This window comes from Myotis nattereri, assembly GCF_964212035.1.
Source record: "Myotis nattereri genome assembly, chromosome: 6".
NCBI classification, from domain to species: Eukaryota; Metazoa; Chordata; class Mammalia; order Chiroptera; family Vespertilionidae; genus Myotis; species Myotis nattereri.
Window position 1 is genome coordinate 9756788 of NC_138081.1, and position 141279 is coordinate 9898066.

The 141279-nt window shown below is 54.6% G+C and overlaps 3 protein-coding genes across 4 annotated transcripts; 2 read left to right on the forward strand and 1 right to left on the reverse strand.

The window, feature by feature from the left end:
* Window positions 1-12511: 12511 nt before the first annotated feature.
* On the forward strand, window positions 12512-23152 carry PI16 (peptidase inhibitor 16). The gene is made up of 6 exons (XM_081094936.1): window positions 12512-14004; window positions 18204-18425; window positions 20486-20595; window positions 20844-20932; window positions 21374-22057; window positions 22241-23152. The coding sequence occupies exons 1-6, from the start codon at window positions 13834-13836 to the stop codon at window positions 22360-22362; spliced, it is 1398 nt and encodes a 465-aa protein (XP_080951062.1). The 5' UTR covers window positions 12512-13833; the 3' UTR covers window positions 22363-23152.
* A 9009-nt stretch (window positions 23153-32161) lies between these two features.
* On the reverse strand, window positions 32162-48920 carry MTCH1 (mitochondrial carrier 1). Of its 2 annotated transcripts, none has more exons than XM_081094304.1 (12): window positions 48581-48920; window positions 44696-44780; window positions 41857-41963; window positions 41404-41481; window positions 40950-41007; window positions 40568-40619; window positions 38815-38874; window positions 36363-36456; window positions 34388-34435; window positions 34140-34207; window positions 33837-33912; window positions 32162-32982 (listed from the first exon to the last, which is right to left on the reverse strand). In XM_081094304.1, the coding sequence occupies exons 1-12, from the start codon at window positions 48899-48901 to the stop codon at window positions 32911-32913; spliced, it is 1119 nt and encodes a 372-aa protein (XP_080950430.1). In that variant the 5' UTR covers window positions 48902-48920; the 3' UTR covers window positions 32162-32910. The 2 variants fall into 2 exon arrangements, with proteins under 2 accessions (XP_080950430.1, XP_080950429.1); XM_081094303.1 differs by having other exon boundaries at window positions 36312-36456.
* A 15177-nt stretch (window positions 48921-64097) lies between these two features.
* Window positions 64098-92296, forward strand: FGD2 (FYVE, RhoGEF and PH domain containing 2; the record flags this gene model as incomplete). The annotated part of the gene is made up of 16 exons (XM_081094435.1): window positions 64098-64165; window positions 67431-67641; window positions 69662-69739; window positions 70395-70543; window positions 71872-72028; window positions 72191-72329; window positions 73025-73083; window positions 73279-73425; window positions 74223-74315; window positions 85910-85989; window positions 86075-86105; window positions 86520-86612; window positions 87398-87529; window positions 90043-90189; window positions 91293-91439; window positions 91756-92296. 16 exons carry the CDS (start codon window positions 64098-64100, stop codon window positions 91969-91971), a joined length of 1947 nt encoding a protein of 648 aa, XP_080950561.1. The 3' UTR covers window positions 91972-92296.
* Between the last annotated feature and the right edge of the window lie 48983 nt (window positions 92297-141279).

Sequence of the window (141279 nt, forward strand, 5' to 3'; positions counted from 1 at the left end):
TGCCTTTCACTTTATTTACCATGATTATCTGAAAGCTTTCCTCTGTTAATTTGTTTTTCAGCCATATTTATTGCTTCTTGTTGTTTCTGATGTGTTAGCTGTATAAGGACCCCGCAGTTTGTTTCCTTTTTATCTCATTCTGTCATTTCATCTTTGCTTACTTTTTTGAATTCATGTCGTTAAATTTTTCTGTAGTTAAAAATGCTACAGGAAATTTTTTCTGTTCCTTGGATTAGATTTTCCTTTACACTTGGGTTTTCATTAATCACACGCATGCTCCTGTCTTTATTGTTTTTCTCATGTTTGTATAACTATCACCACTTCTTTTAAATGTCTCGGGCTTAATGTGACAGCTCCAGTCAGACCTTTTGTTTGCTTCTGTATAATCCGGGTATATTCTGAATTCTAACAGTATCTGTACCCACCACTAAGATTTAACAGATGTTTACATTTTTCCATATTAATGAAGTATTGATTTATGAAACCCATTTAGTACAGGCATGCCTCAGAGATATTGCGGGTCCGGTTCCAGACCTCCGAAATAAAGTGAGTGTTGACTGGGCCGGCATGGCTCAGTGGTTAAATGTTGTTGACCTATGAACCAGGAGGTCACAGTTCCATTCCCGGTCAGGGCACATGCCCAGGTTGCCGGCTCGATCCCAATGTGGGGCATGCAGGAGGCAGCCGGTCAGTGATTCTCTCTCATCATTGATGACTCTCTCTCTCCCTTCCTCTCTGAAATCAATAAAAACATTTTAAAAATAAATGAAGCGAGTGTCGCACGCAATAAAGCGACTCGTAACGTTTTGTTGGTGGAGGGTCTTGCTTCCATTGGTGAAGCTCAGCAGGTGAGGCTGCGTCCTTGCACCGAGGCCATTGCTCTCTCACACCTGAGGCCTCCCTCAGCCGAGACTCCTGCCCTTCCCGACCTGAGTGGACTTTGTCCTTCCTCACTCTGCCCAACTGAGGAACTCCTATTTCCTTAACTGCCTACCATAGTCCCTCCTTCCTTGTTTAAAAAACCCTTATTTTCCACCCCCACCTGGAGAAAGGTCTGAAAACTCAGTTAATGATTCCTAGTAAGTGTAAGAAATACAGCGTTCACCTGAAAACCGGCTGGATGAGCCCTCCCTCCCTCAGCCCTCAGGCAGGTGCCTGCACAGGGCCCCGCCCCCAGGAGCCAGGCCCCCCAAGGGGAGGGCGGGGCCTCGGGAGGAGTCCCAGTTCTGGTTACAGGAGGTGACTGCTCTCATCCCTAACTCAGCGGGGCTCCCCGGCTCAGGGGCCCTGCACAGAGCAGGCACTCACTGCTGCTCTCTCGCTCCTCTGTCCACAGTTGCTTCCTCTCTCACTGAGGTCTGCCCTCCACTGCGGACAGGCTCCGCCAGTCACCAGCCCTCCTCCAAGTCGCTGAAAGCAGACCTAAAAGGCTCTCTGACCACCCTCTCCTTTGCTTTTTAATCCTCACCCAAGGGTATTTTCTCCATTGCTTTTTTTGAGAGAGTGGAAGGGAGGGAGGGAGAGAAACATCAATGTGAGAGAGACATTGATCGGTTGCCTCCAGCATGAGCCCTAACTGGGCCCAGGATTGAACCTACAACCCAGGCCCATGCCCTTGACTGGGAATCAAATCCACAACCCTTCAGTGTGTGGGAAAATGCTCTAACCACTGAACACACCAGTCCCCCCTCCCCCTTTATGATAGGCTAGAGGCCCGTTGCAGGAAGATTCCTGCAAGAATAGAGCTTCCTCGGGCCTATTCCTGCAAGAATAGGGCTTCCTGAGACCGGAGTGAAGCAGAGAAGGGAGCGAAGCCTTCCAAGGCGGGCTTCGCTCCCTTCTCCGCTGCCTCGCTCCCTCCCTTCTCTGCCGCTTGGCTCCCTTCTGCAGCGCTTGGCTTCCTTCTACGCTGTCTTCAGTCTTCGCTCAGCGCCTGTGTATGCAAATCAACCACCATCTCTGTTGGGTTAATTTGCATATCGCTCTGATTGGCTGGTGGGCATAGCGGAGGGACGGTCAATCTGCATGTTTCTCTTTAATGAGTGTAGATAGGTAGTTAGCTGGTGGTGGAATCAGGAGAGGCAGAGCCCAGCCAGTGCTCTGACCACCATCCTCCTCAGTTGGTGGCATCCTGTCTATTTCTGCTCCCACCCTCCCTAGTTCTCCCCTGGCCCAGTGCACCCTGAACCCTCTGTGACTCACCTGGTGGGTGTCACCGCACAGCCCCGCACCACGCTCCACCTTCGTCCCAGCTTTCTTCATTCTGTCTGGCCTGGGTTTGAGGGTCAAGGGCAAAACTCGTTCTTTTCGGGGGAAGCCAGCTCCTTCCATGTTCTGCCGGAGGCCCTGCTGCTCTCCTGCCCTCTGGGCCCCTTGGCAGCTCACAGGGGCAGAGGTGGCCACCCTCCGGCCACTCACCAGATCCCTTCCTGTTGTGGGCACCTCACAGACATGCAGCCGACTGCACACTCGAGCCTCAGGGAGAACAAACTAAGTCCAGGAAAAGCTCTTGGTCCCGGGCCCCGCCCCCCTCCCCCCGCCCAGCCCCCAGTGCCAGCAGCTCTGCCCCCTGCCAATCTCCAGGCGTCTGAGCCCGAGCCAGGCAGGGCACACGGGCTGTACCTGTTAGGCTTCTGTCCAATGCCCAGCCTCAGGCCCGCCGGGCTACAGGAAGGAGGCGGCCCCGGCCCCTCGTTGAGGAGACACGGGAACCGGGGGAGGTGCGTCAAGAACCGAACGTTGAGCAAGAAACCACATCCACACGCAATGAATGAATGGAGCAGGTGTGCAGTCGCCCGAAGAAGTGGCTCCCAGATTTGACTGAAACCAGCATGGCGATGCGACACAGCCCGTCGGAAGGTGGCAGAGCGGCCACCGTGGGAGCCCAGGAAAGGGAGCCTGGGAGCAGGGCTGGCGGTGCCCACCTGCGGAGACAGTGCCCTCAGCTGGAGGCATCGGACCTTGCCCACACCTCTCTGGAGTCGGAAGCAGCACCCACACTAAGCTGCGAGGGGAGCGCGGAGGGCGGGCCTGGGTGGCCTGGAGGCACCGTGCAGCCAGGCTGGGGCTCCGGGACGGAGGCTGCAGGATGAAACTAGGAGAGGAGGCCGGAGCGGGCCTCAGAGATACAACCACCTTCCGTGGAGGGAGGGCAGGGGGCAGACATTCCAGAATGGGGGGCGGCTGTTCGACTTGGAAACTGAAGGCACAGGGAGGTGCAGCGAGCTGTGTGCAGAGGACCGGGAGGTGGGCTGGCACAGGGAGCCTGGGCAGGGCCAGGTGTGGGGGCCTGGGGTCCGAGCAGAAGAGTGGGGATCAGATGTGACAGGAATGGGAGCCACTGGCTCCTGAGAAGGAAAGACGCGGGGTGACGGTGGTGTCTGAGAGCCCGCAGCCTGGCTGGGTGGCTGACGGACACAGGGCAGGGACAGTGTGTGTGGGGGGTGGGATGGGCAGGCGGACAGAGACCAGGGCCAGGCGGGCAGTGGGAGGGTGCGAATAACCCAGGCTCAGGGCCGCTGGACATGAAGGAGATAGGAAAGACAGGCAGAGATGTGCACAGAAAGGATCGTCCAGCATCACTTGTATTAGCAAATGTCCCGAGTGGGAAGATGAGTAAGTAGAAGGCTGTGTATTGCGCAGTTGAATGTTGTTTCGCAGGGAAAATGAGCGGTGTGGATCCAGGGGCCTCGTGTAAGAAATCCTAAAAGGAAGGGAGGGAGGGAGGAAGGGAGGGAGGGAAAGAAAGCCAGTGTTAGAGGCAGCAAGCTCGTACTGGCCAATGCAGTAACCACTGGCCGCACATGGCTATTTAAACTTGAATTAAAATAAAAAGTGCGACCCCTCAGTCACACTCGCCACATTCAAGGCTGGGTAACCGCTTGCGGCTGGTGGCTGCGGCCTCTGGACAGCGCTGGGGTTTGGGACAGACAGTATGACACTGAGCGTGGGGTTTGGGACAGAGTGTGACACTGAGCGTGGGGTTTGGGACGGACAGAGTGTGACACTGAGCGTGGGGTTTGGGACGGACAGAGTGTGACACTGAGCGTGGGGTTTGGGACAGAGCATGACACTGAGCGTGGGGTTTGGGACGGACAGAGTGTGACACTGAGCGTGGGGTTTGGGACAGAGTGTGACACTGAGCGTGGGGTTTGGGACAGAGTGTGACACTGAGCGTGGGGTTTGGGACAGAGCATGGCACTGAGCGTGGGGTTTGGGACAGAGCATGACACTGAGCTGGGCACAGTGTGTCGAGAGTAGACGGAAACCAGGCAAATGTCAGTCAGCCAGCGCCGTGTCGAGAAGCAGGAGTTAGGATCGGAGAAGGGGCCCGGCTGCCATGCTCTGGCCCTGAGGCCGTGGCGCCCACGTGAGTGCTCGCTCACATGACCCGCGCTCCTTTCCCCGCGGGAAGGTGTACAGCCAGCGCACGCTTAGAGAAGACGGGCTGGGCATGAGGGACACTGAGGTGGAGACAGGAGACCAACGGCTGACCCTCCTGCTGGGAGACACGAGTCCCGTCCTTGTGTCCACGCAGCCCACGTGTGCCACTCAGGTGCCCTGGTCGCCGTCACCATCCTCCATCCTCACAGACACTCTGCGCGGGTCCTCGCTGCCATGGTGACCGGCCTGCAGCCAGCTAGGAAGGGTCGGCACAAGCCCCGGCGCGGCTGGTCTCCGGCTGGCACACTCACCTCGTGGGTGTCCCTCTCGCTTGCCCCACCACTGCCCCCACATTCTGCCCCCATGTCCCTTCCCACAGGCTCCCCCGCAGCAGCTCCCTGACCAAGCCGGCCCCCCACTCCTAACGAGGGCCTGTGCCTCATGGGTCCCCCGGCCAGGACCGGGCAGCTGTGCTCTGCAGGGAACGGTCTGCACCAGAAGCCGGTGGCCCCGGGGAGGTCTGGGCCAGGCGCCCAGCCCGCGAGGCCGAGGCTGCTGGCCGCAGCTCTGGGCTTGCTGAGTCTGGCACTCAGAGGCAGAGGGAGCCCTGGTTATAATCTGGGGCTTGCAGTGTGCCAGGCCCTTCTCTCTGGGGCAAGACATTGCAGTCCCCCACCCGGGGGTGGATGCCCTCTCCACAGAGCCCCTCAGTGCCATCCCGGAGCCATGACCCCAGGCCAGGAGCTGAGGGGTCCTGTCGGCCCTGCTGAGCCCCCGGCCCTGCCCCTCTCCACCTGCGTGGAGCAGCCGCCGCCTGTGTCCAGTGCTTTACCCATTAATGGCATTCGTTCATTTTACGGACTCGCCCCGGCCAGCCTCTGAGGCAGATGGCATTACCCCATTGTACATAGGAACACAGTGAGGTTTGAGGGCGAGGATTTGTTCAGCGAGCGAGTGACAGGCTTAGAGTCTGCATGGGGCGCGCCTGCTGCCTCCTCAGAGCTCTGACCGGCTTTCCCTCCCGTCCTCTGGCTCTCCTCCTGCCTCTCTCTGCACCTCCATCCGGGTGTCCCCCACCTCTGTTCTCTCCTCTTGCTCCCTCTCCCCCCGACCCCCGAGAAGCACAAAGGTGGGCTCGGGTGCAGCTCTGTGGCTTCTGGTTGAGTGAGCTCCGTGTCCTCAGGAACCCGTGGCCCATCCAGGCGACTCCCTTCCCGGGATCCCCCCCCCCCCCACAGCCTCGGGGGAAACTGTGTGAAGAGGGTCCCTGAAACTGCTCCAGGGGAAAGAACTCTGGGAGGGCTCCCAGACTTTCCAGGACTGGGTGTCACTTTAGTTCGAGGCAGGAGTGGCAGGAAGCAGGGCCGGGTGGTAGGGCGACGGGGTCAAGGGAGGCAAAGGCAGGGGACACCTCCCCACGCAGGACGGTGTGAGGCACGTGGGGGAGCGAGCGATGCCTCCAGTCTCTGGCCCCTCACACACGCACCCGCTGACAGCAATGACTGGCCTTGGGGGGGAGGGGGGCAGTCCCAGGTGGCGCCCCTGTCATTCTCCCCATCAACGGGAAGTAGAGGCCTGGGGAGGGCAAGCCTGTGCTTCGTTCAGGAGGAACCTGCCCGAAAGCCGGGTCTGAAAACCAGGAGGGCGTTTGCCAGCGAGGGCGGCGCGGGGTGCGGGCAGGAGGCCTGGCGTTGTGTTCTCCATGGCCCGCCAGAACCACCGTCTTCTGCACTGGGCCTGGACAAAGGTCTCACAGGGTCCATGCTGCTGCGGCCCAGGTTTGGGGCTCACGGTGGTGGAGCTAAAGACTCTGCCATTGTCAGACCCTCCAGTGGCTGCGACTGCAAAAGCCAAGCTTCCGGGGGTTGGGCTCGGGCCGGTGACCTTTGGTTTCCAGGAGAACAGAACGTGGTCTCCAGCAGTGTGCCCGCCGCACGCATCCCTACGGAAGACACGCTGAGCTACAGGGTGAGGTGGACGCAGGAGAAAACAGCCACATCTCGGCCGAACCGTGCCGCGGGCCCGAGGTTCAGGCGTGTCTCTGAGACCAGCTGTGACCTGCTGTCCGACCTGGGGCCCGGCTGCGTGAATGACAGCACGGGGACTGCCTGGAACACTCTGTGACCATGGAAAGTGGGGGCTCTAAAGGTATGGAGCGAGTTGGAGAAATTACTTATGACAAACAATCAGAGAAAAAAGCCAGAACCAACATTCCCCAAGTGCTACTGTTCCACTCAGGACACACACACAGAGAGAGAGAGAGAGAGAGAGAGAGAGAGAGAGAGAGAGAGAGAGAGAGAGAGAGAGAGAGAAGAGAAGAGAAGAGACCGGGCGACCAGCCAGGACGGGTTTGCTTTTGTAAGACGTCCATTACAAACCAATCGCTTTGTAAAATACCATGAAAATAAAAGACAGGCATACATCCATCAAAGGACTATTTTACCAAATATCCTAAAAACTCAAAACTCAATAGTAAAAAAAAACAACACCCCACAACAACTCAGTCAGCACATCGACCCAGGAACCAAGAGGCCGCCAGTTCGATTCCCAGTCAGGGCACCTGCCGGGGTATGGGCTCGATCCCTAGTGGGGGGCGTGCAGGAGGCAGCCAATCAATGATGTTCCTTTCTCATTAACGTTTCTATCTCTCTATCCCTCTCCCTTCCTCTCTCTCTCTCTAAAAAAATAAATCAATAACAACATATTTGTAAAAAAACAACAAAGCAATCTAATTAGAAATGGATGAGTCATGAGCAGACACTTCACCAAAGCGGATGGTAAGTAAGTGTTCGTCATCCTTATTCCCTAGGAAATGTGACTTAAACCACAGGGAGCTCTCACTGCACACCTGTGCAATGGCTGCGTCCGTTTCTGAGGGCTGCCTCATAAATTGAGTGGCTTCAAATCATTCTCCCACGGTTCTGGAGGCCGGAGTCTGAAATCCAGGTGCTGGCAGGCCACGCTCCCTCCTGCCTCGCCTCTTCCAGCTCCTTGAGCTGCTTGCGATCCCGGTGCATCTCCGCTTGTAGCTGCATCAGCCCAACTCTGCCCCTTTGTCCTCCAGCCGTCTTCCTGTGTCTGCGCCTTCACAGGGCCTTCTTATATGGACACCAGTTATTGGGTTTAAGGCCCGCCCTGAACCCTGTGTACCTTAACTTAATTGTATCTGTAAAGACCCCTTTTCCAAGTAGGAGCCCATTCATATCTTTACAGGGGACTTAATTCAACCCACAGTGATGGCTAAAATAAAAACTAGGAATCAACACAAGTGCTGACAAGGGTGTGAAGGAGCTAGATCAGGGGTGGGCAAACTATGGCCCACGGGCCGTATCCGGCCCGTTTGAAATGAATAAAACTAAAAAAAAAAAAGACCGTACCCTTTTATGTAATGATGTTTACTTTGAATTTATATTAGTTCACACAAACACTCCATCCATGCTTTTGTTCCGGCCCTCCGGTCCAGTTTAAGAACCCATTGTGGCCCTTGAGTCAAAAAGTTTGCCCACCCCTGAGCTAGATCCTCATCCACGGCGGCTGGGAAGCAGTCTGCAGTTCACCACGGGACCCCGCGTCGAATTCTCAGCGTTTGTCTCAGAGGAAGCAAAACCCATGTTCACACAAAAATCCATCCACAATGTTCACAGCAGGTTTATCCTAACAACACAAACTGGAAACAACCCAAATGTCCTTCAGCCAGTGAGTGGCTAAACAAACTGTGGTACACGTCTATACCGTGGGATACTATTCCGCCATATAAACGAGTGAGTTATTGATACACGCAGTGACCTGGATGGATCCAAGGGCGTTTATGCTTAGAGAACAAGCCAGTCTCCAAAGGGTGCATGCTGTACGATTCCATTTATATAATCATCGTCTCTTTTTTTGTAAATCTTCACTTAAGAATATGTTTTTATTGATTTTAGAGAGAGAGGAAGGGGGGAAGAGAGAGAGAGATGAGAGAGAGAGAGAGAGAGAGAGAGAGAGAGAGAGAGATGAGAAAGAAGTATTGATCAGTTGCCTCTGTATGCTTCCTGACCGGGGATCAAACCTACAACCTAGGTGTGTGCCCTTTTGGTGAATGAGAAAATACTCCACCAACTGAGCCACCCGGTGGGTCATTTATACGCTATTTCTGAAATGATGAAAGTACAGGATGCAGAACAGAGTAGTGGTTGCGGGGACAGGGTTAGGGGTGGGGGCCTGACAATAAAAGGCTAGCAGGAGGGAGTCTCTCTAAGTTCTGTATCTTAGTTTTCATGGTGACAACACAAATCTGAGATCAAATGGCACAGAACTGCCCTAACTGGTTTGGCTCAGTGCATAGAGCATTGGCCTGCGTACTAAAGGGTCCCAGGTTCGATTCCGGTCAAGGGCATGTACCTGGGTTGCGGGCACATCCCCAGTAGGAGATGTGCAGGAGGCAGCTGATCGATGTTTGTCTCTCATTGATGTTTCTAACTCTCTATCCCTCTCCCTTCCTCTCTGTAAAAATCAATATATATACACAACAAATGGCACAGAACTACACACACACATACGTATATGTGCACACAGGTGAGTGGAATCTCAATGAGGTCTGATATCAGTGAACAGAAATCATTGTCAGTTTTCCTGTTTGATATTGTGCCAGAGTTCTATTAGGCGTCACCATTGGGGGGAAGCTGGGTAAAGGGATCCTTGGACTCGATGTGTTATTTTTGTGACTCTCCGTGAGTCTAGTTATTTCAAAATAAAAAGTTTAAAAATTGATTCTTAGAAAAATGAAATAGAAAGCAGATTTTAAAAGGCCCAGTTTTTTAAAAAAAATACATTTTTATTGATTTCAGAGAGGAAGGGAAAGGGAGAGAGAGAGAGAGAAACATCAATGATGAGAGAGAATCATTAATCGGCTGCCTCCTGCACGCCCCCTACTGAGCCCACAACCCAGGCACATGCCCTTGACCAGAATCGAACCCAGGACCCTTCGTCCGCAGGCCAATGCTCTATCCACTGAGCAAAACGCAGGTAGGGCAAAAAGGCCCAGTTTTTCCGTCACAGATTCGGCAGACATCAAACACCCATGTCAGCTTGCTGAGGGGTTTCTCGGTGCTCACTGTTAGTTCCCACACCTGCTGTGCGGAGAGCAGTGACCATCGTCTGGCAGGAGAGAGAGGCACCTGCTCAAAGGCTAGAAGCCAGCACAGCGGTGGAATTCCCCCTCGTTGCCGTCAGTGTTTGTGGCGGAGTTCTGCTGTTCAAGTGGAACGTGGTCTAAATTCAAAATAAAATACATATTCCTCTGAGTCAGAAAACGTGCAGATCAGTAGATGTCAGCCACAGCCAGGCCCCATGTGCCCGGTTTTGTCATCTCTTGCTCCCTCTCCCCGCCCCTAACTGCCTGTCTTCCATTCCTCTCTTCCCTGTCGGCTCACCTTCAACCGCCCTCTGCAGGGGCAGGTCAGGCTCTGGCCCCACCCCTTGCCACTGCTCCCCTCACCACACGCTGGGGAAATCACTTCACCTCTTGCGTGTGTGGGGATTGCAAGGCCCACCTGGGGGCTGTCATGAGGAGTCGCCCCCAGGGCGAGGGAAGGTGCCCAGGCCGAGCGGGGCTCTCTGGCTGCACACCCGTGGTCCCCAAACACTCTCGCAGGCTCTGGTCTTAACTAGTCTTTGTTCCCAACTCACCTTCCCTGTCAGGCAAACCAGGCTCCTCCTCCTCCTCTGCCTCCCCTGTCCACAGCCATGCGCCCCCACACCAGCATCCTGCCTCCCACAGGTGTGTCCTCCCCTCCAGCTTCAGCCTCTGCGACAACCTGGGGCCCCGTAAGCTCTTCCCTCATCATAATGATAGTGAACACATTCCACTGGCTAACTCCCTGAGCACTCGGTATGTGCCAGGCACCATCCCACGCCCTATCCATGTACTAACTCATTTCATGCTTTCACTCCTCCTGCGAGATAGGTTCTGTTCTAAGCCCACTTTACAGGTGAGGAAACTGAGGCTAGCAAGCAGGGAAATAACTTGCCCAAGGCCACCCGCTGGTAAGCCCCACGCTCTTATCCACAGCACTATCTGCCGTGCGGCCTCCTGCTTCATGGCAGCAAGAACTGGGCTGTCGTACTCAGCAGCTCAGCACCCGGCTCTGTAACCCTTTGCTGAGAGAGTGAATGAGTGAATGAGTGAATGAACGGATGCTGCCCGTTGTGCTCGGCTTATAAAGCTATTTCCCTCTGCTGCAGAGAAGCCAGGCGAGGCATGAGGGTGGCACCAGGGCAGCCGGCAGCGCCAGTGACTGCTCTGCCCAGTGGCTTCTGAGCACCCTGTCCCTCGCCCCGCTGAGTCCAGCACCTCCCAGGCCAGGCCTTCAGCACCTTAACTCCCTGTGATGTCCATATTTCCTTCTAAAGTCTTCCTATTTCATCCTCAAGACCAAGCTTCAGGGACTCACCACGTTCTCTTGTCCACAGAGAAAGATCTCCATCTTGCAGCTTCAGTGGCCGAACGCCCTGGGAAGCTGCCCAGCGAGCTGCTGTAGGTCTAACCTGCTTTCTCTTAGTCTTCTCTCCTGCACTCTGATGTTCCCCAGTATCTTCTCCTCTTCCCCGCAGACCAACCCATTTTCCTGCACTCTTCTAATTCGCCCCCGTGCTATGCTACACTCTGCCTCCTAAATCTTTCTTCTCCCTTTTTCAGCTACCCATGTATTTCCTTAATCATCTATACATATAAAAGCCTAAGCGACCGGCCAACCGTGGACCATTCGACCGGTAGCTATGACACACACTGACCACCAGGGGGCAGATGCTCAATGCACAGGCATGGAAACATGGAACAGAATGATGAATCTCAGAGGGAAGGGAGGAAAAGGGAGGGTGGAAAGAAATTAGCCAAAGATCTTATATGCATTCTAGAGGCCCGGTGCATGGATTCATGTACCGGTGGGGTCCCTCAGCCTGGCCTGTGGGATCTGGCCGAAACCGGCAGTCCAGCATCCCCAAGGGGTCCCGGATTGTGAGAGAGTGTAGGCCAGGCCAAGGGACCCCACTGGTGCATGAATCTGTGCACTGAGCCTCTGGTTTTAAATATAGTTATCTGAAAATCTTCTAGATTGTTCTATTATCTCAAATTTTGGAGACAGAAATCTTCCTGTTTGTATTGTATGCCATTGCTCATGGTAGCTCAGTTCCTCATGTGTTTTTATAATTTCTGACTGTGAGCTAAAGCTGGGGATTTTTTCCCCTCATGGATGGCCCAAGCTGGGTTGTGAAAGCTCCCTCCAGATATGATTTTGCCTTTGTTTCTGTTGAAACTACCCCCTACCGCTACTCAATTCACCCTACTATGGACCAATTTAAGAATCCCCAAGTTATTATGAGTGTTGTTGTAAAATATACATAGCATAAAGTTTAATATTTTAACCATCTTCTGTGAACAGTTCAGTGGCATTAAATCCATTCACATCGTTGTGCAATCATCACCACCATCCATATCGAGAACCTTTTATGTTGTTGTTAATTCTCCCCTGAGGATATTTTTTCCATTGATTTTTAGAGAGAGTGAAAGAGAGGGGGAGAGAAACAGAGAGAGAGAGAGAGAGAGAGAGAGAGAGAGAGAGAGAGAGAGAAAGGGAGAGGGATAGAGATAGAAACATCAATGAGAGAGAAACATCACCCATCAGCTGCCTCTTCCACGCCCCCTACTGTGGCTAAAGCTGCAACACAGGCATGTGTCCTGGCCGGGAATTGAACCAGTGACCTCTTGGTTCATGGGTTGACGCTTAACTGCTGAGCCACACCAGTCGGTCATGTCTTTTCGTAGTTTTTCATGAAGGAGTCTTTTGCCTCCTTAGTTAAGTTTATGCCTAAGTATTTCACTCTTTTTATTGCTATTATAAATGGAATCATTTTCTTTTTAAAAAATAATATATTTCTTCAAACTTCCAATTGCTTTTTTTAATTGATTTTTAGAGAGAGGGAGGATAAGAGAGAGAAACATTGATTTGTTGTTTCACTTACTTATGTGTTCTTTAGTTGTGCCCTGACCCGGGGATCAAACCCGCAAACTCGGTGTCTCAGGACGACGTTGTAACCAGCTGAGCTATCCGGCCAGGGCTGGAACTATTTTCTTAATTTTCTTTTTGGAGTGTTCATTGTTGTGTATAGAAACACAACTTCTTTTGTGGGTTGGTTTTGTATTGTGAGACTTTGCTAAATTTTTTAATTAGTCCTAATCGTCTTTTTGTGGTTGAATCCTATTATTTTGTTTTTGCTTTTGTTTTTACTCAGAGACCTGAGCAGTGACAGGCTTTATTGCATCTTCCAAAGCCAGTAAACAGACTTCTTCCTGGTCCCCATTCACGGAGCGTGCAGGCTTCGCGGATCCCAGCCGCGCGCCACAGCACTAACCAGCTGCCTGCCTCGTGAAGGCCAAGACCTCAGCCCCGCCCTGCATGGTCGCCTCGTCCAAGCACTTGCCCACGGGGCCTCCCTCCCTCCAACACCCTCCCCTCAGAGCCCCTGCTCATCAGCTCATCACCCCACTGCGTTTCTGCTCTCTGGATTTGAAAAATGAACATATTCTATTTTCTGCATATTCCGAGCAGGAGTGACCCCAGCACCCCACTTCCAAAGGCGCACCTCAAGCCCCGGCGTTCCCAGAGAGCACATGGGAGCCTGGGAGCCGGCATCCTATCCGCAGACAAGCCCTGCGGCAGGACCCAGCTGGAGAGGGACGCAGCCAGTCCCTCCGCCAGTAAGCAAGCGTCTGCCTCCCCCTGGGGCTGGGCGCCGGCCAGGCTCCTGCCGTGTGGGTGGTGGTTGTCTACTGTTACAGAGGGCCTACTACGTGCCAGATACCGCCCTGGGTGCTTTATGCGTATTCGATCTCATTTCACCCTGCTGCCAGCCCTGCGAGGCACGTATGATTACTGTCATTGATTCAGTTCAGGAAGTTGCCAAAAACACAGCTAGCAAAGCTGCAGAACCAAGATTCAGACTTAGTTTGGCTCAACCTTTACCAAACACACCTCGTCTTCCTCCATCCTTCCAACGCCACCTGTGCCTTCCTCTTCTCGTCCAGTCCTCTGGGGTGTCTGTGCGGGCTCCCTTCCTCCGCTCTGTCCTCAGCACCCGTGGGTGTGACCTCTGCAGAGGGTGCTGTGCTGGGGGCCCAGGAGGACCTGTCCACCAGGAGGGATGGGCTGTGGCACTCCCAGGGTGCTTGGCCTGAGCCCCGTTACTGAGAGAAGGGAGGCGTTTGCCCAGGACTCCGAGGGGAGTTCCATCCTGGGAGTGAACCCAGCCCTGGTCGGGACCCAAGCACCCAGCCCTCCCCGAGACATTGTGTGAGCCGGCTGGGCGTCCAGACAGCCCCTCCCGCCGCCCCAGCCAGGGTGGTGCTTGTGTGGGAGGGACTTTAAATCCAGCTGCCAGACCCCTGGACAGCAGAGGCAGAGAGGGCTGGCCACCATGCACAGCTCCCGCAGTCTCCTGGCGCTGCTGCTGCCGCCGCTGCTCTTGCTGGGGGCCACCCCGGGGCCCGCCGGAGCCCTCAGTGACGAGGAGAGACGCACGATGGTGGACCTGCACAACCTCTACCGGGCCCAGGCGTCCCCACCCGCCGCCAACATGCTGCAAATGGTGAGTGTGGTCAGAGGCGCCCACCTGCCAGGACTGAAGGGGTGCTGGGCCGGGCCCCCCACCAATCCCTCCCGTCCCTTAGCCAAAGCTGTCTCAGAGGCTCACCTCTCCTGCCAGTGACAGAGTCTCTGAAATTATATGACTCACAGGCCCCATGGCAGCCCCATTATAGCGACGAGGACGCCGGCTTAGGGGACAGGGTGGGCCTTCAGGGGCTGGCAGGTCACTAGCCGACAGAGCCGGGCCTGGGCGCCCCAGCTCCCCTCCAGTGGCCCTTTCCCAGCACTTCCTAAGATGCATGTGTAGCTGGGGTGGGGGTGGGGACACCTTGGTGACAACAATCTTTCAAGGAGGGGAGGAGAGGAAGCAGGGCGGCAGGAGCACGGCGCTGAGGTGGGCTAGCACAGGAAGTAGGCGGGGAGGACTCTGTCAGCCACTTGCACGACCCAGGGCTTTGGGCGAGTCCCTTAACCTAGGAAGGACCCTCAGTTCCTCTTCTGTGAAGCCAGGCTATAACTGGAGTCACACGTGTATCAATATGGCCTGAGTCTCGTAGATGGGATTTTGAGTTGGTGTGAAAATGAAACCTCAGCCCTAGCCAGTGGTGCTCAGTGGTTAGAGTGTTGGCCCATAGACTGAAGGGTCTCGGGTTCAATTCCAGTCCAGGGCACATCCCTGAGTGGCAGGCTTGATCCCCAGCCCCAGTCGGGACGGCAACCAGTTGATATGTCTCTCTCTCATCGATTTTTCTCTCTCTCTCTCTGTCTCTCCCTCTCCCTTCCACTCTCTTTAAAAATCAATGGAAAAATGTCCTCCGGTGAGGATTAACAACAAAAAAGAAAGAAATCTCAAACACATATATATTAGGATATAGTTACATGAAGTTTGAAAATGTAAAAAATACTGTTATATACAGGTGGCAACACGTGCTGATGGAGTAAACATCCATGGACAGCCTGCAGAAGACAGAGCCATTCAGGGGGCGGTTACCCTGTCACAGAGGGAGGGTTAGCTGACGGCAGTTAGGGCAGGATGTGCACCGTCAGGATGAGAAGAGATTAAGTGAGAAACTCACTCCTTCCTGCTCTCCCTGAGGCCTGGACTGGCCACCCCCTCCAGCCACCCTCAGGCAGCCTGGCAGGTTGATGGGCAGTGTCCAAGGAGCCATAACTGGCCCCCGAGAGCAAGGTCACTCTGGGGACCACAGCAGCAAGCCTGGGGGTCCGAGACCGGCGTTTTAACAGTCGAGTCCAATCTGGCAAAGTGACTCTGGCGGCCCCTTTACCGTCAAAGGCCTGTTTCCTGATCTATCACGAGGGGCTGGCAACCCTGCCCAGCGGGCCAGACAGGAGGACACAGGAGAAAGATCTTGGGGGGCTCTACAGACACACACAGCACCGCCATTCAGGCCCTGTCGGCCGGGGCCACCAGGGGCTGCAGACACAAACCGGGAGCCTGGTACCAGCTCTGCCAACAACTCTGCCTGAGCCCCTGAGTTCATCGTTGGGTCCCAGTTTCCCCGTCTGCAGAACCTCAATGCCCCCGAGCCTTGCTGGCTGAGGCTGGGGCTACGCAGGCTGGGAGCTGCTTTGCCTGCAGAGATGGGCCTCAGTGGGGCAACATTCCTGGAAGCAGCTGGGCACTGGGGGGCGCACGGCTCAGGTGCAACTCTGCAGTGGTAAATGCAGAGACTCTGGAGCCAGAAGGCCTGGGTTCAAATCTTTTTTTTTTTTTTTTGTAATATATTCTTATTGATTTCAGAGAAGAAAGGAGAGAGAGAGAGAGAGAGAGAGAGAGAGAGAGAGAGAGAGAGAGAGAGAGAGGGAGAAACATCAATGATGAGAGAGAATCGTTGATCGGCTGGCTCCTGCACGCCCCACAATGAAAGATGGAGCCTGCTACCCAGGCATGAGCCCCGACCAGGAATTGAATGAGGACCTCCTGGTTCACAGGTCGATGCTCAGCCACTGAGCCACGCCAGCCAGGCTCAAATTTTCACTTTGCCATTTATTAGCTGTGTGGCCTCAGCCAAGTTACTTAGCCTCTCTGTGCCTCAAACCTCCTCATCTGTGAACTGGGGATGATAACAGAACAGTCCCCTTGTAGCGTGGTTGTAAGGATTAAATGAATAAACATGTGGAAGGCACTTAGAACAGTGCCGGACAATGAGTAAGTTCTCAGTAAGTGTTTGATGAACAAAAGGGAATGCTCGGGGGTGAGGCGGGTGGGGTTCCTGTGGACTCTTCTCTCTCTCGCAGCCTCCGCATCGTTACCACCAGAAGGTCCCGTTCTCCTACCTCCTCCCCGATCTCTTGGGCACAACCTGACTCAGCCTGCCAGTTCTCCCAGGACTAAGCCTCTCCCTCTTCCCAGGCTCGGGCTGCACTGGCAGGATGGACGGCCCAGCACACAGGCCTCACCCCCCTGGGAGCCCCGCACTGGCTGCGAGAGCCCAGGACAAGGCTCCAGCCCCGAGAAGGCCCTCTGTGTGCCTGGCCCCCCTCTGCCTCCAGCCTCCGCTCCTGCCCACCTTCTCCTCCAGTCACCGAACTGCTTGTCTTTCCCCAGAGCACTGCTCCTCCCTCCACGCCTCTGCTCACGCCCCGCCTTTCTCTCGGGTCACCCTCTCCACAGGCCAAGCCTCACCTGAGAACTCTCGGCTACTGTCTCCTTCCCCGCCTTCAGGTCGGGCTAAATGGCCCTCTTTGGTGCCTCGTACTACCCCTGGCGTATCTGTCATTCACCACATGGCGGGCCAATTAATGGCTTATGACGATGTGAATTTGGGCTTCTTGGTCCTATAGCTGCCTCAGGGCTGGCACGGTGCCCAGGACTGTTGACTGACTGAGTGAGTGAGTGAGTAGATGAATGGACTTGTTTTCACACGATGACCATGTGGCCAGTGGGGGCGGGTGCTGTGACTCCTAAAACTCCCCAGGGGTCTCTGGACCGCTGAGAAGCCTTAAGTCCCAGGGCAGTGACTCTAATGGTGGGACTCCAGGCGTCTAGTCAGAATGGGAACGAGTGGGCTCTGCAGCAGAGATTGCCTTAAGCAGGGTCCTGTCTCGGTCGTCAATGGTTGACAGACCCCTGCTGTGCCGGCCCTGTGCCGGCGGTGGGGGTGCGTCCCTGCCCCACCTGAAGGAGCGTACAGTCTAGTCTGCGGCCCAGCAGGCCATCCCCGTGCCCTGGCCTTGTCCCCAGCACCCTGCCCCTTCACCACTCCCCACCTCCCACTACGGCCAGAGTTTGGGAGGACCGCGGGGACCAGTGATTTGAGACAAAAAGTCCCAGAGAGGGAAAGGGATTCACCCAGTCACGTAGCCAGGCTGTCCCAGCCCAGTGCTCCCATCCATGCCCCCGGCAGCGGCTACGGAGAACCGTGTGAGCATGGGCAGTGGGTGTGGACACAGCCCCCTCTCCTTAGAGCCGCCCCAGCTCTCGTGCTTTATGGCTGCCTGGCTCCCACAGCTGGATGGGCCCCCGGAGGGTGGAGCGAGAGTTGCGGCCAGGCAATGGTTTCCAGGAGAAGCCAGAACCAAGTTTAATGGGATCCAGGCCTCCCTCCTCAGCCCTTTGGTCAGATGCCTTGTTAGTCCCTCTTCCCACCCACTCTGAGGGGTGCCCCCAGCCGGGGACACAGAACCTCAGAGGCCCCCTCACCGAAGTGCTGTCCGCCTGCTGTCACACGCGGTCCCCCGTGGAGAACTCTGCCTTTGGGAGGGGACATGCTTTGGCCGCTGGGGCTCTCGGTGAGCGTCACTCCACACTGGACAGGTGTGGTCCTCGGAGCAGCTCAGGCAGCCCTGGGAGGTGGGCAGGGGCCTCGCTGCCAAGTTTCACTTGGGATATTCATATTACACTGTCCCAAACCTGACCTCATTTCCTGTTCCCAACACCCTGTGAGAATTCAGAAAGACTAGGCAATCGGTCCGAAGTCACACAGCTGGTGAATGGCCCCAGGTGTAGCCAACCCCACCACCGGTGGTGGCACTCACCCCCCTCAGAAGCCACCAGGAGCGAGACCTGGGCCAGATCCCAGCCAAGACTCACCCAGCAAGGAGGGGAGGGTCTCCGGTCTCCATGGGCCCCGGGGAACCCCACCTTCTCCTCCTCCTGGCATCGGGGCATCCTCCCCTCGCCCCCCGGGTCCCCTTCGCCTTCCCTGAGCCCAGGTGTCCTCGCCTTCCTTCCTGCAGAGGTGGGACGCGGAGCTGGCCGCCTTCGCCAAGGGCTACGCTCAGCAGTGCGTGTGGGGCCACAACAAGGAGCGCGGGCGGCGCGGGGAGAACCTGTTCGCCATCACGGACGAGGGCATGGACGTGCCGCTGGCGGTGGAGCAGTGGCACGTGGAGCGCGAGTACTACAACTTCAGCGCCGCCGCCTGCGAGCCGGGCCAGATGTGCGGCCACTACACGCAGGTGTGAGGCCGAAGGTCGGCGGGAGGGCGGGCCGGGCGATGGCCGATGGGGATGGGCGATGGGGATGGGCGATGGGTGATGGGCGATGGGCGATGGGGATGGGCGATGGGGATGGGCGATGGGCGATGGGCGATGGGCGATGGGGATGGGCGATGGGGATGGGCGATGGGGATGGGCGATGGGGATGGGCGATGGGCGATGGGCGATGGGCGATGGGCGATGGGGATGGGCGATGGGCGATGGGGATGGGCGATGGGGATGGGCGATGGGCGATGGGCGATGGGCGATGGGGATGGGCGATGGGGATGGGCGATGGGGATGGGCGATGGGGATGGGCGGGGCCTGTGGGCAGTGGGCAGGACGGAACCGCCTGTCCCATCACCCCCTACCCCCACTCCTGCGAGTGCCTTAATTCACACTCTAAGCCCCGTTAGACCCTTCATAAAAGTCGTCCTTCCCCAGTTATTAATGAGCGTCTAGACCTGACAAAGTCTGCTTCTCAAACCCACTAAGCCATGTTCAGTTCATAAAAACCACAATCTGAAAACGAGGCCGCCCCTCGGCCTCCCGGAGGCTGGGTGTCTCCGAGCCCTTTCTGCCCGGTAGTTGCGGCACAGGCGTCCGACCAAGCTCGAAGCAGCCAGTCCTCGGGCTTAGGGCACCGCTTTGCCCCGGCAGCAAGGACCCCCACTTCTGCCTTCTCGCTCACCGTCCCTCTGTTGTCACGTCTCATGGTGTCTAAGTCGCTGCTTCTAATCTGCCAGAGACAAATAAAGCAAATAGATAATTTTGTTGTTTAAATTTTCATTTGCTTTTAAAAACTACGTAAGGAAGAGCAAATTGTCATGGAGGGAAGGTTTCGGGGGCCTCTGAGAGCTTGTCCCTGCCTCTCGCAGTCACTTTTGCTTATGGATTCTCACTGCATTTTGAAAGTTTGAGTTTGCAGATAAGAGGTGTCAGGGTGTGTGTTGGGAGGATAACATCAGGTTCCTGAATTCTCTTTTTCCTCCTCCCAATGCTTATTTGTTGTTCAACAATAACACAAAGACAAGTTGTTTTTTTTTTAAAGACAAAAATAAACCAACCTCTTCCCACCCATATCCACCAATTCCATTTTCCAGTGCCTCGTTTGAGGGGTATTTTTAGTGCTAATCTTTAGGGCAGGAAATCCCAACATCACCCGCCTAGATCAGGAAGTTATGAGGGTGCAGCAGCCCTCCTCTGTACCCTGCCACCTCCCCCCCGCCCCCAATCTTCCACAGGGATTGCTGTCAGTGCCCAGCAAGAGTGGGGCTGCCCTGCCTCACCCCAGCGTTCTCCAGGGCTGAGTGCACGTGCACTTGCTCATTTCTGCCTGGGAGATGCTCAGCAGTGGTACCTGGGGGACCTTCAGCTGATTTAAGCAAAGACCCCCGTCCTGGGGGGGGGGGGGGGCGGCAGTGCAGAATCCACAGGCAGAGCCAGAACTCACAGCAAAAACCGGCCAGTTTGCGAGGCTCCTGGGCAGGCGAGGCTGAGACATAGCGAGGGGAGCTGCCGGGCTCCGCCCACGGTGGTGCAGGAAGATTGTTTTGACTCCCAGCAGCCAGGAGGCCCGTACTCAGAGACAGCAGGCCCCTGTTTCCTTGTCATTTGGGCAAGTCTCACTTCCCAGGTGGCTTCTCCTGTTTCTTTCCTTGGAGTTTGCTTGTTGCTGAGATAAGATTCTCCCATTTGAAATGAATTCCTTTGGATAGACCCCTTGTTAAAAAGCAAGAGCCCCTGGGAACAGCCCACAGGAAGCATTCACGAGGGTATATCCAAAGGGGTGGTTTTCACAGGGAGAGAGGCTTGGTGAGACAGTGGCTGGCAGGGGAGAGTCGTCTGTTCAGGACAAGCCCACCACCCCACCCTACCCTGGCCCCGTGCTCAGAGTTTTGTCCTTAAGCTGCATGTCATCAGGGGCTTGGATCTTACTGGCTGCAGGGTTGCTCCTCTCCCCACCTGCAGAGGCTGGTCAGAGAGGCACCAGCCAGGGGCCGCTCCTTCCATGCTAAACTGCTGGTTTTGCCCTCCTTCAGGTGGTCTGGGCCATGACAGACAGGATTGGCTGTGGCTCCCACTTCTGTGAGAAGCTCCAGGGCGTTGAGGAGACCAATGTCCATTTACTGGTTTGCAACTATGAGCCCCCGTGAGTCCCAGGGAGCCGTTCGGGTGGGCAGGGCCAAGCGGAAGGCTGGGTTGGACACAGTCTAAAGAGGTGGGTGGGGGTATCTGGAGCCTGGGCCCTATCTGCCCCTGGGGGAGCTGTGAGGGCACCTGTAAGTCTGCTCTCATTGGTCCAGCCAATGGGTTGGGGCACTTCCGGTCTAGGTGTGTGTTTAAGGGCTAGGGTTGCGAGGGACCCCCAACCCCCAGCATCCTCCTCGCCTCCTGCAGGGGGAACGTGAGGGGGAGGAGGCCCTACGAGGAGGGGACTCCGTGTTCCCAATGTTTCCCGGGGTACCGCTGTGAGAATTCCCTCTGTGGTGAGTCCGGGATGGGGTGGGGAGGGGGAGGGAGAGGGAAGGTGGAGCCCCTGAGCAGTGCCTGGACTGGGGAGGGGCCCAGCGGGACGCGACCTCCAGGGGCCCTCGCAGGCCCACCCCATCCGGGTTCCCAAGCCCGTTTTGCTCTCCTTGCACAGCCATTTTGACGCCCTCTCATTCCAAGTGAACGGATTTCAGCCCTTGCAGCAGAGGGTAACGCCCCATAAGGAAGGGGAGGCGGGCAGATGGGAAAAGCCAGGTGGGCGGGCTGATCGGTGGGCGTGTTAGCAGCTGGGATCCAGCTGAAAACTGGAAAGGCGAGTGCAGAGAGAGGAAGTCTTGGACAAGGAGGTAGTGGAAGAGCAACTGTGAAGTAGAATTTATTATCAAAGGGATACGGGTCCTGCTTGGAGCACTAATGCCAGGCCTTGTCTCTCTTAGCAGAACCCATGAGCTTCCCAGAGGAGGATCAGGAGGTGCCTCACCTGGAAGATGTAGAGGCCCCACCTTCCCTGGCAACGGAAACCTCAGGCTCGAGGAAAGGGGGGACCTCCTCTTCCCTGGCAACAGAAACTCCATCCTTCTTGGTAACAGAGGTCTCAGGCTCCCTGGCAACCACGGCTCTACCTACTGTAGAGACCAAGGCCCCATCTTCCTTAGCAACGGAAGGGCCATCCTCCATGTCAACTGAGGCTCCACCGTCCTTCCCAACTGAGTTCCCTTCGTTTTTGGAAACTCACAGCCCGCTCTCCGTGGGTGAGGGAACAGCTACCTCCCCCAAAGCGACCCATGATCCCATCTCAAAAGGGGTAGACCAAGAGGCCAGCAAGACAAGCACGCCCTCCAAGAGCCCAGAGAGTTCTCTGCACCTCCAGGTGTCCCCAACAGGGACACAAGGGCTGCCACCCCACTCCCAGGAGGAGGGCAAGGCTGAGGCCAAGTTGCCTTCGTCCAGCGAGGTCTTGGCCTCAGCTTTTCCAGCCCAGGAGGAGCCAGATGAGCGGCAGGCCACGCGGGAACGCAGCGGGCACATCTTCTCCAAGTCCCTGCCCAACTTTCCCAATACATCTGCCACCGCTAATGCCCTGGGCGGGCGAACCCTGGCCCTGCGGTCGTCCTTGCCAGGTAAGGCCTGTAGTGTCCATCCTACCTTCCTTCCGGAGTCCAGATTGTCACCAGGAGGGACATGTCCCCTCCGAATAGGAGCTGCCTCCTGGCTGCTGGGCCCCACCTGCATGCGTGGTGGGGTGGGTAGGAGGTCAGGCAGAGTGGTCTCCAGGCCGAGGCAAACCTTTTCCCTTCCTCTAGGTGCAGAGGACCCTGAAGGGCCTGAAGTCCATTCAGGGCTGAACTCGGGCCCTGGTCACATCTGGGGCCCTCTGCTGGCTCTGTTGCTACTGCCTCCCCTGGTGTTGGCTGGAATCTTCTGAGAAGTCACTACTCAAAGGCGAGGCCTGGTAAGGGGACCTGGCCTCATGCCTACTCTGGATCCTCCTTCTCCAAGTGAGAGGCCACATCTTCCCAGGCAGGTCCTGCTCTGTGGCCCAGCAGCCACCTCCAACCCAGCTTCTGGCACTGTCCCAGGAGTGCCCCTGCCCCGGGGTGGCCCGCCCCTCAGCTATGCAGACTGAGCAGTGTTCCCGTGGCCGGGGCCATGACCTTCTAGGGACAGAAGATCGCGGGGCTCTCCAGGAACCCCTTGGCCCTTCCCAGACCCCTGGCCTCTTCCTGGAGACGTCTGAGCCCCAGGCTATTCCCAGGAGTGCCTCCTGCCTTCCCAGGCTGAGGAGGTCAGCTGCCCTTCTGCCATCTCCCCCACCCTGTCCCCAGCCCCCCAGATAGAATGCTTCTTGGCTGATAGCCCTCTGGAAGGGAAGGCTGCAGGGCATGCGCCTCACCCAGACATCTTGCCTGGCTGCCAGTGAGCTCAGGTTGCTGCCCAATGACTGCATATCTGACCTGGACCCCTCTGATGTCAGTCCAGGGGTGAGGGGGGATTCTGGGGAGATCCCCGCCTGCCTGGTCTGGGTTGACTGCCTCTTCCAGGAAGGCGTTCTCCCAGAGAGCCTTCCTCTCCCTACTTGCTGTGTAGCTGGCGGGGGTGGGGTGGGTGTGAGGGGCAGATGGACGAGCCCCACCTGGTGGGGTGTTATGGGTGGGGCAGGCAGAGACCAGGAGAGGGAAGCAGCCCCTGACTCCTAATAAAAGCCTGTGTAAGAGTATCGTCTCCATGCTTGTGAGGGCAGGTGTCCCTGAGGAGGCTCAACACCTCCCCTACCAACCTGTGGCACCCCTCTACCCCCAAATACTCCGTTTTGTCCTTTGGGGCACCCTGCCTTTCTTTCATATCGCCACCCCCTCAAATCTTCATGTTGCTGGCAGGAGGGTAAGGGGCCAAGGGCACTGGGCTGACTCTCCAGCTCCAGGACTCACCAGTGGGGCCAATGGGGCTCTGTGCCCGGGGTCAAGGAGTGCCATGCAACCTCTTCTCGGGGGGCTGCTACCAGCCCCTCTGGGACACAAGGTCAGAAAGAGAGCTCATGCCAAGCCCTGGTGGTTGGAGGAGTCCTGAGAAAGGCCGAGTCCCAGACACTGCCCGGGGAGCACAACAAGATTGTGCAGAAGTGCAGTGAGGCAGGAAAGCCATACTAGGCGGGCAAGTGTGTGTGCAGGGCCAGCAACAGTAGGCGGCTGAGGGCGACTGGATGCCAAGCTGGTGTCGGTGAGGGGCAGAGCGACTGTCTCCAGGCCAAAGCCAGTGTCCGCAGTTAAACAGGAAGCATGCAAGTCAGGCCACAAATGCCCGCCTTTCACATATGTATAAAAATATGCTAGAGTGTATCTCTGTTAAGATATAACTCACATAACATAAAATTCACTCATTTCAATTGTACCACTCAATGGTTTTAAGTGCATTCACAGGGTTGTGCAGCCATCACCAAGGTCAACTTTAGAATATATTTATCACCCTACAAGAAACCCCACACCCGTTGGCAATCACGTCCACTTTTCCTCCAAGCCCCCTTCCCCCAGTCCTAACACACCACTAATCTATTGTCTCTATGGACTTGCCTATTCTGGACATTTTGTGTAAATAGAATCATATGCCACCTGGCCTTTTGGTCTGGCCTTTTCACGCAGCATAATGTTTTCAGGATTCCTCCATGTGTAGAATAGAGCAGTACAGTACATCATCCTTTTTTATTACCAAGTAAAATTCCATTGTATGAAATGCGTCTTATTTACCCACCCATCAGGTGGTGGACGCTTCAGTTGTTTCCAATTGGGGGCTATTATAATCATACTGCTATAAACATCCCTGTACATTTTTCATTTCTCTTGGATATATACCTAAAAGTGGTATCATATGTTAACTCTGGATCATATGGTAACTCTTATGTTTAACTCCCCCCTCCCCCTGCCAAGTTTTATTGAGAAACTAGAGGCCCGGTGCACAAATTCGTGCACGGATGGTGGGGTCCCTCTGGGAGGCCTGTAGGGATCAGGCTAAAACCTGCAGTCCAACGCCACCTGCAGCTCCTACCTGCTGCTCCCACTCATCCTGGCCCCACTGTGCCTGCTGTGTGCTTGTGCCCAATCAGTCCCGAGCTGGAGAGGCTCGTGCTGCCATAGCAGCGCTCACCAGCCATGAGCCCTGCGTCTGGCGCCCTCCCAAGGGATGTGGCCTGTGGGATGAGGCTGAAACAGGCCCTCCAACATCCCAGGAGGGGTCCTGGATTGTGAGAGGGCACATTACAGGCTGAAGGGCCCCACTGGTGCACGATCAGGCCAGGGAGATCAGGCCAGGGAGGGCTCCAGGCTGTACCCAGCCCATCTCACTCAGTCCTGATTGACCGGACCCCAGCAGCAAGCTAGCCTACTGGTTGGAGCATCTGCCCCCTGGTGGTCAGTGCATGTCATAGCAACTGGTCGACCAGTTGACTGTCTGCCCCCTGGTGGTCAGCAGCCTTACCATATCATTGGCATATTATGCTTTGATTGATTGTTCTGTTATTCTGCAGTTTGGTCTATTTGCATATTACCCTTCTATTATATAGGATAACTGATATACATCTCTGTATAAATTTAAACCTTGGCAGTCCAATTTTATTTTTGGAATTCAAACAGTCTGGACCAAATTAATTGACGGGATTGAATGTTGAACCGGTTTGCGGTGTCGACCTCAGCCTCGACGTTGGACTAAAAAGGGTTAAAGCATACTGCACGATGGTTTGATTTACATATATTGTGAAGTAATCACCACAATAGGTTTAGCTAACATCCCTCTTATAATAGGAAAGAAAAAAATTTTCTTCTTGTGAGAATTCTTACAGTTCACTCTCTTAATAATTTTCCTATATGCCCACCTACAGCAGTGTTAGCTACAGTCATCATCTTGTACATTACATCTCTGGTACTTACCTTAAAACTGGGAGTTTGTACCTTTTGACCACCTTCCTCCAATTTCCCCTCCCCCAACCCTCTGCGTGGTCACTACAAGCCTCATCTTTTCCTGTTTGGGTTTTTTAAAGATTCCACATATAAGTAAGATCATACAGTATTTGTCTTTCCCTGACTCATTTCACTTAGCCTTTAAGGTCCATCTATGTTGCCAATGGTAGGATTTCCTCATGTTTATGGCTGAATAATATTCCATTGTATAAATATACCAAATCTCCCTTATCCTTCATCCATGGGTGTACACTCAGGTTGTTTCCATGTGTTGGCTATCCTATCTAATAAAAGAGAAACATGGTAATTAGCCACACCTCCGCTACCCTTCCCATTGGCTAATCAGGGAAATATGCAAATTAACTGCCAGCCAAGATGGCGGCCAGCAGCCAGGCAGCTTGAAGCGAACATGAGGCTTGCTTGCTTCAGTGATGGAGGACTCCAACGTTCCCCGCCTGCCACTGCCGGCCTCTGAGCTTGCAGTTTGAAACATTGTTACAAATATAGAAGGTAAACAAAATGCCAGAAACCTGCTTTCAGCCAGCCGGATCTCAGAGCTGGAGTTGAAACAGTGTTTCGATTATAGAACCCAAACAAACCAAATACCTGCTTTCAGCAGTGGAGGCCTAAGAGCTGGAGCCAAGCCTCAGAGCTAAAGCTGGCCCAGAATAAAAAAGAAAAAGAAAAAAAGGAGCAGTTGGGAGCTTCAGTCAACCGCCAGCCTGAAAACATCCCTCAGCCCCTCACCCAGACTGGCCAGGCACCCCAGTGGGGACCCCCACCCTGAAGGGTGTGTGACCAACTGCAAACAGCCATCATCCCCTCATCCAGGCTGGCCAGGCACCCCAATGAGGACCCCCACCCTGATCCAGGACACCCTTCAGGGCAAACCAGCCGGCCCCCACCCGTGCACCAGGCCTCTATCCTATATAGTAAAAGGGTAATATGCCTCCCAGCACCAGGATCAGCGGAGCCACGAGGCCTCCCGGCACCGGGATCAGCATGACAGGAGGCAGCGCCCAAATCCCCTGATCGCCCTGCGGCTCTGTGTGTGACAGGGGGCGGGGCCACAACCTCCCTATCCGCCCTGCTCTGTTCGTGACAGGGGAAGGCACCCCAACCTCCTGATCAGCCCTGCTCTGTGCCTGATAGGAGGGAGCTTCCCAACCCCCTGATTGCCCTGCGGCTCTATGTGTGACAGGGTGCGGTGCCCCAACCCCCTGATCGGCCCTGCTCTGTGGGTGATAGAGGGTGGCGCCCCAACTGCCCCCCACGGGCCCTGCTCTGTGTGTGATGGGGTAGAGCCATAACCTCCCCATTGGCTCTGCCCTGAGTGTGACAGGGTGCAGCGCCCCAACCCCCTGATCCGCCCTGCTCTGTGTGTGACAGGGGGCGGTGCCCCAACTCCCCTAACAGCCCTACTCTGTGAGTGACAGGGGGGAGCTCCCCAACCCCCTGATCGGCCCTGCTCTGTGTGTGACAGGGTGCGGCGCCCCAACACCCCCCCCGCCCCCCCTCCCACCACCACCACAGGCCCTGCTCTGCGTGTGATGGGGTAGAGCCATAACCTCCCATCGGCCCTGCCCTGAGTGTGACAGTGGCAGCGCCCCAACCCCCTGATCCGCCCTGCTCTGTGTGTGACAGGGGGCGGTGCCCCAACTCCCCTAACAGCCCTACTCTGTGAGTGACAGGGGGGAGCTCCCCAACCCCCTGATGGGCCCTGCTCTGTGCATGACAGGGTACGGAGCCCCAACCCCCCTGATGGGCCCTGCTCTGTGAGTGACAGGGGGCAGCACCCCAACCCCCTGATTGGCCCTGCTCTGTGCATGACAGGGGGCGGTGCCCCAACCCCCCAATCGGCCCTCTCCTGAGCGTGACTGAGGGTGGCATCACAACCTCCCGATCCGCCCTGCTTTGTGCATGACAGGGGGCGGCACCCCAACTCCCCAATCAGCCCTGCTCTGAGCCCGACCAGGGGCTGCACCTAGGGATTGGGCCTGCCCTCTGCCACCCGGGAGCAGGCCTAAGCCAGCAGGTCGTTATCTCCCGAGGGGTCCCAGACTGTGAGAGGGCACAGGCCGGGCTGAGGGAGCCCCCTCCCCCCCCGAGTGCACAAATTTTTGTGCACTGGGCCTCTAGTCTCTATATATAAAAGCCTAGGTGACCGTTTGACCATTCACTATGACATGCACTGATCACCAGAGGCAGATGCTCAACAGAAAGGCATGGAAACATGGAACAGACTGATGGAATCTCAGAGGGAAGTGGGGAGGGCAGGAAGAGATTAACCAAATATCTTATATGCATACTAGAGACCCCATGCATGGATTTGTGCATCGGTGGGGTCCCTTGGCCTGGCCTGCAGGGACCGGGCCTCTAGTTGTGAAACAATGCTGCTATGTACATGGGGGTGCAAATATCTTTTGAAGTTAGTGTTTTCATTTCCTTTGGATATATTCCCAGAAGTGGAATTGCTGGATCACATGGCAGTTCTATGTTTAATATTTTGAGGATATGTGTTTTTTTTTTAATATAGTTTATTGATTTGTACAGAGAGGAAGAGAGAGGGATAGAGAGTTAGAAACATCAATGAGAGAGAAACATCGATCAGCTGCCTCCTGCACAACCCCCACTGGGGATCGAGCCTGCAACCAAGGTACATGCCCTTGATCATAATCAAACCTGGGACCTTTCAGTCCACAGGCCGATGCTCTATCCACTGAGCCAAACCGGTTAAGGCGAAGATATGTTTTTTATTATTATTATTAATTTTTAATCCTAACTCGAGGATATTTTTTCCATTGATTTTTAGGAAGAGTGGAAGGGAAAAAGGGGTAACATTGATATGAGAGACACATTGATTGGTTGCCTCCTACACAGCCCCGACCAGGGGTGGGGAGAAAACTGCAATCTAGGATGTGCCCATGACCAGGAAGCGAACCCGAGACCCTTCAGTTCTAGGGCCAACATTCTAACCACTGAACCAAACCAGCCAGGGTGAGGATATGTTTAACTTTTTGAGGAACTGCCAGACTATTTTCCAAAGGAGCTGCACAATTTTACATTTGTACCAGCAATATGTTAGAGTTTTAATTTCCCCACATCTTAACCAACACTTGTTAATATCTGTCTCTTTTATTACAGCATCCTAATGAGTGTGCAGCAGTAGCTCACTGTGGTTTTGGTTTTCATTTCCTCAATGACTAATGATGCTGAGCGTTTTTCCATGTGCTTATTGGAAAGTCTATTCAATCTTCCATCCATTTTAAAAATTGGGATAGGTATTCTTTCCATTATTGAGTTGTAGGAATTCTTTCCACGTACATACACAAGTCCCTTATCGGATACATGATTTACAGACATTTTCTCTCATTCTGTGGGTTGTCTTTTCAATTTTTGTTGATATCCTTTGAACACAAAATTTTAAAATTTTGATAATGTCCAATTTATCACTTTATTTGTTGTTTGTGCTTTTTGATGTTATAGCTAAGAAACCAGTGCCTAATCCTAGGTCACAAAGACTTATTCCTGTTTTCTCCTAACAGTTTTATATGTTTAAATATTTGATACGTTTTTAGTTCATCTTTATAAGTGGTATGGAATGGGAATCCAACTTCATTCTTATGTATGTACATGTCCAGTTATTCCAGCATCTTTTGTTGAAGATTATTCTCCCCCATCTAATTATCATTACTCTATCAAAAATCAGTTGGTCATAAAGTCGAATGTTTATTTCTGGATTCTTAATCCTCTTCCATTGGTCTACATGTCTATCTCTATGCCAGTACCACACCACAGTGACTACTGTAGCTTTCTAGTAAGTTTTGAAATCAGGGAGAGCAAGTCCTCCAACTTTGTTTTTTCCAAGATTGTTTAGTCTATTCCTAAGCCCCTTTAATTTTAGGACCAGCTTCTCAAATTTCTGCAAAGAAGTCAGGTGAGATATTAACAGGGTGTGTGTAATCTGCCATCTTAACTATGATAGGTCTTCCAATCCATGAGCATGGGATGTCTTTCCATTCATTTAGTTCTTCTTTAACTTCTTTCAACAATGTTTTATAGTTTTCAAAGTGTAAGTTTTTCAATTCTTTTGTTAAATTTGTTCACAAGTACTTTGTTACTTTTGATGCTATTTTAAGTAAAATTCTTCATTTCTACTTTGTTCAATTGCAAGTGTACAGAAATACAATTGATCTTGAATCCTGTGCCTTTGCTGAATTCACTTATTATAGAAGCATTTTTAGTGGATTCCTTAGTATTTAAAAAATATATGTTTTTATTGATTTCAAAGAGAGGAAGGAGAGGGAGAGAGAGAGAAACATTGATTGGCTGCTTCCTGCACGCCCCTTACTGGGCATCAAGCCCGCAACCAGGGCATGTGTCCTGACTGGGAATCCAACCAGCAAACTCTTAGTACATGGGACAAGGCTCAACTACTGAGCCACACAGGCCAGGGCCTTAGGATTTTTTATATACAAGATCATGTCATCTACAGTTTTTCTTCTTCCGTCCTGATCCTCTTTTTCCATGCCCTATTGCCCTGGCTAGTCCCTCCAGTGCACTGAGCAGTGGCAAAAGCAGACATCCCTTTCTTCTTCCTGATCTTTGGGGGAAAACATTAGGTCTCTCCCCATTCCGTGTTATTTGTGGGGTTTTCTACTTATCAGGATACATCATTAACTAGGGTGAGGAAGTTCTCTATTCTTCAGTTTTTGGCGGTTTTTATCATGAAGGGTGTGAATTCTGCCACATACTTTTTCTGTGTCTACTGAAATGATCCTTTGGCTTTTGTCCCTTGTTTTGTGGATAAGAGTGTAGTACATTGATTTTCAGATGTTGATCCAACTTATTCCAGAGGGCGTTTTCTCATGCTGCCTCCTGGGTCCCATGAGGTGCTCAGCTGTGGTAGCCCCTGGGCAGAGCGGAACTATGGCAGCCCAAACCCATCTTTCCTAGTTTGTGAACGGACTGTGCCTGCCTCCTCGAAGAACACCCTCAGGAAGACTGTCACATGAGAGAGCCTACCCCAGGCCAGGGGCAGGGGCCTCTTTGGAAGCTCGTGCGGATAGAGGGCATGTGCAGAGGGTGGGAGGGCCGGCGCCAGCGCTCTGCTGCACGGCCCCGGGCATCTGGGGGCTGGCCCAGCAGCAGCGACCACTGCAGGGGCCCAGCACAGGCGTCCCCTGCACCTCAGGCTTTACCACTGGGGGTCCCGGTCACAGGCTTCCCAGCTCTGTCCATCAGACTGAGTGCCCCCGGAGGGGGGGTGGTGACTGGTTCCCACAGCATTCCGATGGTCGCCCCGCCTGCCCACAGCTCAGCTTCCCTCCTGCCCCAACACAACCCACCTCCTCTCAGAGGGGGACCTTGCCACTCTGTTTCCTGGACTGCCAGGGAACGTGCCAGGTGCTCAGAGGGCCCAGGGAGCAAAGGGAGCATTTAATACACACACACACACACACACACACACACACACGCACGCACACGCGCATCTGAATATTGAACTGAAAACTTGCTGTAGACGTCAGAGGTAAAACCTAGGCTCTGCTCAATTACCAATAGAGTCTCAACAGGTGTTTTCTAGGCATTTCTGGGTGTGGAAGAGAGCCTGGGAAATGGTGAGACCCGGAAATTCAGGATCCCAGGGTGTTACCTGGAACAGCAGGCTCTCCTCAAGGTCCCGCCAGCCCACCAGGCCTGCTCCAGCTCCAGGCGGCCTCTCCCCGTCAGGGAGGAAGGGGCCCTCAGGGCCAGCGCAGCACAGGATTCCACAGGTGCAAGTGGCACTACATCTGGGGACCATGAGAAGTAAGCAGTGCAAGGCAGGTTTGGATGTGGGAGACAGGAGGAGAAGGTATCCCAAACCGGGGCCAGTGCTGTGGGAAACCACGCTGGGCTGGAAAAAGACACATGCCTGAGGCAGACTCACCCCCAAAGGACCTGCCTTCTCTAAAGAAATGATGCCGGGGAGGGGGAAGGGGGCCCTCACCTGGCCACATGCTCCCCTTCCCTGCTACAGTTAGCATCTCAAGTGAGTCAGGACACCCACTGAGGCCTGTCTTCTTGGGGAACAAGGATCCATAATAAACTGCTCTCCAGCCAACTATGACTAGGCCCCTGGGGAACACCAGTCCTGCAAAAGCACCCCAGGGCCTTCCTGGGGGTGACCCGCCCACACCTGTGAGGACATGAGCAAAGTCACCAGCCCACAAGGCCAGAGCAAGGGCAAGAAACACGGAGGAAGCAGGCCAGTCCACCCCTGGCATTCAAACCCCAGCAGATGGAAGCAAGCCCAGGGTCTAGGCCAGGACCGCCCATTTGTAAGTTCTGCCTGTCGCCAGACCCCGGCGCTGGGCAGAAGTGAACGGAAGAGACAGGGCCTGGCGCTTCAGCCGGGCCCACGTCGGCCCCTTCTGCTGTCACCATGTGACCACTACACCAAACGACTCAGTAAAAACTGCAAACGCCACCCACAGATGGTGCGGAGATGAGTCAGGGGTTTGGGAGGAACACCTCTGGAAGCTGGGAAGCCTTTAGGACCGTCTCCCTAGTGACAGGCCTACACACCGCTTGTTGATCTGTGAACGGCATCTTGGCCGGTCTGATTCAGAAACCGTCCCCCATCTCCACCCCGCCCCACCGCCCCAGGTGGCCGACCTACACCATGCCTGGCACTTCTCATCCCAGGCTGCGCTGCCTCAGCCCTGCCGCTCCATAGCACGTCCTCACACACCCCAAGAACTGAGAAAGATCCAAGTAAGAGACTCCCCACAAAACTCCAAATCACCACCAGTACATTTATTTGAGGAAGGAACGGTCCAATCGTATCAGGGACTTTTAAACTGGGTAGGACTAGAGGCACTGACCTGCCTAACTTCTGTGTTCACAAGTGCACAGGGACCAGATCCCGCACACGCCGTCACCACTAAGCAGGTGCGCATTCGATGAGGGACTCGTTCTGAGCAGCCACGTGATTTCCCTTTCAGAAGGTGCTGCCTTCCCACCGGGGAGTAGTGTTGAGAAAACAAAGGCAGAATCAGCCACAGCTTCTAGCACAGGCCTGGGCATGATGGTGGGTGGCCTCATGGCGGGGGATCACGCCCTATTTACAAGCAGGAGAGCGGTGCTCCCAGCTGAGCTGCAGGGGGAGCTGGGGCTGACTGGGGTGAGTGGGGTGGGACCTGACCTCAAGAGCCGTTTCCCATCCGACCTGGGCCTCTGCAGCCTCTGACCCGCAACAAGCAGACCTGGTACAAGTGTGAAGCAAGGGGATGCGGCCCCGTTCTCCAGCCCCGCCCCACCTCCCCAGGCCTAACAGGTGACCGGGCCCTGGGTGCAGCCTCACCCCACTCAACCCCGCTTCTGGACAGACACAGGGCAAACATGGACGCCGAAGCCCAGCTGGGCTGCAGCACATCTAGGTGTTGCTGGGTTGGAGTCGTCTTACAAGGGCCCGAGCTGGTCAGGCCCCACCCGCGGGGGCCAGGCTGAGGGCCAGGCTGAGCCGCGGCTTTTAGTGATTCGGGTTACTCCAGGGCAAAGGACGATCCTGATGACACCCGGCGGAAAAGGAGGCTGGAGCCGCGGAAGAGCTGGCCCTGGGTGGGAAGGAACAGTCGGGTCAGTGAGGGGGAGGCCGTCTTTCACATCCTGCCCCGAGCAAGGCCAGTGTGAGGCAAAGAAGGGCCCAGCAGCTCAGAGCTCAGGACCGAGGCTGCATTCCTGAAGGGCAAGGTCACAACCTGCCCTGTGCTGAAGTGGTTCACTGGCCACTTCATGCCACAGGGTGTCCACTGTTGATGGGCTACTGAGTCGGCACCCCCCAAAGAGGAGCATCCTCTGGCTTCAGAGCCCAACTGGTCCGGGGCTCCTCCACTCCCCACAGGACGTGACGCACAGGGAATGCACTGGGTCACTGGGAAGAACTGCACCGGCTCTGGCCTCCCTCCCCACTCCCATCTGTCCTCTCGCTGACCCGCGGTCAGCCCGTGCACGGCCTCTCCCCAGGCACTGCCCCATTCACAAGGCAAATCCAGGCTAGGAAGGCAAGGATCTGCCCTAGACACCAGGAGCCTTGACTTGGGGGCCCAAGGGCTCCAGCCAGTAGGAAGGCGCTGGGGCAACACCAAACCCCAAGCCTGCCCCCTCACCAGGCTCAGCACGTGGCCCAGGTCCACCCTCAGGCTCTCGAGGGGTCGGACGGTGTGTGCCGCCTCCCCGGGGCCCCTCACACTTATCTAGAGTCTCTAAGAGCTGAAGAAAAGGGGACTTTTTCTGATGTAAATTTTTAAGTGAGCGCAGATCTAACTACCTCAAATCCTCAAATGAAGTGAAAAGTCAATTTAAATGTCTTAAACCAAGTCTACATTTACATTCTCTTTATCCTCCTCAAACCCTGGATTCCATGGCAACCCCTTATCTTTCCACGCAGTGAGGCACCCACAGAGCTCACCTGCATGCTCAGGTACTTCCAGCAGTGAATCCAGGACTTGAACACGGGGGAGTAGGGAGGGAGCCCGGCCTGCAGCCTGCCAGGGAGGGGAGCATGTTAGACCCAGAGAGCCCGGGAGGTGACCACCAAGGAAAGGCCTGGAACTGCCGCTACCCACATCTGAACCAGTCACCCCAAAGGGTGTGGTGAACCCAGAGGAGCCAGGGTGCCAGGCGGATGTCAGGCCCAGATGGGAGGGGGCAGAGCGCTGGATGGGCTCAGCTGGGTGCCCCCAGCAGCCTTGGCAGAGGGGCGCACACCTACCCACAGTTGTTCACAGCCATGAGGTCACCGACCAGCAGGAAGGGGTAGGTCAGCATGCTCACTGCAATCTGAAACCCAGGGAGACCTGCGCGTCAGTGACCCCTCGCCAGCCCCACCTGGGCCCAGGGAGCCGGGGCACACTGTGCCAACATCCTACACCACGGCCGGCCCCCAGCCACCACCAGAGCCGCCCTCCCAAGCCCCTCCCAGGCCCATGGGGCAGTGGGAAGGGTGGCTGACTGACTTACCCCCATCACAAACTTGGTGTAGCTGCGGATGGCCAGGGCCTGGCTGAACTGAGGAGACAGAAAGGAAGACCGGTTTGCCACAGACACCTCAGGATGCACACGCCACACACGCAGATCCCTGCCGTGCTGCCTGGTCCTGGCCTTTCACCCTGACCCACCCTGGCCTCACACACCCCTGTGCACACTGCGTTCCTTTCGGGGCCTGCCAGCAGCTTCATGGCCTTGGAGCAGAGCCAGGAGAAGATCTGGGAGGCAGGAGTGGGAAAGCCAGACGAAGAGATTCCCGTGGCCCCACTGGGGACGGTGAGGAGTCAAGGCCAGGCAAGGGGATCCCTGGCTGCTGGTCTGTGCAACCCACTGGGCTGTGAGCTCCGAGGGCTTGGCCAGTGTCTGAGGCTTGGCACACAGTGCTCAGGAAGTGCTTGCCGACTAGAAGAGACAGCCACCTGAACTACCCAGGCACAAAATCCGTCCTAGAGCAAAATGGGGGGACGCCTGGGCTTCCTGCCCACTTTAGACCTCAACCTTGCCCAGGAGAGGGGACTACCTATCCTTCAGCAGCCTGTGGCATGGCATCCCACCAGATGGATGCTCTGCACCCCTGGGTGCTGGCCTGCTCAGCCCTCTGCCCAAGTGGCAGCTTCACCTTAGCCGTTAAGCCACACAGAAAAGCACTTAAAAGTACTTTCAATGGAGCTGACTGCTGTTGTTGGAGGCTAAATGCAGCAGGCCCTGGTCAAACACCTGCCCACCTAGACTAGAGGGAACCAATCATAGTGGGCTAACCCCCTCCACCCCAGCTGTCCCAGCCTGAAACTCTCTGATGGCAGCAGCTCCCCCACCCACGAGGCCCCTGAGAAAGGGCAGGGCCATGGCTTCTGTAACTGTAGATGGAAGCTGGTCTCTGCAGAGCCTGTGAATTTGCTCACTTTGAAAGGCCACTAAGACACCTACCCAGGCCGACAATTTCCCTGAGCAGAGGCTCTCAGTGGGGGCGGGGCTCCGCGCCAGACACATGCCCAGACACACACAGAACTGCCCAGACACAGACACGTGGAGACTATGACACCCCCCGCCCCCACCCCCACCCCCACCCCCAAGTGATCCTGGCAGACAGGTCCCTAAGCCCTCACCTTCCTTCCTGGGGTTGGCAATCCCTGCTGTTACAATGGCTGGCTACCGGGAACCCCCACCCATCACTGTTCCCCAACTCTCATCTTGATTCAGACAGAATCAGTCAAGCCATCAGGTCCTTAGACTCCTTTCTTCGTGGTGCCCTTTAGAAGGACAAGGCGTCCGCATGCCTGCCCCAACTGCTGAGGTCTGTGCACAGCAGGTGTGTGGGCCACTGTGAACACAATACTGGGGTGCTCCTGGATAGCACCCTTCCTGGTTGATGTGAAAAACCTCAAGGGGGGAGCACCCCTACCTGGCACAGGGAAAGACCTAGTCCCAGCCTGGCGACCCCAGCCAAGTGCCTCTGGGGAGCCCTTCCCCCTCTGGATCTCAACTTCTCTATCTGTGAAGCAGGATGACACACCTGCCCCGCTCCCTTCACAAGTGGGGTGTTGTCAGGAGCAAATGTCATAATGTTCACAAAAGGGTTTTGAAAGCATAAACACTAAGCAGAAGCTAAAGGTTGCTGGGAGTCAGTCTATCTTGTTTCCTGATCCCTAGTTGGGTCGTAACTCACACAGCCTTGGATAAGCTGGGATGTCTTATTTCTAAAGCTGCCCAGGGACGGGCACTCCATAAACTCCAGGTTTCCAGTCTGAGGCAAAGGTGACCTGGGGACAACAGAGCTTCCCTCAGACCACTCCCCCAGAGGCCCTCCCTAGCCCAGAACCCCAGAGTCCTCGAGTCTGCCCTAGACCCTGGGCATCAGAGTACACAGAAAGATGGACAAGTCCTTGTTCCAACAAACCTGGGAACCTGGATTCTGGTCGTTTCCCAGCCCCCCTGGGGAGTCACTCACGCTGTCATCCACCAGGTAGGCATTGATGAAGTGGGCCAGCAGGTTACAGCCCCACAAGAAAACCACATCTCCCAGGAGGTGAGGGATTAAGCCACTAGAAAACAAGGTGAGCAAAGATGAGCCGGGGAGGGAGGGGAGCATTTCCTGGGGGCTCCACCCCAGGAAGCAGCAGGGATGTTCCAAGCTCCAAAGTCAGCACATCCAATGCCTCAGGCAGGAAGCCCGCAGGGCCACGGGGGCCAGCGGCTATGCACACAGGAGGGCTCCTTTCTCCAGGGCTGGGGGTTATGTGCTCCGTCTGATACCAGATTAGCTTCCGGTTTCACGAGCGTTTTCAAACCACAGACGCTGGGCCTCAAGATGTGAATGTTGCTCTATCTGGGATTTTCAATACAGATTATGAGAGGGCCTACATGTTGGTAGTTTTCTCCTGGCCTTGATACCTAACCACTCTCACAAAACACTGCTCAGTGCATGCTGTCTTCCCCCGGAATGTCCACAAGCAGGCAAACTTCACAAGCTTTTAAAGCGACGGCCTCGGAGAGGAGCAGAGAGGAGGCTCCCTCCAGATACAGCGCTGAGGATCGGGGTCCTGCGTGTGCAGGTGGCTTTGAATGTGCTTATTTAGATATGTTTGTTCAGATACGGAGTGACTTGAAAAGATTTCCAGAAAAATGGCTATCTCTTGGGAGGGGAAGTAGAATTATGATTTTTGAGTTTTTAAAAATCGTATCTCAAAATACTTTAGAAGTTCACAAGAATTAGATGCAACACATCTATGTTCGGAGGGATATTAACAAAATGAACCTCCTGAATGCAATGTCTAATCCTGCTGCTTCCACCTGCGCTCAGGCGGCCTCTCCACAGGCCCCCTTTGGTGCATCCTGAGAACTGTAACATCTGCATGTGTCACCTACTCCACACCCTCGTGAACATGAGGACCCAAAGGCTAAGTGGCCAACAGGAGTCCTAGTCACACACCAGAACAACACGACACAGTGAGTGTGGCAAACACCAGAGGTGCCCGAGCTGGTGTGGCTCAGTGGATAGAGTGTCAGCCTGCAAACTGACCAGGTTCGATTCTGGTCAAGGGCACATGCCAGGTGTGGGCTCGATCCCCAGTAGGGGGTGTGCAGAAGGCAGCCAATCAATGATTCTGTCTCATCATTGTGTCTCTCTCTCTCTCTCTCTCTCTCTCTCTCTCTCTCTCTCTCTCTCTCTCTCTCGTGCAGGAGGCAGCCAATCAATGATTCTGTCTCATCACTGATCTTTCTCTCTTTCTCTCTTTCTCTCTCTCCCCCCCCCCCTCTGATATCAATAAAAATATATTTTAAAACAACCAAAACGCCAGAGGTGGTGATGTGTAGTGTTTTAAAGTCTGATATACCAGTCACGTGGGCAAATATTTACTCATATATTTGCTCGTGTATATGCCTATATGCATGGGTGTATATATAAAAGTATGTGTGTGTACATAAGTCAAAGTTTGGCACTATCGACATTTAGGGCTGAATAAGTCTTCGTTGTGGCTGCCCTCTGCATCGCAGGATGTTTACAATAGCCCTGGCCTCTACTGGATACCAGTCGTGACAACAAAAGATGTCTCCAGGCAGTACCAACGTCCCTGGGGGCAAACATCACCTCCTGATGAGACACACACCCACACACATTCGCACACGCGGAGTTGTTTCTTGGTTACCTTAGATCATAAATCAAAACACCTGACCAACTATACAACCACAATATGAGTAAACAGAGAGCCCGTATTTAGTACATACATGTCACTCACTGCCAAACAGATGACACTTGTCAGGCCCGGCTCTGGGGCTCCATCTATGGATTATTCTGTCTGAACACAGTCTTTTTGGTATGTTTTCTTTACAGGTAAAGTAAGGTGGGTGTGAGACACAAGGAAGGCAGGGGATCTGTGGTCCTTGGGAGCACGTGTGCCCTGCTGGCAGGTGCTCTGCACACACACAGGCCGAGCAGGGCCAGGTTTAGAAACAGGAATTGTTACATGAAATTCCCTACATGTCAGACATGAAGAACTCAGAAATGCTATCACTGAATGCTGATGCTGTCAGTGTTCGGTCCTCAGTCCATGGCACAGACTGTCAGTCATTTTTCAGCGAAGAAGCCAAGGACGATAGAGTGCCCTGGCTCATGCTCAGCCCCATGCCCACCCCCAGCCCTGGCAAATGGACAGGGCCTGGGTGGCTAGTGCAGTCAGCACTGAACAAACAGTACCGTCTCTGTGTGGGCTGGGTCTGGACAAGCCTGCACAGCTCTGGCCTGGACGATCTGTAGCTCGAACGCGCTGTGAAGTGCAGCTACTCAGCCGGGAGCGGGGCCTGGGGTTAGACTGAGGCCAGCAGCTGCGGCCTGAGAGGCTGAGTGAGCCCGTTAGCAGAGCCATGCCCGTGGGCAGCTTTGGAGATATAAACTCACGTACACAAAGAATCCCAGAAACCCCTCCTCTTTGAAAATCTTCCCAATGGAGCTCAGCACGCCGCTGTGAAGAAAGCAAGACGGGGCTAGAGGTCACTCAGTCACCCGAAGAAGCCCATTCCTCTACCCTCCACCCGCCCCACCGCTGCTCAGAGCCATCGACTCCTGGCCGGGACGGGCAGGGGAGATTCTGTTTCCAGGCAGAACCCAGTGGAGATGACAGAGCTCTTGTTTGGGGGCACTTACCCAGTTCAGAGACTGGAGAAACCCTACCAGCACTGGGGCAGAACTCAGCAGTTAGCAACCACTATTTCTGTGGGTCTGGAATTTAGGACTAAACAATCCAGCCTGGGCTACGGCACCACGATGGGCACTTGCCTGGCCCTAGACTTATCTCTGGCTGAACAACCTTTCGGTAGAGAAGCAGGTGGAGTGGCAAGTGGCGAGAATTACCTTCCCAGAAGGCAGAGGAGAAACACAGGGCCCTGCAGCAGGAGGCCCTGCAGCAGACGGCCCAGAGGCAGCCTGGGAGGCATCTGGCCCTCCCCAGCAAGGAGCCTGGGGACCAGCACTCATCATGTCCTGTAGACCAGATGGGCTTCTAGGTGTGAAATGGAAAGCAGACTCAAGAGCAACCCCTGTGACCTTGGCTAGCAACGCCAAGTGGCCGGTCCTACATGAGGTTCTGCAAAGCCTCTGGCGGCAGTGGCCCAGGAGAAAAAGGGACGGTGGGAGCCAAAGCTTTGGCTAGTGCTGGTTCCAGGGCATGGGCCACCATCTTTCTCCTCAGAACAGTGGCACGGCCACACCTGGTCCCGTCTGCCAAGCTCACATTTCAGTCTAGGGCAGTGGTCGGCAAACTGCGGTTTGGCAAACCATGGCTCGCAAGCCACATGCGGCTCTTTGGCCCCTTCAGTGTGGCTCTTCCACAAAATACCAACTTCTGCACATGGGTCACAAAGTTTAAATCGCACTGTACCGCACGTGGTATTTGTGGAACTGCCACACACGAGGGGCCAAAGAGCCGCATGTGGCTCGCGAGTCGCGGTTTGCAGACCACAGGTCTAGGGGAATGGGCCAATTTCCCACTAGTGAACCCAAAATGAGGCCCCATAGCAGCCAAGCTTCCTGGGGCCGTGACCCCACAGAACAGCAGCAGAATCAACGGAACCCAGGAAACCAGAATTAGAGAGGGTAACAGAGGCGTGTCCTCCTGTCACAGGCCTCCAGGATCCGCCTCCTGTCCTGATTGAGTCTCTGAGGGGCAGGGCAGGATAATGCCGGAGGGAAGGGCTGTGTCAGCACACCTCTGCCCCAGCCCCTGCGCAGTGCAGCACGCAGATGCGAAGTGAGCACTTGGTAATCAGCTGCAGTGGACAGAGGAGGAAATGAGCTGTGAGCAGGTGCTAGGACAGTAGAGAAATCCTTAGGACATAACCTAGGGGGCAGGAGGAAACCCTGGCTCAGTCCTAAGTGCAGAATCAGCTCTGGTGCCAGGACTCCTAATCCAAACCAACTCCACGCCCAAGCACCTCTCTGCAGGGCACGCAGGCCCGTCCCGGGCAGCCCGGACAAGAGACACAGAGAAAAGGCCCCTGGACACAGATTATGGAGCCCACTACCACGTTCTCCTGAAGCCAGCACATTAGAGCCACGGCAGAGAAGGGGCAGTGACTGGCCCAGCATGGCCTGTCCTCGTAGACTCGGAATGGGGACTGGAATGGCCATGCCTCTCAGCCCCAAGAAGAATTACCCACCTGTACTTGGCCTCCCGTCCCACAAACTGAACCATGCAGCGCATTGAGATGACTGAGGAAAGAGAAAACACACAGAGGTGACACGACGCAAACACACAGAGCCCAGGGCAGCCAGCTGTGGGTGCCCACTGAGTGACCCCTGCACATCACGGCCTGGGTCACAGAGCGGGGGCTTCCCAGCACACCCATGGCCACGACACCCCACCTTCTACCAGGGAAGAGCCCCAGCTCCCTCTGGACAGGACTCCTGGCCAATCTCTCCTCAGTGGGGTTGCAACGCAATACCCCCACCTCACCGCCCTTCCCCGTAAGTCTACCGCCGCCCAGCTAGTCCACGAGGGCCATCCCATTCTGCACTGTGGTCTCCAGTGGGGCAGCTCACCATGCAGGGGGTGGGCCAGCATGCGAGACACGCACTGCATCATCATCTCGTAGGAGGTCTGCAAGAGGGCAGAGGGGGTCAGGGGAACCCTGGCAACCACTCAGTCCAGCCTGCCTCTGGAACTGGCACTCCTGGGGAGCTAAGAGCTCATATGGGGCACAACATGAGACCCTGCAGCCCCCACATGGGGTCAGTCTACCTCAAGTGGCCCCACTTGTTGCCCACCTCCAATGCCCACCACCCAGGAGTGCTGCTGGGTCCCAGGCCAGGTCCCACAGCAGCTGAAGGCTTTCTGGAGCTCCCTGCAGTATCCACACCAGGCCTTCCACGTCGCCCCTCCCATGCAAGCACGAGGACCCAACTCTGAGCCTCTTCAAAGACCTGCCCAACTCAACGGTGAGAAATAACCCCACTCTTCTCCCAGGGCCTCTCCCTCTCCAATTCCAACACCCACCTCCTTCACCACCTTCCTCAGAGAGGTCTTCATGTCGTCCTTGTTGGACACCTGCTCGATCTCATCCGGAGGGAAAACCTGAGACAAAACACGAAGGAGGGCCAAGCAAATTACAGAGCCTCTTACTGTAACTCATGGGGCAAAGCGGCACGAAGCAGCTCTGACCACTTTCTCTGCAGTGACACTGGCTGGGCCAGCAGCCTCAGGTAACCCCCAGGGCTGGGGCCTGGTGTCACAGCCGTGGGAAAGCGGGAAGACTGTGGGGCAGGAACCCTCCCAACCAATGAGTGTCAGTGTGGGGCCACCAGGGTTTGGAGCCTGGCTATGGTGCTGGGGTGGAGGCCCGACCAGTCTGGGGAGGATGGCAGCTGGAGCAGTGCACACGGCTGCCTCTGGGGTGGCCGGGAGCTCAGGGGAACCTTGGCAACTGCTGCTGACGTCCACAGGCCTCACCTTCTTCATGCTGCCCCGGGTCACGGTAGAGAGGGCGTTGGACATCAGTCGGGGGCTTAGGCCTCGGAACAGCCCGATCTTCCCATCCACTTGCACAATGTACTTGGCTGCAAGGAAGCAGGGGTGGCAGTGTCACGCCAGCCCAGACACCCACTCCCAAGTCCTAGTCACGGAGGGGAGGTCCATCCAGGGCCCTGGAAGCAATCAGGCCTCCCCAATTTCTTCTCTAGCCCATTCCTTTGTGTAAAAGCCTTCAAAACATATTTCTGACAAGTTCACATAGTTCCTTTTTTAGCTTTGACAAATCTACTTGGCAAACTCAGCTCTAGTTTTCAACTCAGCAACTTCAGTGCTGCAACCCAGAAACCAGTTCTGTTATTCATTAAAAAATGTTTTTCTCAGGGGGAAGGAGGTAGAGTTCCCATAGACAACAATAAAGTGTGCAACCCAAGGGAAGGAAAAAGAAAAAGGACGGGCTCCCAGAAGAGGCTCAAGAGTGTCTGCTGAGCATGCCCGGGGACCCCACCTGGCACCTGGTGGCATTTATTAATCAAGATGTGGGAAGGACATGCAAGTGGCGAAGTAACCAAAACAGAGGCCCCATGAACTGTTTTACAGAAAAAACATCAGCAGCCAGGGAGCCGGAGCCCACCTGTGAGTCCTGCTTCCTCACTGGGGTCTCTGAAAGGATCGCTTTTTAAATTTTTGTTGTTTTCTTTAACATCAACTTTTAAACTATGTTCAAAAAGCCGCTGTACTTTTACAAAGCTGAATACTTGGAAGCTGGCAGACGATCTCAGACAACGCTCCCCTCAGACCCACGGCTTCAGCTCTCTGGTGCCGCACAGTGGCAGGAACCGGCTTGTCCAGCTTTTCTCTGCAACACACCTGCCACCCAGCAGTCACTGCCACTGCCACTGCCACTGCTGCCGCAGCACCTGTTACCTGCACACTTGCTTCCTGAGATGGGGAGGGCTGGGGAAAGGGGGCGGGGAGGGGAGGACACGGGCGCCTGGCTTCAGAGTGGGCAGAAGGAAGGTTTGTTGGAGGGGAGGGGAGCACCAGTCAGGAAGAGGGCGGGGGACCGGGTAAACCAGTGTGATCTCCAGTGAGGCACTCAACCTCTTTCTATTCACTTGCCCACAGCAAAAAAGGAGTTAGGGACCCCTACTTCCCCGCCTCTGAGATGAAGAATGAACAAGTGGGAGCAGAGAAAGGCTTGTAAAAATGCCCAGAGGCCATGCTGGGCCCAAAGCCCCGCCCCCTCTCTTCCCCGCAGGCCAGGGGCTCTCTGGCTGCAGGGGTTCTGCAGTCCCTGAACTCTCTCCAGGAAGCTCTTTGCCTCACACCTTCACCCATTACACCTTCAGCACGAGGGGGAGTAGACGCTGTCCAGACAGCTCTAGGCATCCACGTAGCCGAGCCCTCTCCCCACGGGAGAGCAGTGTGGTGTCTGGAAACACCCAATGGGCACCTGCCACAACACCCGGATGAAAACACCATCCATGTAAACTGGGGTGGGGAGCTCATCTCTGCAAGAGGCGGTAAAGTGAGTCGAGACCCCTCTCCTGAGTCCTTTCGGGAATGACTGCGAGGTGAACAAAGCCGGTCTGGGCTCTACCTCTCGTCCCTCGCATGGCTGGGGGGTGCCTAGCCATACAGAGACACCCCACGGAGGGTCTGGCAGCCCACACCCCCACTTCCCACAGACCCAGTGTTGACTGGGTCACCAGCCTCACTGTACTTCCGTGAGGTGCCTTCCTCATTCTGATCTCCCGTCCCCCACACTGACAATCTTTAAGTAAAAACAAATAAGAACACATTTCCCCACAAAATGACACGTTCTGACTGGCCCCAGACTGTGCCCAGCTCCATGGCGGCAAGACTGAAAGAGAAACGTGACCTCAGATTCTGCCAGCAGTGTATGAAGTGAAACAAAGGGGACAGGAGGCGAAGCCCCAAGTTACTCGGTAGAAACAAAGGTTTTTAGAGAACATTCTGGAATGACCCAACAGGTTAAGAGCAGAGGTGGCGGAGGCATAAGGGGATCAGGCAACAAGGGCACATTTTAAGAAAGTCCCCAGCATGACCACCCTGTGAGGGTGGGGGCTGGGAGGGGGGCAGCTGGTGCCCACGGGCCAGGGGATGAGCAGCAGAGGCAGCCAGGTGGGCTTCTTGGTGGAGAGACCTTGGGACAGGAGGGGGAGGGGTGTGTGAAGGGCCAGGCATGAAAATGCTGGTGCCACTCTGGAGAGGAATGCAGGCCAGGGCAGTGAGGCTGCCTGCCCCAGCTCACCCGGCTGGTCAGGGCACACCGCAGGTAAAGCCATTCACCATGCACTGGTCTATACCCAGTGGGTGGAGATGCCAGAATGAGTTGGCTCCATGCCTGGGGAACACAAAGGAAAGAGGACGAAGAAAGAAGAAAAAGAACCTGGCTCCTGCTACAGTAGCAGGCAAGCAGAAAAGCTAGTAACAGGGCCGACTGCTCAGAGGGCAAAAGGGCACCTCACTGCCCCCCCCCCCCATTCCAGGCACAACCTGGGGGCAGGGATGACAGGGACCAGTGTCTTGACTGTCTCCTCCCTTGAACACCTGTCTGCCCCTCCCCCCCTCCTGGCCTGCTGCCAGGTAGAGGAGCTGGACCAAAGCTGTATTATTCACCTGGTCTCACCCCAATACCCTGCTGCCTCCGGCCACACTCTGGGATCCCCTCCTCCAGGCCAGCTCTGACTCTGGGTGCCATGCTGTCCATGTGCTCCCCAGGGCCAGCTGGGCCTGCTCCCCATTTGATGCTTCTTTGTGTCGGTGTGGGCGTTCCTGCCCAGGAAGCACTCACCGTAGGTGAAGAAGCTCGGCAGATAGAGGACCTTCCTCCCCAGCACATTGGTCCCAACGGTGGGGGGCATCGGCTCATGGCCCACCTTCAGAATCAACAAATACAAAGGGAGGTCAGCTTCCACTGCTGACTCAGCCTCACTGCTTCTCGTCTTCCCAGGCCTCTAAGCCTTTCCCCACAAATTCTAATGCTGTTCCTGTCGATGTTTTCCCCATCAAAACATACAAGAAATTCCATCAGTATCTATAACCATCAGGATCCGGAATCTCCCAATGAACAGAAATGTCTGGTCCCACATACCACCCTACCTCTATCCAAGTCACCCCCGCCCGCCAACAGTGTTACCTCTAAATTCCAGATATCCCCAGGACAAAACCCCCGATTTTTATATACTTTGAATCCCATGCTCATCTCAGAATAAACCTGTTTATTGTCATCTCCAGCTTAAAAACTTCAGTCGTCTCAATTCTAAATGTGGTTAACACCAAAACACAGCACATCCAAATCTCATCCCAAACTTCAGACAGCTCAGCCCCAAGCAGCCCATTCCAAAGGTCACCCAGAACTTGCATTTCTTACCGCACCCACAGAAGATGCCACAGATCTGTTCCTCTCACTCCCAGGCAGAGCAGACTGCCACCTCAAATCCCAGCTGCTCCTCAAACAATCCCTCAACTGTTTTCTAATCGCAGTCACCCGTATCCTTGTGACAGAATGTCCCCGCATTTCTGTGAGGCTATGGTCACTTTTGCTGTGTAGATGCTGTTAGGTGTGTTAACCTCATGTGGGTGAAGGACCAAGCCACCCACACCCCATGAGGAAGCGGGGTCTCTGAGGGGTGAGGTTGTTTGCTACGCTGCCAATTGAGGAGAAAGACTCTGCTGCCAGACAGGAGGCAGGGTGTCTGGGAGACCAGCACCTAAGTGGGGTGTGAGAAGTCTCCTTCCTTGACAGGGGGCTGGGACAGCAGCCCTGCCCCTCAAAGCAGGCCAACTGAGCCCATGGACCAGTGAACCAGAGCAGCAACTTTTTCCCCCACAAATAAATATATTTTTATTGATTTCAGAGAGGGAGAGACACAGAAACATCAATGATGAGAGAGAATCATTGATCAGCTGCCTCCTGTACACCCCTAACTGGGGATCAAGCCTGCAACCCGGGCATGTGCCGTGACCGGGAATCGAACTGTGACCTCCTGGTTCATAGGTCAACGCTCAACCACTGAGCCATGCCACCAGGCAGAGCAGCAACTCTTGAAATGTGGAAAGCAGAAACGGTAGGGTTGGGAGCTCTGCCTTAAAAACTGAACGAGGTAAGCTTCTAGTGCTTTCCTGGGTCAACTCCCTTTCTTTGTTGCCTTAGGGTTTTTGACAGTTCACGCTGTCCCTTATGGATGGGATTCTGAGCTACATATTACTGATTGTAAAATAAGAAAGCTTTTCTGGATGAGGACCTTCTTTAAAAATAAAGTCTATCCCAGGGGAGCTGGAGAACAGGGATGAGCCAGCTGACCTAGGCAGTTAACCCTCCCACACATTCCCTTGTGGGTTAAAAGCCTAAAGGTTCTGGGTTTTGTTTTTGCCTCTTACACAGGTAACATTCCCTTTATCTTCTCTACTCCAAGTCTCAGCTACGCTCTTTTGCTGTCTTATCCAGTCTAGTCACAACAATTTGGGAGTCCCATTGATTCCAATTTCATTCCTAAATCTGCTGTGTCCCTTCGCCTCATGCCCCCATAGCTTCCAAATCTACTGAGTCTATATCTGTAACTTCCACCTGGGTTATCAAAGGCACACTGCCATATTTCACCCTTATTCTCCTAGCCCTCAAAATTTCATTATTTGAGCCCAAGCCATACTTACCCAATTTCATCCCCAATTCCATGAACCCATCCAGAGCTGTGGCTCTGTATCAGATTCTGGCAGAGTTAGTCCATCCCCTTCAATCGCCAAATCCTGAAACCTAACACCCACGAGCCCTGATCTTAGGCATGGCATTCTTTTGTACCCCAAATCTGCCACTCCAAGCCTGTTACCCCCAAAACTGGTATCTACCTTTTACAAAATATTACTGATTCCTGAGCTATGCCCATTAAAATTTCACCCCAAAATATGCTATATTCAGGACCAGCTGAGTTCAAACTGGAGAGGCCACCTCCCCACCATCCAGTTCTTCTAACTGTTTAGCCTCCCTTTACTCCCCAATTCCTTTCTCCCTCTTTCCCAATTCTCTCTTCAAATCACCCTTACTTCAGCTTCTTCTCAAACCTGTAAACCAAATCTACAATGGTCCAAATGATGAAGCTACTCCGCACTTCCTTTCCATGGAGCCCCCTATTCCTACACTCCAGCATCCTCCACTCCACAGATCCGCCTATCTGCCACCCTAAAACCCCAGCCCTCACCAATCTCACTCCAGCAGCCAAAACTCAGCCCTCACTCCAGCAGCCAAAACTCAGCCCCCAGTACCCTTACTTCACATCTTGGGTACCATGTCACAGTCAGGTCCTACCCTCCAAATCTATTACCCCCTTCCCTTTATCCCCTCTACTCCAAGCCTGATTTCAATTACTTCTCTTATTCCAATGGTATCTCCCACTGTCAGTACAATTATAAAGATAGTAAATCTGACACCCATTCACCTCAACTCAAATCAAACCTCAAATCTTGGTTGGGTCTCCATCTCATTCCCCCCCCCCCCCCCCCCCGCAACCCACTCTTCTTAACTGGAAAATTCTAGGCTAAATCTTCAGGCCTGAACCACCCCCATCTAAACAGTGCCTTATCTCGGTCACCCCTAACTAATTCGGCCAAATATGCACCCCTCCACCCTGCCTCCTTCCAACTCAATCCCTCCCTTTCTCAAGGAGCCTGCTTCCTCTGCAAGGCACTGCTGGCCGGCGCCAGCATACCCAGTGCACCTGCAGGCACGGTGCCAGACACCCCTACCTCGGCCTCAGCTTCGGCCAGTCTCTCTATCCTGTCACCTGATGTCCCAACGACCCTTTATTCCCCCCCCCCCCGAGTTACGAGGACTGAGTCCCATCTCCCGACCCCCACCGCGACTTCCATTTTCTCCTCCAAATGCGTCATCGTTTCCCCTGAAAGCCTCCTCGCTCCCCCTCTCCAGACAAAACGCCACTGTCCCCTCCCCCGCTGCGTCGCCCCACGTTCCCCTCCTCCCACCAAATCCTCCGTCGCTATCAGACCCGGAGCCCCCGCCTCCGGCTGATTCCTCGCCTCCCCCCTCTCCCACCAAACCCCGTCCCGGCAGGTCCACTGCCCGCCCTCCTTCCTGGAGTCCGATGCCTTTCTCCGCTCTTAATTTTTGGCCCAGTCCCCCCGCCCCCCGTCCTTTGTCTTAAATCCGTCCCTTTAAATCCATCCCCATCAAGGCCAGAGCTCTTGCTCCCTTCACCCTAAATATGTGCTCACCTCCTAAAGATTTAGCCTCGGCCCCCCAATTCTCCTTCCCACCCATTCGCCAAAACGTCCTGCCCCTTCCCCAAATCCGTTGCTTTTTCACTCACCCCCAATCTACCCCTTCCTTCCTATTCTAAGTTCTCGCCTCCATGCCTTCACCCCCGAAAGAAACCCGTCTCTCTCCCATCGCCCTCCCCCGGCACCTCCAGAACTCCTCGCTCCTTCCACCCTCCCCCGAATGTCGCTCTGACCCCTTCGCCCCCTCTCCCACACCCTCCAACCTGTGCCCCTGCACCCCAAACCCTCCTGCTGTCCTCCGCTCCCGCTCCTGCGGCCCAGCAAACCCTCGGCCCCCGCCCCCTCCCCAAACCCGTCGCCATCGACCCCCCGCCCCAATTTGACCGGATCGAGGCCTGTCACCTTCACGGGAGCACCCCTTCCCTACGGCGCCCCCGACCCCCACCTGGATGAGCAGTTTCACGTAGAGCAGCGGGTGGCTGAGCGCCGTCACGCCCGCGCCCAGTGCCACGAAGAGGGCCTCGGTGGTCGGGGCGTTGTCCCCAGAGCCCAAGCCCCCGGAGCCGCCGTCCATCCTGCGCGCCGAGGGCTGCGCCGCGGGCCGGGGGTGGCGCGGGTGTGCGCGGTGCGCGGGCGGCGGGTCGCGAGCCCGGGCCTCCACCCCCGCCGCCGCTCCGCCGCGCGCTCCGGCTCCTGCTCCGGCTCCCGCCATCCCCGCGGCACCGCCGCGAGCCCTGGGCGCCACTTCCGGGTCCAAGGCCCCCATGGCGCCGGCCCGCGAGGTCACTCCCCGTCACGTGACGGCGGCGCCCCGCCCCTCGCTGACGTCAGGGGCCGTGCCGCGGCGGAGCCGCAGGGGATCACGGGAGGGCGGCGCGCGGGGAGTCAGCGGTGGACGCGCTCTCCGGCCGGGCTGGAACCTGGCGCCGCGCTCGGCGGCCCGGGCCCGGGTGGGCCTCCGCTGGCTCGGGCGTTCTCCCGAGGTTCCCGTGAGCGGCGGGGGCGGGGCTGGCGGTTCTAGAAGCCGGACGCCCCCAATGCGGTCTGCGGCGTTGCTAAACGCGGTCCGGGCTTCGGGAGTTTTCCCTGCAGGTCTGTGTCCGCCGCTCTGCGGCCGGGATCCTGGACGGAACGGCCTGCGAGGCCTCCGGCTGCCGGGCTACAGCTCTGCGGGCTCAGACCGCCCTCCCGGTTGCCTCCCCCACCAGAACCGACCCAGTCGCCCGCAGCCTCCTTTGCACTTGAGCCTTCGCGAACCTCCCTGGAGGCCCACGGTTGGAAAATGTGTTTTGCTCTTAAAGTTCCTGGCCCGTCTCCCTCCCTAGATCCGGGGGTTTCCATCCGGCGCTCAGTGTGAGCACTCGCAGGCCCTGTGCCTTCAGTTAATAAAAACGAAGTAAGAACTGGCCCTAAAATCGCACCTGCTTTGTGCCAGACACATTTTAAGGTGCTTTGCACCATGTTAACTCCAGTATAACCCTCACAACACCCGTAGACGAAGGCGTAGCTGGTCCTCTACTAACATACTCAATTTCATTTCTCTTTGTTGTGACGTCGATGAGATGCACAGGAACTGACCTCCTGTTCATATCCGTTAGCCTTGTGATCGAGTAAGTCGAGGACCTACTGTGTTTATTACCGCAAGTGCCGGCCCCTGCACGGACGCCCGGAGCCGCCTGCTGCTCTGGAAGGTGCTCAGAAAGGCTTCTGATGAAACGGGAGGGATCGGGTGGCTCAGAGGCTGCAGGAAAGCAGCGGGGGGCCTGCCCTGTGCCTGTCCTTATCCTGTGTCCACTGTGAGCAAGTTCTTTAGGGCAGACGTCCGCCTTCTGACCGTTTAGTCCCGCCTTCTAGCAGTCTGCCCTTCCCAGCTCCCTTAATTAAAAAGCCACCCTGACACATACTCCAGCAGTGGTCGCCAACCGGTGGTCCCTGAGGTCTGAAAGGCTGGCGACCGCTGGTTTAAGGAAACCTTTGGAGCTGTGGTTCTCAACCTTCCTCATGCCGCCACCCTTTAGTACAGTTCCTCATGTTGTGGTGACCCCCAACCATAAAATTATTGTCGTTGCTACTTCATCACTGTCATGTTGCTACTGTGATGAATCGTGATGTAAATATCTGATATGCAGGATGTATTTTCATTGTCACACATTGAACATAATGAAAGCATAGTGATGAATCACAAAAACAATATGTAATTATAAATGTGTTTTCCGATGGTCTTAGGCGACCCCTATGAAAGGGTCGTTCGACCCCCAAAGGGGTCGCGACCCACAGGTTGAGAACCGCTGCTTTGGAGTCTGTAACACCTTCCGCATCCCGATCTTGCTAGCCTACCTCCCTTCCTTTCTTCCCGGCGCTGGCTTCCCTAACCCAGTTTTGTTCTGGTCTGAATCACTGCAAAGCCTCCTAGCCCATCCTGGCCACTGTGGCTCAGTTGGTTGGAGCGTCCTCACTGGCACCAAAGGGTCTTGGGTTTGATTCCCAGTCGGCACACGCCCAGTTGGCTTTCGTGTGGGAGGCAGCCTCTTAATAATAATAATAATAATAATAATAATAATAATAAGCCTCCTAGCCCTTTCAGGTTACTGTGTTTTCTCCTTCAAACACAACTTTCATTAAACCTACCTCCCACCCCAGGAGCATTTTAAATGACCTCCTTTTGCCTGATTGAGGCTTTTCCCCTACAGGGACCCTAAAGTGAAGTTCACCCACAGCCTCAGCTAACATTGCAGCGGCCCGCTAACTCTCCGCCCACAAGTCAGATTTCTGTAACTTCCTCGCACAAACCTTTTCTCCTCTCGCTTTTCCTCCCCATTGTCCCCAGCTGTCTGTTTTTCCTTCTGACCTTGACGTGGGTCCACCCTGTTAGCCCTGCCATTGACTCTGCCTTACATGGCTACCTAACTTTTTGTGTGTATTTGGTCCTTTCAGACCGTTCCATGTAAGGCAGCCACAGAGTATTGCCTTGCATCATTTTGTATCTTCCACAGCACCAAATACGGGGATATGCTTGCAGTTAATGTTCAGTAAATTCTTTTTAAGTGATTGAATAATTTCCCTAAGCAAAGGCATTAAAGTAAAAATAGGTCGGTTCAAGCAGTTAGACACCTAGGAAACCGACCAGAAGCAAATAGATAACTGTACTATGGCTATGGTTCCACGACCCAGGGCTCACAGGAACACCAAGAGAGAAAAAAGTTCACAACCAAAAAATTACAAACCACTCAAAAACACATCCCATCGTGACAGTGCATGGCCAAAATAGGAAGCTTACGACTCTTGGGAACTTCACATAGAGAGCATCTGAAAGAAACGTTAAGGGAGAAAATGTAGATTTCAAATAATAATAAAAAAGATAAAGAATAGAAAGTATTAGAAAAAGACACTGAACAAAGAACAGGTACATTTGAAAAGGAAGCCAACAGGTGGGCTGGAGATGGACGCGCGCTCCCTGCAATGGCTGAACGGAGAGAAGCCTGCTGAGACCTCACTCGCGGAGCAGCTGGCCGTGTGTGCGCAGCGGTCTGCGGGCCAGTTGGTGCCCCGCCCGCCCCACGGTCCCGTTGTCCGTAGTCACCACCACAGAGTGCCTGCCACACTGTGCTGTGGCTTCTGCTGTGTCAGTCTCCCCCGTTAGAGCGCAGGGACTGTCCTGTTTATGGTTGGCACAGCGCCTGGCACATGGCAGGAACCCACTGTTTTCCAAGAAAATGTATGAAAAAGCAAAAATAATTTTAACAAAGATAAAATTTGTGGTAACACCACGTACAGAATGAGAACTTTAGCGAGCCCTATATGCCCCAAATTAGGATCCAACAGCAGCAGGAAATGAACAAGAACTACGACTCTTGTAGACATTATTGCCAAGGATATAAGCCACCGTCCCTGGAACCCCGTGGGAAACGAATGAAAAGAGAATACAGCCCTACCCGGTTTGGCTCAGTGGATAGAGCGTTGGCCTGCGGACTGAAGGGTCCTGGGTTCAATTCCGGTCAAGGGCATGTACCAGCAGGGAGTGTGCAGGAGGCAGCTGATCGATGTTTCTCTCTCATCGATGTTTCAAACTCTCTATCCCTCTCCCTTCCTCTTTGTAAAAAAATCAATAAAATATTTTTTTAAAAAGAGAGAATACAAAATAGTAAGTACCCACTATTGCAGGTAAACGGACATCAAACTAATCAGGTCGGGAGTGAACTTGAGCTGATGTCAAGGTCAGCGTGAGAGTTCAGGCCTCATCTGGGGACAGATGAGGCACAGCAGGTGTCAGGAGACTTTACCCTGGTGGAAAGCCTGGATGTAGGCCCCCAGTTTACTAGTTCTGGGTGAGAACATTCTGGCTGCACTGTTCACCTGTTGGTCTGGGCAGGGGCAGGGAGCACGGGCCTTCCTTCTGTCTGGACCCCTAGGGTCCCATACCCAGACATCAACCCCACCCGGAGACCAAGCTGCCAAAGGAACCAATTTTAGGTTCTGGCACCCCTGCCCCCACGGCTCCCCACCCTTCCCCAAAGCATGTAGGATTCTACTGCGCAGTTTTAAGAGCTAAATTCAACCAGCTGTCCTATATTCAGGGAGTCTTCTGCTAGGTGCAGGGAGGCCTGTCTGCGCAGGTGCCCAGGTCCTCCCAGACAAGGTTGCTACTGGCTTTACCTATATTAACTCCAGCGATTATTTCAATACTAGTGACCCGGTGCACAGATTTGTGCACATTGAAAGGAAATTAATTAGAAGGTGGCTGCTGGGGTGGGACTGGGTGAGACAGGGCCAGACAGGTCCTGGAGCCAACCCCTCCGGCCAGCTGCACCTGGGGCGGCGCTGTGGCTCCAAGGGCATCTGTGGAGTGAGTGGGGTGCCTCGCGCAGGTGGGGTCCCTCCACCTGGCCTGCGGGGAATCAGGTGAAACTGGCTCTCCCACATCCCCCGAGGGGTCCCGGATTGCCAGTGGACGGTTCACCACAGCTTGGCAGCTCCTGCATTGAGCATCTGCCCCCTGGTGGTCAGTGTACATCATAGCTACTGGTTGGAGCATCTGCCCCCTGGTGGCCATTGCATGTCATAGCTACCAGTTGGAGGGTTGCTTTGCCTTTTATATAGACCAGGTGGGCTATGAGGTTCATCTTCATTCCACAGGTGAAGAAACAGAGACCCAAAGAAGTTACGTAACTTGCCCAGGATCGCACAGCTAATAAGAGGCAGAGCTAATAAGATTCAGATCCAGATCTGCCTTAGTCTGACACCTCACTCTCTCAAATGGAGGTGAAAGAAGATGGACAGTGTCCAGGATGATGACTCTGGGCCTCCAGGGGCTGCTGCCAGGTGGGCCAGTCGCTTCGAGATTATTGATGCCACAAAGGCCTTCTGGATGCACCGTCTGTGAAGAAAGCAAGCTTTCCGCAGCTGTTGGCCCACATCTACTGATGCACACGCAGTGTGGGCACCAAGCTCTGGTGAGCCACAGGGCAGTCTGCTGCCAGCCTCACCCAGATCTTCCTCCTCCATTTCTTCATACGTCCGGTGGAGAAGCACCTCTCTAAAAGCCCATCACTTGCCCCTGAGATGACACTCTGCAGGCCACGCCCCGCTTGGGTGCTCCACAGTCGCTGACGGATCTGGAAACAGCCTACCTGGTGGAGGAAACACGCTATCTGGAGTCGAAGGGGCCTTGCTGAGTCCTGGGATTGCTGCTCCCAGCTGTGCAGCCCCAGTGGCTCTCTGAGCCTCAGTTTCCCCGGGTGTGCAATGAGACTGGGGATAAGGAATGTGATAGAGTGACAGAACCACCTGCTCAATATCTGCTGGCTGTTAGTAATGCAACAGTATCCAGGGTTTGAGCATTTCCTCCATGGATGGCTTTGAATATTTTCCCAGCCTCCCATCATTCCCTTCTTTGTCGGTAGCTCTTCATTGGTACAGTCCAACCGTTTCTTGCTGGTGTGGGACCACCTCCACCCAGGCAGTAATAGCCTCTGAACTAAGGGAGCGGAGAGCTATGTGCAAAGGCCCTGAGTGGAAGTTGGTCTGGTAGATCGGAGGGCAGCGAGGAGGCCACGTGTCCAGAGCAGAGTAAGTGAAGGGCAACTGGTGAAAATGAGACCAGGGAAGTTGGGCCTTGAGGCCATTGGCTATGACTCCTAATGAGACATAAACCAGATATATCCCTAATTTAGACCACAGGAAGGTGGCCTTCAAAAAGTCGGGGAGCTCCGGCTAGTGTGGCACGGAAAGGTCACTGGTTCAATTCCCCATCAGGCTTCAGGTTTGATCCCTAGTTGGGTTGTGTACGGGAGGCAAACAATTGATGTTTCCCTCTCACATCAATGGTTCTCTCTCTCCCTCTCCCTTCCTCTCTCTCTAAAATCAATTTAAAAAATATTTTAAAAAATGGGTGAAAACTGCCCTAACCGGTTTGGCTCAGTGGATAGAGCGTCAGCCTGCGGACTCAAGGGTCCCAGGTTCAATTCCGGTCAAGGGCATGTACGTTGGTTGCGGGCACATCCCCAGTAGGGAGTGTGCAGGAGGCAGCTGATCGATGTTTCTCTCATCGGTGTTCCTAAGTCTATATCCTTCTCCCTTCCTCTCTGTAAAAAATCAATAAAATGTATATATTTTTTAAAATGGGTGAAAACTGAAGCTAGCTGAGTGGCCATTTAGCCAGCAAATCTCTCTGATTTGCCCCGTGGGGGATGGTGAGGGAGGAGGGAGGGTGCTCACTCACACTGAGTCCCAAGGGCCCTGGGGGAGGCGGGAGGGTCAGGGCTGGGCCTTGCTGGAACCTGGTTAGGGTGGACAGTGAGGGTGGGAGACACCAAAGCCAAATCAGAGAGGGCAGACGACGGAGGAAAGAAAATGCTACATCTTCCCACAGCCCATCCCTCCGTGCACAGAAAGTCCTGCTCCCTACTCACGAAAGATTGTGGAGGGCAGGCTGTGTGGCAGGCACTGTGCTAACACCTGGGGACACCACACCTGGGGACACAGAGGCAAACAAGCCAGGGCCCTACCTCTCAGGGTCTCGTAAGGCCTAAGTGTCAGGTTTGATCAAGCAATTGAACTGATACCTCTCCCCTGGGAACTGGCTTTTCAGGCTACTTCGCTAGGGACATTCACTTTGCTGAGACCACATTTCATTTGTGGTGACCACATTCCATTCTCTCTCCTCGGGGTGTGCATAAAGAAGTGTCCGCCCAGAAAAAAAGTCCACCAAAAGTTCTTTAAAAGCCGCCAACTCCATCACTGGGTGCTGGAGCCTGGTGTGCGGATGATCGAACAAATTTGTACTCCCTCACCACTCTGGCCTCTCCTCGGGCGGCCTAACACCAAGTCCCCAGGCAGGCAGGGGTTGTCACATTTCCCCGGTTCTGAGCACAGGGCTGCTTGTTGACAGAAGGGAGGAAGGGAGAAACCTGGGGGCAGGAAGGAAGGAAGCGTGCAGCTCTGTGACGGGAGAGTGGATTTTAGTGGCGTCTGAGCGGCTGGCTAGATAACAGCTCTCCGGGAAGTGTGTGCAAGAGCTCAGGGAAGGTGCAGAGTGACTCCTGCCCTTGTGTGGCTCAGACTGGGAAGGCGGTCAGGGCAGGAGGGTCGCCGGCAGGGCAGCTGTCTCAGCCGCACGGTGGGTTCTCTTTCTCCGTTTGAAAACCTGTCGAAGGTCTTCAGGCTGCGCTGCTGTGGGGGACCCCGCGGCCCTGGAGAAAGGCCACGGCTGTTTGGAGATCAAAGGAGCCTGACCTGGGGGGGAGGCCCTGTACACTGGCCGCTTGCTCAGCTCTGGACGCCTCCTCTGGCACAGCCTGGCACCATTCCTGGGCTCCGGCCTTGCTTTGCTGCCTCCCTCTGGCGCCTTCCTGTCCAGATCCTGGCTCTGGCTCTGTGGGGTCCCTCTCTCCTCCCCAGAAACACATCCTTCCCTCTGCCCCCTCCCCGCCCCGGGGGCACAGCTCCTGCCTCTTGCTCATTGGCTGTTTGTCAGTCCAGCCCTGATGGTAGGCCCCCCTCTTCAGTCCCGTTTCCCAGGACAACTCCCTCCGCCCCACCTGCTGTGGGCCTGGCCTCAGGCGACCTTGAGTCCTTCCGGAATAGCGGGCGGGCTTTAGGGCCTGGCACGAGCCTCGCTCAGTCCCCGAGAATGCCAGCTGTGAAACTAGATCGTTCACACAGAGCTGTTTACAGCTTCACTGACGTCCTCCGGCCACCCACGTCAGGACTGACACACTTGCTGCCTTGTCTTTCCGCTGTCTTTGCACCTTTGAGGGGACCGGCTGCCGGGGCGGCCAGCCCCAGGCTGGGCTCCTGCGTGAGGGAGGTTGGATTTGGCCTCCCCAGTCCCTCTTGGAACAGACTGGCTCTGAGTAATTGCAGCCTCAGACTGACATACAGCTTAGGAGCACCCAGACCAGCAAGGGGAGGGGCCCGCAGGCGCCCGAGTGTGGGAAGCGTCCTGGAAAAGGTGAAGGGCAGGAAGGAGGAAGCCTGCGGGCTGGACCCAGACCTCCCAAAGGGCAGCCCCAGCCCTCCCAGACCACAGCCCCGAGTGGACCCAGGGGAGGAAGTACTGGTTGTTTGGGGAGGGGGCAGGCCGGCTCCTCAGTGAGGGAAGCGAGCTTCCATCGGCTTCCTCCCTCCAAGCCAGGGGCTGGTGACAAAGGCCATGGCTGCCATTGGCACTCTGGTGTGGCCTCTGCTCACCACGTGGCTGCCCACATAGCCCCTGCCCGGGCCTCCTGAAGGCCAGGGGCAGTAGGAGCTGAGGGGGAAGGGAGGCTGTGCGGAGGGCATGGAGGGGGCAGCAAAGGCTATGCCAGCCGCAGGAGCAGGTTTCAGTGGGCTGCCTGCATCTTCCCTGATCCATGCCACCCCTGCTCACAGGCCTGTGTGTCACAGGCCATTAAGCTCTCAGCAGGTGCTTGGCTGAGGCTGGGACTAGGCAGGCAGGGGGGTTGGGGACACGGGGAGCCTAGGGGACATGCCCAGCCAGCCTGTCCCCTCTGGCCTTGGCTTATGGGGGATAAATGCTCCTCTGCGGAGTCCTCACTCTCCCTTGAAAAAGTTACATCCTTGTGAACCTTTGGACATTCCCTGCATGTGCACACACACACACACACATGCATCACCCCCCCCCACGTACAGTCCACACATACACAGCACACCCACAGCACATATATGCACATACACATCACATGTACCACACACACATCACGCACCACACATAGCACACATATACATGCATACCACGTCACCACACATATATGCCACATATATACCGTGCACATACATATCCCACATACACATACATACCTCACACATACATGCAGGAGTTGGCAAAAGTAGGTTTACAGTTGTGAGTATGCAAAACAGAGTTTATTCTTGTATTATTTATTAATTATTATATTATTTACGTGTATTATAACTATAAACCTAATTTTGCCCACCCCTGTATACATCACATATGCACACCACAAATAGACCACATATACCACACACATCACACCCCCATATACGTACATAGTAAATATATCACACACCACACACATACAACACATATCAGGCATACACATACATGCATGCTACACACATCCCGCATGCATATATATGCTATACACACACCACACATACCACATACACAAATACCACCCCCCCACACATACACACACCACATATACACACATCACACCCCCATATACGTACATAGTAAATACACCACACACACATGCACACACCACACACACATGCACACACCACACACACATGCACTCCCCCACACACGTGCACACACACACCACACACTCGCATTTCCTCCCTGGCAGCCCCAATGCCCACTGCTGCCCCAAGGCTCACGTTCAGAGGCCTCTGGGTGACCCCGTCTGCACACAGAGCCCTCTTTGCCTCCCAGGGCAGGGCTTTCTCACCAGCCAGCCAGCCACGTGAGCTCCCAGCCCTGTGGTTTGTGCTGGTTTGTGCTGGGGCCTCCCCCCTCCCTCTGTCTCCACCCCTGGAGAACTGAGCTACAGGGAACAGAGCTCTTCAGTCCTTGGGCCTTGAAAGCAGAGAAGAGGAGAGAAAGCAGGAGGCTATTCATGCCAATGACCCAAACAGCCCTGAAACGCAGACACTGCTCCCACTCAGAGGGTCATGTGTTCGCGCCCACTGAGTCAGGGGCTCCTCTGCTTAAAACTCTGTACCCACTCCCCTTAGCTCGCAAGCACCTCAACTCAGCAGACAAAGCCCTGTCCCGCGTTCCCCAGCCCCTGGACTCCCGGGGTGCTGAATGCCTGCCCTCCTTCCTGGTCTCACCCTGGTCTCTCCAGGCCACGCCCTTCGCACATGCTGTTCCTTCTGTTTTGAATGCCTTTTCTCTCCTTGCCCACCTGGAGAGTTAACAGCCTTCACCCTGCGTGTAGCTTCTGCTAGGAAGCCTTCCTCTGTTCTCAGGAGACTTTGGTGCCCCTTCTTTGGGAGCAGACAACTCCCTGTGCAAAGCTTTTCCCACATCGAATTTTAGTGGTTAACAGACCTCATTACACTGTGACCTAAGGGGCAGGGGACTGAGATTAATCCATAACCACAGTGCTGACGCATAGTAGGTGTCCAAGAATACTTGTCAACTGAATTTACCACTTAGTGAACGGGGTGGAAGAGATGGAAGTAAGCAGAGAGACCCTGGCCTGTGGGCTTAGTTAGTTGAGCATTGTCCCATGCACCCAAAAGTGGCTGGCGCGATGCCAGGTCAGGGCACATGGCCGGCTTTCGGATTGAGTGCTCAATCCCCAGTAGGGGGCGTGCAGGAAGCAGCCAATTGATGTTTCTCATATCAATGTTTCTCTCTCTCCCTCTCTTTTTTTGTTAATCCTCACCCTTTTTTCCATTGATTTTTAGGGAGAGTGGAAGAGAGAGGGAAAGACAGATAGAAACATCGATGTGAGAGAAACACATCGATTTGTTGCCTCCTGTACCAACCCCAACCAGGGTCTGGGCTGGGGAGGAGCCTGCAACCAAGGTTATGTGCCCTTGACTGGACTTGAACCTGGGACCCTTTGGTCCACAGGCCGGTGCTCTATCCACTGAGTCAAACCACCTGGGGCTTCTTTCCTGTCTCTCTAAAATCAATAAAAACATTAAAAAAAAAAAAAAAAAAAAACAAGCAAAAGGGAACACCAGGTCTGAGGAAGGAAAGGCATTCAGTGGTAGATATCAAGAAGGCCCCCTGGGGAAATGACTGGGCTGCTGACCGTGTAAAGAACGGATCGGTCACGGCGCAGGGAGGAAAGGTCCTCTGACGGGAATGGGAATGTTTGTAGCCAACGTTCACTGAGCGCCTCACTCGAAGTCCTTACAGACGTCATTACTCATCGGATCGTCAGCACTGCAGGAGGCTGGCACTGCGATCACCCCCATTTCACAGACGGGGAAAGGGACGTTCAGTTACTGTGCAAGGCCTATAGGTCAGATTCGACGGGAGGGACAGAGCAGCCAGAGGGAGACAGAAAGTGGGATTTGACTTTACAGCGGGGAAGCTCCTTAAAGAATTGATGCTGCTGATGTCCTGGTTGGTTTTCTCAGTGGTCAGAGCATCAGCGCCCCAGACTGAAGGGTCGTGGGTTCGATTCCCGGGCAAGGACACATCCCTAGGTGCCGGGTCGATCCCTGCGTGTGATATGTCTCTCTCATATCAACGTTTCTCTCTCTCCCCTGCCAACCTCCCTTCCACTCTCTCTCTAAAGATCAATGTGTCAGCCAACTTGTGGGAAGGCCGAGTCAGGAACTGTGGTTCAGCTTAGCTCAGCTGACACGGCACAGAGCCACCACTGAAGGTCACCACCCAGCCCCAGGGGCGGGGTGAGGAAGGAATGGCTGGGAGGGTGGGTCAGAGCCAGACTGGGATCTTGGGAAGCTTTCCTGGGACCGTGGGCTGGTTTGAGAGGCCGCGTGTGAGATGGAAGTGAAGGTGGGACCTGTCCCGGGCGATGTCCTGAAGGTGTTGGGATAGTCAGGCTGGGGCAGGACAGGAACCTGGGCTAGATTCTGAATTGGGTGGCGCTGGGTGTGTGTGAGGGAGACCAGGGGCTGGGGCTGAGCCTTGGGTGATGCCTGCAGATGAGACACACATGAGGCAGAAAGGCTGCCAAATTGTGAGGGGCCAAGGGCAGGGAGGTGGGGGTGGGCGGGGGGCAGAGCCCTGGAAGGTTGTTTGGGGACGTGGGCATCTTGGCCCTCCTTCCTGGGCAGATGCGGCTTTGACGGTGCCCATGTTATATTCAATTAGGTCGTCTCCTGCAGGGACCTCTACCCGCTCCCCTGCCTCCCAGTGAGGGGCAGGTCCTGCTGTTTAGGCCCAGACCCTACTCTGGAAGCCCAGCACTGGATGCTAAGTATGCAATCAGCTCTGGGCTCAGGTGGCACATCTGTCCATTCCACCCACATGCCTTCCGAGGCCCTACTGTGTGCGGACCACTGGGCTGGGCTGGGCACCAGCCGTGAGTCCGTGTGCTCTGGCCCTGCCTGCAGGGAGTCAGGGTGCAGTCTGCTGGAGGCGGAAGAGGAACCGGGCACTGCAGGCGAGGGGAGAGGAGCACCCAGGAAGGAGGCCTCCCCAAGCCCTGGGAGGCGTCCAGGAAGAAGTGGCATTTGAGTATGAGTCTGGTCAAGGCCCTCAATCTAACCATCACGAACAGGAAATCAGGGACCGGCACTGGCATCGCGCTGTCTGAGGGGCCTGTCGGGCCAGCACCCAGGGTCCTCTGAGCTGCACTGTGCAGGGAACGGAGCCCGTGGATGACAGGACAGCTAGCAGGCGGGACAGCTCGCTGTGCCAGGGGGGCCTTATTTGGGTCCTGATTTTTAAAAAATATATATATTTTATTGATTTTTTTTACTGAGAGGAAGGGAGAGGGATAGAGAGTTAGAAACATTGATCAGCTGCCTCCTGCACACTCCCTACTGGGTATATGCCCGCAATAGGTACATGTCCTTGACCGGATTCAAACCTGGGGCCCTTGAGTCCGCAGGCCGATGCGCTATCCACTGAGACAAACCGGTTAGGGCAGCGGTTCTCAACCTGTGGGTCACGACCCCTTTGGGGGTCAAATGACCTTTTCACAGGGATCGCCTAAGACCATCAGAAAACACATATATAATTACATATTGTTTTTGTGATTAATCACTATGCTTTAATTATGTTCAATTTGTAATCATGAAAATACATCCTGCATATCAGATATTTACATTATGATTCATAACAGTAGCAAAATTACAGCTATGAAGTAGCAACAAAAATAATTTTATGGTTGGGGGTCACCAGAACATGAGGAACTGTATTAAAGGCTCACAGCATTAGGAAGGTTGAGAACCACTGGGTTAGGGCATGGATCCTGATTTTTTTTAAATGATGATGAGTTACTCTGCGCAGGCTGCCATAACAAAATACGGCGGACGGGGAAGCTTAAAGACAGCAGCACTTATTTCTCACAGTGCTGGAGGTGTGACGTCCAGTTCAAGGTCTGCCGGGCTCGATTCCGGGGGAGGGGTCTCTTCCTGCTTGTCCTCGGCCACCTGTCCTCACGTGGCCTTTCCTGGGCAGGGGGCCAGGGGCTGGGGTGGGGGGGGGTAGGGGTGAGAGAGATCGCTTCCTCTTCTTACAAGGCCACCAGTCCGATCAGATTTGAGCCCCACTCTTTTGACCTCATTTAACCTGAACTAACTCCCAAAAGCCCTGTTTCCAAACCCAGCCACATCGGGGGTCAGGACTTAAATATGTGAACTTGGGGGACACATTTCAGGCCACGGCAGGTGGCGTTGATGAAGAACTGTCTCTGTGAATGTTGGCGAGTAGTTGATTACATTGAGGAAGGATTGCTAAACGCCTCCTAGGGGTGATAATGGGGATATGGTCTCCTATATACACACACAATGCCATCAAAAGTCCGAGTGCGATTTAAGCGGCCCTCTGCATCATGATGCAGGGTTGATCTGCGAGGGCCAATTGAAAATATCTGTGTGTCAGTGGACCGTGCCGCCAAGCCCGCATTGTTCAGGGTGGACTGTATGTAACACGTATAAGACATGCGTCTGCATGCATATATAGAATACATCACCATCCTGTGAGTGTGAGTGTGAGTGAGTGTGTATGTCCTTCTTCCAGGTGGCCAGGAAATGTTTAGGGGCGAAATCATCTGATGTCTGGGATTTGCTTTTAAGGGTGGTGGGTGGGCAATGAATGTGGCTGCACGTGGAGCAGGACTGACCATGAGCCGGGGGCTGCTGGGCCTGGGTTACAGGCTCATGGGGTGCATAAAAAGTAAAAGCAAAAGGGAGGAGGTTAGTGAAGTTTAGGGTTGGGGGAGGAGCCAGGCACCTGCTGGCAGAAATCGCTGAGGCGAAGCTCTGAGAGAGGCTGAGGCGTGAGAGCCCGGTTCACAGGCGCTGGAGCCTGAAGCACTGCCAGGCACTCGGTGCCAAGGCCCTGCACTGCAGGACAAAGACCAGTCTCAACGGAGGGCCTGGCTCAGGCCCAGCGGCCAGAACCCAGGGGGAAGGCCCGGAAGGCCTGTGAGGCTAGAACGAGGAGCGGAGGCAGTGTGGCTCTGGAAGGGCTGGGAGCCCAGGCGGCCGAGGAGACTTCGGGCAGGGCCGCCCTGGCGCACTGGGATCTGGGAAGCACTGGGTGGGGCAGTCAGAGCTCAGCCAGGCTCCCAACCAACTCTCCGCCGGAACTGGGGGGCGTTCACCGTGGCTTTGGAAACATGACTTCTTTTGTGTTCTTACTGGGTGACTTGGAGCAACTTACTTAACCTCTCTGATCCTCATTTTTTTCTTCTGTTTGGCTCAGTGGATAGAGCGTCAGCCCACGGGCTGGAGGGTCCTGGGTTCGATTCTGGTCAAGGGCACGTACTTCAGTTGCAGGCTCAATCCCTGGCCCTGGTTGGGGTCCGTGCAGGAAGCTGGTTCTCTCTCGCTCTCCCCCTCCCTTCTACTCTCTCCTGGGATAACCATATAATCTATCACTCAAATCAATGGAAAAATATCCTCAGGTGAGGATTAACAACAACAAAGAAATGGAGTGGTAAAATGAGGTCAGTAATAGGACCCACTTCACAAGCTGCTATGGAATGAAATGAGAAAATACTTGTAACACTACAAAGAGTGTGTTCGCTATTCTTATCATCGGCAGTTTCAGGGAGGAAGGCACCCTCCCTTGGGCATTAAAATGAGAGCCCCAGTGGGAGGAGCCACCCCATACTCCTCCTGCCGGCCCTTCACAGGCTTGTAACTAATTTTTAATATATTTTTATTGATTTCAGAGAGGAAGGAAGAGGGAGAGCGAGATAGAAACATCAATGATGAGAATCATTGATTGGCCACCTCCTGCACACCCCCTACTGGGGATCGAGCCCGCAACCCGGGCATGTGGCCTGACTGGGAATTGAACCGTGACCTCCTGGTTAATAGGTCGATGCTTAACCACTGAGCCACGCCAGCCGGGCTATTTTTAAAATTTTGTAAGCTGTTTTCACAGCAGTGAACAGGGTCAGATGCAGAGAAGTTGTTGAGGACCAAGTAGAATCCACTGAGCCCTGTAACAGAGAAAGTGTGGTTGACTAGAGATGCTCTGACCAAGAGTCCAGCCAAGGCCACAGCCCCAGAAACTACTCCTGGCCGTTGCCCCCCTGTTGTGTGGCTTCTGGAACTGGGGGTCCATGGGAGCAAAAGTTCAGCCCCCATGAGGGAGGGGTGGGCCCGAGCAAACTCCTCCCCCTGCGGGGAGCACCAGCCTTTCCCCTTCAGGGCTGTGGCTCTGGGACCACTTCCTCCTTCTTCACTCTGAAGCCGGGAGCAGGCCTGCTGAGCTCTTGGGAGAGACAGGAGCAGATGCCTGATGCCTTAGCCCACCTGTGACCCCAGGTGGGGTGGTGAGGGTGCGGGCTGGAGGCCTCTCTCTGCCTCAGGGGACCCTGGAGGCCTGCAGGATGGAGGGGGCGAGTAAGGAGAAGCTGGCATCTGTGTCCGATCTGGTGACTGTATTTGAGAACAGCAGGTATGGGGTGGTGGGGGGGAGGGTCACCATGCCCACGCTGGGCCCCTGGGCAGTACAGGCCCTCCAGGCTGGGGAGCAGGACCAGGGCCCCCGGGGCCCTCAGTGAGCAGGCCTCTCTCTGGGCCTGTCCGGGACACCCCTCCTGACTGGGCAGTGGGCCACTTGGTCATGGGTTCCTCGGGGCCTAGGAGAGTGTTGTTGGGGCAGCCAGGAGCTGGGCAGCGAGGAGAGTGTGTCAGTGTGTTGGGGAGAGTCCCGATGTGTGTAATGATGAGAGAGATGACCTTCAACCCCCACCCACAGCCCCTCCCGCAGAATTAGAGCTAATACTGACCATGCACTTACCCCTCCTGACTGGGAAAACCATACAATCTGTCACTCAAACCAGGACACGTCGACACCGAGCGTGAATGCACTGACTTGTCCGGGTGGGGCGGGGCGGTAGGAAAAGCTGGGATTGTATCGCACGACTGGGGTGTAGGGTCGGCTCACCTGCAGGGTGCTAAGTGTTTTTTTACCTCATTACTCATCTAACAGCCTAGCAGGGGAGGCTCTATTTCTATCTACAGATGAGAAAATAAAGGCACAGAGAGGTGAGGAGGCTTTAAGTTCATGGGCAAAGGGCAGTGCAGGGGCTTCCGTCTGAAGGGGAAAGGGCCAAGTCACGTGTGTGGAGGTCATCAGCGGCCCTGGCAGGGGTGGTGCACGTGTAGGTGTGTGCATGTGTGTGTGTGCCTGTGTATGTTTGCCTGTGTGTGTGTGCGTGACATTAACCCACGCTGCAGGCATGTCAGGGTCTGTGCTAGGGACTGTCATGCTGAGTCCTCGGGAGATAGACTCTGAGGTGGAGGTTTCCTTCAGGGGATCTCTGGGGACATGTGTGGGGCAGAGGCCCGGCCCGTCCCAGGGAGTGCGGAACTGGGTGCCTCTCAGGCTGTTCCCGCTGAGGCAAGGGGGACTAATCACTGGTGTGGACTTGACCTTGGGTGAGGCAGCTCTCTTCCGGGGCCGGGGCCATTGCCGGCAGCTGCGAGGATGGTGCCTCTGCCCTGAGGGGCTGTGGGTGGCACAGCCCAGCACCCCCAGGAGCCAGCAGACGTGGGGGCTAAAGAATGACTCCTGCCCAGAGACTTTTGTCTTCGATGCTAGGCTCTGGGACAGTAGATATCCCAGGAGGGCACTGAGCACACAGAGCCTCCTGGCCTGCCTGGCAGAGGGGCACAGACGGGGCCCCAGAGGACAGCTCCACTCCCAGAGCCGGTGACTGGCCCTGCCTCTGCCAGGGTCCTTTGCCACACATTTCAGCACCGAGGACAGCTCTGCAGCCACCTGCTGGGCCCACCAGCCCCTTGGGTGTGGGGAGAGGGCATCGTCCCACCCAGTGCCCCAGGCACGCCCAGTGGAGACCTTCAGCACGTGTGTTCTGCCCAGCAACACCCCTAGCAGGAGGAGGCAGGCCTCAGACCAGAATTCGGTCAGAGGAGGCCCTGTAGGAGGGTGAACATCACCCTTACTGTGTGAGGCAGGTGCCTCCATGCCCGCTACCTGGGCCCGGGCTTTCTGGTGAGGTCTCCAGCGTGTTAGCTGATCTGAAACTGAGGGGTGAAGAGGAAACCAGCTGGCCTGGGGCGCTCGGAGAGAAATGCAGAAGCTGGAGCCACATGTGGAACAGAAAGCCCGAGGCCAGGCTGCTTCCATGAGCTGCAGCCCCGCGGCCTGGGGAACCGGGCACTGGGCACCGAGCAGTGGAGGAGCCCGTGGGGGGCCGTCGGAGGCCGGTCCCGATCCCCTCTCTGCTACGAACCAGCTGTGTGACTGGGGACGGGCCCGATCCCCTCTCTGCTACGAACCAGCTGTGTGAGTTGGGTCGGTCCTCTCTGGACCTATTTCTCCTCGACTCAGGTGGGGAGGGGCAGTTGGGAGGAAGGCTCAGGAGCCAGCCCGCCTGATCGGAATCCCACCTCTGCCACCCCCTCGCTGAGAGATGATCCCCTCTGCCTCTTAGCTGGAAAGGGGGTAATGGAACGCTTTCTCCGAGAACGTTGGAGATTTCATACCTGGCTGGTGTCCACTGCCCAGCCTGTCTTCCTCCTAGGATGCCTGTCTGTGCTGTCATCGCAAGCCTTCCCACAGCAAAGGCAGCTGGATATACAGGGAGGTGGCCTCTGTTCCCTAAAGAGTTTAATGGCCTGCAGACCCGGTAGGCAGGGTGACCACGCTGCCCTCCAAACCCCATCGCTGGGAGCCCAGGGAAGCTGCTCAGACCGGCCTTCTCCACGTCCCCCGCTGGAGGCACAGGGGAGGTGCACAGGGAGGGTGATTGGCAGCAGAGGGTTGGGGCACTCAAACCTCTGTGTGCAGGCGGGGTTCCTGTGCAGGGGGTGCTGTTCCCAGGTACAGGTCTTAAATGTTGGGAGGGCAGGATGTGGGGTTCAGATCTTCGCTCCTTGGGGAGCAGCTCTAGTTTGACTCCTCCAGACTGTGGGCGGCGCCGGGAGTGGGTTCTGTGGCGAGATCGTGTCCCGTCCCTCCTGCCTGTTAAGTGTGGGCCTTCCCTCGTTCGCCTAATGCAGTGGTCGGCAAACTGTGGCTCGCCAGCCACACGCGGCTCTTTGGCCCCTTGAGTGTGGCTCTTCCTAAGCCTTAGGAGTACCCTAATTAAGTTAATAACAATGTACCTACCTCTATAGTTTAAGTTTAAAAAATTTGGCTCTCAAAAGAAGTTTCAGTCGCTGTGCTGTTGATATTTGGCTCTGCTGACTAATGAGTTTGCCGGCCCCTGGCCCTAACGCGAAGGAGGCCAGGTGTCAGCGGCTGATGCTCAGGGCTTTTTGGAGGAAGTTGTTTCACGTGTGGGATTGTTGTCTAGGTCTGTGTGCAGATTTGGTCTGAAGGGTCCTCTCACATCCCCATCTGGACACCCCCAGCACTGACTTCTAACTTAGGTCTGCGCGCGTGGTTGCAGGATCGCTGTGTCAGCTCCCAGCGTCTCCCTGCACAGCGGGGAGAGGCCTCCTGGCTGCGTGTTAAACCGGGAAGTCCGCAGTTCACGCTGACTCATTCTGAAGACTGGAGTTCCCTCCGAGAGAGCTGGGAGGGAAGTGGATGTTTACTTAGCGACTCCTCCTGAGGGCCAGGCCCCCGGGGGCCACCGCACCCCTGTGATTTGCATCACCCACCCCTACTGCCCACCTACTGCCCGCAGGTGCTGTCCCTCCCCCCCCTGCTCTACAGACAGGTACCCTCAGGTGTGCTCTCTCCGCAGGGCGCCAGGGGCAGCGCCCGGGGCCCACCATGCCGGGTGCAGGTCTCCCTCACCCGAGGGGCCGGGGGAGAAGCCCAGCGCCGGGGAGGCCCTGGAGCCCGGGCCCAGGACGGTCAGCAGGAGGTACCTGAGCTCCCTGAAGAACAAGCTGTCCAGTGGGGCCTGGAGGAAATCTTGCCAGCTCAGCAGCTGCCCCGAGCCAGGGACACAGGTGCCTGGGGGCTGGGGTAGAAGTGGGGAGCTGGGGTCCCCTCCACTGACGCCCGCCCCGCACAGTCTCTCCCAGCCAGCGCCAGCACTTCCCCAGCTGGAAGCGAGCCCCTCCCAGTTAAAGGCTTTTGATTAAGTGTCCAGCGTGTACCCCGCTGCTGGGAATTTCACGTACCCCTCTGTGCGGGCGTCTGTCAGGCCAGGACAGACAAGCTCAGACAGCTTAAGCCTAAGTGGTTCTCAACCTTCCTAATGCCGCGACCCTTTAATACAGTTCCTCATGTTGTGGTGACCCCCAACCATAAGATTATTTTCGTTGCTACTTCATCACTGTCATGTTGCTACTGTTATGAATCGTCATGTAAATATCTGATATGCAGGATGGTCTTAGGCGACCCCTGTGAAAGGGGCGTTCGACCGCCAAAGGGGTCGCGACCCACAGGTTGAGAACCACTGGCTTAAGGGGCTTGTCCAAGGAACAGTCTCCATCTTGTAAACCAGGTACCCTTCCCAGTGGGGCCTCAGTTTACCCACTGAAGGAGGCAACAGTCCCATCTAGAAGCAGAGGTCAGTGCTAATTCCTGTCCTTGGACTGATCCGGGAAGGTCACCTCCTTGCTCTGGGTTTCAGGGTCCTGTCTGTGCAGTTCAAAGGCGAGGCTGCAAGGTGCTTGGCCCTGGGGCCAGACTGCCCGGGCTCACTCCCCGCTCTTCTGCTTGCTACCTGTGCGACCTGGGGCAAGTCCTCCTAACCTCCCCGCCCTTTAGTTTCCCCCCTTGCAAACGGAGGTGATGATCACAACAGTACGTCTGGTTATTAATCGCCACATAACACACCACCCAACACGCCGTTGCCGAAGAGTTTATTCTTCCTTATAACAATCCTGTGGGTTGCCTGGAGCACTACTGGGTGGATCTTCTATTGGTCTCGCTGGGGTTTGTCCTAGTCACCCCAGGCTGCCATAACACAGTACCACAGCCTGGGTGACTGAAAGGACAGAAACGCATTTCCCCACAATTCTGGAGCTGGAAGTCCAAGGTCAAGGTGCCGCCGGGCTGGTTTCTGGTGAGGCCTCTCTCCTGGGCTTGCAGGTGGCTGTCTTCTTGCCGCGTCCTCGCATGGCCTCTTCTCTGCTTTCCTGTGCCGCTTCCTCTTCCCATCCAGCACCAGTGGATGAGGGCCCTGCCCTGATGCCTTCAGTTCGCCTCAACTACCTCCTGAAAGGCCCTAGCTCTAAACACCTTAACTACCTCCTGAAAGGCCCTAGCTCTAAACACCTTAACTACCTCCTGAAAGGCCCTAGCTCTAAACACCTTAACTACCTCCTGAAAGGCCCTAGCTCTAAACACCTTAACTACCTCCTGAAAGGCCCTAGGTCTAAACAGTCATGTTAGAGGTTAGGCCAGTGGTGGCGAACCTTTTGAGCTCGGCGTGTCAGCATTTTGAAAAACCCTAACTTAACTCTGGTGCCGTGTCACATATAGAAATTTTTTGATCTTTGCAACCATAGTAAAACAAAGATTTATATTTTTGGTATTTATTTTATATATTTAAATGCCATTGAACAAAGAAAAACCAACCAAAAACATGAGTTCGCGTGTCACCTCTGACACACATGTCATAGGTTCGCCATCACTGGGTTAGGGCTTCAACATATAAATTTGAGAGGGACACAACTTCGTCCATGGCAGGGCCTCTCATGTGGCTGCAGGCCGATGGTAGCTGGAGCTAGAATGCCCCCAAAGCTCAACCCTCTAGCCTGGTGCCTGGCCAGAGGCTGGGCTCAGCTGGGACGTGGCACGGTGGCCCCTGGCTCTGTCCGTAGAATCTCAGGGCTTCTCCTCCCCATGGGCCTCTCCGCCAGGGCCACCAGACCTCCGGATGCACTGAGGGCATGAGTACTGGGCGGGCATGCATGCCAGGAGGTGCGTTTCACCGGGGCATCTTCAAAGACAATGCCCAGGTGCCCATCAGAGGAGACCAAAGCTGTCCCTCTCCTTCTCCCCCCACACCCCCTGCAGGAGCCCGAGAAGAGGATCGTCCAGGAGCTGCTGGAGACCGAGCAGGCCTACGTGGCCCGTCTGCACCTGCTGGACCAGGCCAGTGGCTAGGACACCCCCACCTGAGCCCCAGCACCTGGTCTCCTCACCTCACTCTTGCTCTCCCTCCTGACCCACCTCACCAGAGCTGAGAGACCCCTCAGTCTGATTCTAGGAGGCCCGAGTCCTCTAACCCTGCTGGCTGGAGCAGGCAGAAACCAGGACAGCCCATCAGCGCCACTCCCCACTCCCCCCTTGGTGCCTGGTGCCTCACCTGTGCCGAGTACACACCAGCCAGTCCTCCCAGGCCCCCACAGCACCCTCACCCCAAGGCAAACATCCTCACCTATCATCCCTTCACACTTTCTTAAAGAGCCCAAGGCGAGGGGCTCCAATCACTGCACCCCAGCAGAGGCACCTTTAGGCTGGCAAAGTCTAAGACCCCGACAGCCCAGACTGGCCCATTCCTGACATTCATCAGCCGCCTGCCTTTGGCCAAGTCCGCGAGTCCCTAGGCCAGGGTTTGCCCGTCTGTAAAGTGGCCGGAATACAGTCTTCCCTGCCTGTGTTGCCTGGGGTTGTTGGGAGGATGCGGGGGGTTAGGGAGGTGAGAGCACTCAGTAAGCGGGAGCTGGACCTGCGGCCGTGCGTGTCCCCCTGGGCGGCCGGGGGCTCCCTCTCTGCGTGGGCCCCCCTGACCCTGTGGCGGCTGCAGGTCTTCTTCCAGGAGCTGCTGGAGGAGGCCCGGAGCAGCAAGGCCTTTCCCGAGGACGTGGTCCGGCTGATCTTCTCCAACATCTCCTCCATCTACCAGTTCCATGCGCAGTTCTTCCTCCCGGAGCTCCAGCAGCGGCTGGATGACTGGTGAGGTCCACCAGGAGCCCCCCGCCCCCCGACCGCAGCCCCGGGGCCTGGTCGGGGTGCTGCCCCAGGGCCCTGGCTGTGTGGCCATGACGGTCTCCTGCTCTGCACTCACTGTCTGCACAGTGAGGGGCTTGGATGAAGGAGCCCTGGGTGTGTGTGTCCTGGGAAGGGGTGGACCAGGTCCTCACTAGGCTGGGTGACTTAGGAGGCGGGACTAACCTTCCTCCATGCCCGGCCGGCCGGGGCTTTCTACCTGTTCACTCATTTAATCTTCAGATCAGCCCCTGTGTGATGGGGGCGTCGTAGTTATGCAAGAAACCCTCTTTGTTTTCAGAAGTGACCACTCAAGTATTTGGTGGTAAAATTGCTTGCTTTATGTATTTTGCCAAAGAAATGCCACAATGTCTGGGATGTCCTTTAAGATTCTTCAGCAAAGAAGGATGTTAGTGATTGTTCAATCCAGTGATGAATATGTAGTTCATTGTTATATTCTTTTGACGTTATACGTATTTTTAAAGTCAACCCTCCGAGGCCACCTGCCATCATTTTCACTTTTCCAGATGGGAAAACTGAGCTATAGAGAGGCTAGTTGACTTGACCACGAAACTCAGATGGAACAAGAGGCAGCTAGACTAAGAGACGCAGCTGGGAATCACACGCAGATGGGCCAGCTCCCGACTGCTCTGCTTTTTAAAAAAATATATATATATATTTTATTGATTTTTCACAGAGAGGAAGGGAGAGGGATAGAGAGTTAGAAACATCAATGAGAGAGAAGCATCGACCAGCTGCCTCCTGCACACCCCCTCTTGGGGATGTGCCCATAACCAAGGCACATGCCTTTGACCGGAATCGAACCTGGGACCTTTCAGTCCCCAGGCCAACGCTCTATCCAGTGAGCCAAACCGTCTAGGGCTGCCCTGCTCTTAAAGTTCCTGGGTTGCATGGCCTTCAGGCCCTTCCACGGGCGACCCTGGACGAGTTCTTCCCCTGGGTCTCCATGTCCTCCTCCAAGCAGGGCTGCGAGACTGTATGAGAGGAGGCGGGCAGTGCCTGGCACGTGGCCCTTGTTACTGTCACAGGAACAAGTACCCAGTGGGTACTCAACACCTGTCCTGGGCCCGGCCGGTGCTGGCCTTTGGGGGAGCCCAGTCCGTGGGAGAGAACACGCCCCCCGTCACATACGTGTGGGATGACACGTCCCATGACTGCACCCAGAAGTGCAGTGGGAAGGCTGCTTTGGCGGGTCAGGGCCCGGGCCTCACCTACCTGCCCGGAGGGAGAGGAGGCCCTCAGGCCGAGGGCCATACTGGGCGCCCCTCCCGCAGGTCAGCCACCCCCCGCATCGGGGATGTGATCCAGAAACTGGCCCCCTTCCTGAAGATGTACAGTGAGTATGTCAAGAACTTTGAGCGAGCCGCGGAGCTGCTGGCCACCTGGACTGACAAGTCTCCCCGCTTCCAGGAGATTCTCACTCGCATTCAGGTTAGCTTGGGTGGGGGCGGGGCAGAGCCTGCATGCCACCCTTGGGCGCAGTGGCTGCGTTTCCCCAGCCATCTGGGGCACCTCCCAGGCTCAGCCTTCCCTCGATTCCCTCGCCCCTCCCGCTCTCACCCCACACTCCTCCTCCCCTTATCCCTCCCCAAGAGCAGGGAGGCCTCGGGCAGCCTGACCCTGCAGCACCACATGCTGGAACCTGTGCAGAGAATCCCACGCTACGAGCTGCTGCTCAAGGAGTACGTCCAGAAGCTGCCAGCCCAGGCCCCGGACCGGGCTGATGCCCAGAGTGAGGACACGCCCGGGGCACCCGGGGATGGGGAGGCCGCGCTGCTCCCATATAGTCACTGAGCACCTGCTAAAATGTTGTAATCGCATCAGCCATCAACCTGGACCGTGGGTACTTGGTAGACATTATCTACACCATTAGCTACTTTTTGTTGTTAACTCTCACCCGAGGATATTTTCCCACTGATTTTTAGAGAGAGTGGAAGGGAGGTAGGGAGGGGGAGAGAGAGAGAAACGTCAATGTGAGAGACACACATGGATGGGTTGCCTCTTGCACATGCCCCAACCCGAGGTGGGGGATTGAACCTGCAACCCAGGTACATGCCCTTGACCCAGAATCAAACCCGCGGCCCTTCGGTGTGAGTGCCGATGCTCTAACCACTTAGCCACACTGGCCAGGACCCACTAGCCATATTTTGCAGGCAAGGACATTGAGGTCCAGAGAGGTTAAGTGACTTGCTCCATGGCACGCAGCCAGAAAGGGGCAGAGCGGGGCTTTGAAGCCAGGCCTTTCCAGAGCTCCCCTGGGTCCGGGGAGCAGTGGGAGAGACAGACGCCGGCGGCCTGAGCTCCGTCTTGCGGTGGCTCCCAGCTCTCCAGCCTGGAGGGAAGTGGCCCCCACCACCAGCTCAGGGCCCTGCCTCAGCCTCCAGCCTGATTTTCAGGGGATAACTCTAGTTCTGTCCTGCCCCCCAGAAGCCCTCGACTTGATCTTCTCAGCCGCGCAACACTCCAACGCAGCCATCAAGGAGATGGTGAGCAGCCCCGCCCGCAGGGGAGAGGGCAGGGGGGCCCCTGGGGCCCTGCCTCCTCCTTCCTGCGGCTCTCAGCCTCCCAGCCCACCCAGGTCTCTGCACCCGCCCATCCCTGGTCCCTCACCCCTCGCCCCCTCACCCCTTGTCCCAGAAGGAGGTGGGCCCTGCGCGTGACTGAGGGCACACCGTCCCCAGGAGCGGCTGCAGGACCTGTGGGAAGTGTACCAGCGCCTGGGCCTGGAGGACGACATCGTGGACCCCTCCAACGCCCTGCTCCGCGAGGGCCCGGTGCTCAAGATCTCCTTCCGCCGCAGGGACCCCACGGAGCGCTACCTTTTCCTGGTAGGGGAGGCGGGGGGTCACACCGCGGGGCCTGCCCAGGCTCTCGGCACTACCCGCGGGAGGAGCAGGGAAGAGCCTGCTGACCCGCCCGCTGCTGTGGCCCCAGCGGCCTCCGGGCCTGGGGGTTCCCAGGGGCGGGGTGTCCCAGACACGCCCCGGGGAGCCTCGGCGTCTGAACCCAGACCCTTTGGCTCCGAAGCCCGTGGTGTGATCTGTGCTCCAGGCGGCACAGCAGGGCGTTTAGGTTAGCTACTCGGAGGAACTGCCTGGTTGGCATCGGAGCCCTGGAAGCTGTTCCTGCCTGGTGGGCGGGGTGCAGGGAGCTCCTGGCCCCTAAGCCCTGGGAAAGGCCTCCCAGGTTTCTGGCTCTGCAGTGGCCCCTGGATGCCCCCTGGCAGGGCAGCCCTGCAGTGACATCCTACTTCAGTGATGGCGAACCTATGACACGTGTGTCAGAGGTGACACTCGAACTCATTTTTTTGGTTGATTTTTTTTTGTTAAATGGCATTTAAATATATAAAATAAATATAAAAAATATAAGTCTTTGTTTTACTATGGTTGCAAAGATCAAAAAATTTCCATATGTGACACGGCACCAGAGTTAAGTGAGGGTTTTTCGAAATGCTGACACGCCGAGCTCAAAAGGTTCGCCATCACTGGCCTAGTTGGATTCGGGGCCAGACAACCCCTCCCTCCCCACGCGTGACATCCTGGGAGCTGGCCCAGAGTGTGGCCAGGGGGCAGGGCCCCGGCCGTCTCCCGCCCCCACTGCACACGCCGTGCTGTGTCTCCTGCAGTTCAACAACATGCTGCTCTGCTGCGTGCCCAGGGTCATCCAGGTGGGCGCCCACTTCCAGGTGAGGACCCGCATCGACGTGGCCGGCATGAAGGTGAGAGGCGCCCCGGCCACGGTCAGGCTTCACCCCAAGGGTGGGCCCAAGTGTAGGGGTCAGCAGGAGGAGCCCACCGGGTTCTCAGTCCAGGAACCCAGGCCTGGCAGGGCCCAAGCCAACGAGGATGTGGGAAATTTGGGGTTAGAGCTGCCCATCGGGACTCCCAGCCCTCCTTTGGGGTCCCCCCCAGCAGGTGTCACTTGGCTTTCCCCACTGTCTACACCAGCACTTCCAGAACTCGCATGTGTGCATGAGTCCCCGGGGGTCTTGTTAAAGTGCGGTTCTGACTCAGTGGCGGGGGGTGGGGGGTCGTTTCTAGCCAGCTCCCGGGCGATGCTGACACTGCAGGCCCACAGGCCACACTGAGTAGCAAGGGGCCACACCGTCATGTCGCCATCCAGAGATGGCCTCAGCGGCGGTGACAGCGCCCGCTGACGGCAGTCACCGTGGGCCGGCCCTGCTCCATCCCCCCAGGTCCTCACAGCCCTGTGAGGTGGGGCTCTTATTGTCCCCGGCCTTTGCGGGTTTAAAAATCTTTTTAAAATAATAATTTCATTACTTTAAGAATATAGATAATACACATGCCAAAATCAAGCAATGTGAAGAGTACATGCAATGCGAAGTCCCATCCCCAGGCCTCCCCTCGGTCCCTTCCTGGGGCAGCCTCGGCCTCGTGGAGGGCCTGCCGGGGGGTCTTTGCGTCCGAGCGAGCACTGTAAGCATTATTGCTCCCTTTTGTTTCGCATACACAGTGGAACTGACTTCCACACACACTGTTCTGCACTTTGCTGGTTGGACTAGTCCTGGTTCTGGAGACCGATGTGCGGGGCGCACGTGAGGTGTGAGTCTTCCTTTTGCTCAGCTGCGTAGTGTCCGGGGCGTGGTGAGCCGGGAGTCGCTCGGCCAGGCCTCTACTGAGCGGCCTTTAGGTTGTTTGCAGGTGTCAGTCTCTGCAAATGAGTTGAATAACTGTGTGCATTTGGCTGTGTGTGAGTGTATCTGTAGTTAATTCTAGTTTTAAGAATAAGGCGATACGCCCTGGCTGGTTTGGCTCAATAGATAGAGCGGCGGCCTGTGGACTGAAGGGTCCCTGGTTTGATTCCAGTCAAGGGCGCATGCCCAGGGTTTCAGGATTGGTCCCCAGTAGGGGGCATGCAGGAGGCAGCCACTCAATGATCCTCTCTCATCATTGGTGTTTCTAGGTCTCTCTCTTTCCCTCTCCCTTCCTCTCTGAAATCAATAAAAGTATATTAAAAAAAGAAAAAAAGAATAAGGCAGTAGCCCTGGCCTATGTGGCCCAATCGGTTGAGCATTGTCCCATGCACCAAAGAGTGGTGTATTGGATTCCCGGTCAGGGCACATACCCACGTTTCAGCTTCCATCCCTGGTTGGGGCCTGAATGGGTGGTGGCTGTTAGATGTTCCTCTCCCACATTGATGTCTGTCTGTCTCTCTCCCTCCCCCTCGCCCTCTCCCTTCTTCTCTCTAAAATAATTTCTAAGTCAAAAATAGTTTTAAAAAATAAGGCAGTAAACTCTGATCCATACAGACAATGGAATATTTTTCAGTGTTAAGAAGTGAGCTATCAATCCACGAAAAGACATGGGGAAACATTAATGCCTGACTATGTGAAAGAAGCAGCCTGAAAAGGCAAATACTACACGATTCTAACTATATGACATGCAAAGGCAAACGATGGAGACAGTAGAAGGACCAGTAGTTGCCAGGTGGTGGGGGGAGAGAGGGACGAGCACAGAGGATTTTTAGGGCACTGAAAGTATTTTGTATGATATGATAATGGTAGATACATGTCATTACCCATTTTCCCAAACCCATAGAATGTACAACACCAAGCATGAACCCTGATGTAAACTACAAACCTTAAGTGTGTCCATGTAGGTTCATTGATGGTAGGTAATGAATGCTCCTCTCTGGGGTGGGGGTTGATAATGGGGAAGGCTGTGCATGTGTGGAGGCAGGGCAATATGGGAATTCTCTGTACCTTCCTCTCAATTTTGCTGTGAACTTAAAACTGTTCTAAAAATTGTCTTTTAAAAAAATAAGGAAACCAAGCCCCAGAAACATTAAGTGACTTGCTTGGGGTCAGACCAGGATTGAAGATTCAGGTATAACAGAGCCCAGAGCCCCTGTACCGAATTGCCTTACTACACTGGTTCCTATTAAGGCTTCAACCCAGAGGGATAAAGCTTTTGGCAGAATTGCAGGCGCAGTGGCAGAAATGGTGGGGAACCTTCTTGATCACTCCTCTCTGATCCCTTCTGAGTCCAGGTGTGTCCTGAGGGCTGGGGATGGAAGAAGCATGTGCAGGTGTGTTTGTTTTTTCAAAAATTTTCAATATATTCAATATTATTTTAGTATTTATATTCATTTCAGGTGTACAGCATAGTGGTTAGACAATCATATACTCTGCAAAGTGTTCCTTCCAATATTTTCAGTATGCACCTGACACTATATATAGTTATTACAATACTAGAGGACCAGTGCATAAATTCATGCACCAGTAGGGTCCCTTGGCCTGGCCTGTGGGATCAAGCCAAAACTGGGTCTTTGACATCCCTCGAGGGGTCCTGGATTGCAAGAGGGTGCAGGCCAGGCCGAGGGACCCCACTGGTGCACAATTGAGGCCGGGGAGGAACAGGGGAGGTTGGCCAGAAAGAGGACTCTAGGGTATGTCTAGCCCATCTCGTTCAGTCCAGATCCACCTGACCCCAGTAACAAGCTAACTTACTGGTCAGAAGGTCTGCTCCCTGGTGGTCAGTGTGCATCATAGCGACTGGTTGACCAGTCGATTGTCTGCCCCCTGGTGGTCAGTGCATGTCACAGTGAGTGGTTGAGTGGCCTTAGCATATTATTAGCATACTAGAGGCCGGGTGCACAAAAATTTGTGCACTCGGTTGGGGGGGGGGGGTCGCTCAGCCGGGCCTGTGCCCTCTCGCAGTCTAGGACCCCTAGGGAGATAACGCCCTGCTGGCTTAGGCCTGCTCCCGGGTGGCAGAGGGCAGGCCCAACCCCTAGGTGCAGCCCCTGGTCGGGCTCAGAGCAGGGCCGATTGGGGAGTTGGGGTGCCTTCCCCTGTCATGCACAGAGCAGGGCAGATTGGGAGGTTGCAGTGCCACCCTCAGTCACGCTCAGGGTAGGGCCAGTTGGGGGGTTGGGGCACCGCCTCCTGTCACACTCAAGGCAGGGTCGATGGGGAGGTTGCAGCGCCACCCCCTGTCACACACAGAGCAGGGCCCATCAGGGGGGTTGGGGCTCCGTACCCTGTCATGCACAGGGCAGGACCGATCAGGCGGTTGAGGCGCCGCACCCTGTCACACACAGAGCCGCAGGGCAATCAGGGGGTTGGGGAGCTCCCTCCTATCAGGCACAGAGCAGGGCTGATCAGGGGTTTGGGGCGCCTTCCACTGTCATGAACAGAGCAGGGTGGATAGGGAGGTTGTGGCCCCGCCCCCTGTCACACACAGAGCCACAGGGGAATCAGGGGGTTTGGGCGCTGCCCCCTGTCACGCTGATCCTGGTGCCGGGAGGCCTCGCGGCTCCGCTGACCCCGGTGCTGGGAGGCATATTACCCTTTTACTATATAGGATAGAGGCCTGGTGCATGGGTGGGACTGGCTGGTTTGCCCTGAAGGGTGTCCTGGATCAGGGTGGGGGTCCCCACTGGGGTGCCTGACCAGCCTGGGTGAGGGGATGAGGGCTGTTTTCAGGCCGACTGAAGCTCCCAACTGCTCCTTTTTTTCTTTTTTTTCTTTTTTTATTCTGGGCCAGCTTTAGCTCTGGCTCCAGCTCTGAGGCCTTGCTGCTGAAAGCAGGTATCTGGTTTGTTTGGGTTCTATAATCGAAACTCTGTATCAACTCCAGCTCTGAGATCCCGACTCGCTGAAAGCAGGTTTCTGGGGTTTTGTTTAGCTTCTATATTTGTTACAATGTTTCAAACTGCAAGCTCAGAGGCCAGCAAGGCAGGCAGGGAACGTTTGAGTCCTCCGTCACTGTACTTCTTGTCCTAGCTGGTTTGGCTCAGTGGATAGAGCATCGACCTGTGGACTGAAGGATCCCGGGTTTGATTCCAGTCAAGGGCACATGCCCAGGTTGCAGGCTCAATCCCCAGTAGGGGGTGTGCAGGAGGCAGCTGATCAATGATTCTCTCTCATCATTGATGCTTCTCTCTCTCTCTCCCCCTCTCCCTTCCTCTCTGAAATCAATAAAAAATATATATTAAAAAAATTGTACTTCTTTAAAACAATTTTTTTTATTAATCCTCACCTGAGGATATTTTTTCATTGATTTTTGGAGAGAGTGGCATGGGAGGGGGAAAAGATGGAGAGAAAGAGAGAGAGAATGAGTGAGCGAGAGAGAGAAACATCAATGTGAGAGAGACACATTGATCAGTTGCCTCCTGTATGTGCCCCGACTGGGGGCCTGGGATTGAACCTGCAACCCCGATACATGCCCTTGACCAGGAATCCACCTTGAGATCTTTCGGTGCGCAGGCTGATGCTCTAATTACTGAGTCACACTGGCCAGGGACATTTATACTATTTTTAAAAAAACAAATTCACTTTAAAAAAAAAGATTTTTATTGATTTTTAGAGAGAGAGAAAGGGAGAGGGATAGAGAGGTAGAAACGATGAGAGAGAAACATCGATCAGCTGCCTTCTGCATGCCCCCCACTGGGGATCGAACCTGCAACCTGGGTATGTGCTCTACCCAGTGATCAGACTGGTGACATCTTGGTTCATGGGTCGACGCTCAACCACTGAGCCACACCGGCTTGGGCCCATTTGTGCTTCTTAATCCCTGCATCTTTTTACCTAGTCCAGTGATGGCGAACCTTTTGAGCTTGGCGTGTCAGCATTTTGAAAAATCCTAACTTAACTCTGGTGCCGTGTCACATATAGAAATTTTTTGATATTTGCAACCATAGTAAAACAAAGACTTATATTTTTGCTATTTATTTTATATATTTAAATGCCATTTAACAAAGATTTTTCACAGAGAGGAAGGGAGAGAGATAGAGAGTTAGAAACATCGATGAGAGAGAGACATCGAACAGCTGCCTCCTGCACACCGCCTACTGGGGATGTGCCCAAAACCAAGGTACTTGCCCTTGACCGGAATTGAACCTGGGACCTTTCAGTCCGCAGGCCGATGCTCTATCCACTGAGCCAAACCGGTTAGGGCAAGACTTATATTTTTGATATTTATTTTATATATTTAAATGCCATTTAACGAAGAAAAATCAACCAAAACAATGAGTTTACGTGTCACCTCTGACACGCGTGTCATAGGTTCGCCATCACTGACCTGGGCCCTCAACTCCCTCCCCTCTGGCAGCCATCGGTCTGCACTCCGTATTTATGACTCTGTTTCAGATTTGTTCATTTACTTTGTTCTTTAGATTCTACATACAAGTGAAATCATATGGTAGTTGTCTTTTTCCGACTGACTTATTTCACTTAGTGTAATACCCTTTAGGTCTAGCCGTGCTGTGGCAGATGGAGGGATTCATTCTTTTTTGTAGCTGAGTAATATCTAATTGTGTACATGTACCACAGCATTTTTATCCACTCACCTCCTGATGGGCAGTTGGGCTGCTTCTAGGCCTTACCTATTGTAAATAGCGCTGCTGTGAAATAGGGGTGCATATATTCTTTCCGGATTAGTGTTTTGAGTTTTTTAAATATATATATGCCCAGAAGTAGAATTGCTACGTCATAATGCAGTTCCATTTTTAATTTTTTGAGGCCCCTCCATACTGTTTTCCATAGTGGCTGCACCAATCTGCATTCCCGCCAACAGTGCGTGAGGGTTCCCTTTTCTCCACATCCGTGCCAGCACTTGTCGTTTGTTGATTTATTGATGATAGCCATTCTGGCAGGTGTGAGGTGCTATCTCACTGTGGTTTTAATTTGCATCTCTCTGATGATTAGTGATGCTGAGCATTTTTCATATGTCTATTGGCCAATTGTATGTCCTCTTTGGAGAAATGTTCAGGTCCTCTGCCCATTTTTTCATTGGATTGTTTGTTTTCTTTGTGTTGCGTTGTTGGAGTTCTTTATACATTTTGGATATTAACCCCTTATCAGATACATCATTGGCAAATATGTTCTCCCATTCAGTAGGTTGTTTTGTTTTGTTGATGGTTTCCTTTGCTGTGCAGAAACTTTTCAGTTTGATGTAGTGTCATTTGTTTATTTTTCTTTTGTTTCCCTTGCCTGAGGAGATATAGCAGAAAACTATTGCTAAGAGAGATGTCAGAGATTTTACTGCCTGTTTTCTTCTAGGAATTTTATGGTTTCAAGTGTTACATTTGTCTAATTCATTTTGAGTGTATTCTTGTGTGTGATGTAAGAAGGTGGTCTAGTTTCATTTTTTGCATGTATCTGTCCAATTTCCCAACACGATTTATTGAAGAGACTGTCTTTATCCCATTGTATGCTTTTGCCTCCTTTGTCAAATATTAATTAACCATAGAGGCCTGGGTTTATTTCTGGGCTCTGTATTCTGCTTCATGGATCTATATGTCTGCTTTTATGCTTGTACCTTGCTGCTTTGGTTACTATGGCTTTGTAGTATAGTTTGATTTCAGTCAGTGTGGTTCCTCCAACTCAAGATTGCTGTGACTATTGGGGGTCTTTTTTTAGTTCCATATAAATTTTTGGATTATTTATTCTAGTTCTGTAAAGTATGCCATTAGTATTTTTATAAGAATTGCTGCATTGAATCTATAGATTTGAGTAGTATGGACATTTTAATGATGTCAATTCTTCCTATCCATGAGCACAATATATTTATTTATATCTTCTTCAATTTCTTTTTTCAGTGTTTTATAATGTTTCAAGTACAGGTCTTTTACCTCCTTGGTTAAATTTAGTCTTAGGTATGTTTTAATGCAATTGTAAATGGGATTGTTTTCTTAGTTTCCCTGCTTGCCCTTTCTGATAGCTCATTATTGGTGTATAAATATGCAACCAATTTCTGAATATTTATTTTGTATCCTGCTCCTTTACTGGATTCCTTTATCAGTTTTAGTAGCCTTTTGGTGGAATCTTTAGGGTTCTCTCTCTATATATCAGTATTATGTCATCTGCAAATAATGACAACTTTACTTCTTTCCAATTTGGATATCTTTTATTTCCTCTTCTTGTCTGATCGAGTGGCTAGGACTTACAGTACTATGTTGAATAAGAGTGGTAAAGCCCTAGATCAGCGGTTCTCAACCTGTGGGTCGCTACCCCTGTGGCGATCGAATGACCCTTTCACAGGGGTCGCCTAAGACCATCCTGCATATCAGATATTTACATTACGATTCCTACCAGTAGCAACATTACAGTTATGAAGTAGCAACGAAAATAATTGTATGGTTGGGTCACAACACGAAGAACTGTATTTAAAGGGCCAGAAGGTTGAGAACCACTGCCCTAGATCAAGCATGTCAAACTCGAGGCATGAGTTTGACATGCTCAATGGTTTGGCTCAGTGGATAGAGCGTTGGCCCTTGGACAGAAGGGTTGCGGGTTCGATTCTGGTTGCGAGCATGTGCTTCTGATGGTCAGGGCATGTGCAACCGATTGATGTGTCTCGCTCCCGATGTCTCTCCTCCCTTTCACTCTCTCTCTCAAAAAAAGAGTGGTGCCCGGCCAGCGGTGTGGCTCAGTGATTGAACAGCGACCTATGAACCAGGAGATCCCAGTTCAATTCTCAGTGAGGGCACATGCCAGCTTGTGGGCTCCGTCCCCAGTAGGGGGCGTGCAGGAGGCAGCCAATTGATGGTTCTCTCTCATCATTGATGTTTCTATCCCTCTCTCCCTCTTCTTTCCTCTATGAAGTTAATAAAATATATTTTTTTTTAAAACGAAAAGATTTTTTTAAATACATCCCTATCTTATTGTGATACTAAGGGAAACACTTTTAACTTTTCCCCATTGAGTATGATGTTAGATGTGTTTGTCATATATGGCCTTTGTTATGTTAAAGTATGCTCCCTCTGTTCCCATTTTGCTGAGTTTTTATCATAAAGGGTGCTGAATTTTGTCAGATGCTTTTTCTGCATCTATTGATATCTATTGATCATATCTATTGGTATGACCATATGATTTTAATCCTTCATTTTGTTTATATGATGTATCACATTAATTAATTTGCTGATATTGCACCAACCTTGCATCCCTGGAATAAATCCCATATGGTCGTGGTGTGTTATCTTTTGAATGTATTGCTGGATCCGATTTGCTAATATTTTGTTGAGGATTTTTCTACCTATGTCCGTCAGGGATGCTGGCCTATAATTTTCTTTCTTTGTGGTGTCTTTATCTGGTTTTGGATTAGATAATGCTGGTGCATGTGCAGGCTTGTATTTCTGGGTGCCTGGGTGAGTGAGACCGAGAAAGGCAGGTTTGTGAGGAGTTATATAGACAGACAAATGGAGACGGGCAGCCCTGTCTTAGGATTGGCAGAAGCCCAGGCATGGGAAAGAAGAGGCAGAGACTGACAGACAGAAAAGACAAGAAACACAGAGACTCAAAGAGTCATCAGAAAAAAATGCATAGCGATGGGGCTGAGACTGTCAGACACTTCGGGCTCTTGGCCCAGCGTGTGCCAGTCCCAGAGAGTGAGCTCCTCACAGGGCGTTCTGTGCTCCAGCAGCCACACAGCGCCCTCTCCTGGATCGCACAGGCCTGGCAGGCGCAGGGCCGGCCACCCTCCCGGGTCTGCATGGGAACCATTTTCTGAGCCTGAGGTTTGGAGGCAGGTCTGGCCTTCAGCCACCATGATGCTCCCATTGGCCTCCGCCCCCTGGCCTCCTCCTCCCGGATGTCAGGGAGGACCGCTCTCAGCAGCTGGTTGTCCCCGAGGTCCGACTGGGTCCTAATGCTGTGCCATCCTGCCCAGGGCCAGCCCGGGAAGCAGGGGGGATGTGAGACACTCCGCAGGGTCTCCATGCACAGCTGGGAAGGCGTTCACTGTAGGACACACCTCACCTAAGACGGGCACACCTCATCCACAGCCACCCGCACAGACGGAGTAGTCACCACCCTCCTTGGCCAGCAGAGGGCAGTCAAGTATCTTGTTCCAACCAAACCTGACGCTTACGCCCGTCTGCCAACAGATGCCAGTAAGGTGTTTTGAGGAAGCCATGTCTTGTGCTAATTGACACAAAGGGGCCCGACCCAGCCCAGACTTGGGGGAGGTGGAGACTGGGATCAGGAAGGTGCCCTCTAGAAGCCTCCATCCTGCCTGGGCACAGGCCGGTGGTCCTGGACCCCCAGGTCAGGAGCTGCCCGTTTCTATGAAAAGCATTGGATTTCTTCCTACCTCTGGACTCCAAACCTTGGGCTTCTCCCTTCTTTGCCCCCTCCCCTCGCCCTCACCAATTAGTCATGGAGTCTGGCCGGGTTTCCTGATATTGTCCCCCAGTAGGAATTCTTCCTGCTCCCCAGGTGCAGGCCGGCCTCCACCATTCAGGGCACCCCTCCCTGGCTGGCCTTTGGGACTACTGGTTTGTCCCATTTCCCCCCAAAGCAGCCCTTCGTCCCTTACACACAACTGCAGAGTGACTGCCCAACACCTCTTCCCACCTGAGCGTCTCCATTTATAAACTCTCAGAGCTTCCCGGTGGCCCTGAGTGTCAAGTCCAATCACATCAGGCCGTGACCAGGGAGGCCGACTGGCTCTGTGGGCCCGAAGGGTAGCCTGGGCCTAGCGTGGGGAAGGGTGTTCCCAGGGCCATGCTCTCTGGGATGTGGTGAGCCGCCCTGAAAGGTCACACGTGGCAGGGGGCCAGCCAGATGGGTTCAATGACAACAAAGTTCCCCAGGCCAGGCCTCCTGGGCTCCAAGTCTGCCTCGGAGCTTCCCTGGGTGGCTCCACACCACTGCGAGAGGACCGTGCTTACAGGACTCGGGGTTGGCTGGAAACAGGTGTTCTTCCATTTTATCCTTGGGGGCCAAAACCCAAGTTTGAATCCTCGTTCTGCCAGTTAGATGCTGTGTGCCCTCAGGTAGGTCTCCTGCCCTCTCTGAGTCTCCATTTCGTCATCTCCTAAATGAGGGTGATGATACCTGCCTCCCAAGATTGCTGTGAAGATTTTAACTTTTTATAATGAACATTTAAAAAAATATATTTTTATTGATTTTAGAGAGGAAGGGAGAGGGAGAGCTAGAAACATCAATAATGAGAGAACATATACTCATCACCAGGCTTCAGCAATTGCCAACTCAGGGCCAGTCTTGTTTGCTCAGCATTCCACTTCTTAATCCCCTTTTTCCCCTGGACTATTTAAGAGCAAATCCCAGTCACATAATTATTTCACCTGTAAGTACTTCAGTATGTCTCTGTCAGAGATAAGAACTTTTTTTTTTTTTTTGCCCAAAAGATGACGACAGTATCATTATCACCTCTGACAAATTTATAACAATTATTTAATAATCTTAAGATCCTTCGGTTTTCCTTGACTGTCTCACGTCTTCTCACAGCTGATCTGTTTGAATCATTTGTGACATGCTTCTTACGTCCCTTTCAATCCATTACACTTCCCTTTCCCACTTTTTTCCTCATGTATTTATTGAAAAATCAGATAATTTCTCTGGTGGAGTTTCTCATAGCCTGGATGTTGCTGACTGCACCTCTGGGGTGTCATTTAACATGACCCATGGGCTCACGTGTTTCTTGTAAACTGGTAGGTAACCCAGAGACCTAAGCGGAGTCAGCTATGCAGGGAGCCTGCAGCTGGAGAGAGACAGAGATGCTGCCCTCGAGAGGCAGGGAATGGCTGAGTGTTAGGGTTGCTCAGTGGGTTCAGCGTTTCATGGATGGAGTGAGAACGTGGATGGAGAGCCCTGAATTTGTGGCCCCACTGAGTAAGCTCTCTGATTGGTGGCTTTCGCAACGGCCTTGGGACCTTGGGCAAGAGGATGGCGAAAGGCAAGAAGGAATTGACCGTCCAGTTCTTGGATCCATTTGAGGTGGTTCTGTGTGATCCATGAGTTGGGTAACCAATTTCTTCATTCGCTGTATGGGGTAGAGCAGTGGTTCTCAACCTTCCTAATGCCGCGACCCTTTAATACAGTTCCTCATGTTGTGGTGACCCCCAATGTCATTGTTACAAATTGAACATAATTAAAGCATAGTGATTAATCACAAAAACAATATGTAATTATATATGTGTTTTCCGGTGGTCTTAGGCGACCCTGTGAAAGGGTCGTTCGACCCCTAAAGGGGTCGCCACCCACAGGTTGGGAACCGCTGGGGCAGAGGGTCTTATCTAGGCCCTAGGTCTGCCCTGGCAAAAGCTGTGTCCCCAAGCCCGATTTGTGACCCAGTTTCCATTTCTGATGAGTCATTTGTCAGGAGCTGTCACCCCGCCCTCACATTGGGCCAACTGAGCTGCTGCTCAACTTCCAGGAGCCGTAAGCGGCCTTCGCTTGGCTCCGAGGGACCAGGGAGGGATGAGCCAGCTCCCAGCCCTGTCCCTGGCGTGGGCATGGCCCCTTGGGCACAGTCCCCATCCCTCCACCCCAGCGTGGCCGGCGGGCGCGGGGCAAGTCTGAACGCCCTCCCTGTATCCGAGCAGGTGCGGGAGCTGAGTGACGCCGAGTTCCCGCACTCCTTCCTGGTGTCCGGGAGGCAGCGCACCCTGCAGCTGCAGGCCAGGTGGGCGGGGGGGGGGGGGGGGGGGCGGCGGGGGGGCGGGGAAGTGGGCGGGCCCATCTCAACACCGTGTTCACTTTCCGAGCAGGTCCCAGGAGGAAATGATTTCTTGGATGCAGGTATCAGACCAACCCAGGGCCCCTGGGATTCTGACCCACCACCCAGGCGGAGGGGGAGGGCGCGGGGAGGGCGCATGCATGGGCGGGGCGGGGCGGGTTGGGTTTTGTGCGGGTGCCCGCTGCTCCCTGCTCTTCCTCGGAGCGGCCCTGTGGCAGTTTGGAGTCGCACCTGAGTTAGAATTGTGCTGCCTCTCGCTGTCCAGCTGGGTGGCCTGGAGCAAGTCCCTCACACCCCGGGGCGTCAGTGTGCACATCTGTAGTCTGGGGGAAGGGTTTCTCCCCTGGAGTCAGCCCGTGTGCGCTGAGTATCCGCGCCCAGCAGCTCTCAGCAGTGTCTGCCGAGGGAGTGGATGGATGGACCGATGAATAAGCCCCCCTGACCCCCCTTTAACGGCTCCCTTGCCCCCTCCCCAGGCCTGCCAAGCAGCTATTGACCAAATTGAGAAGCGGAATGAAACCTTCAAGGCTGCGGTGCAGGGCCCCGAGGGCGCCGCCCAGGGCCAGGAGGTAAGGAAGACTTAGTGTCCCTCCTGGAGCCGCCAGCCTGGAGCCGCCAGCTGCCCAGGCAGCTCCGAGGGCGGGGGTGTCACCCAGGAGTGATGTGAAGGGACCCGGGAAGCCCACCCACCCCAGCAGCACCTGTCAGAGACTCAGTGCCAGAGGTTCCCACCAGCAAACAATCCCCTTGGCGGCCTCCAGGCACCTGGCCCCAGGGAGGGCTCAGCCTCCTCCAGGCACCTGGCCCCAGGGAGGGCTCAGCCTCCTCCAGGCCCCAGGGAGGGCTCAGCCTCCACCAGGCACCTGGCCCCAGGGAGGGCTCAGCCTCCACCAGGCGCCTAGCCCCAGGGAGGGCTCAGCCTCCACCAGGCACCTGGCCCCAGGGAGGGCTCAGCCTCCACCAGGCACCTGGCCCCAGGGAGGGCTCAGCCTCGCAGCCTTGGCTGGGAGGGCGCTGGGGGTGCAGGTTTGGGTTGAAAGCACCAGAGAAATGTAAGCCCTGGGGAAGGTGGAGGCAGGAGTGGGGGCAGGGAGAGGATGACGCCTTTCAGACCTGGCTCTGAGCGCTGGCTTGCTGGGCGGCTGTGCGGAGTCACTAGACCGCTCTGGGCCTGTTTGCGCACCTGTGGAATGGGAACGATAGTAACCGAGCTGCCCTGCGGCCTCGCCGTTAGTCCGCTCCCCGGGGGTCAGGCACTGGGAAGCCCACACGAATCCCGCCGAGCAGGTGGGCAGGGCCCGGGCTCCGGAGTGGGCAAAAGAGGGTGATGAAGTGCCCGCCCTGCTGCCCCCAGCTGCAGTCGGAGGAGCTGGGCCTGCGGGCGCCACAGTGGGTCCGGGACAACATGGTGACCATGTGCATGCGCTGCCAGGAGCCCTTCAACGCCCTGACGCGCCGCCGCCACCACTGCCGGGCTTGCGGCTACGTAAGTGCCCCTGCCAGCACCCCCTCCCTGCCGACTAGCCCGCTCCAACCAGTGCAGCCCAGAGGGGCTGGCATGAGCTGCGCCAGGCGTGAGAGGGGCCTGTCTGGGCCTCACAGCGCCCACTGGTGAAGCAGGACCCGCACCCTCCCCCTAAACTACGTGCTCAGGACACTCCCCAAAGTGACCCTGTTAACTCACCTGCTCCCTTACCATGTCCCGAGGCCCCCACACCATGGTCTCCAGTGTCAGGGGAAGGGGCACGCAAGCCCCAGCCCTTCTCCGGCCTTGCACCCACCTCATCAGCCCCACGCCTGTAACGACGCCCTCGTCCTCTCCTCATGGCTCACTTCACCAGCTGTCCCCTCCGCTCCTCCCAAGCCCTCAGCACTCCAGCGTCTGAGTTCTGTAGCTAGCTCTCCCGCCCAGCCTCGGCCTCAGCTTCCTCACCTGCGCAGTGGGGATGATCATGCCTGCCTCCAGGGCAGTAGTGAGGCCTGGGCTAAGGAAGGTGCCCCTTCCCTCTCCTCCTCCTTTCCTCCCGCCCCCAGAGCTCAGGCCCCTCAGAGGAGCGAGTCACAGGCGAAGGAGGAAGGGGCCTGTCCCTGCAGGCAGAGCTCACCGGCTGTGTAACACCTGCCGCACTGAGCTCTCTCTGCTGACATCACAGCCCCCCCCCTCTCTGCAAACAGAGAAGCGGACCTCAGTGTTAATGAACTCTGGGGATGGGGACCGGAGGCCAGCTGGGCAGGCTGGGGCAGGGAGGTGTCCCCGAATGGTGTTAAAGTGCAGTCAGAACACAGCGAATGTCTCGGACTGGGACACGCCTACGTGGAGACCGAAGAGAGTTACATCCCGGGTCCGGGGATTAGCTACTGTTCTCGGTGAGTCACGTCTGTAAATAAGACTTGAGTCCATTCACACTTGGGATGTAGTAAGTAGTTCCTAAAAAAATATTTAAAGTAGTTAAGAAGTACAAACAGGCACGAAGGACAATATAACCACCCGGGAGGCAGGGACACGGGAGCAATAAAATATTCTGACAACTGAATGAAATGTATGGTCCTGGATCCTGGATCAGAAACAAAAGCAGCTCCGGAGGTGGCTGCCGGGACACGGAGGGGGGGGCTTGTGGGAGCCGCACCTACGTCATGACACTGTGTCCGCGTGAAACCTCCCGGCAGTGAGTGTAGGCAGGAGCCGCTCTAGTCTAGCTCCTGGGAGATCCCAGCTGCATAATTAAGGGTGAGGCGTCACCATGACTATAATTTACATTCAAATGGTTCAGAAAAAATAAAATACACATATACAGAGAGAGGTAAAAATGTTAACAGTTGGGGAATGGGTGGTGGGGGAGGATCACTGAATTATTCTTTCGCCTCGGCTGCAGGTTTGAAATTTTTCAAAATGAAAAGTTGGAGGAGGAGAAAAGAAATACACACTAATAACATTTAACAATTAAATCTCAATAAAAATAAAGTAAAATACCCCCAAGGTAGTCGAAGCCCCCAGTGTGCGGATGCGAGGTGCGCTTGGCCCGGCGAGGGTTCCTCCCGCCTGGGGTACCTTCGTACTGCGTGAGTCATCCTCTCGGTGGTTGGGTGCCCAGTTTCTGTCTCCCGCCTGCCAGACGGGAATCCTGGCAGGGGCGGGCCCTCCGGCCCCCGCTGAGCTGGGCACACCCAGGGGCTCACTGCGGACTAGCCCTCTCCCTCCCCTCTCTCTCTTGCCTTCATTTCCAAGCCCACATCCTGGACACACAGTGGCACCCCAGTCTTCCTGGAAGTCACGTCCTGTAGCACCCCGAGTTTTTTTCGAGCCTCAACATGCCTCTTTCACCCGGTTGCCCCAAGCCTGATCCACCCGGCCTTCTTGGGGCCTCTGCGTGGTGGAGTCACCAGGGCAGGTCTTCCTGGCAAAACAACCAGCCCGTCATTTTTGTACTGGAACAGGCTTGGCTCTGGGATTGAGCGGAATGCAAAATTTGCATGAATCTTAAATCTAAACTGCGGGAGGACATGTCCTGTCGGTGGAGGGCCAGTTGCAGCCAGTGGGCTGTGCGGCCCTGGCAAGTGGCTGCCCCTCTAGAGGGCTGGCCCTCTGGCTGCCCCTCTGGCTGCCCCTCTGGCTGCCCCGCCTGGCTGCTGGGAGAGGGAGTGGGTGGCAGAGGGGACTGGGAGCACCAGGAGAAGGGGATCAGGCACAGGAGTGCAGGGGAGCGCTGGGGTTGACAGCTGCCTGCTCTCAGGGCATCTGGAGGGGAGAGAAGCCAGGCACCGGCAGAGGCACCGGCGTCAGCCCCCGGCTGGGGAGGCCCAGCCTGAGCTCTCCTCCTACTGCGGGCTGCGGGCAGCAGGCTCTCCGCCTGCCCCTCTGTCTGCCTTCCTCCCTGAGCCTCGCCTTTCTTCCTCCTGCCCCTGCCCAGCTACTCTCCCCCGCTCCCCCACTCCCAGCCAAGGTACCACATGGTCCTCCCGCCTCACCCAAGGCCACGGCCCCCCGCCCTCCTCCCTCAGGTGGTGTGCGCCAGGTGCTCCGACTACCGGGCTGAGCTCAAATATGACGCCAACAGGCCCAACCGCGTCTGCCTCCACTGCTACACTTTCCTCACCGGCCACGTGCTCCCTGAGGACAAGGAGGACAAGAGGAGGGGCATCCTGGAGGTGAGGGCGCTGTCCTCCGTTCAGCCAAGGGCTGCGGGGCTGCCACGTGTGGGCACTGTCCTGGGTGTGGCCCGCCTGGCCACATTCTCCCTCCTCCCTCTGCCCACGGCAACCCCTCCTGCCCCTCCCCCAGCAGCCTGCTGTCCCCACAGGAAAGCAGCTTTGGGTCCAGGCTGTCGCCCAGGCCCTGCCACCCTCCCTGTGTCCCCATCCAGTGACCGCACAGCCTCTCCCAACAGTCCCTGCTCACGCCCCCAGCAGGTGAAGGCGGGGTGGGGGGGGGGGTAGCGATTCCATTTTACAGATGGGGAAACTCCAGGTCAGGGTCTCACTGCTGGAAAGAGGCAGATGGGAGACTCCATTCTAACCAGAAGGGATCAGGAACCTGTCTCATGGGAACCCAGGCCCCAAGCAGCGACTTGCCCACGGTCACCCAGCGAGTTAGGAGCCAGCGCCATGGCCTCCCCACAGCCGTCCTCGCGGCTGCCCTCGGGCCTGGCTGAGCGGCTCACCCCCCAGGCCCTCCCAGGTGCTCCCTCGCTGCTGGGCAGCACCTGTGGGCGCTAGCTATAGCACTGTATTCGTGCTACAAATACAGTGTGACCCGGCCCGGCACAGTGTGCCCTCTGCCCCCCTCACTAGAGGCCAGTGGGCATCCCACTGACCCTGGGAGGGGAGAAGACCAGCCTATTCCAGCCGAACACAGCTCCCGGGCTTCCAGCTGGTTCCTTTCCATGGGCATCTGCCTGCCTTCCAATCCTCCCCATTGTGCTAGGTCCAGCCCCTGTCACACCCTCGCTGACCATTCGGCAACACAGCCCGCCCCTGGAGAGAGGGGAGGGCCAGCCCCTTCTCAGGCCCTAATTGTGTTCCCTGGGGGAACTTTCAGGTGAAAAGCCCCCCAGCACCTGCCCCAGTTCAGGCTGACCAGGGTTAGACCAGCTCTGCCACTGGCCAGCTGGTGACCACAGGCCCATGATGGCACCTCTCTGAGCCTCAGGGACCAAGAACTGCCCTGCAGGGTGCCTGCAGGACCGGAAATAGTGACTGTCCGGCTCCCGGAGCGACGCGGTCACACCGCGGGCTCTGTCCTCTGGTTGTAGAAGGGGTCCACGGCGGGGGCCGAGCGGAGCCTCATGGGCAGCTTCCTGCAGCTCGTCGGGGACAAGTGGGGCAAGAGCAGCGCCCGGGGCTGGTGTGTCATCCCCCGGGACGACCCCCTCGTGCTCTACATCTATGCGGCCCCCCAGGTAATGCCCCCACCTGCCCCCAGGCCTTGGCCTTTTCACAGCATGTGGGGGTGGGCGAGGGAGATATTGTTGGCCCCATACCTCAGATTTGGAGGCTGAGGCCCAGTGCAGACATAGTTCTCTGGAGCCACAGGATTAGTGGCTTTCAAGGCTGGGCCCAGACTCCAGGGCACAACTGCTTTGTCCTCAAGGGGCAGCCAATTCTCCTTCCCCTGATGCCCTCCCGCCAGCCCCCCTCCCTCCTGGGTCTGTGGGAAGTGGGGGCAGGTGCGTGACTGTGTGAGGCAGCGGCCCACGGCTCTCTCCTCCCTCCCAGGACATGCGGGCTCACACCTCCATCCCCCTGCTGGGCTACCAGGTGATCACGGGGCCCCAGGGGGACCCCCGAGTCTTCCAGCTGCAGCAGTCCGGCCAGCTGTACACCTTCAAGGCCGACACCGAGGAGCTGCGGGGCCGCTGGGTGAAAGCCATGGAGCGGGCGGCCAGCGGCTGGAGCCCTGGCGACCCCGAGGACGGGGACCTGTCTGACTGAGCCCAGCGGCCGCGCTCCCGCTCAGGCCTGGCTCCCGCCACGGCTGCCCCGTGGCCTCTGACCGCCACCCCACACCGAGCCCAGTCGCTCTCTAGTTCCCGGTGCCCAGGCCGTGTGTCTGATTGGTGCCCGAGCCTCCCGGTTTGCCCAGCGCTGAGGGGGATCCCGGGACATGGGCCTTTCAGCGGTAAAGCCGGAATGTCCGAGGTCACCGGGGCGGCTGGTCACCAGTGTGGTTCTCACCTTGGGCTGCACGTTAGTATCACCTGGGGTCTTTCACACAGACCCCTAGAAATAGAAAAATAAACTAAAAATTTGAAATGCCACCGCCTGTAGCCGTCACCAAAGACTTCTGACTTCCTTGGTCTGGGATGGGAGGCACGGGTGTGTTTCAGGAGCACCCACAGGTGTCTCACGTGCAGCCTGGCCTCCCTGATGGGGCAGAGAGCGAGCAAGGCCCCTGGCTGAGCACCTATCGAATGCCAGGTGTGATGATCAGCAGCAGCATCAGCAACATCACCACCATCATCACCACCATCTTCCCATCATCAGCACCTGCTGGGCCAGGCGCTGGGCTGGGAGCCTGACATGGATGATCTCCTTTCACCCTCAGGAGTAATGCCCCCATTTTCCAGGTGGGAGACTGCGCCTTGGAGTGGTTCCATCCCTGGCTCAGGCTCACACAGCTGGTGGATGCCAGGGCAGGCTGTAGCCTGGTGCACGCAGATCAAGGCTCTCCCAGGCAGCAGAGCAATAGAGCAAAGCCAAGGGGGGAAGACAGCAGGGGAGAGGTGGGTGGAGGAGGGGAGGCAGGCACCTCTCTTAGGCCCCTTGGCTGGGAGTGGGGCTGCTTTTTCATAAGGAACCACCAGGGGGTGGCAGTGGTTAGCAGGCCACCTGCAGCAGCCCCAGCCTGGGCCGGGACACCCTCAGCCACTTCCACCAGGTCCAGACGCTGCCAGCTCCTGCCCCTGAGGATGGCGAACAGTCAAGTCGTAGATCTTTGCCCATTTCCAGGCCCAGCACTCTGCCTGCTCCCAACCTGAGGCTGCCTGCCTCCTGGAGGGTGTTTTAAAGGCCCCAGAACACCTCCTTGGCACAGTCTCTGGGGACCAGGCTGGCCACAGGCCCATTCCCTCACTCAACAGTCTCTGTCGAGCATCTTCTGTGAGCCCAGTGCGGCTGCTGTACTGGGGATGCAGCAGTCAACGAGGCAGACGGAAAGTTCTGCCTTCATGGAGTGTGTATTCTAGTCGGGGAGATAATCAACAGCAGAAGTATGTAAATGTGGAGCGTATCGGTGTGACAAGTTCTTACATATGGTGACGAACCATCCTGGACTTTCCTAGTTTTACAACCCGAAGTCTCAAGTCCCAGGAAGCCCCGCAGCTCCAGACAAACCAGGATGGCTGGCCTCCCTCGTGGAAGAAGAAAAAGTAAAAGGGAAATGAGGGGGAATGGTGCGTGTGCGTGTGCGTGTGCGTGTGCGTGTGCGTGTGCGTGTGCGTGTGCATGTTTAAAAGGAATATCAAAGAAGGCCTCACTGAGAAGTTGATGTTTGAAAACAACCTCAAGGAAGGAAATAAGGGAGGGAGCTGTGCAGACATCTGGGGGAAGAGCATTCCAGGCGGGGGGAACAGCCAGTGCAAAGGGCCTGAGGCAGGAGCCTGCCTGGTGTGAGCAAAGAACAGTGAGGAGTGAGCGGCTGGAGCAGAGTAGACAAGAAGGAGATGGTAGATGTTAGGTGATCCCTAAGCCAAGGTTGGGGTCAGGGGAGGCAGACGGGAGGCCTTCAGAGGGCTGGGCGAGAGGGGAGTCATTGGAGGGTCTGGTTTGTTTGAACAAACCCTCCTGCTGCTTGTTGCAATAGGCCAGTGATGGCGAACCTTCTGAGCTCGGCGTGTCAGCATTTTGAAAAACCCGAACTTAACTCTGGTGCTGTGTCACATATAGAAATGTTTTGATATTTGCAACCACAGTAAAACAAAGACTTATATTTTTGATATTTATTTTATATATTTAAATGCCATTTAACAAAGAAAAATCAACCAAAAAAATGAGTTTGCGTGTCACCTCTGACACGCGTGTCATAGGTTCGCCGTCACTGCAATAGACCAAGGGGGCGAGCGTGGAAGCAGTTTGCAGGCTGTTGCAAGGATCCCAGTGAGAGAGGTGGAGGCTTGCGTCCGGCTGGAGCGGTGGTGGGAGGGACAGCCTCCTGGACCGATTGTGGAGGTGGATGGAAGAGACTCCCCACAGAGGGTGGTGGGAGAGAGGAGAAGCCAGCGCGGACCCGGGCCTCTGACCTGAGACGTGGAGGAGGAGCTGCCACTGACCCGAGGTGAGAGACTGTCGGGGGGCGGGGGGGGGGGGGGGACAGGAGGGGAGCAGCACATCCATCCAGAGCTCTGCGTGACGTGACACTCACATCCGAGGTGCCCTCACGGTCACGGCCAGCGGTGGGCATCTGGGCTCCGGCGCCAGGTCTGGGCTGGGATGTAGACATGGGAGCCGTCATTCCAGAGATGGGGGTTTAAAGTGTGCATGAGACTAAAGGAAGAGGTCCAAGGACTGAGCCCTGTGCACCCCAACATTCTAACTACACACTCCACAACATTCTAGCTCATGCACCCCGACATTCTAACTACATGCACCCCGACATTCTAACTGCACTCACCCCCATATTCTAGGTAACTCACCCGAACATTCTAACTATACTCACCCCGATATTCTAGCTGCACTCACCCTGACATTCTAACTAGACACTCCCCAACATTCTAGCTCATGCACCCCGACATTCTAACTACATGTATCCCGACATTCTAACTGCACTCACCCCAATATTCTAACTATACATTCCCCAACATTCTAGCTCATGCACCCCGACATTCCAACTGCGCTCACCCCAACATTCTAGGTAACTCACCCCAATATTCTAACCACACATTCCCCAACATTCTAGCTACATGCACCCTGACATTCTAACTACATGCACCCCGACATTCTAACTGCACTAACCCCGATATTCTAGCTGCACACCCCCCAACATTCTAATTACATGTACCCCTATATTCTAGCTGCACTCACCCCAACATTCTACTTTTTTAAAAAAGAAAATGGAATTTATTTAAGGAAAAGTGGACGGGGGGTGGGACTATCCAAAGCGAAGGGCTGCACAGCACTGGGCCAAAGGGTACTGGGTCCAGGATGGCAGCAAAAATACACCCGGGACAGTGACACAAGGACGGGCCCAGAAGCAGCAGCAGGAGAGCGTAGGCGGGGCTGCTCTAGCTCCCTGAGAGGTCCGAGGAAAGGGCCTTGGAGACGGGTTCAGGGGTTGGCCTGGGGCGAGCTACCGCTGCCCATGGCTCCCCTGGTTGCAAGTCTCATGGGGTCCCTTAGAGGTTGGGGGGTACGTGCCTGTGGGGGGATGGCACAGACATGCTCATTGGAGGGGGAGTGTGCCTCACCCCGACATTCTAACTGCACACACCCTGACATTCTAACTACATGCATCCCAATATTCTAGCTGCACTCACCCCCACATTCTAACCCTGAGAATTTACCCCAAGGAGACAGGCCAGTGTGACAAGACAGGAGAATGTGTAGAAACAAAAGGAAGACACACCAAGACTGGAGCCCTTGTTTAGTTGGCACAGTCCCCCACACGGAAAGGGCTGAGCGGGCGTGCCACAAGTGGCCACCCCCCTACCAGCTGAGGACGTCCGGGTTATTCCCAGGGTGGGCAATTATGAATAACGCCGCTCTGGACTATCGGCATTCGTGTTCAGGTTTTGTGTGAGCACACATTTTTACTTCTCTAGGGTAAGTACCTAGAACTGGACCACGAGGTCGTATGGCAAGCACATGATTAACTTTCTCGGAAACTGCCAAGCTGTCTTCTAGGGGGGCTGTGCCATTTGCATTCGCATCAGCAGTGATGAGCATTCCCATTGCCCGAATCCTTGCCAACATTTGGCACGGTCGGGGTTTTGGTTGTTATATATTTGTTTTTAATTTTAGCCATTCTGGTGGATGGGTACTGCTTACAGCCTTTTAAAAGTTTATGACTGGCCTTGGCTGGTGTGTTCAGTGGTTAGAGTGTTGGCCCATGCCCCCAAAGGGTCATAGGTTCAATTCCCAGTCAAGGGCACATATCCTGTAGGCTCGATCCCAGTGGGCTTGTGCGGGAGGCAGCCAATCCATGTGTCTCTCTCACATCAATCTCTCTCCCTCTTTCTCTCTCCCCTCCTGCTCTCCCCTCCACGCTCTCTAAAAATGGGAAAAAATACCCTCGGGTGAGGATTAACAATAACAAAACGCTTATGACTGTATCAAAACATCACATTGTACACGTTTAATCCATACAATTTTTATTTCTCAACTAGAGGCCTGGTGCACAAAATTTGTGCACTGAGGGGCGGGGGGTGGTCCCTCAGTCCAGCCTGTGCCCTCTCACAGTCCAGGAACCCATGCTCCTTACCACCCACCTGCTTGCTGCTCATTGCTGCTCAGATCGCTGCTCTTTAGCGCTGCCCCAGAAGCAAGAGAGGCTCCTGCCACTGCTGCTGGGCTCTCCAGCTGTGAGCCCAGCTTCTGACTGAGCAGCACTCGCCCTGTGGGAGCACACTGACCACCAGGGGGCAGCACCTGCATTGAGCGTCTGCCCCCTGGTGGTCAGTGAGCATCATAGTGACCAGTCATAAAGGTCGCTTAGGCTTTTATATATATAGATTATAGCTCAATAAAGTTGGGGGGGGGGGAGTCTATGAATGTAAAGAAATAGGGGCCCTTAGTAGGAAATCTTTTGTAAACTCACAATCATGTGAGCACCCACTATGTGTCAGGCAGTGTCCTAATCCTCCCAAAGTCCTTCGGGGAAGGCACCCATGCTCACATCCCCGCTCTGCTGTGGGCACTGAGCAGTCACCCAGCCTCTCTGAGCCTCCAGGTAGTTATTGTAAACAGAGGAAATGCCCCTTGTGGGAAAGCGAACAAGGTAACTAGGGAAGGCTCCCCGCCCCCAGGAGGGGCTGAACCGCCTGGAGTCCTTAGCTACAGTAGTCCTTCATGGAGCTGCACTTCTGGATAGTGTGTTCCAGCAGCTAGTGTGGCTGCTTCTACCTTCAGGGTGTCCCAAATGGAGCCTTTCTTCACCCCTCACACCCCTCACAGACCACCCCTCTGTGCAAGCCACCATCATCTCGCTCCCCTCCCTCTTCCCCCTCCCGCTCCTGCTCACCACATCCCCCCCTTCTCCCCTCCCCACCCTTCTCCTCCTCACCCCTTCCTTCCCTCTTCCCCTCCCCCGCCCCCTCCCTCTCCTTCTCTTGATTGCAAGAGCTGCTCTCCCTGCTTCTCCACTCGCCCCCTGGTGGTCCTTCTGCAAACAGCCCCAAGGAGTTCTTTTCAGCCCCGCCATGTGGCTCCGTTTGCTGAGTAGGGTCCCATGCACCAGAGATCAGGCGCAGGTTAGGCACATGCCCGGGTTGCAGGCTGGATCCCCTGTAGGAGGCATGCAGGAGACAGTGGATCGATGTTTCTCTCTCATCGCTCTTTCTATCTCTCTCTCTTCTCTCTTTGAAAAATATCACTACAAACATATTTTTAAAAATAAAGGAGTTCTTTAAAAATTTTTTTTAAATTTTATTGATTTCAGAGAGGAAGGGAGAGGGAGAGAGAGATAGAAACATCAATGATGAGAGTGAATCATTGATCAGCTGCCTCCTGCACACCCCCTACTGGGGATGGAGTCCAAAACCCGGGCATGTGCCCTTGACCGGAATGGAACCCGGGACCCTTCAGTCTGTAGGCCAGCGCTCTATCCACTGAGCCAAGCCGGCCAGGGCTAAAGGAGTTCTTTTCTACCTGACACCCCAATCCAGGATCCTGGTCCCAACCCTCCAGGGGCATCAGTTAAAACTCCACCTGATCCTCCTTCCCATGGTCCTCCAGGCCTTTTGGGATCTGGCCCCCGGCTGCCTGTCGGAGCTCACCCCTTCCCTTGCCCATCCGCCTCTCTCAGGACACTCCCCTCAGAACCTTGGCACCTGCTGTTCCTTCAGCCTAGAAACTCTTCGCCCAGAAATCCACATGGCACCCCCTCCCCTCACGCATGTCTCTGCCCCAACGCCCCTCCTTGGCGGGGCTCCCTGTCCACCTGCCTACCTAGCACACCATGCCCTCTGTTCCCTGCCCCCGCTGCACTTTCTCAGTGTCTCACGGTCATCATCCAGCTTCATCTAGCTTGTTTATATGATCAGTGTCTGTCTCCTCCACCAAAGCATGGAAGTTCCCAGAGGACAAAGCCGATGTCTGCTCGCTGCCACTGTCCCCAGCCTCTGCCCCCCCCCCCTCCCTCCCCCCGTTCGCGTCACTAGAGTTCTGACACCGATGGGTGGATTGCGTGGCTCAGACTCAGCAAGGCGGTCACCTTGTTCTTACCCACCAATGGCTACATCGATGAGGTCATGGGATGCTCATGCCTGCCCGCCCCCAGCACTGCCCCTCACGCCCATCAGGAGGTTGTTAATTTTTGCCAGCGCACCACTGGGCTGGGGCTGGCACGCTGAGGAAATGAAGTCAGGCCAGCTCAGCTCACCTGTCCGCATCTTGAGTTCCATCCAGGCCATGAGCCTTTCCCTCTCATTTCTCCCCCATGGGCCTCACGTTCTGTCTGGACCAGCACCCCTAGGCCCATGCAAACCGTGGGCTCCTGCAGGTGGCAGGCCAAGGTAGGGGTGAGGCACCTGCCTACTGGAGCTCCTGCCTGACCCTGGCCTCTGCCTCGTCACCCCCTCCTGTTGTCCCTGGCTGGGCAGGAGCCGTGCGTGGACGTGCTGCGGCCGTTTCTGCCTCTGGGCCGTCCTCCTCACCCGCTTCTCTGCATGGTTCTCCTTTCTCCTCTTTGCCATTCTCCTCGCGTCTCCCTTTGTCTCTGGGAATAACGACAAAAGCCAACTTTTGATGAGCACTTCCGGTGTGCTTTCCACGTGTCAGCCCATCTCTTCCTCACACCGGCTCCGTCGTCCAGGTGAGACTAGGGAGGCACCGAGATCCGGCGACTGGCCCGGAACCAGCCGCTGGCAAGCGGGGAAGTCAGGGCTGGCTGGACGCCCGAGGCCGATGGCCTCTCTGGGAAGCAGCGAGAAGCACATGGGACTTGGAACCGCGCGTCTCGGGTTTGAGTCCTGGCTCTGCCACCTCCTTGTGACTTCGCTCTCCAGGCCTCAGCTTCCTTCCTCATTCATGCAGCGGGGTGACCAGCACGTGCCCATTCGCCAGGGTTTTACAGGTCAGACGACATAATGGACCGGCAAGGGCTCTGAAAATGGCAACATGCTGAGCAAGTGAGTATTAGTAAACGGTTTCGTTCTCCCGTTTTCATTTCCTCTCTTGCCTCTCAGAGGGTTCTTGGTCAGCCTCAGCGGTGCCAGGACGCGCAGCGGGCAGCAGGCTCCCGGTCGCCGAGGCTCCCTGGGACTTCTCCTCCGTCCTCCGCTGGGCTCTGATTTGTCAAGCTCTCGGGGACACGGGCCACCTCTACCCTCCGTCACTGTGGTTATGCCCAGACCCAGGGGGCGGAGGCTCTCCAGGCAGTGCATCCTGGTCTGACGTTATTTTTCTTTTGAAAACACTATTTTTAATATATTTAATTTTTTTTCATGAAAAGACATCACTTGCTGCCAGAACACACAGTAATATTTAATCTGTGGGTTCATAAACATTTAGGCTCTAATTCAAACATGATGTAAGCCGCTTTAAAATCTTTTTGCTAACGAATCATATTTTATGTTATATAGTTAACTTAGAAAGAATTAAGCATTTTATGTTACTTGTTAAATGGTGAAAAGATGGCTGCTTTCCTTGATTTATTATAAATATTAAATGTAGTAATAAAATCTTATTTCATACCAAGAAAAGACACCATTTTCTTGAAAGTACAACGTGTGACGAAGTGCATGTCTACGGTTTGATGGCTTTCCACGTGTGTTCACCCACGTGACCACCTCAGACCCAGGCCCAGAACGCTCCAGCACCCTGGGCAACCTTGAGCCCCCACAGCACTGACTGACTCCAAAGTACGAGGGTAACCCCACCCCTCCCCCATCCTGCTGTCAGACACCCCTGCTTCTCTCCCAAGAGTCATTATTACTGGTTTCTTATAGATACTTCTAAGGAAAGGAGATAGTACACACACTCACACCCTCCCCCCCCCCCGCCCCTCCGCCCCCGCCCCATGCATGATGTTATAGTCTATATTTTTCTCCCCCTTTTACACAACAGGTACTGAACTATGCAGCTGTTGTACACCTTGTGTTTTTTTTTCCATGTAATACACCTTACAACACTAGAATAATTTAAGTAGCTATCAAGTTAATATCTTTACCATAAAGCTGTTCCTTACAAAAAACTTGGTTTATAAAAAAAAAAAATCCAAATGTTATTACCAAAATAATTCTATGTTCAGCCTTGCAGACCCCTTCGGCAGCAGGTTCTACTACTACATCAAAAAAATTCAGTTCAATTAGGGAAACGTGATTCATGAAATTGTTTGACACCCAATAAAGCATCCTGTGAGATTCTGTCTTACTGGTATTATCTTTTTCTTTTGTAGCTCTTTTTAACATTTATTTTTAGAGAGAGGGAAACATCAGTTTGTTGTTCCACTTATTTATACATTCATTGGTTGCTTCTTGTATGTGCCCTGATGGATCAAGCCCACAACCTGGGCATATTGGGACGATGTTCTAATCAACTGAGCTACCCGGCCAGGGCCTTCCTCTTATAGCTCTTATCAATAACAACATCCCGGGTTTATACCCTCAATAACGCATGAGCTCTCGATGACAGGTGTGAGAGAACCCCCCCCAAAAAAGTGACTAAAATTGGGAGCATAAACTGTAGAATTTCTCAAAGGCCTAAAATACTGGCGCTTATTAAGTTGCGGTAAATAAAAGGGAAGAGAAATATTTTGTACTTTCAGGCAGATTATGCAGTTTTTCTGGGAAATTGGTCAAGAGAAGGAACTTCCCCAAAAGGAGGGCGGGCCCTGCCAGAGGGCAATTAGGAGGGCTGGGCTGGGTCGTGAGTTCCTGGAAGCAGGGAGGGGCCGGCCAGGAGCAGGACGCTGGAAGGTAATCCAAATCAAAGTCCTCAGATGCGTCAGCAAGGCCAAAGGGCATAGCATAAACAGGGCCCCAAACCAGACACAGCCAGTGACCAGGCTGTGGGCCGAGCTGGATGAGAATGGAGTTAGGAGCAAGCGGGGAGGCACCAGGCCAAGAGTAAAGCCGAAGTTCATTGGTCTCTGGGTGCGTGAGTGGGGCGTGCTGACCCAGCACTTGGACTCCGTACACCATCCTAAGATTGTGACAGCCATGACCTCCGACAGAATTACCCCCACCCTTGGTCCTTGGCAGTGGACTCTGCTGTTCCTACTGCCACAAGGTGGCATCTATGCCACCTCCCCTGGAGTCTGCGTTGGCTTTGTGACTTGCTCTGACCAATAGGATGTGGTAGGAGTGATGGTGCCCACCTTCTGAGGCTGGGCTCCCTTTCAGAATGTTTCTATCATCAAGTAAAGAAGCCCAGCGTGGAAGACTGGAGGAGAGGAAGCCTAGGCCCCCCAACCACGCCACGCTGCCAACGGACTGCAGCTGCACGCATAAGACAAGCAGAGGAACTCACAGAACCGAAAGAGGTAATAGATTGTTGTAAGTCATTAAATTTGGGGATGGTTGTTACACAGCAACAGATAACTGACACATTGCTCTACCCTATACATTTACAAAGGGTCTTTCATGTTGGGCAAGCTCAGAATTGTGAGACCCAAAGTTACAAATGTCTTATGTGTTAATTTAGTACATTCTCAGAACCCCTTCACAGATACTAAGTTAATCGTCATGACAATACAGTGAGGAAGAGGAAGAGGGAATGTGGCGTAGCTCCCTTACACAGATGGGGAAACTGAGGCACAGAAAGATATGTGACGTCCCCAAAATTGATCAGCAAGTCAGTAGGGATGCTACTATGGACTGAATTGTATCCCCCCAAATTCATATATTGAAGCCCTAACACACACACACACACACACACACACACACACACACACACCCGTGCTACTATATTTGGAGACAGGGCCCTTAAAGAGCTAATAGTTAAATGAGGTCATAAGAGTAGGCCTTAACCTAAGAGGACATGCACAGGTAAAAGGCCATGTAAGGAAGCACACAGTAAGAAGGCGGCTGTCTGCAAGCCAAGGAGAGAGGCCTCAGGAGAAACCACACCTGTCCGCACCTGGATTTCCAGGCTCCTATGAGAAAACACATTTCTGTTGTTAAAGCCACCCCATGTGTGGTCTTGCATTATGGCAGCCCCAGCAAACAAATACAGATGCCGAGCCCTGACCGGTGTGGCTCAGTGGATAGAGCGTCCGCCTGCGGACTGAAAGGTCCCAGGTTCGATTCCGGTCAAGGGCATGTGCCTGGGTTGCGGGCACATCCCCAGTGGGAGGTGTGCAGGAGGCAGCTGATCGATGTTTCTCTCTCAACGATGTTTCTAGCTCTCTATCCCTCTCCCTTCCTCTCTGTAAAAAAATCAATAAAATATATTTTTTAAAAAATACAGATGCCAATAGTCAAATTTAGGTCTTCTACTTTCTTAGAAAGAATTTTCTTAAGACAATAAGATACCATTTCTTGCAGAACAAGTTGGCAAAGATTTTTTTTTTTTTTTTTTTTTGGCAAAGATTTTTGGAAGATAAACTCGGTAGCCGCGAGGGTGTGGAGAGATGGGCTTCCTCAGCCACCACAGGCGGGAGTCTGAATGGGTACACCTTTCTAGAGGGAATTTGGTAAGCATATCAAAGGTCTTAACAGTGTGCTTACCACCATTGTCTCCTAAGGGCAAAAGACTGAAAATGGCCCATGGCAGGCTGTATTTTCTAAAGATGGAAGCAGCAATAGGTCCCATTTCCCATGCTCTTCTTGCAAGGTGATGTTGGCCCTCCTCCACTGGGAGGTGGGGTCTATTCCCTCCCCTGGAACCTGGACAGACCAATAGAATACAGTGGAAGCCAAGGCACGTGACTCCCAAGGCTAGCTGCCACCCCGGCCCCCTGGACAGCCCACGCTGTGGGATCCAGCCTCCTGCTGTGAGGACGCTGAGCAGCTCTGCGAGGTCCGTGTGGAGTGAACCGAGGCCCCAGCCCACGGCCAGCACCACATGCCAGCTCCACGAGTGAGGGATTAAAAACCATCCTCCAGGCCCAGGTGACTGCAGGCCCAGAGGCCCCAGGTGAGAACTGCCCAGCTGACTCCTACTCAAATTTCCGACCAACAGAAACCGTAGAAAAAAGTACATTTCTATTGTTCTGTCAACTGCGTTTCAGGGTAAATCGTTATATAGCCATATCTAATATACAACCTATATGTCCATCAATAGGGAACTATTTAAGTATATTACAGTCTGTGCATATAATGAAACACTGGGCAGCTGTTTTTAAAAATACTTTTAAAAAATCACACATTTTTATTGATTGATTGATTTTAGAGAGAGAGAGAAAGAGAGAGAGAGAGAGAATGCATCCATGCATTCATTGGTTGATTCTTATATGTGTCGTGACCAGGCATTGAACCTGCGACCTTGCATATCAGAGACGAAGCTCCCGCCAACTGAGCTACCTGGCCAGGGCGAAGAAGTTTTTTATGTACTGACATGGAAAGTTTTCCAACATCATTTTTTAGATGAAAACTGCCAAGTGCAGAATAGTATATAGAAGATACTACCATTTATGAAAAAAATTGTGTGTGTACATATAGACATATCTATATTCTGAAGGCTTGGTGCATGAAATTTGTGCACAGGCAGGGTCCCTAGACCTGGCCAGCAATCAGGGCTGATCTTTGGGGGCAACCAGTGGGGTGATTGGGGGGCCCCCATTGGCACCCGCATTGGCCGGCCTGGTGCCACCTGCTTGCCAGCCCCACCCCCCACTGCTGCCACCGGTTACCTCCCTCTGTAGGGTGACAGGGGGCAGGGGGGAAGGGGGATGGCGGGGGGAGGGCAGGCCCCCACTGGCATCTGCCTTGGCTGGCCTGGGGCCTGTGGGCTGGGGGCAGCTCCTGTGTTGAGCGTCTTCCCCCTGGTGGTCAGTGAGCATCATAGCGACCAGTCTTTCTACCAGTCAGTCGATTTGCATATTAGGCTTTTATTATATAGGAGGATATGTACATATGCATAGTTATAGAGAATGCACACTGGACAGCTCACACTATATATATATATATATGCACAGTATCCCTGAGGAGAACATAAAATGCTGGTAATAGTGACTGTCCAGGAGAGATCAGATATGGGTAGATGCCTTTCAAATTTTGAACCAAGGGAATATATTATCTACTCAAAAATAAAGTTCAAAACTTTTAAATAGTGCTTCCTCTTCAATTCAGATATTTTACTTGTAGGAATGTACACTTAGTAAATGATCATGACAAAGATTTAGCTATGAGAAGTTATGAAATGGTATGGTATAACCTTATCTTTAAAGTAAAACTTACCATATAAATGTAGATGGACATGGAGATTAAGACACATGGAGAAATACAGAGCGATACAGAGACCAAAATGCTAGTCAACAGTGGTTATCTCTGTGAAATCAGACGATCATTCATTTTGTTTTCTTCTGTGTTTTCAACAACAAACATGTTACTTTTGTAAAAACACAAATGTTAAGTTTGTCCCTTTTAATAAATATACATGGATGATCCTATAAATAGCAGCCCCAGGTGGAGAATTTGAAACTTTGTTGTTAGAGACACAGTTTTTCAAGGACAAAGATTACCAGACTTGTACTGCTGGGTAGAGAGAGCTGCCCACTCAGCATTTTGGGCACAATGCTGACCCCTCCCAGCCCGCTGGCCAGGGGGCCGTGCCCAGAGGCTGCGGACCCAAACCTCCCCTGGTCAAAACTGGTAGGCCAGGAGGCTCCCGAACTTCTAGAGGCAATGCAGCTCTAAGGAATGGTCTTGGGCCAATCTCCAGCCTGATTTCCAGAGCAGACTCACTGTTTTCCCTTCCGCTGCAGGTAAAAATCAACTGCTATGGGCTGAATTGTGCCCCCCCCCCCAAAAAAAAAAAATTCAGAATGTGCTGTATTTGGAGATTTTACCTTTAAAGAAGGAATTAAGTAAAATGAAGCCACTAAAGTGGGCCCTAATCCAATATCTTCTATAATAAAAGCCTAATATGCTAAGAGTCCGGTCGTCTGGTCGCTGTGCCACCCGCTGGGACTCAGAAGCTGGAGCTTTGCCGGTGCCGAGTGACCAGGGCGGCCAGACACAAGCAGGATGTCCAGTTCAATTTGAATTCACACAAACAACAACTGTTTTCGCATAAGGATATCCTACATGTTGCTTGTCTGCAATTCAAATGTAACTGTGTCCAGTGAGGCCCCCCCCCGGGTGTCCCCTGTCCCGGGTCTTTTGGGCCCCCCCCCCCTCCCCCGCGCAGCTGCGAGTCACACAGTGGGGACCTCTGGGCAAATGTTTCCGAACGGAACAGCATCACGGTTTAGGGAAATCCCCTCACCGTCCCCATAACGCATGTGTTGGCAAAGCAGAAACCCTGCCTGCGAGAGGAAAACAGAAGAGGTGAGGGGGTTCCTAGCATCCCGAGGTGGCTTCAGCCTGCTCCTGCCTCCCGAGGGCGCCGCTGCTCTGAGATCCGGGCCTGGGGACCAGACCTTCCCAACTCCCCCCGCCCCCCCAACCAGGGGGCAGATACTCTTCCTTCAGGCGTTTCTGCGAAAAGGTCTGCGGGAGGAGTGGCCCTGGGGCTGTGTGAGCTGGGCAGGTGCTTGACACGGGATAATAACCAGTGTGCCCCCTCCGGCATCCCTGTGGGGGTTACAGGAGGAAACGCCTGGCAGGGAGGGGCGCATGCCGTGCTCCCCACCCGGTGAGGACCTTTCTTTACCCCCGGCCAGTGGGAAGGCAGGTCCTCGGTGCTCTGTGCTCCCAGAGCCTGGCCTCGGGAAGCCCCCCAAATGGGCCCGGCCACTGGACAGGACTCGGCAGTGAGCCCTGTCACCTGTCATTGGGCAGCAGGCCAGGGGCAGGACTCAGAAGGCTTTGGTTTTGGACACACACCCCCCCCCCACGTCCCGAGGGTGGGTGAGGGGCCTGGGGGGGGAGGGTGTGGGGGGACTGGTGTGTCCCCAGCGTGGGGTAGGGCCCTGCCTCTTCTGGGGAAGCTGGGCTGCGACCCGGGTGGGGGAGGCCCTGAAGGTCCGCTCTGCCTGGCACCGGCTCTGGCCCTGCCCGGACACCCCGCTTCTTGGAAAGAAACTGAAAGCCGAGGAGAAAGGCCACTTCCCTCCTCATAAGAGGAACTCGGAGGCGCCCTGGCAGGAAAGTCTCGGTGGGGCTTCTCGGAAGCCGCGGCAGCTGCTCTACGGAGGAAAACCGCAGCCCTGCGGCCGCTGGAGCCCCACGGGCAGGCCCGGCCCGCTCACGCCTGCTCTCAGCACCCACCTCCTCTTTGCCAGTCTTCATGCCGCCCCGCTGCCCGGGTGCCCTCCCTTCCCCCCAGCAGCCCCCAACCAGGACCGTCCAGTGTCAGGGTCTAGGGCCCTCCTCTCTCCACCACCCACCACTCACCATGGGCTCCCACCCTCAGGGAGGCGCTGCCCCTCCAGCAGGCCGGCTGGGGCACCCGGGGGCACAGGGAGCTGTGCTTGGAACAGGTCGCATCCCCGGAGCATCTCCGCTAGCCTAGTGGGTTGAAGCGAGGGCATTTTCTGGGCACCCAGGGTGCTGAACGGTGACTGCTATGCACTTCATTCATTCTAGACTGGACCCGGCTTCTTTCTCTCAGGGGAGCGGGGTGCCTCTCCCATCCTGGGCACACGGGCAGCTGCTGCAGAGAGAGGAGAAGTGCACAGGGACAGTCCCAGCAGGTCAGCCCAGGAGCCCTGAGCCTCAGCACAAACGTGTCCGTGAGCATGGCACTCGGATCTGGCCCGGGCACTCCTCGCTGAAAACCTTCCGGGGCTCCCACTCTTCCAGGGCTGCGGTCCGGGTGCGTGACCCTTGGCACTGGGTCCCAGCCCTCCTCTCCCGCTCCTGTGGGCTTTGCTCTGATGAGCCTCTGCCTCCTCCACTCAGCCACCCGCTCATGTGATAAGACCCCGTGGGGTGTGGATCTGGGGGGAATCTTCCCTGCTCCCAGTGCCAGTCCAGATGGGTTAGGAGCTGCCTCCCTGACCTCACCGGTGCCTCCCTCCCCAGGTGCATCCTCACCAACATCACCTGGTGGCTGCCTAGTCCCTTGACCATCACCCAGCCCGTAGGCACCCAAAGGGCACGACTGTGGGCTTGGCGTATCTCAATGAACATTTGATGAGTGCACTTAGGTCTGTCTACCAGGCTGTGTGTCTGAGAGCCCCACGTGCCCACAGGCCCACCACCCACGTGTGGATGTGTATCCCCCTGCGGTGGGAGGAGACAGCGCAAGGCTGTCCTGGTCTTCCTGAGCTGGGTCTGGGTCCCTGCATTCACCCACCAGCGTCACTGACAAGTTGGGACAGCAGGTGGCGCTGCACCCCTCCTCTGTGTTCATCCTGATGGACCCTGTCATGACCCGGGGGCCTCAGCGGGCACACAGGGCAACTGGGGCTGCCGGGGTCTCCTGGGGAATCAGTCTGGTCTTCCGATTGAGCATCCAGGGCTCTGACCCCACAGGACCCAAACCCCAGTTCAACCCGTGCCCATGCCACTCAGTATGCCAGCACCCAACTGCACCCCCCAGGAAAGCCCGAAGTCCAGGCGGCTGCAGGGCACAGAGGTGAGAATAAAAGCATGTGCTCAGAGTTCCAGCTCTGTCTCTGGCTGGCTGTGCGACCGTGGGCAAGTCTCTTGACCTCTCGGAGCTCATTGTTACGTCTGTTAAATGGGGATCATGGCAATCTGCGAGAAGACACAACCCGGGCGGCACATGGGTCACAGCGGGGCTGCACTGCCAGGCAGTGGTTCTCAAGCGGTAGCCCTGGGGGGCTCCTTAAAACACAGGCGTGGGCATCCCCTCCAGACTGTCAGACTCGGTAGCTCTTCCGTGAATTTGCGTTCCTATTGAGTTCCCGGGTGGTGCCCACGCAGCTGGTCGCTTTGAGACCCACTGGCTAGAGGATGCTCACGCTCATCAGGGACACACAAGGCTGGGCACAGGCAGCCGGCCTCCTGTGACGCGGGTGGAAGGAGAGGACATGGGGGCAAGCTCTGAGGGCGGCAGGGGCGCACGGAGGGGAAAGGCGGCCTGCGGCCCGGGGAGGAAGAGGGGCCTCCGCGCGCTCCCGCCACAACGTCGGCCCCGCCCCCTGGGCGCCGGTGGCGGGAGGAGGCGAGCGGGCGCGGGCGCTGGCGGGGCACCGGGCCGGCCGCCCTCCACGTGGCCGCCGCCTTTCCCTGGAAGGGACGGGTCGCTGGCTTTCCTCTCCGCCTTGGCCTCTGCTGTGCTTCCTCAGTTCTGGGAACTCACACTTCCTTTGTCTTTCTTGTTTTAATGCTGCTTTTTCATCAGATTGTCGTAAGGGTAACGCACGCTGGTCTTAGAGCGTGATCACGGGGCGGCAGAGGATGGGGAAGAGATGGACACAGCAATCCGGGGGGCAGGCCCTCCGCCGCCATCGCGGTTTCTTCCCTCGGACAGGCGTCTCCCGCGCACGGTTGCAGCCACTTGACAGGGTCGCAGGCGCTGTCCTCTGACACGAGCCCTTAGGACAGAGATGTGAGGGCCGCGCGGCGCTCTGAGTGCCGAAAGGAGTGCTGCTCCCGCCGCAGGAAGCACAGTCTGTTCCAGGTGACTCACCGGGCCGACTTCCTAGGAAGGGGCTCACTGGGTCAAAGGGCATGCAAAGTAAACACTTAGGGAAATATTAACAAGGTAAGTGTAATATCCATACACGGAGAACTTCAAAACAATGTTTTTTAAAAGATCCGAATAAATAAAGAAACATACCATGGACTAATTTGGAAAACTCAATATTCCTGAGCGGGCGATTCTACTCACATTGATCTATAGATTCAAATGCAACCCTTATAAAAATTCAAGCAGGGTTGTTTTTGTAGGAATTAGCAAATTAATATGTATGGTGTCAGGTGGGTGCTAGACTTATCAGGGTGATCACTTCATAAGTTATATAAAAGTCTAATTACTTTGTTGTGTATCTGAGACTAACAATGTTGTATATCAACTGTAATTGAAAGAAATTAATTGGTTTTTTTAAAAGAAAGAAATTAGCAAATTAATCCTAAAATGCACTGCACATAAAAATGGAAAAGACCTAGAATAGCCAATATAACTTTGGGGAAAAAAATTGAAGGATCCACATTACCTTATTTCAAAATTTACTATAAATAACAGTAATGAAGAAAGTGTGATATTGGTATAAGGACAGACATATTGATCAATGGAACAGAATAAAGACCACAGAAATATATATACAGTGGAGCCTTGACTTATGAGTTTAATTCGTTCTGAGACCGAGCTCGTTAAGGAGCTCGTTAAGGAGTTCGTTAACTCAAATTACTCTATCAACTCAATGCAAAATATTGGCAGTGAGAAATCTGGTATCTCAAAAAACTCGTTAGTCGGGACACTCTTAAGTCAAGGCCCCACTGTATTTTTTATAAAAGGACTCAATGCATATGGACAGACGGCTTTCCAAAAAGGTTGTTCAGTTGAAGCTCCCACCAAGGGTGCAGGGTCATGGCAGCTGTAGGACCCATCACAACACTTGAGATGGACCAAGGAGGCTCAGGCAGCTGCAGGGAGCGGGTTCTGGGGCCCAGCACCCTCCAACCGCCTGTCCTCCTGGGCACTCAGGCCCAGCCGCGCTCCACGTGAAGGACGTGAAACTCAGCCCGGATGTGCCCTGGGCAAGGCTGCCCTCCTGTTCTTGGAGCCAGGGTCGTCCTGACCCCTCACTGCCCCTCATCCCTCATGCCCAGTCTGTCTGCAAATGCTGTTAGGCTACCTTCCAAACACATCTCAGACGTGACCACTCCCCACCACCGCCGGGGCCCATCTCTGCCTGGGTGACTCAGCAGCCCTCGTTATCTCCCCCCAGTCTTTGCCCCATGAGAGCCTGTCCTCCGCAGTAGGCGGAGAGATCTTTTTAAAACAGGTCAAATCAGGGTGGTCCCCAGCTCAGAGCCCTCCAGTGGCTCCCATCTCACTCTGAGTAAAAGCAAGGACTTACCACGTATGACCCACAAGGCTGTCAGGGTATGTGCCTCCCCTATTCCCTCCCTGGCCTCACTTTCTACCGCTCCCTCCCTCACCTACTCGGCTCCCGGCTCCCGGTGCTCCTCAGAGCATCGGAGCACATGCCTGCCACAGCCTCGTCTACTCAAATGTCATCTCAGAACAACTCAAATGTCATCTCAGAACAACCCCAAGCAAATAGGATTTTTTTTTCTACCTTTGCCATAATGTATCTCAGTCACTATCTCAACTGCCCACCTCCCTCAGCCCTCAGGCCTTGGAATCCAGGTGCATGTGACTTTGCCTCATGTCTGTAGCCCAGGTCCAAGCTCAGGGCCTGAAACAGAGCAGACGCTCCAGACGAGGTTGGTGGACTGAACGAACGCATGAACAGGCTGGGATGAAACAGGACCTATTTTGGAAGGTACTCCTGACCACTCTGTCTAAGACAGCACCCTGGCCATCTTCATTCCCTTCCCCTGAGTCACATATGTCATTACTGCCTGCTTTCCCGCTGGAAGAAAGCCTTCATGAAGGCCATACTCTGCCTACAGTGTTCATTGCTGTACCCCCAGCACCTGACATACTGCCTGGCGCACAGTAGGTGCTCATTGAAGCTGTTGAATGGATAATTGAACGAAAGGTGTCACCATCTGGGTGTGTGGTTTCTCCTCTAGACTGTACCTGTGGCCAGCTTGTGGACAGCACCCAGCACATAGCCAGTACTCGTCTAGTGTATGAATATATGATGGGGGGCGGGGGGGGGAGAGTGGGATGTGTGGGAGGCAGGGCCCGAGAGACTGCTGATGCTGAGACTGGAGTTCCAGATGAGCCCCTGGGCCATTCTCAATCATCGAGGCCTGGGGCTAGTCACTTCACCTCCTTGAGCCTTGGTTTTGTCATCCATAAAATGGGCATGATGACATCTGTGCTGCCTGGGTTACAGGGCTGTGTGAGGATTAAATGACAGATAGGGGTCAGCAAAGCGCAAAGGCAGCCCTGCTCAAGCTGCAGCTTCGCTTTGAGGCGCCCCCCCCCCCCCCCCCGCTCCTCCGAGCACCTCTAGACTGTGTGCCCTGAGTGCGAGGCCAGGCCTCTTCATCTCTGCATCCATCCGCCGGGCACTGTGCCTGGAAGCTGGGCAGTGCCCCTTGGGCATCTGATGACTGATCAACAAATACATTTGTTGACACCTTTAGCCAGTTACCCTGACACGAATAAATCAGGTGGGAAGCTCAGAGCCTGACCGAGGGCTGGGGTGAGGCCACCCAGCTGGGGCTCTGGGTTCTGGGGCAGAGGACCTGCTGGGGCCTCGAGTGCGCCACCTGGGAGACAGGGAAGGAGGAATGAGGGACCGGCCTGCTCCCCCAGGGATGGCACCTGGCAGCCTCCTCCCCAACATCGCCACAGTGGCCACATCTGGGCTGCGGGGCGGAGGCCTGGCTACCCACCTGCATTCCTCACTGGTCTGCCCATGACCTCATCCCAGCCGGCAGCTGCCCACGGGGCGAGGCTTCGCCCCACTCTGCAGATGAGGACACGGAGGCTGGCGGAAATGATGCCCGGTCCCGTAGCCTCGGGCCCCTCAGAGGGAGGTGGCGTGTGGCCATGGAGGTCACTTCTTGCTGTCCATCGGGCTTAAACACCCCATTGATCCTCTCCTCACCCTTCATAAACTCTGGTCGGCTGGTCGGCTGACTCCCTAGGGCTGCCCGAGGTGCCCTGGGTTTGCCAGGCTCGGCTGCCTTCCCCCCCCCCCTTTCCTCACCCTCCCCCCGCCTCCCCCCGCCAGGATCCGTGACCCAGCAGGGCTAGCTGACAGACAGGCCCTGCCGGGAGGGGCGTGGGACGAAGTGAGCGAAACTCCTTTTAGGAAGGAACTCCTGTCAGAGCCAAGGCTGAGAAACCAGCCTCTTGCCAAGACCTGGGGTGGGGAGCCCAGGTGGGGCGACTCAGCCCTCAGGAATGGGTGGGGTCTTGAGGGGAGGCTCGCACTTCCTCCCGCCCCAGCCCAGGGTCCTGTTCAATCCTTACCGAGGAGTTTCCTGGCGACAGGCAGTGACCTGTCGGCCGCCCGTGTGGGAAGCAGCTTGGCGTGGCCCTCACCACCTCGTTAGGGTGACTCACCCCGGACTCACCTGGCTGTCAGGGACCTGTCCCCCTCCCCCCAGAACCAGCTCCGCCGGCACCCGGAGGGGCAGGGGCCGCTGTCCTCCAGCTCCCCATCCGCCCTGGCACCCAGGGCAGAGCCTGCCTGGCACACAGGCAGCAATCAGAATTCATTCATTCATATTTGTTCGCTCATGGTTATTGAGCACCTACTGTATGCCAGACACTGTGCGAGATGCGAGGATACAGGCGAGCCAGGCAAACCCAAATCCCTGCCCTCCTGGAATGCACATCCTCTCCGGGAAAGTCCGGCTGTAAACAAATCAGTGAGTCATACAAGCTCTCCAAGAGAAAAATAGAGCAAGAAAGTGTGAGATAAAGGTTGCAATTTTTAATAGGGTGTTTGGGTGGCCCTCTCCGAGGTGATATTTGAGCAAAATCTGATGAAGATGAGGATGAAGATGAAGAAGGGAGCTGTGCAGAGAAGGGAGGGGAGAGGCGTCCCAGGAGCAGCAGGTGCAAAGGCCCTGGTGTGGGAGTGCAGGGGGCGGGTGTTCCCGGACCAGGGAGGAGGCCCGCAGAGCAGGGGCAGAGCGGCTAGGGGAGCGCAGTGGGCGGTGGGAAGATGGAGCAGAAGAGGCAGGGTGGTCTAGAGTCTGTGCAGGGTCTTAAAGGCCTTTGTAAGAACTTCGGCTTTTACTCAGCTGAATTTTGTCAAAATGCTCCCAAATCCCCCTGTTGTACCCCAGACCAGTCCCCCAGACTTCTGCCTGGCTCGGAGCTCAGAGAGCTGAGTCAAGGATCAGGGATGATTTCCCTGGGAAGGGTCTGGAAGGATGAGTTGGGTTGCCGCCTGTGGAGAATGCATGAGGAGGAAGGTGCCTGTTGGGGAAAAAGTACCCACCCTACTGGGATGAGTGGAGAGAGGGAAAGAAGGGAGCAGAGGCTGGAAAAGGAAGGTGAGCCCAGTAAGAGAGAGTCTTGCCCAGCTCTCTCCCACCCCCAAGCCTGTCTTCCCAGACTCGTCTGGGACACATCCCACCCGACACCCTGCTCCAACCTCTCTCAGCTCTGGGCTCTGCACATGCTCTCCCCTCTGCCGGGGTTCTCTGCTGCTCTCTGCCTGTGAGCTCCCACTCCTCCTCGCCAAGTGGTCTCTGAGTCTGCAGAGCGGAGCTCTGCCACGGCCCAGCACGCCCCACTGAGGGGTCTCATTCTCCCTGAGACCATGGCTGTGGAGACCATGGCTGTGGAGACCATGGCTGTGGAGTGTAGACGATGGCTGTGGAGACCATGGCTGTGGAGACCATGGCTGTGGAGACCATGGCTGTGTAGACGATGGCTGTGGAGACCATGGCTGTGTAGACGATGGCTGTGGAGACCATGGCTGTGGAGACCATGGCTGTGGAGACCATGGCTGTGGAGACTGTGGCTGTGGAGACCGTGGCTGTGGAGACCGTGGCTGTGGAGACCGTGGCTGTGGAGACCATGGCTGTGGAGACCGTGGCTGTGGAGACCATGGCTGTGGAGACCGTGGCTGTGGAGACCATGGCTGTGGAGACCGTGGCTGTGGAGACCATGGCTGTGGAGACCGTGGCTGTGGAGACCATGGCTGTGGAGACCGTGGCTGTGGAGACCATGGCTGTGGAGACCGTGGCTGTGGAGACCATGGCTGTGGAGACCATGGCTGTGGAGACCATGGCTGTGGACCACGCTGGCTCTGCTCACCTTCGCGTCCTCAGAGCCTGACATGGAGCAGGTGCTGACCCAGGCGAGTGCGTGCACAAACGCTCTCTAGGACCCGCACGCCTCAGAGGGTCTGGAGCAGAGTAACAAGACCAGACTCACATGTGGGGAAGGTGACTGTCACTCAGGGCATGTTGGGGCTGGGGCGGCTGGAGGAGGGTAACTGCCCAGAGGCCGCTGCAATCGTCCAGGCAGGGGCCAGAGAGAAGTGAGGAAGGGCAGAACCAGGGTGCCAGCGGCTGGGAGTAAGAGGAGGGGCAAGAGCGAAACATCCACGGGACATCCGCCTGGGCCTGGGCGCGGCGAGGAGGCGGGAGTGGCGGGCGAGGTCCAACTTTCCCTCTTTTATTTCGTGTCCTTCCTTCTGCCCTGACCCTGGACAGAGATCACTCACTCAGACAAGATCGCGCAGTGGTGACAAGCATGAGCCTTTGGGGCCCGACTCTGGGCTCAGATCCCATTTGCGCCACACGTGCTGTGTGACATCGGGGTGCTTTCCTCAGTCTCTGGTCCTCGGTTTACCCCCCCGTAAGGCAAGGATGGCAAGTGAGGATTAGTTGCTGCATTTTATGATTCGAAGAGCCCCATTTTCACAGTTCTGCCATCCGGGTGAATCTTAGAACCAACGGCATGGCTTGCATTCTTCAGTGGCACATACATCACGGTGAATCTGAAGACCCCGGGAGCCTTGGGTTTGATGAGACACAAGGTACATGGAGAAAGCAGTCCCTGGCCCGTCATGAGGCCTGAATAAATGTTAGCTACTGCAATTCTGTCAGCATTTGCTCTCTGAGCACATCGGTAACCAATGCCCCATCAGAATAAAGAGGTAACTATACTCTGGAGCTAAAACAGAAAAGGAGCTAACTCATAAATAGAGATAAAGGTGAAAACATTTTAGTAATACCACCCCCACCCCCCACCGCCCCCACCCCAGCCCCAAACCACCCAAAGCCGAATGCTTCCTCTGAAAGATGCCGTGGAATTCTGCCGAAGTTCCAGGGAAAACTTCAGGAATGTCTCCTTCCCGGCGGGGGCCAGGGCTCCTGGCTCCCCGGCCAGCAGGGGGAAGCAGGGCATGTCCCCGTGACTCAGGGTGTTCCCCGCGTCCTTGCAAATTTCCCTGAGTCACCGTTACTCACTGCCCACAATCAGGGCTCTGCTGCCTTCTGACCAGGAGACCGATGCCCTGGGATCAAGGGCCGCCCTCAAACAAAAGTGCCATTATAGCAAGTTCAGCGCCCCGTGGGCGCCCCTGCTCAGCAGAGGAGGGTGACCCTCGCCGCCTTATTCTTGGCCTCCTTTCTGGGTTGCGTTCCTGCCTACTGATCTTGCAAATCCCTGGCCACTCGCCTTGTTTTCTCTCCTCGCTTAAGTACATGTCTGGGAAAAGCCGCCACCCCCACAGACCCTGCTGTGTGTGGAAATGGTGACAGGCTTGGAGGAGGAGAAGCTGGTGGCTGGTTCGAGGAGCCTCCCTCTGGACGAGGGAGGGAGAGCTGGCCCAGGCAGGCGCTCTGAGGTGCAGCTGCTGGGGGCAGTGACACCCCCAGGGCCAGTCCTGAGTTCCTTGGCCTCGGCCAGGGCGCCCACCCAGCTCTTCTCCTCTCCTGCTCCAACCACGTTGCCCTGTCCGGCTCCCACGTGTCTCTGGGGACAGGAGCAGGCTCCCTCCTGGGGTTGGAGGCTGTGAGCCTGGGCGCATAGGAATGTGACCGCACACAGGCAGCAGGCACGTGCTGGACTGACCGTGGGGAGGTGGGGGTGAAAGTAGCCCCGCCAACGTGCCTGCTTCTGAGAGCTCTCAGCCAGATAGGAGGCGGGAAAAGTGTGCCTGGGGCACTTTTCCAGGGAAAGTGAGGGCCTGAGGGTCAGCAGTGGGTCTCTTGGAGGCCTTTGGGCAGGATGACTGCCCTCTCTCCTGGGCCCAGATGCCAGGCCAGTGCTCTTCCAGGGCCACAGCCCAGCCCTGCAGCCCTCAGTCTCCTGGCAGCGTCACTCCAGACCAGTCCCCTCACGAGCTGCCTGGAGCCTCTCCTTGGGCTGGGCTGGCATAGACACCAGGATGGGCCCCAAGCCTCAGGATGCCGCCTCCCACCCCCCATCAGCTCCGCACACTTTTATTTTATGTAAAGGCCTTTGCAAATGCTGCCCCAGGCCTCCTAACTCTGCTCCCCAGCCTTCCCCACCTCAATATTGAAGTTCCTTGTCCATTACAGATGACTTCCTGAAGGCAGGGTTGGTCCAATTCACCTTTGATCTCCTGCCCCTGGCACAGTTCTGGCACATAGTAGGCATGTCATGAACATTTGTTGCATTAAAGCACTGTGTGAGACCTCACCAATGCCTGTGTCAGCCTGGGGTGACAGGCATTATCATTCCCATTTTAAATATGAGCAGATTGCCCGGCCAGCCTGGCTCAGTGGTTGAGCATCAACCTATGAACCAAGAGGTCACAGTTCGATGCCCCAGCTGTGGGCTTGATCCCCAGTGTGGGGCACACAGGCGGCAGCTGATCAATGATTCTCTCTCATCATTGATGTTTCTCTCTCTCTCTCTCTCTCTCTCTCTTTCTCTCTCATTTCCTTCCTCTCTGAAATAAATAAAAAAAATATTTTAAATATATCTTCTAGTATATATATACTAGAGGCCCAGTGCATGAATTCGTGCACGGGAGGAGTCCACTTGGCCACCCCCAATCTGGGCCTATCGGGCCGGGCTGGCCAGGGGGAGGGGATGCGGGAGGCTGGCTGGCCGTCCCCACCACCTGATTGAACTCCCGGTTGAGGGGACAATTTGCATATTAGCCTTTTATGATATAGGATATAAGCAGGGAGGGTAATAGCCTTTTCTGTGGTCCCTCAGTTAACAAGTAGCAGATCTGGGTTTTTAAGCAAGGTCTGTCAAGCCCGAGAGCCTTTGTTCTTGACCACTGTATCATACTGCGTGCCTACAAGGGGTGCTTAGTGAACAACAGCTGTTTGATAAACAGTACTGATTCACGACAATTCATTGAGGTTGTGTTTTTGTTCCCATTTTACAGATAAGGAAACTGAGGCTCAGAGAGTTTCCATCGCTTGCTCAAGACCACACAGCGGTGGAGGCTGATCAGGTTTTGGCCTGAGTCTTCTGACTATACAAGCTGTGATGTAACCACAACACCCACTGTCTCTTTTGGGGGAACACTGTGAGAGCTGGTCAACTGCACCCCTAACAGCCTACTGGTGTTCTCTTTCTGTGGAGCCAGCCTCCTGTCTGGAATTTTCTCTTGCCCATCCCTTTCTCCTGGGCAGCACCAGAGCTTTCAACCCAGCCTCCCAAGTGCAGAGACCTCCTGTGGCTGTGCAGCGCCCAGTGCAGGCCACCTCTGTCCTGGGCCGTCAATCACGTCTCGAGGCCTTGCCCCCAAGTCCCTTCAACAGAGCCCAACAACCTGGCTTCAAGCTCCTCAACGGGGTCTTCACCAAAGGTCACCTTGGGAGAGATGTCAGGGGCAGATGACAGCGGTGAGAGGCCACCGAGAAGGGTGGCAGGGCATCCGCCACCCTGGCGGGCGCCTTGTTTCCTTGGTGGCATCTTTTCAGCCAAAGCAAATATAGCGGCAGTCGTGGCCTGCTCGGCACCGCACGCGTGTCCTTCTCCAGCCACGGGCCCTGGAGGACAGCTCTCAGCTGGTCGCAAGCACTGGCATCCTGCCCAACTTCGCTCGGCTCTCAAGATCACAGAGAACACTGTCCTTTGACCAATGCTGGGTCAAGCCCGCAATCAGACCCATTAGAAGCATTGCTGGGGTGGGGAGAAGAAATTTCAATGGTGTTGCAAAAAGAGACCTGTTTACCTCACCCCATGAGGATGGCTACTCTTTTTTTTTAATATATATATATTTTTTCATTGATATCAGAGAGGGAGAGATAGAAACATCAATGATGAGAGAGAACCATTGATCGGCTGCCTCCTGGGCACCCTTTACTGGAGATCGAACCTGCAACCCAGGCATCTGCCCTTGACCGGAGTCGAACCTGGGACCTTTCAGGCTGCAGGCCGACACTCTATCCACTGAGCCAAACCAGCTAGGGTGAATGGTGGGATTGTAAAGTGATGCAACTGGAGAACAGTATGGAAGGTCCTAAAAAAAACAAAAAAAAAACAACAAAACTCCCATATGATCCAGCATACATTCCATTTCTAGGCACACATCCAAAAGAAGTAAAGCAGGGCCTCAAAGAGATATTTGCACACGCATGTTCATTGCAGTGTTACCTCCAGTTCCACCAAGAGGGGGAATGTCCATCTAAATGTCCACCGAAGATGAATAAACAAAATCTGATCTATCCATGCACTGAGATATTACTCAGCCTTCAAAAGGAATGGAGGTCTGACACACGCTCCACGGACGAGCCTGGAGGGTGCTGTGCTGAGTGCAATAAGCCAGGTGCAAAAGGACAGACACTGCGTGGCTCCACTTACGGGAGGAAACTGAAGTGGTCAAGTTCACAGAAACAGAAAGTAGAATGGCGGTGACTGAGGAGGTGGGGGAGGGGAAACGGGGAATGGGTATTCATGGGTATTGAGTTTCAGTTTTGCAAGATGAAGAAAGTTCTGGAGATTGACTGCTCAGCAGCGTGAACTTACTTACCACTGCGGAAGTGTGCACACTTAACAAATGGTTAAGAGGGTAAATTCGTATTTTACCGTAATTAAAAATAACTTTTCCAAAAGGGGGGGGCGGGGCTTGTTGATTTCCTCGCTGTAGAGGTGTTTATAATATTGCCCACGGCGGGCACTTTGTAGGCATCGCTTTCCTTCATTCTCACCGCGATGTCATGTGCTGGGTCCCTGTTCCTTTTTCACAGCCCGGGAAACTGAGGCTGCGTGAGGGAACCGACTGAGGGGAAGAGCTCCCGTTGGTACTCAGGTTTGTCCACCTGCAAACCCCCGCCCCGCCGGCTGAGTGTCTCCTGGCTGAAGCCCCCCATCGCTGACAGAAAGAACATGAACGTTTAATGCGAGCGCTCCGTTTCCCCAACTGAGCACGGGTTCCTTGGTGACGGCCCGGCATCTTCTATTTCTCGACTTTGCTGGGGAATTGAGCTGAGCACTGAGCAGGCGTCATGAGTGGGTAACAAGCACTTGAGAACTCAAAGCGCCAGGATGGGTTTTCCCAGAAAATACCATTTCAGCAGGTGCAGCTCACACGGCATTTCCATGTACATTAACCGATTTGCTCCTGATGGACCCTGGATGAAAGGCCTCATTATCGTCCCCATTCTACAGAGGAGGTGTGATTGACAGGTGTCTCAGCCCTCCCCCCTGCCCCCACCCCCGCTCCCCCGAGGTCTGTGGTGCTTTGGCAGGCGGCCTCATAAAGTTAGGGCCCCGCACCCTCTGGCTCAGGGCTCTCTCTGTACCTCTGCGATGCTCACCTGCTGACCGAGAGGGCGAGCCTTGGTCTGTCTCCAAGGTCAAGTAAACGCCTGACAGCCGCGTGAAGGCTGGAGGCGCCCTCCTGAGATTGCAGTTGCAGCCCGATTCTCAGCCAAGTGAGTGAAATGCCTGGGCAGTCCCGGCCCCGGGACAGGGCTGGTCAGAGGCGTCAGGCTGGAGTCCAGGTAAGCCGGGAGGCCTGGCAGCTGGCAGAGGGCATGGAGGCACCGATGGGGTCAAGCTCGGAGAGACAGCTAAGACCTTGACTTTGAAATGAGCCGACTGCCCAGGTCTGCTGCCCGGGGCTCAGAGATTTGCCCGGAGGGGCCAAAGCGGCAGAGTGGAGGCCCAAGGCGGCTTGCTCTCGGCCTGTTTCCCACCCGTGCCGAGAGAGCGTGGGGGCAGCCCACGGTTCCTGGCCCCAGAGCGAGGGTGGTGGGCGGCCTGCAGGTGGGGACAGCAGGATGGCCACCCAATGGACAACCACATGTCTGGTCCCCTCATTATGCCGTTTTCCCCTGATGACAAAGGTATCTTGTGTTCACAATAAAAAAAAAAAAAATTGAAGACTACCAAAAACCCACACACCAGCGATGCTCTCTTCAACTGTAAAAAAGACAAAGTTAAAAGGCAAATGCCCTGTCTCCCCTCCCCCACACGCCCAGAAGTCGTCTATGGTGACAGTTTGACAGCGTTTGTTAAGACTTCTCTCTCTCCTTCTCTTCCCTTTGGCGGGAAAGTGCAGTGATTTTTCCCTGAAGGGAAACAAAAACTCCGTCACTGCTGTCACTGACAACATAAATGTCCATAATTCCGTTTAACATGTTGGTGACGAGGCGATCTGTCTGGGAAGTGTCCTGGCGCTGTCCTCTCTGACTCCTCTACCTCCCCCTCCTCCGGCACCTTCACTGCCTCCCCACGAGGCGACTGGAGGCCGCGCTGCCCGCCGCCCGCCCGCCACACCGCCCTGGTAGGTGGCTGGACTCCACATTCCACCAGCAGAACGTCAGACCTTCAGTGGAAAACTGCATTTTCCCGGAAAACACAGCCCTCCCTCCTGGGAACCGCGAATCCTTCGAGTGTGTGGAAGGGAAAGGAGCTGGAAATTTCTTTTCTGAGGCCAGGATTTGGTTGGTTGGTTGTTTTTTTAATATTTATGGGTGTGTGTTTTTCCCGATTACAAAAATAACACATGTGTTGTAGAAAATGTAGAAAACGAGCTTAAATAAGAAAACAAAATTTGCTCATAAAATATCACTCAACGATAACCTCCCCTCACATTTTTACACGAAAATCTTCTGGTCTTTTTCCTGTGTAAGTGATGTATGTGTAGGTGAGTGCACACAGACGTATTCACATACACACACACATAATACCAAACTGGCACTGTCCTTTACGACTATACCGCGTCACTAAATATTCTTTGGTCACATGACTCTTAATGCATACGTGCAGGCCATCATAGAGATACAGCAACTATGGGTAACTGACATGTTACCCACAGCTGACAGGTAGCTGGTCCTGTCCTTTGGCCAATGCTGCAGTGACCACCTTGTGGAGGAACGCTGTGTGCAGTTTTAGGGGTTTTTAAAAGATTTTAAAATTAAGTTTTAGAGAGAGAGGAAGGGAGAGGGAGAGAGAAACATTCATGTGAGAGCGGAACATTCCTCGGCTGCCTCCTGCATGCCTCCTACCCGGGATCTTGCCTGCAACCCAAGCATGTGCCCTGACCAGGAATCCAACCGGCAACCTTTCAGTGCCCGGAGCCACGCGGGCCAGGGCATGTGCAGTTTTAATCATGGGATTGGGGAGCACACACAGAGGTGCCGGAGCCTGGAGGCAGGGGTCATTGAGAAGAGGGTGTCTCCCCCAGTGAAACCTGCAGCACGTGGGGACCAGGGACACCACAACCTTCCCAGATTGCACAGCGTGGCCTGTGGCTGGCCCTGCTGAGTGGCACATGAGACGTGACAGGCAGGTGCTGTTTGCCGGCCAGATGACTGCTTCAGTGTTGTCCTCCCTCTATAAAAATAGCTCACATTCTGCAATAGACTGGCACTGCTCTCTCCCAGGGCAAGCCACACCCACAGCCCCGGGAGGCACAGCTGGCACTGTTGGGCATAGGAGCCCACGCCCTGGCCGCAACTGCCCCGGCCAAGGTTTGGCCTGACACTTACCAGTTGGCTAGCTATGCAGAGGGGCCTGAGGAGGGGAGGCCCAGCCTGAACTCTGCCCTGGGGGGTCCTTGGTGTTGAACAGTGGCTCGTCCAGCCAGCTCTCTCCCCCGGGACGCGTGAGGAGCAGAGGACCACTAATGGGCAGCAGGCGAGGATTGCATGAGGCGACGGCAGCGAGCAGGAGCCAGGAGGCAGCAGAAGACGAGGCAGCGTCACAGGCGGGTTGGTGTGAGGGTCAGGCCTCCAGCAGGAGGGTCCAGCGTGCGGGGGGGCTGCTCCCTGCCTGATGAGACCCCACCAGGCTCCCCCTCTCCCTGCACAGCCTCGCCGCTGGAAGTGACCGAGCGGGTTGGGGTTCCCCGAGGCCTGCAGAGCCTCACTGCACGTGTGGAGCGTGCTTTAGTCACACGGTGCTCTCCCAGGCGGTCTCACATGCAACCCCGGGGCGGAGAGAAGCTCATTCCCCCTGCACAGAGGGGGCACTGATGTTTAGAGGGGATATGAGTGCGCTGGCAGGTCAGGCCCAGGGGCAGGAACTCAGAGCCAAGTTGGTGGGCCCCACACGCAGGCTGTTCTCACCACCCCCGGGGGCCTCCCTCCCTCTGAGCTGCAGCACCGGCCACCAGCCCTCCCTGTCTGCAGGGGAGGCAGGCTTCCTGTGTTGCCACTCATCCACTCAATTTGATGTTGTAATTAATGCATGAGGCCTGGGCTTGCAGGGTTTCTTGTCCATAGTGCCCAGCAGGTGTGAGCAGACAGCAGGTGCTCAGTAAATACTGATGGTCCCAAATGCAGTTTTTCAAAATTCAGAGGCCCACGTCCCACCGGAGAGGACAGAATAGGCCTCCTGGCAACTTTGCAAACTTCCTCTGGGAGTCCGGTCACATTCCAGTTTGTAAATCAGGTAGAAAGGGTGCCGATTCAGCTGCTTCCACTCTCAAAAACCCAGCCATGAACCAGGAAATAAGCGAAAACATGCAAATGAGCAACCCAACTGAATCTCATGCGAGCCATGTGCAAGAGCTAACGCCTGTTTGTCAAAGACACAGCCCCGCTCTGCACCTAGAAACCCTGCTTCACACAGAATGCTAACGAGGCGGACCACTTGGCTTCTCAGCCCACAGGGTGTTGGAAGCAGGCATGGGAACAGCTGTGAGGACCTGCAAGCTGCAGGTTTGAGAATTAGCATTTTAGAATACAGTAAGTCCTCAACATCGGCAAGAGGTTTTGCGACTATGAATGAAACGGCATATAACAAAACCAATTTTACCATAGGCCAATTGATATACACCAGCGTTGCGTTCCTGCGGCATCTTATTATAACAAAACAGCATTGAATGAGCAATGACGTGCTATTCGAGGACCTGCTATGGTTACACACATCAGGAATCATACAGCGGCCTGACTTGCCAAGGAAAGGCTACATTATGTGCGCCAGGAGGATGTACAATCCACTTTAGAAAGGGCTTCTGAAGAAAACGGGTCTGGGTGTTTAAGAGGAGAGCTCCGCTACCCTGAAAACTCCCCAGGCGCTAAAAAGGAGCCCAGCGCCCACTGATCCCCCCTTTCCCCCTTTCCCTCTTACCCCCCTTTCCCCCCCACCTCCTGCTCTGCTCTGGCCTGAGGATGTTGTGTAGTAGTTAACAGCATGAATTCCTGGACCCAGGCTCATCCAGTTCAAATCCTGGCTCTGTCCCTTCTGAGCTGTGTGACCTTGGGCAAGTCACTTACCCTCTCTGTCCGTGTTTCTTCATCTGTCAAATGAGGATAACAGTCGCACCCACTCCCAGATGAGGTACACAGAGCGCTCTTGTATAGGAGAGTGGCGATAGCAGGGATTGGGTCTCATTCGACTCTGTCTCCAGCTGTCCCCTAGCCCCTCACTCCTAAAAGTGGGGTCCAACAGCAACTGGGAGCTTGTCAGGAATGCAGAGAATCACCCCAGGGCTATTAACGCCAAACCAGCACCTGAAGAGTTTGTGTGCGCATTAGAGTGTGAGAAGCCCCCCAGGAGTACTGCCGGTGGGCGGGATGAGGCAGCATTGTGCACACCGGTCCCAGGGTGTCAGGTCCCAGCGCGTCAGGACAGAGGACGGGGTGGGGGCCGCTCCCCAGGAAAGGAGAGGAACTTGGAACCCAGGAGAGACCGAGTGTGGGAGGCTGGGCACTCAGAGGACTTGGTTTGGGCACTTTCCCGGTCTCATGTGTGACTGGAGGGGCTACTGCCCACCTCCCAGGGGTGTGACCAGGGTGAGCGACAGGACCTAAAGCGCCCGCACAGGCCTCCATCCTGCGGGCTCCCAGCCCCCCAGCCCTTGCCTGTAGCCCTGGGTGAGACGCACGGTTTCGGGCCCACGTGGGTTCGGAGCTTTCTGTTCCATCGGAACAGTCACACGCTGCACGTGCTGACGGAACAGAACGCCCGGCAGGGCCGGGCAGCCCCCTAATTAAACGCAGCAGTTTCTGCGGCGAAACGTATGAGCAGCATGAGACATAATAAAGACTTTCAATAACCTTACGTCAGGGCAGACGAGATTTGTGGCCAAATCAGTGTGTATCAAGCTTATTTTTAAAAGTCTGGTTTTCAGAGCGTTTGGAGTTCAGAATTACAGACAAGGGAACGTGAACCGGATGACAGAGGAGGAGTGGCAGCCCCGTGGGGACCGTGCCAGCTGGGAGGGGGTGCCGGGGAGCGCTGAGCGGCTGTTGTCTGCAGGGCATGTCCACACGGGGGAGGAGAGGGCAGAAAGCGAGGCATCAGAGGCCTTGGAGACCGAGGGGCCCTGACACAGGCAGCAGGAAGTCGCCAAGGTTACGGCCTGAGCAGGAGTGTGACCTAATCAACAACAGAGAGACAGCAGGGTCAGGCTTGCAAACAGGAAGAGGGAACCCTGGAGTTACCCTTGGCCCCACTCCAATTCCCAGCCTGAAGGGAGCGTGGACTCGCCCCCACTCCCACCCACCACCCTCCGCCCCCACCAAAGACACACAGGACAAGGCTTTATTATTCTATTGGATTGTCCGTGACAGCCCGCAGTCTGATCAATGACAGGCACATGGTAATTATCATAACATACACAACAAATAAACATCTAGTTTTACTGTGTAGGGGGTGCCATGAACATGTCTGTAGCTCTTACAGCACCTATAAGGAATGAATTATTGTTCCCTTTTACAGAGGAGGACACTGAGGTCTCCTAAGAAAGCCCAGGTCACATGGTGGAATCACCTAATGCTGGTGTCAGGGGAGCTTCCGTTAAAGCACAGACTTGGCAAGAGCTCACTCAGGACACCGAGGCCGAGGTGGGAACGGGCCAGGTGGAGGGCTGAGACCGAGTGCCGGCAGCCTCAGACAGCCCTGCTTCAGACTTGGGCTCTGCCCTCAACCTTTCTGAGTCCTTACTATGGTTTGGATGTATTTCTGATAAACCCCAGAGACCTGGGATTTGTCCTCTATCCATTCTGACAATTTCTATCTTTTAACAAGAACATTTAGTCCATTTATATTTAATGTAATTATGAGTATATTTGGGGTGCATTCTTTCTATTGGTTCCATCAATTCTATGTTCCTTTTTCTCTATTTTCCCCCTTCTTTTGAGTTTATTGTTATTATTATTGTTGTTGCTTTATTATGTTTTTACCATTGCATTTTTCTATTAGTTCTGAGGTTATTCACCTTTCTCTGTTTGGACCTGCCCTCAATATTTTGAGAGTTAAGTTAAAAAAACACAACAGATATATACTGGAGGCCCGATGCACAAAATCGGTGCAAAAGTAGGTCTTCCTTCCCCTAGCTGCTGGCACCGGCTTCCCTCTGGCACCTGGGACCCGGGCTTTGCTCCAACCCAGCTTCGTCTGGAAGGATGTCCGGAATGACATCCGGTCTAATTAGCATATTACCCTTTTAGTATTATATATGTTATGGAAGTGTTTTGTGCCACTAGTCCAATAGCTGGAGATGATCTCATAAAACCTAGAGCTTTGGAGTTAGCCTGGAGGGAGCCCTGGCTCTAGTGCTTCCTAGCTGTGTGCACCTTCCTACACACTTTCCCCGAGTCTCAGTTTCCCCGTCGGTAAAGTGTGGGCGATGGGATGCCAAGTGCCCTGGCCAGGGCTTGGCACAGAAAAGGGGCTCAATGAATGTGTGTTCCCCTCGCCTCTCTGCCTTTGGCTCTCTGCTTCCCGGAAGAATCGGCCTGAATGGAGGCTGCTCAAGAGCCCGCTGCACAGCTGGGCCTGACCGTAGTGAACCTTCCCAGGAGGAAGCCTCTGGAATGAGATGTCCCCAGGGAACGGAAGTCTGTAGGATCCTTGGTGGACAGTCCGCCCTCAGTCTGGGAAGTGGGAGGTTATTGGGAAGTGATGCTAAAATAGGGGAGGGGAATGGTTTGCATTGATCAGTGTCCCAGAGGAGCCCAGGGCAGGGGGAGGGTTCCCCACTGTGTGTGTCCCAGCCCTGCAAGGGAAGGGGGCCTGCCCAGAGAGCGACAGCCCCCCATTCCTGGGAGGCAGGTGTGTCCTTTGGAGAGCAGAGCAGTGACTCACCAGGCTGCCCCCCCCCTCATTATAAATATCCCGAGACACCTAACTCCCTCTGCCCTGATTCTATATTAGCACACGCGGCGCCCATAATTCCATAACTGATTGGGTTTCCTAGGCACCTGGACACTGGGAGAGGGTGTCCCAACCTGTGGACACAAATATTACCAACTACATGGCAAGGCCTCCCTGCCCCCACTGTGAATCCTAAAATAAGTTCTCTTTCTCTTACCTATTTACTTATTTACAAATCAGAATTAGGTGAATTTTGAGAAGGGAGGGCTAGCCAATGCCCCCTTTTTGAATAATTCTAAATTGTCCTAGTGGAGCCAGTAACTCAAACCAACTCCCGTCTCATTTTCTTAACCTCCTGTGGGGAAACTGAGCCCAGAGAGGAGGGATCCAAGCACCCAGACCTCAGGATGAGACAAGGTGGCTGCGTAGGGACGCAGGGCTCAGGCCTCTCTCTTGCTCCAACTCTCAGAGTCTCGGTTCCCTCACCTGTGGACAGAGGTGTAGTACTTGCTGTGAAGACCAGCGAAAGCACGGATGCAAGACAGCGGGGCCGGGGCAGGGGCTGGTGTAGTGGGAGCCCAGTACATGGGGGGCTCAGAAGGATGGGGTCCCTCCATTTGTTTTCTCTCCCCAGACAATACCTTTCTCTGCGTCCTTCCATGACCCCTGGCAGTTAATGGGTGCAAGTCTTGATAACGTGATTAGAAATTAATTTTACCAGCGGCAACTCGAGGCTTTACTGACCTTAGACAGCATTTATTGAACACCTACTCTGTGCTAGGCACTAGTCGTCATGCGTGACCTCTTTTAATCCTTCAAATCTGAACTGTCCAGTAGTGTAGCTACTAGCCATGTGCTGCTATTGAGCATTTGAAAGTGGCCAGTGCCACTGAGGACCTGCATTTTTAATTTAATATTAAAACTTATACTCAATTCAGTTATTAGAAAACTTTTAATTATGTTTAAAACAACTTGAGTATGGGTATCTACTGTTTCAACTCTAAGTTTTGTGAAAATCTAACTTCAGATCAAGAATTTCCAATGGGGGGGATAATTTCCAATGATTAAAAAATAATAATTTCCATTGAAAATGTAGTGTTCAAATTGAGATGTGCTGTCAGTAAAATCCACACTGATTTCAAAGACAGTATAAAAAAGTGTAAATTCCCTGGCCACGGGGCTCAGTTGGCTGGAGTGTCATTTATACACCAAAAGGTTCTGGGCACATACCTAGGTTTCAGGTTCTATTCCTGACTGAGTACGGAGGCAGCTGATCAATATTTCTTTCTCTTTCTCTCCCCCCGACCCCCACAACCTTACGCTCTAAAAATCAATGAAAAGATATCCTTGAGTGAGGATTAAAAACATTTTTAAAAATATATATATTTTATTGATTTTTTACAGAGAGGAAGGGAGAGGGATAGAAAGCCAGAAACCTTGATGAGAGAGAAACATCGATCAGCTGCCTCCTGCACACCCCCTACTGGGGATGTGCCCGCATCCAAGGTACATGCCCTTGGCCAGAATCAAACCTGGGACCCTTCAGTCCGCAGGCCGACACTCTATACACTGAGCCAAACTGGTTATGGCAGGTTAAAAAAATTTTTTAAAAATTTTTTGAAAGTGAAAATCTTGCCCTGGCTGGTTTGGCTCAGTGGATAAACTGTCAGCCTATGGACTCAAGGGTCCCAGGTTCGATTCCAGTCAAGGGCATGTACCTTGGTTGCAGGCACATACCCACTAGGGAGTGTGCAGGAGGCAGCTGATCGATGTTTCTCTCTCATCGATGTTTCTAACTCTCTATCCCTCTCCCTTCCTCTCTGTAAAAATCAATAAAATATATTTTTTAAAAAAAGAAAGTAAAAATCTTATTTTTGTGTTTTATCGATTAATACTGACATGACAATATTTTGTAAATACTGAGTTAAATAAAATATATTATTCAAATTAATTTTACTTCTTTTTTCCTTTTTTAATGTAGCTAGTAGAAAAATTTTAATTACATATGTTTTGGAAAACTGGTAAAATCTAAATAAAGTCCATAGTTGATAGTATTGTGCCAATCTTAACCTTTTAGTTTTGGCAAATGGACCTGATTATGTAAGATGCTAGGCTCAAGAGAAGCCAGGGGAAGCAATTACTGGAACTCTCTGTACAATTTTGCAACTTTTCTATAAATCTGCAATGATTCCAACATGAAAAATGTAAAATCCCCTGCATTAATTTATAATCACATCATGTTTCTATTGGGGAAATATATAATCCTATCCTATATAATAAAAGCCTAATATGCAAATCGACTGAATAGCAGAATGACCAGTCGCTATGATGCACACTGACCACCAGGGGGCAGATGCTCAATGCAGGAGCTGCCCCCGGCCCACAGGACAGCCAAAGCGGGTGCCAGTGGGGGGCCCCCTGATCACCCTGCCAGTCACCCCACAGATCGGCCCTGATTGCCGGGCCAGGCCTGGGCACCCTACACAAGCACAGATTTTGTGCACTGGGCCTCTAGTTGTATATTTCTATCGGAGAGCTTAAAACAGTTCTCTACGGAAGAGTGCCCTCCTCTAGTAGATGAGGAAACTGGTGCTCAGAGGGGCTACGCAGCGGGATTTTGGACCATGTGTTGGGTTCCAAGCCCTAGAGCTTCCTGCCACCCTCCTTGGCTTCTGCTTTTACAACTGGCCCCTCTAGATCTTCCTGAGAATTCTCCCCGGGGCACTTGCTGCAGGGTGGGGCTGGTGTGGGGGGTGGGAGTGGGGACTGGGCGGCGCGGGGAGAGGCAGGCAACCTGGGGGCTCCTGTGAAAGCCAGGACCATCCAGGTAAGAGCCTGGCGCGGTCTAAGGCCCAGGACAAAGCCGGGAGCAGGGCCCAGCTGGTAGCTGTACTTTCTCTTGGCTGGCGGTTCTCTGCTATCTCTGTCTGACTTCGGAAAGGATCTCAGGAGCCTCTGCTGATGCCTCAGGAAAGAATGGGCAGGGCTGCTAAAGCCTCAGAGGAACCAGCCCCAAAGGGGAGGAATAATGGCACCACGGGGGTCGGAGGGGGGTGGCGGTTGGAGGAGGGAGAGCAGGGCACCCGGGCCCATGGGTGTAAGGAGCAGGCCTTGGGGACGCTCTGTTTCCAACCCGCCTTGCTGCCCCTCTCGTTATTTCCAACAGGAGTGTCCTCCATCCTGATGCTGACGCCCCTGCCTCCCGCCTGCGCCCAAGGCTGCGCCACCCCAGCCTGCCGCGCTCTCCCTGCCCATCCCTTCCCTGCGGCCGCTCCGCTCCTGGGATGCTTTCTGCTCCCCATCCGCCGGCCCCAGGACCGCGCCCGGAGTCCAGAACCCCTGCTCCCTGCAGGCCCGACCCCCTCGTCCTGGGCGGCCGCCGGGCCTCGGGCTCCCCTGCCGCGAGGATGCTACCCGGCTGGGCTCCCGGCCAGCCCGCCGCCCTCCGCCCTCCGCCTCCCCGCGGCCAGACGCCGGGGAGCGAGCGAGCGGCCGGCCCTGTCCTGACGTGCCCCTTCCCCTCCGCTGCCCTGCGCTCCGCCTCGCGGCGACCAGATGTGCCGGCTCTGGTGCAGGCGGCCCCTAACGAGCTCCAGATGTGCGGCGGGCCGGGCCGGCGGCGGCGGCGGCGGCGGCGGCTACCAAAGCGGAGGGCGGCCGCGGGGGTGCAGCTGGCCGCGGCGCGGGAGGAATGCGCCGGGCAGGGTTCCCGCTGGAAGGAGCTCGGGCGGCGGCTCTGCCTAAATAAGGGCCTGCCGCCCTCGAGGTGCCGCCGCGCAGTCCCTCGGCCCCTCTCGCAGCGGCGGTGTCTCATTTGACTCGCGGTCGACGTTATGCACAGCGAGGAACGGCAGCTTAGACAACTCAAGTGAGTGAAAACAGCAATGAAATCGATATCACCGCTGTTCCCACCGCCCCGCCACAATGGCAGCGCAGAGATGCATCCTGCTAGGACTTTCCAAACACGAACATACGTGAAGGTGTGTTCGTGTAAATGGCGCTGCGGAGTCCTGGCCGGGCGGCTCAGTGGGTTAGAGCGTCATCCTGATAAGTCAAGGTTGTGGGTTCGATGCCAGGTCAGAGCACATACAAGAATCAACCAATGAATGCATACATAAATGCAGCAACAAGTGGATCTCTCCCTCTCTCTCTCTCTCTCTCTCTCTCTCTCTCTCTCTCTCATTTTAAAAAATATATATTAAATTGTGCGTCAGACTCTCAGAACCTGCAGTTTACACTCAGTTCCTTCCACGTGCGTCTGCCAGGCCAGTGTTCCCCACACTAGTGCCAGGGCTATTAACAGGGGAGTCCTTCCCCACCTGTTGGGATGCCCTGGCCTCCGCCAGCTTAATGGGCTTCTTTCCGGGAGGGCGTCTCAGAGTCTTTAATTTCCTAATACGCGTCTGAGTCATCAGGAGGGGACTGGCGTTTCCTAAACAAATTTCGCTGTGGAATTCCTGGAGGGATCCTCTGCGGCTTAGGACTGTGGGACACGGTGCAGGAGAGGCTGTTCGACCACATTCTTCATATGGCTGCATGGAAGCCACCCGTGTACACCAGAGTTTATTTCAGCGTCCCCCGATGGTGGGCATTGTGGCTGCTTTCTACGTATTAATACTTCAAATAACCCCGTGATGACGCCCTTATACTTCCCCTCTGTTGTACAGAAACATTCCAAGCAGTAGGACCATGACTCATGTGAATGACCATTTTTTAATATGTTTTATTGGTTTTAGAGAGAAAGGAAGGGAGAGGGAGAGAGAGAAACACCCATGTGGTGTGAGAGAGAAACATTGATCGGTTGTCTCCTGTACTCACCCAGATCAGGGATCGAACCTGCAACCTGACAGGGAATCAAGCCCAGGACCCTTCCGGGCATGGGATGACGCTCCGAATAAATGAGCCACACAGGCCAGGGCAATGAAGACAGTGTTTAACTCTCAGGTTCTGGGGGCCCTGTGGCTCTTGCCCCCACTCCTTATCCAACCTCTTTGTGGGTGGTAAAGGGTTTACCCCATTGCCACAAAAGGGGGCACCAGAGAGCTGGAGGGGTGGGGTCTGCAAGCCTTTAATATGTAGTTCTTGAGTGCTGGTACTCATTGGGCCTGGGGGATTGCGGTGAACAACAGCTTTTCTTGGACTACTATAAATAGCACTGTGATGAACACCTGTAACAGCTATTATTTTCCAAAGAACTGTTGCAAGCAGAGCGTAAAACCACATTTGAGGTATAGGTAGCACCTTCCTGGGTCACCCCAGAGACCCTACAGTCCCATAGCACCCCAGGGTGCCCAACAGGTAGAATGAGTCTGTACAATCACTAACGTGCTGCTGCTCAAGGTGCTGGGGGAAGCTCCGCTTGGGAATACAACAAGCTGTCAGGCACAGTCCAGCCCGGCGCAAGCTTTGCCGCTTACGTCTTCTGCCATGTTATTTCCTTTGGTCCTCACAACGCCCTGTGAGGGAGGGAGTCATAGACTTCATAGGCCCATTCCACAGATGAGGAAACTGAGGCAGGGAAGAAGACATGTCCAAGGTCACACCACTGAGTGGTGGGGAGGAACTGGACCCCAGCGACACCAGTCCATGCCTCTGATCAACTCATCACTTCGGTAGCTGACCACCTTTCTTCCTTTATGGACATGGGACACAGGACCCAGGGGTGTGATGGGAGGTGGGGGAAAGAGCCCCGAAGATCTGGAGCCTGAGGCTGCACTGAGGCCACTCCTGGTGTGTGTGTGTGTGTGTGTGTGTGTGTGTGTTCTTTGGTGGGAGGAGGAAGAGGAAGATGAAAGGGAGCTCATTGGTGGCAGGGGGGTGGAGCAATGTGGGGAGCCCCAGGTGGGGAGCAGTTCTTGTTCATTTTGGTACCCCCAGTTCCAGGCACAAAGGAGTTGCTTCACACAGGCTCCTAAACTGAAGACATACACCCCTCCCCGGCCGCTGAGAGAATTGCTCCTGGGCTCAGCCCCATGTGGAAGGTCTGCGTGTATTGTCTCCTTGGCTCCCCTCATGCTCATCCTGATCCTAGCTCTCCTGCCCCTCCTCCCGCCTAAACCTGTGTGCTCGCCCCTTCTTGCCTCCTCCCGCTGACGCCCACCCAGTCACTGAGGTCTGCTATCAGAATCCCCTGTCCCTTAGGCACCCAGGGCCACAGCGAGGGGCTCTGCCTGAGCACCTCCTAACCCAGCCCTTAGCCTTATTTGTGTAGCAGATTCTTCCGAAAATCTAAGCAAAAATAGGGACCCCAGGAAAACGCCCAAACGCACACGTACACAGCAAAGATGCGCCGTCAGTGTCGGGAGTCCGCGTGGCCTTCCCATAGCCCGGCAAGAGAGCCCGCTCCGGCCGGCGGCTCCCGTGCAGGCGGCCAAGCTCTGTGACCTTCCCTCAGCGCTGGAACCTCAGGCGACCCACACCCAGGGAGTTTGCCTCCCACAGAGCCCATGGCTGGTGGGGAACCGACAGGCCCACCCTTCCTTATTCTCAGCTTCAAAATCCCCAAATCTGGAAACTGCGGGATCAAAGCGTTTTCATCGCCAGGCACTGGACTGCAAAGCCTGACCCGGTGTGAACTCATTTGACAGCAACACTGACCTCCACTGAGGTGATGCTATTTGCGGCCTCTCTTTACACCACAGCACACGAATATTCATAGACTCTGCTCAGAACTGTGTGTGTTTACCAGGCGCTGCCCAGGCCCTGGGGGGCGGGGTGGGGGGCCGTTTACAAGATTCCTTCCCTGAGTGAACGCATCAGGGCACCTTTGGAAACTAGAAACATTCTGAATGCTGAAACCTGTCTGCCCCAAGCGTGTAGCTCAGGACTGAGGGTGTGGATTTATACAATTTCTCCTTAAAAAGCTCACGGGCTTTCGAGTGAAAGGCGCCAGACCCAGTATGTATACGGGACGGTCCCGTTTATACGAAGTTTAAGGAAAGACGACACTAATTGAAGGTAGAAATCAGGGAGGGAAACTGGCCAGGAGAGAGCGTGAGGGAACCTTCTGGGCACAGGACGTGCTCTGGATCCCCCTCTGGGCAGAGGGTGCACAGGTACTTACATATGCGAACCCTCGCCAAGCTGCACACGGATGTCAGCGCACTTCCCTGTGAGTCTGTTATGCCTCAGAGTAAAAATAAAATGTATAGATGATCACCAATTAAGCCATAAGAGGCCGCTCCTCTTGGCCCCCCACCTCATCCTGTGATGTCCTTGAACTTCCTAGCGAAGCTTAAATTGAAGTCATCTTAATATGTGTTAGGCTTGTCTTTAATCCCAAGAGAGGAGTTTAACATAAAAGTCAAATTGAATGAACATTTTTAAGACTCTGATTTGCCCTCAGAAAGAACCATCCCTAAAGCGCATCATGGCTTGGAAAGGACTTGGCCTGGCTCCCTCGGGCGACAACCTTTCGGCTCACGTCACCCACCAGGAAGGATGCTGCCTGGCCCCCTGCCTCCCGCCTGCCGCCTGCCGCCCGGCTGCTCCGAGCACACCAGCGGGCGTGAGCACAGATCCAGGGCTGGCGTCCTTCCGCGGTGATGCAAGTCCGAACTGGCCCCAGCCAACAACATCCTTTCATTGCATCTGATTAGCTGGAATTTGGAATTTGTACCTCAGAACGGAAGGGCAGCGGGGACTCCTTGATTGAACAGGTCAGATAACCATTTATTGCTGAGAGGAACAGAGAGCCTTTCCCGTAACTCTCCTTGCTCAATATCTGCCTGTCCACAGCCTTGGCCTTTGACAATCACTCCCACAGCATCCACCTCCGCTACCCTCCCACTTCCTATCTGGGCCCGGGAGCTCAACCCACTGGGCCTGGCTTCTTTCTCTGCTACTCCCCTCGCGACCGGTTCAGCCCACACACCCAACCTTCACATCTCCGGCTAGAAGGCACGGTCCTCGGCTGCCTCGGGTCCTTTTAGGAAAAAGTCAGGTATAAACAAACCCGACCTACTCGGGCCTTTTCCTCCTCTTTCTAGAAAAATACAAGTGTCTGTGCCGATGGAATGTCGTCCAATGCGGTAGCCACTATGACAGGTGGTGATTGGACACCTGATGTGTGGCTAAATGTGACTTAGGAACTAAATCTTTAATTAAAGAAAAAAGTTAACTTAAATTTCCATATTGAGTCCTAGCCGGTTTGGCTCAGTGGATAGGGCATTGGCCTGCGGACTGAAGGGTCCTGGGTTTGATTCGGGTCAAGTGCACGTATCTCGGTTGTAGGCTCCCCCATCCGCACTAGCCCCCCTATCCCCGGCCTGAGCCTTGGTCGGGGAGCATGCAGGAGGCAACCAGTCGAAGTGTTTCTCTCACATCAATATTTCTCTCTGTCTTTCCCTCTCTCTTCCACTCTCTAAAAATCAATGGAAAAATATCCTCAGGTGAGGATTAAAAAATAAAATTGCATATTGTATGTGTCTGGTGCCCACCACATTGGACAGTGCAGATCTAGAGGGAGGGAGGGGCTGGGGACCTGAAACTCCTGTAGCCTCGCCTAGTGGCCTGGAACCTCAGGAGAGTGTTTTGTCTGCTCTTTGAAGATACTCAGCCGAGTCTCTCCGGCTTCCAGGCCTGTCTTCTTCCAGAATAACAACGAGGAGCATTTATTTGGCCCTCAGTGCATAAGGCGTTTTGCAATTGTGACCCAGATATGCTGTATTGAGTCACCTCAAGGCCTGTGACAGCATTCAGAAGAAGGTCAGGGTTCCAGCACAGTTTAGAAAATAACACGGGTCTTTTCTAAAAACCTTCTGAGGATGCATAAAAGGGAAAATATGTGAACATAACAGAGGGACTTCTTATCTGCCCAAGTCCCACTTCTCAGCCCAGCAGCGCTGCCTCTCTCATCTCCTCATGCCCACTCCACACACACGCTCAGGAGTGGCTCTGCTGGTCTCCTCCCTCCCCCCTCACTTTTCTTACTTAAAGAAATTGGACCCACGCTGGGCTTTGCCTGCCTGCCTCACCTGAACAGCATCCCAACAAGCCAGCCTTCCTCTTCGGCATGGTGGAGAAGACAGATGGCAAGTGCCTATCATGTACCTGTGTTCTTTTATCCCTGTTACACAGCGTCACATCGTCCCCACTTTACAGATGAGCAAACTGAGGCACAGAACAGTCGAGGGCACACTGACAGTGAATGGAGAAATCATGATCCCAGCCTGGAGCTGTGAGAGTCCTAGGACAATGAGGGGTCTTTCCAATCTTTTCCTCACGACTCACCCATCCAGTGTGCTGTGCCACGGTGCCCACCGGTACCCACTCCAACCACAAGCCCAGAACTAATGGCTGACAAGCAAACCCGTCCACACTGACTTACTCTGCTACAGCAATGCAGTCCCTGGGTTATCGCGCCCTCAGGAAACTGCTCGTTTTAACCAGGAGACAAAGGCTTGACCCCAAGGAGTGACTCAGTGGGAATCTCAAATCCCACTTCCCAGCCTGACTTCAGGCTCAGGCTCTCCAGGGCACGCCACGGCTCCTCTCCAGTCCGACCAGGCCGCCTGCCCCCCAGCTCCCCCTGACTCAGCTGCCCACTGCCCCGGCCAGGCCCCCCCACCACTGAACAACAGCCTGCTGCTCCACGTTCGTTAATTGTGGTCGGAAAAAAACATAGCACAGAACATACCATTTTAATCAGTTCAGTCCTGTGGGATCAAGTACAGTCACATTGTCGCACAGCCATCACCAGCACTTGTCCGCTTGACGATTCTACATACCAAATGCAAATGGAAGCATAGACTGTTTGTCTTCCCATGTCAGGCTTATGTCACTGAGCATACTGTTTTCAAGGTCCATCCATGTTGTAGCATGTGTCAGAACGTCATTCCTTTTTAAAGCTGAGTAATATTCCATCGTATGGACATACCACATTTCCTTTATCCACTCATCCATCAGTAGGTGCCTGAGCTGCTCCCACCTCTTGGCTATCTATAATAATAAAAGCATAATATGCAAATCGACCGAATGGCCGAACAGCAGAACGACTGTCCAGACAACCACACTATGACACGCACTGGTGCCAGGCCAGCCAAAGCAGGTGCGATGCTATTGGTCAGGGGCCCCGCCATCACCTTATGATTGCCCTGCAGAGGGAGGCCCAGGCCACCAACTGGTGGGCTGCAGTGGGTGGGCGGAGCCTCCCTCTACAGGGCTATCGATCGTGGAGCCACCCCCCCCCCCCAGGGGGAGACCCAGGCTACTCGGCTGGCAGTGCTGTGGCAGGTGGGCAGGGCCTACCTCTGTGGGGCAATGGATCGCAGGGCTCCTGGACTATGAGAGGGCACAGGCTGGGCTGAGGGACCTCCCCTCCCCCCCGAGTGCATGAATTTCATGCGCCGGGCCTCTAGTTATGAATAATGTTGCTATGAACATGGGTGTATAAGTATCTGTTTGACTTTCTGCTTTCAGTTCTTTTGGGTATATACCAAGAAGTGGGATTATGGGGCCATTTGATCATTTTATGTCTGATTTTTTAAAAAACCATTCTATTTTTCACAGCTGCTGCTCTATTTCCTCGAATCCATGCTCCTCTGACAGCTTCTAAATTAACCAGCCTATTAGCCGTCACACTTAAAAATGTAGGGCTGGCCCTAGCTGGTTTGGCTCAGTGGATAGAGCGTCAGACTGCAGACTGAAGGGTCCCAGGTTCGATTCTGGTCTAAGGGCACATGCCTGGGTTGTGGGCTCAATCCCAGGTGGGGGACATGCAGGAGGCAGCCAATCAATGATTCTCTCTCATCATTGATGTTTCTATCTCTTCCCCTCTCCCTTTCTCTCTGAAATCAATAAAAATATATTTTAAAAAATAAATAATTAAAATAAAAATGTAGGGCTGCCCTGGCCGGTTTTGCTCAGTTGGCCCATGGATTGAAGGGTTGAGGGTTCAATTTTGGTCAGGGGCACATACCTGGGTTGCGGGCTCCATCCCCAGCCCCAGTCGGGGTGCCTGCAGGAGACACCCAATTGATGTGTCTCTCTCACATCGATGTTTCTCTCTGTCTGTCTCTCCCCCTCCCTTCCACTCTCTCTTAAAAAAAAAAATCAATGGGAGAATATCCTCGGTGAGGATGAAGAAAGCAAAACAACAACAAAGTGTGTAAGGCTAACCTCACTGCTTCCCACCCAAGGAGTGTAGATCAATCGGAGGAAACGTAAGGGTCGTGGAGCTGGTGTTGACCTGGCCCGTTTCAGTGTTTATATTAAAAATTCCAGTGCAGGGGTATAGGTCTGCTAATCAAACATAGACATGTTGTGAGAGGTCTGGCATACACAGACAAGTATTTCGAAGTATTGTGCCAGGCAGGAGTGATGAAGGTATAAAATTGGCTCTTTTTCATTGAATACCTGGATGAACCGAGCGCTGTGCCAAGTTCATTTCCTTTAAGTATCATTTCATTGTCACACCTCTGTGAGGTCAGTTGACCCACTTTACAGAGAAGGAAACTGAGACTCAGAAAAGCTAAGTAACTTGCCCACCCTGAGCTCCTGGTCATACCGCACTGTGCCATCTCCTGCTCCGTTACCCCGAGAACATGAACATTGAAGGGGCAATGACCCTGATACAATTCACATTCAAGTGGGAGGAGACCTGCCTTGCCAGCGCTCATGACATCAAGATCTTGGAAGTTTCATTGAACTTAAAGGACAGCGATATAGCTCCTTTAAAACCTCACAGAACTTCGGGTTCCATCCATAGGAGCACGGTGACCAAGAAGCTAGCTGTCCTACTGTGCACACCAGTGACATCAAGAGGATGTGGCCAGTCCCAGATATCAGGTTCGATAAAACAACCTTTTTGAGGTATCACTGACATAAAGTGTGCACATGTGTAAAGCAGACCATTTGATGAGTTTTGACATACATTATAAACCTGTGAAACTGTCATCAGAAACAGGTGACCATCACCATCACCCCACCGTTTCTTGGTGCCCTTCGTAATCTTCCCTCCGGCTCCTACTCTGTATCCCCAAGCGACCACCAAGGTGTTTTCTGGCCCCATGAATTAGTTTGCCTTTTTAAGAATTGTATGTAAATGAAACCATCCAGCATAGCCTCTCCTTACTTTTCAGCTGGCTTCTTTACTCGGTGTAATTGTTTTGAAATTCGTCAATGTTGTTAGGACATCAGCAGGTTCTGTTTTGGTTTTTGTTTGGTTTCGCTGAGAAGTATTCTATTGTGTCAACATGCCACGGTTTGTTTATCCAGTCACTGTGATGGACATTGGATGGTTTTCAGATCTTATGACAAATAAAGCTTCTATGAACATGGTCTTTGAACGGACATATGCTTTCGTTTACGTTGGGTAAATGTCTTGGAGTTGAATGGCGAGGTCATACAGAAGATGTGTGTCTAACTTTTAAGAAACCCTCAGCTCCTTTCCAGGGCGCCTGTACCATTTACATTCCCGCCAGCAGTTGGAGCGTCCCAGTCGTGTTACACCCTTGGCGGGACGTGGTATGGTCAGTCCTTTTAATACTGGCCACTCTAATAAGTGTGCAGGGGCCAGACGTCACTTTCAAAAGTGTCATATTACAAACCAAAAAGTGTGTGGAGAACACGAGGAGACGATGTGGAACCAGGACCCACAGGGATGGTTTGGGGAAAGATGGTGGTTTTAAATACCTGGAAGGGGGGTTAAATGTCTGCATTGAGTTAGAAGATGTGCTTGAGCCAAAGGGACAAGCCGCTGGGAAACGGACGCTGCTTTATCCAGGGACCTGCCGATGCGGCCTCTTGTAGGCAGGTGCACTTTGGAGGAACTGAGATCTGACGTCGGAAGTGATCGGGCAGCAGAATCTGGAGGCCTCCCCTCTCAGGGACGGGCCATTCCATTCCCCTCCCAGGAGTGCAGCACCTACTAGGCACCACCGTGGGACAGGGGCGAGAGGATGCAGTGTCAGCATGGCTCTGCCTAAGGCGTAGCAGGCGATTAGGGCTCTGGTGAAGGTATAGCGAGGGTGATGGGGGGCGAGGGAGGTGGCGCTTTCCAGGGGATGCGGCGGGCCTGGCCTCAGGGTGCGGCGGCAGCTGTGAGGAAATTCCTGCACAGGGTGGGTTTGGACTAGATGACCTTCCAGGTTCTAAGGTTCTAAGATTCAGTTGCATTAAAAAAAAACCAAGCCATCCCTGTAGGGCCAGCAGCAGAGGCCTGGCATTATGAATGAGGGCTCATTCTTAGGGTGGAATAATATTCAACTGAGGTACCATGAACAGCTTCACATATTCATATAGAAGATCTCCAAGACACAGTGAGTGAAAAAGCCAGGTCTAGACACTGCATGGTGAGCCACCACTTGAATGTTTCAAGAGGTCTGTGCGAGCACACGCACTCACACAAACACTTTTATTTGCATAACATCTCCCATCTCAGCCTGGTAACTTGGGTGCCTCTGGGGGGTGGAGGGGCTGGGAGGCAGGTGTGGGAAAAAAGTCGTCTGACACACCCTCTGTACCCTGAGAATTTTAACTATGTCAGTGAATTGCCTATTAAAAATGAAATGAAAATAAAACGAAAAACATTCCAGGCACCTGCCTATTTCCACATACTTCCTGGAGTGTGCCTTCCTCGGCCTTGTCCGGCATCCACCTCCCTCCAGGGAGCCGGCCTTGGGGTGAGTCTTCCCTTCAGGGAAACCCCCACTCCTGTCCCCTCCCGGGAGCTTCTGTTTCCCTCCGGCCTCTGACCCCAGGCACGCAGCCGTGAGAGCGAGACCGTGTTTCCCACACATTCGCGTCACTGCGATCAGCTTGGCCTCTTGTAAAAACCCAGATCCTGGCTCAGTAGCCGGGGGTGGGTCTGGAGAGTCTGCATTCCCAGCTGGGGCCAGTGCTGCTGGTCCACCGCACGCTGAGGACAGAGTGTGCGCTGCTCAGGCCCTGGTGACGCACCTGAGGACAAAACGTGTCCTGCTCAGGCTCCTGGTGACGCATCTGAGGACAGAGCGTGCGCTGCTCAGGCCCTGGTGACGCACCTGAGGACAGAGCCGTGCGCTGCTCAGGCTCCTGGTGACGCACCTGAGGACAGAGCCGTGCGCTGCTCAGGCTCCTGGTGACGCGTCTGAGGACAGAGCGTGCGTTGCTCAGGCTCCTGGTGACGCATCGGCCGGAGGAGAGAGGGCCTGTGGTGTGGAGATCCTGACACAGAGGGGGCACGCCCATCCCAGTCTGGTCTGAGCCTCTCAGCACCGCCGGCAGTGTGGGGACCACTGGCCACCGTCCTGTTTTCCATTCCCACGTACCGCTGTTTTGGGGGAGCACAGAGTGACCCCCCTCCGCCACCCCCAGCAGCCTACATGTGTGGCAGGGGCGCGGAGAGGAGGTGCGCTAGGTAACAGCACTGAGCACTGTCCCAGGGGTCCTCAAACCACGGCCCGCGGGCCACATGCAAACACAAATATTGTATTTGTTCCCGTTTTGTTTTTTTGCTTCAAAATAAGATATGTGCAGTGTGCATAGCAATTTGCTCATAGTTTTTTTTTTAAGCTATAGTCCGGCCCTCCAGCGGTCTGAGAGACAGTGAGCTGGCCCCCTGTTTAAAAAGTTTGAGGACCCCTGGTCCAGTCAGTCTGCCTAGACTTCACCAGAGAAGTACCTTTCTTTCTTTTTTTTAATATATTTTTATTGATTTTAGAGAGGAAAAGGGAGAGGGAGAGAGAAACATCAATGATGTGAGAGAATCATTGATCGGCCGCCTCCTGCACGCTCCCCACTAGGGGCTGAGTCCACAACCCGGGCATGTGCCCTGACCAGGAATCGAACCGTGACCTCCTGGTTCACAGGTCAACACTCAACCACTGAGCCACGCCGCCCGGGTAGGAGAAGTGCCTTTCTTACCTCTGAGGGGCTAACGGTGGCTGAGGGCCACTCCCTTGCAAGCCCTCCCTGAACATTCAGAAGCCAAACCAAGCCTCCCACCGACATGAAGCCAGACAGCGCCGGGCACAGCCCTCCCCACTGGGTGAGCCGCCTGGGACCAGGTGTGGCCGGACACCTGCTCTGGCAGAAAGCTGATGGCCCTGCAGT

Bases quoted from the DNA above. Each gene is read 5' to 3' on its own strand.
- PI16 (XM_081094936.1), top strand. From the start codon at position 13,834: ATGCACAGCTCCCGCAGTCTCCTGGCGCTGCTGCTGCCGCCGCTGCTC. The intron at 20,933-21,373 runs GTGAGTCCGGGA...TGTCTCTCTTAG, and splicing joins CTGTGAGAATTCCCTCTGTG to CAGAACCCATGAGCTTCCCA. The intron at 22,058-22,240 runs GTAAGGCCTGTA...CCCTTCCTCTAG, and splicing joins CCTGCGGTCGTCCTTGCCAG to GTGCAGAGGACCCTGAAGGG.
- MTCH1 (XM_081094303.1), bottom strand. From the start codon at position 48,901: ATGGGGGCCTTGGACCCGGAAGTGGCGCCCAGGGCTCGCGGCGGTGCC. The intron at 36,457-38,814 runs GTACGTGAGTTT...CTTGTTTTCTAG, and splicing joins GGGTTTCTGGGATTCTTTGT to TGGCTTAATCCCTCACCTCC. The intron at 34,436-36,311 runs GTTTGTTGGAAC...CTGTCTCCTCAG, and splicing joins ACCAGAATCCAGGTTCCCAG to TTCAGCCAGGCCCTGGCCAT.